The sequence below is a fragment of the Pelodiscus sinensis genome, chromosome 4 (genome assembly GCF_052426305.1).
Source record: "Pelodiscus sinensis isolate ZL-2025 chromosome 4, ASM5242630v1, whole genome shotgun sequence".
NCBI lineage: Eukaryota > Metazoa > Chordata > Testudines > Trionychidae > Pelodiscus > Pelodiscus sinensis.
This window is the reverse complement of record NC_143055.1, coordinates 102,519,874-102,664,052: the sequence shown is the minus strand read 5'-3', so window position 1 is coordinate 102,664,052 and position 144,179 is coordinate 102,519,874. Positions and strand designations below refer to the sequence as shown.

The 144,179-nt window shown below is 40.3% G+C and overlaps 1 long non-coding RNA gene across 4 annotated transcripts; it reads left to right on the top strand.

Annotated features, from left to right (window-relative positions):
* The first annotated feature begins 31,322 nt into the window (after positions 1-31,322).
* On the top strand, positions 31,323-84,633 carry LOC142829410 (uncharacterized). Of its 4 annotated transcripts, none has more exons than XR_016349352.1 (3): positions 31,323-31,625; positions 31,800-31,977; positions 35,934-35,976. It is a non-coding gene; the product is annotated as an uncharacterized LOC142829410 (long non-coding RNA). The 4 variants fall into 4 exon arrangements; XR_012903811.2 differs by lacking the exon at positions 35,934-35,976 and adding an exon at positions 32,445-32,485; XR_012903810.2 differs by lacking the exon at positions 35,934-35,976 and adding an exon at positions 83,529-84,633 and having other exon boundaries at positions 31,324-31,625.
* The last annotated feature ends 59,546 nt before the right edge of the window (positions 84,634-144,179 follow it).

The window sequence follows — 144,179 nt, the reverse complement described above, 5'->3', positions numbered from 1 at the left end:
TTCCAGTTCTATGAGATAGGTAACATAAGTTGCCTATTATATACTGTCTCACACATATCTGTGCTACAATAGATAAACAAAGCCATTATAGTAAATAAAGGCAGCCTTAACTCTGAATTTCCTTGACCTTTTTTTCATTTACAAAGTTGACATGGATGTTGGTGGGAGTTGCATTGCCAGATCCCTGTGTACTGTGAAAGTGTATCCTTTAATATTACAGCATATTTACTTAAAACTTTGTATCCAATTCCTGCTGCTCTTTAAATAACAAAAATGTGTGTGTGTGTGTGTGTGTGTGTGTGTGTGTGTGTGTGTGTGAGAGAGAGAGAGAGAGAGAGACTTTTGAAGAGAAACAAAACAATGATACCACATTTTTAAAGGAAAAATCCATGCACTCCATCACTGTGTGCATTCTGCATCATCTGTGACCTCAGAGGAAGGATTTGTCAAAGGAACTGTTCCTAGTCATATATTCGCATAATATGTGGCACTTTCATTTGTACCAGACATGATATGTCAATGTAACATTTCTTCCTTCCATCTTCTAAATATCATAAAAAGGTAGAGAGAGGCACAGTAACATTTTATATACTGTATTTTTTGAATCTAGTTGTTTTTTACACCATACGGACCCGGTAAGGAACAATTGCTTCTGTCCTTACCTTATCAACATTTTTAACAACTGTATTTTTACAGCCAGAATTCTGACAGATTTCATTGATGGTTATGTGTGTATATGGATTGCAAAACTAAGCCCAGGCACTATTTTAAGCAACTGTTGCATTGAACACATTCCCTCTACTTTGTATCTGTTTGTTGCTATTCATGCCAACAAGAAAGGAGTATTGCATACACAGTAATGGCTTTAACTGAGGTTGTTTTAACATTATTTTCTGATTTTATGATTAATATTAACTACTGCCCTTTATTAAATAAAAATTCTGTATAGTGGCAATGTTATCAATTGCTACAGTGCTGAAGATCTTCTTTCTTGCTTGATTTCAAATTTTCATTAATATTTGTAAGTACACAGGAAGGTATAATATCCAAAGTCTGGAAGCAGAATAAGGCACATGTTTTTAACAGTAAGGTAATTAGCCAATGGTGCAACCTACCAAAGCTTGTGGTGGATTCTCTATCATAGGAAATTTTAAAATTAAGATTAGATATTTTAAAAAAAAACATGTAGTTCAAACAGAAATTAATTCAGGGAAAGTCTATGCTCTGTGTTATTCAGGAGGTAGTACTAAAAGATCACAAAGTATTCCTTTTGGCCTTGTAATCTGTTAACATTTAAAGGCTCTTAGGAGACTGAGGCTATGTCCAGACTATGGAGTTTTTGAGGAATACCTCCAGTATCCCACAAAACCCCTGCTGCATTCAAGCAACGCATTTGCTCTTCTACTTTTTTTCACAGAAGAGCAAATGTGTTCTTTCAAGGAGCCCTGTATACCTTGTTTCACGAGGCATAAGGGCTCCTCCAAAAGAGGAGGCTTTACTGCCTTTTGGCCCCATCTAGACCATCTAGACAGGGCCAAATGGTGGAAAAGCCTCTTCTGGAAAAGCTATTGGAAAAAGCTGTGCATATTGCAGAGTGCAATTGGTGTAACTTTTTCTGATAAAGCCCCGTAGTCTAGACCTAGCCTGAGACTACCCTGTTTCCAACATTTCTGCTACATTTATGATCCACTGACATGTGAAAATAATTCAGTCCAAGACAAAACTTTGGAAATTGGTAGGCACAGCAGTCTAATCAGGGTTCCTAGACAGTGAAGTATCCTCCTGGAAGAGAGAAAACCCAGCTTAATCCTAAACTTCTTTGGTGCCCAATGCAAAACCCACTTCATCAGGGTCTTTGGACACTATGGCAACACAAATAGGATATAGTGTCAAACATGGCTATTAATCATTCTTTATATTTTTTTATCAATAACAATTAAAACAATACCATATAATCCCTGTAAGAGGCCATTTTTATTAGGAAAGCCTGCCTTGAGAAACCTCTCCAAAGTTGCCCAACTCTATTGGGATAAATCCTCTGGTGGTGCAAATAGGAATAGCATCATGAAAGTTAATGGGGTACACCAATTTAAATCAACTGAGGGTATCATCCCATGAGTACCATTTTGCTCCAATTTATTAGACTACCACCTTGAAGCAATGAAATGATTTGTCAGTCCCCTGACTTATAATTTAAGACTGATTTCATTGCATAAAAATATAATTGATTTGTGGACTGTCATTCTGGCCTTCCATGTTTTGTGAACTGCTAAGCTTTCTAAAAATACAAAGCACAAGAAATGTGATGAAATAGTTGTCTATCAGGATAGGTATGGGGCAATTCTTAAAACAAAACAAGAAAAAACAGCCACATGCTTGAGCTTTAGTTGTAACCACCCTACACAAATCCAATTTTACATAAGTTTAGATGAGGTATGATATGAAGCGCTCAAGTGGTGCTGGTAAGGCTGTAGGCCTGGTGAAACAATAGAACTCAAAATTGAAGAGTATCATTTTTGTACAGTTCCTAACATACTGCAATAATGACCCATTACATTTTTAATTTTGTAAATTAATTTCAGCACTTTAATGTGGTATTTATTGGTACGAAAGGGTACCAAAGAACAATGTTTTTGTTTTTTGTTTTGTTTTTTATTTGTTTTGTTTTTGAAAGCACAAGTGTTCATTTCAGAAAAATGAGGACATAGTGAAGCATGTAGCAAAGATGGCAAATATAAATGTTTTTGCAGGACACTAATTTGAAATGATTCACATCAGGTATTCTTAATTGTCAAGATACTTCATAAGTAATAACAATAGTTTTATGTATTTTAAATTGAAATTTCCTGATCCAATGGCTTAAGGTTAGGCCCTGAGTTGTACTGCATAGGGAATTCCTAATGTAATGCTTCTCTATTTTGTAAGCTTTTGTCCATACAATGTAGCCCTGAGTCTGCCTCATAGAAAGTTTTCATTTGTAAATGCCTAGGCATAGCAACTAGCCTTTGAAATATTCCAGAACCTAGCTCTTTATTTCAGTGATGCTTATATGCAGGTCAATATTAGTGTTAGATAACAAAATTTCATATCGGATTTTAATCAAAGTGCTCTGTAAACTAAAATGGCAATTTTGATACTAAAATTGATCAAATTTAGCATCAGTCTGTATGTAGGTGCAAAATGAAAAATAGTGGCACTAGTTCTGGTATTAATGCTAACAATATTTTTTTAGGAATTTTACCTTTATAGGGAAATTACAGTACATGCCATAGAGGATAAAACTCCTTAAAGTTTACAGCAAAGAGAGAGAGAGAGAAAGAGGGAGAGGGAGAGGGGGAGAGAGAGAGAGAGAGAGACTGTCTACAAATGCTGAAAAAATGTGCTGTTTGTCATGAAAATCAATGGACTCCAAAGCTGTCAAAAGTCTCTAGTGCTGGACAGAATTCTGTGATGCTGAGAACAGAAGCCAGGAGAAATGAATTGTATGGCAGCTACAGGATGACTTTTCTAGTTTAGATGATGTGCCACCAATATTCTATTGCAATGGTTGCCTTCAGAAATACACAAACTAGCTGAATTTGGTGTATGTTAGAGGTGTATTTAAATTCAGGGAAGAAAACTAACTGAATCTGATTAGAAAGCATCACATTCACCTGCTCCTATACACCCCAGAGAAGCATATCCTTCAGCAGTTGGTCCTGTTGCAGTGTTTGCTTGTGAAAAAAACACTTGAGAAAGATAGACAAAATCATCATAAAACAAAAGCATTTGAGACACCAACCAATCTAAGAGGCAGCACTTCAGAGAGGAAGTAACATATTGCACTGAATATCTGAAAGACTTGATTGCTAAGGATGCAGTTTATCACTCAACGTGTCTTTTTTCCTCCTTGAGAAAAATAAAAAGGAAAGCCATCTGGATACACTGCATTAGTATACTCACCTGATGACACTGCATTTTATCAACTGATTGAAAAGATAGACAATTACCTTATGTCTTATCCTCTCTAAGCTGCTACAAAGATATAAAGCCCTAATTCCTTCAGATGTAGAAACTGCAAGCCTTTCCAGTGGTAAATTACAGTCAAGATTAGAAAAACCATGATGGATCTGCAGTTTCATTCTGTGCACAGCAAGGACAAGGCATTTGTTTTATGCAGTGCAATAACATTAGCTGGTGCTATTCAAGCTGTTAGTAATCTGAAGAATCAATTTAAGTTATCCAAATGTTTTGTAAATAGTCTTCTAGTGAGTAAGCCTGATTAATAGCTTTGACCCTGAATCACATCCAGAGGTGCTTGTCAACATACCTACTGGACTGCATGTAACATCAAATACGCAATATTTGAAAGTAGCAGATGTTGGTGAAGAACAAATGGAAGGATTTGTGAGAGGCACACTTGATTCTGATGGTTCATATAGCTTCTTCTGCTCTGTCAAGAAATCTTGTGACAAACATATGCTGACGGACAAAATTTAAGTATGGAAAGAGAAGGACACCCACATCAGCTATCAATCCAGAAGCCCTCTCCAGAGCAAGATGCAGAGATGATGTTTCAGTGACAATTATTCTTAGTCACTCAATAAGACCTAAGCATGTGTTCCTCTTCTAAACAATTAGAAGAGTCAAATGAATTAGGGAATCAACTGGAAGCTCAAAATGGAAGAATCCATGAACTAAAAGAGCTATGAAACAATGAAATGCGAGTATTCATTGGAGAGGATGGCTGGAAACAATTCCACACATTTGATTAACTGAATGAGGCAAGAAAAGGGTAGGACAGCAAATTTATGAGATATGCCAACAGTAACTGTGAAAACCGCAGAAAGATGGTAGCAAATAAGATTGGATGCAAAAAAATATCAGGCAATTATGGATAAGCCATAATTTCAGCAGCAAGGAAGTTGATCACAGTGCTGAATGGCCAGAGTGAAAAAGAGCAAGAGAAAGACAAACAGGGCTGAATTGCTTTTGTCTCAAATTATCCATCAAAAACTCCCACTGCTTGAGAGGTTATTTTTTTGTTTTTTGAAGAGCATGTCAGAAGAGCAGAGATGGGGATGTCCATGCACACAAGTATTCCTGATATCGGATCCAAAAATGTGAATGATGAACTACTTATTTGTGCCTGAACCAGCAAAGCCTGCTGCACGATCAACCATGTCTATACTCAGAACAAACTTACGTGCCTAGAACTGTGTGCACACCAAGGCAATAAATTGTCATAGCCCACATACTCTTGACAGAAATCATAACAATGAACAAGATAATGATAATAATAGTTAGTAGAAAAATAACCAGCATTATTACATTTGAATAATACAGGCAGTCCCCGGGTTACATGGATCCGACTTACATTGGATCCCTACTTACAAACGGGGTGAGGCAACCCCGCACTAGCTGCTTCCCCCAGCAGACCAGGGAGACGCAAAGCTAGCGCCCCCCCCCCCCCAGCAGACCAGGGAGACGTGGAGCGGCTTTTCTCAGCAGACACCTCAGCTTGAGAATAAAGGACTGAGGGAAGAGAGGTGTGGGAGAATAAAACTGAGCTCTGGAGAAATGTTTGGCTAGAGTTTCCCCTACAATATGTACCAGTTCCGACTTACATACAAATTCAACTTAAGAACAAACCTACAGTCGCTATCTTGTACGTAACCTGGGGACTGCCTGTACTGGCAAAAATTTAACATCTGAATTTGTTTTACTCTTCACATGGCTCTTGTGATGCTGTGAGGTCACAAAGAAATCCAATTTTATGCCTTAAATTAGTACATCATTAAACTAATAAACAAATGCCAATATTTCAAAGTGGTCTTAATGTAGTATGTATCATTTTTTTTTCTAGTCCCATCTCTCTGATGACATCATATGAGAACTCCCACATCAGACCTCATCTTAAAGTAGTCATAATAATCTTTCAAGTGTTGATAATTCATTCAAGGATTCTACAATGAGTTAAACAAATTGTTGGTGGCTGCCACTCACATATGAGTGAGTGGACAGTGATTCCAACAATGTGAAAACAAAAAGTACCTTTGACTAAATAAACTAAATATAAGTTTTAGGTTGCAAAATACCCACTGATCAAAGCATCTATGATATAAGTGGTTCACACTTATATCATTGTAGAAGGGAGATGGTGGAAGAATTAGAATAGATAAGATAAATATGATAGTCAAATTTGTGGGGTTATATTTTAAAAGGTAGATAGATACCTAAAGATCCACTTGGTGCCTAGCAAGATTTCAGAAGGGCTTAGATGCCTAATTCCCATCTTTAGGTGCCTCAATACCTTAAAAATCCACCTCCAAATCTCCAAAGTATCTCCTTTTTGCATCCATTCTTTCAGCAATTGTAGGATAACTCATTGCTACAAGATATAACTGAAACCAGGGGCTTAGCAGGATTCAACATTGCTGGGGAGTTTCTATGGCTAACAAGAGTACCCAGAATAATGTCACTAAGAATTTAAAAAATAGTTTTGGTAGGGATATATATCCTCATGTTTTAGGACAAAACCCAACAGCTAACTAAATGGGAATCAAGAGAAATATGTCATTTAGCAGATTAATCTATAACCATTAGCTGCAGGTTTCCTGTGAAGCATGTGGTACTGGCCACTTTTGATAAACCTTTGGTCTGATCCATCATGACAATATTTATGTTCCTATTTTGTCACATTCCGTTTCTTCTTTCCACCATCCTTTTCTTCTGTTGCTGACTAGCAGGTTCACATCCCCCCTTCTCCTAGATCCAGGTTTGTCTTCCAAATACAAATTCCTAATCAATAATAGATATAGCCACTGGATTCATGGCAATGTAGCATAAATAAAAAGAACTACTAAGTTTACTATAATGGATTGTTATCCTTCTCAGTGTGAGGCTAAAGAAATTATATATGAGTTAATTAATGGTAAATTACATTTGATAAAGATCAGCTATAAATTATGAACAATTAATTATACTGCAGTTGTCTTGTTCATAGTCAGTGAATGTTGGCCATTTTATACTTAGGCAAACTCTGAAATGTACTACATACTCTGCCCTTATATGAAGTTCCAGAATTTAATTAATTGGCAATATAGAGTTAAAATATCTTTAAGTCTGCAAGAATGAATTAACTAGTTGTAGTTATAGTCTTATTAATTTTAATATCTCAATTAATCAGTTACTTAATTTTAACTCAGACAGCCATTTTATAGAGGGTTTGCTCTTCATGGCTCAGAGACTCACACTTCTCTTGGTTAATTTTGTCGTCTTTCTCTGTCCTCAAAGATAACTCTCACACAGTCAGTCAATCTTATTATGAGGACTCTTTACACCATTACAGATGCTTGTCCCTTGGTGTTTTCTGTAGTTTGTTTACTTCTGTGTTGCTGCTCCTTTTGGTCAGCTCTCACCTGCCTCTTTCAATATTACAGTTTAACTGACCTATGTATCAACCATGGCAGAACTCTGAGGAATAACATCCCATTTAAAAAAAAAGTCAACCTTAGTTATGTGATTCAGAGACTAAGGGTCCCTAACTTTTTCCTTACCCCACTCCATCCTACTGTTGTCTTCTGCAGCTCTTCAAGTTCTATTGATTTGTGTCTTCAAAATGTGCCTTGCTTTCCTTGACAGCACCTTCCATGAAACTCTCTTTGAAGAAACTGCCTTGCACTGATTCTTCTAACCCCTATATTTAACTTAACTGAAAATCTCCTAACAAAGCAACATTATTCTTTAGTTTCAGAAGGCTGTTTTTTTCATGCTGCCCATTTGGATCCATTAATTCCACTTTGTTTTCAGCATAGCAGTTTTTGCTACTTGACACCTTGCTCTACCTTTAATTTCCTCACTGCTCAATTTTGCAGCAGATCCAGAATGCCTGTACAGGCAGTCCCCGGGTTACGTACAAGATAGGGACTGTAGGTTTGCTCTTAAGTTCAATCTGTATGTAAGTCGGAACTGGCATCCAGATTCAGCCGCTGCTGAAACTGACCAGCGGCTGACTACAGGAAGTCCGAGGCAGAGTTGCTCTGCCCCAGGCTTCTGGAATCAGCCGCTGATCAGTTTCAACAGGCTGAATCTGGACGCCAGTTTCGACTTACATAGAGATTGAACTTAAGAATCCCAGGCGTCCCCAAGTCAGCTGCTGCTGAAACTGATCAGCGGCTGATTCCAGGAAGCCCGAGGCAGAGCAACTCTGCCTCGGGCTTCCTGTAGTCAGCGTTGGTCAGTTTCAGCAGCGGCTGACTTGGGGACGCCTGGGGCAGAGCAGCTGGGGTGCTGCTGGGTTGGTCCAGTAGCGCCGCTCCTCAGCGCTACTGGACCAACCCAGCAGCACCCAAGCTGCTGTGCCCCAGGCGTCCCCAAGTCAGCCACTGCTGAAACTGACCAGCAGCGGCTGAATCAGGACGCATGGGGCAGAGCAGCTGGGGTGCTGCCGGGTTGGTCCAGTAGCGCCCAGAGCTGCGCTGCGGGACCAACCGGCAGCACCCCAGCTGCTCAACCACAGGCGTCCGGAGAAAAGCCTGGTCTGCTGGAGGGGGGGCGGCACTAGCTGCATCCCCCCCCCCAGCAGACCAGGGAGACGCGGGCGGCGGACCAAGATGCACCACAGTCCCACCGCCCGGGTCCTCCGCGGCTTTGCTCCGCGTCTCCCTGGTCTGTTGGTCCCTAGCAGACCAGGGAGATGGGGAGCAAAGCCTCAGAGGACGCCGGCAGCGGGACAGCTGCGGCACGACTGGGCTGTCCCGCTGCCCGCGTGCTCTGCGGCTTTGCTCCGAGACAGCAGACCAGGGAGACGGGGAGCAAAGAAAGCCGTGGCGCGTCTGGGCTTTCCCGCTGCTCGCGTGCTCCGCGGCTTTGCTCAGCGTCTCCCTGGTCTGCTGGGGGGGGAGTCCCCCCCCCCCAGCAGATCAGGGAGACGCGGAGCAGCTTTTCTCACCCCGGAGGACGCGGGCAGCGGGACCATGGCGCATCTGGGCATCCCGCCGCTCCCGTCCTCCATTGCGAGAAAAACCCCATTCGTAACTGTGGATCTGACATAAGTCGGATCCGCGTAACTCGGGGACTGCCTGTATATTCAAAGAAGCAATCCCAACTATAATTGACACACCTCAAAAACATTGCTCACTACTTCACCATCCCTAAAACATGTCACATGAGGCATTACTACTTACACATTAATTTCTTAATCAAACATGAAATGCAGTCTTCAGAAAATAAAATTTCTTTCTCATCTTAAAGCATCACTTACTTTTTGGATTTGTTTGATTTGTCTGATAGCCACTGTTTACCCTGAGGTCAGGAATTGGCTTTGCCCAATGTAATACACTAATGCACACTGTGCCTTCAAAAAGAGGCCAGGGCATTGAATACAACCCAATCTGATAGTATTCTATGTATTAGGGATTCCCATCTAGCAAAGCAGGTAAGCATTTGCTTAATTTTGAGCACATAAGTAGCCCCATCCCAAATGTATAGTTCAGTATTTCCATTTGTTACCTGGCAAATTAGGGTTTTTATGATACACTACAATGAGAATAATATACATAAGAAATGGCAGGGTCGGATTTAAACTGTGATGGACTAGTATGAGCTCCCTGTTTCAACATACTGGTGTCCTAACCATTGTCAAAGTTTTGTAGGCATCACAGAAAAGGAGAGTCTTAAGCAGAGTTTTAAAGGAGGATTTCGTAGGCAGCTCCTACTAGGTCTAAGGGACAAAATGGGAAAATGCATTAAAAGTGGTGGTTTGCAATTTTAACACTGGAGGCTGCCATTTGGGCAGTTTTAACAATGGAGGCCGATGGGAGGTGGGATTTGACTTCTTACTATTGAATGAGAGATGATAGGTAGTATGGGGACAGGCTGTGAAAGGCCTTGAAGCTGAATATATATGGTTAATATTTGATCCTGCAGAGAAGTGGCAGCCAGCAGAGGGACCCAAAAAGAGGGGTGACATTGTCAAAGTTACAGAATAGAAAAATGATCTTTGCAGCAGCATTCTGAATGGATAAGAGTGGGCCAAGACTGATTTTTATCTAGGCCAGAAAAAGGATGCTGCAATAACCAATATGAGATGGTGAGAGTGTAGATCTGTGTGTTAGCTATGCGGATAGAAAGAAAAAGTCAAATTTTACAGAGGTAAGAAAAAATAATGTTTTATACATAACCTGGATGTGGCAACATAGAAAGAGGTCCAAGATGAAGATGTTATGGGCCTCATTAATGGGCATGATAGTGATGTTGTCCACAGTGACTGAGAGAGTTAGCTGGGAGGGCTTGGAAAGAAAAATTAGGAATTCTGTTTTAGCTATGTTGCATTTGAGCTAATGACTAGAAATCCACATTATGCCAGACACAAGCTGAGATTTTAGTTAGGGCACATGGGCAGAGGTATAGAGTTGAGACAGATGGTGGTTGAATTTTGTATTTATGAGCAACATTGCTCAGAGATGAAGTATGATGGAAGAAGAGAATGGGGCCCGGGATAGAGAGCTGTGGAACCCTCGCAAATAGTTGGATTCTATTGCTGGCCTTGCATTAATTTAACAACATACTAAAAGAAGCACATGTTCTTTTAATCACATGCTTCAGTCTCACTGACATGACCGGGATATAAGCCCATGCTAAAATTCTTTCCTGACTTGGAGCCATAATAGTGTTTTGCTAAGTCTCACCTATTAAAGCACAGTTTTATTTTATTTTATTTTATTTATTTAAATTATTTTTACCCTGCTTCTCTATTTAAAATATTCGAGACAGCTTACAAAATTGTTTTAAAACACAAAACATATATATAAACAAAAATTAAAATACGAGACCTCAGAGGGACATAAAACCCGCTAAAAATGTCTCAAGAGGAGGAACATCCACCCACAGACTTGAACACAAATAAAAGCAAGAGTAAAAAGAGAGGCTATAGCCTGACGTTGAAACAATGCTAATGTTGGTGCCATGCAAATATTCCGGGGGAGAGAATTCCACAGCCTGGGAGCAATAGCTGAGAAAGCCCTGTTCCATGTAGATGTTAATCTTATCTCCATAAGTGGAGGAACACTGAGCAGAGCCTCCCCAGCTGACCTCAATCCCTGGGCAGGTTCATACGGGAGAAGATGGTCCATCAGATACCCCAGATCCAACCCATTTAGGGCTTTATAGGTCATAACCAAGACCTTAAATTGTGCCTGGAAACCTACCAGAAGCCAGTGCAGTTGCTGGAGCACTGGCATAATGTGCTCTGTATAACAAGTATTAGTTAAAACTTGAGCAGCTGCATTCTGGACCAGTTGAAGTTTCTGAAGGCTCTTTACAGGCAGCCCCACATAAAGCACATTATACTAATCCAGTCAGGTTATAACAAGAGCATGGATCACTGTGGCCAAGTCATGCTTGTTCAGGAAGGGTCGCAGCTGGCGGATCAGACAAAGCTGCCCAAAAGCATTCCAGTCCACCGAAGAAATCTGGTTCTCAAATGTTAAAAATGAATCCAGAAGGACTCCCAAGCTCTGTACCTGTTCTTTCAGGGAATAACCCTGTCTAGAACAGGTACCACGCCACATTCCCGAACAGGTGGCCTCCTTATCCACAGGACCTCAGTCTTATCTGGATTCAGCTTCAGCTTGTTTGACTTCATCCAGTCCATCACCGCTTCCAGACACCAGTTTAGATCAGTCACCGCCCACCTGGTTTTGATGTCATAGGGAAATAGAGTTGGGAGTCATCTGCATATTGAAAGCACCATCGTCAAACTCCTTATGACTTCTCCCAGTGGCTTCATATAGATGTTAAACAGCATAGGGGAAGAGATGGAACCTTGCATGACCCCATAGCACAATCACCATGGGGTAGAATAGCAGCCCTCTAGCTCCACCTTCTGAAAGCATTCCGACAGATAAGATTGGAATCACTGCAGAACAATGCCTCCAATACCCAACTCCACCAGGCATTCCAGAAGGATACCATTGATCCATTGGTTGATGCTATCAAAAGCCACAGAGAGGTCCAAGAGAATCAAAAGGGATGCACTCTCCCATCTATCTCCTGGTGTAGGTCGTCTACCAGCGCAACCAAGGTGGTTTCAGTTCCAAAATACAGCCTAATGCCAGACTGAAATGGATATAAATAATCTGTTTCTTCCATCAAAGCTTGGAGTTGCAATGCCACCACCCGATCGAGTACTTTGCCCAAGAAGGGATTATTAGCAATTGGGCAATAGTTACATTTGCATTCACAGTTGCCAGTCGGTGGCAGTCGTGTACACATTCTTCAGTTAAAAACGAGCATATTTAAACCCCTCTTCATCTTCGTAATGGAAGTTGGAACAGAGTTTATTACCCTGATTGTCCAAAACTAAATTTGATCAAATAGAGACAAAGGGGAAAGAGCTGAACACCCACAGTCAGCAACTGTGGACCTGCCTGACAGAAGAAAATATTATAGCACTGGAGAAATCCTGGTATATCATCTTTCAGGCTATTTATTTGTGTAAACCTGGAATTTCAAATTGTCAACATTAAATGTGCTACAGTAAGTCAGCACCTCTGTTCATATGTGGGGGGGCGGGGGGAGAGGGAGAGAGAGGGTAAGAGAGGCAGAGTCTCAGTCTCTCACAGTCTCAGTCTCAGACTCTCTATCTCAGTCTCTCTCTGCCTCAGTCAGAGAGAGAGAGAGAGAGAGAGAGAGAGAGAGAGAGAGAGAGAGAGAGACTGTGACTATGTGAGACACAGTCTCTGTCTCTCTCTCACAGTCTCAGTCTGAGACAGAGAGACTGAGAGAGAGAGACTGAGTGACTGAATTTGTCCTCCAGTACTTAGTTCAGGGAATTACGAAAGCACTCGGTATCATGGGGATTTGCCCACTCAAGCAAAATAAAGTCAAGAAAGACCAAAATTAAGATTAATATGATTGTTGTTGTCAAGCATTAAATTTCAAAAGGTATTCTAGATTTTAAAATATACAAAAGACTACATGAAATAAATGCATAATTTTATTTCTAATTTGTTTTTTGCTGAATACACATTTTTGTTAAAACAATAGGAATAAAGAACAATCAAATCCTTTCCTGAGCTTCTATTCATCCACTCATTCATTCACTGAACCTCTCTAAACTGAAACTTTTTCATTTAGCTGTTAGACCACGGATGTTGCAGAATCAGAGAACCCTGATGGCCAGGAGTCCAATGGGCTGGTGGCAGGGGGCGCTGGCATTGACTTCCTTTGGTTTAGCAAACTCCCTTGTTTGAAACTGGTCACGTCTTGAGGGTGCTGGATCTGTACTTGTATAGAGTTAAATACAGGTTGGACCTCCCTCGTCCCGCACCTTTGGGATCTGACTAGTTCCGAACAAGGGGATTTGCCAAATGAGGGGAAGTCCCTCCCAGTATGGCCCATGCTATCCCTGGCTAGGTCTGTAGCCAAACCCTGCTGCTACCACCCTGGCTGTGGCTCCCCAGGTAGGAGATCCATGGCTACTGGAACTCCATGGCTTCTGGGGCAGTCAGGACTCTGTGGCTGCTGTGACTGCCAGGACTCTGCAGCTGCTACCAGTCCTCCGTCCTCCTAGTACCATACAGCAGCAGGGGCCAGAACTCCCTGCTGTACCCCCCTCCTTCAACATAGGACTCCTGGCTAAGTCACAGTTCCTCTCCCACACTCCTCACCCCACTCCCACCCTGCAGCCCATGTAATCCAGGAGCCAGAGATCTGCCAGACTAGAGAGTCCCGGTTAAGGGAGGTACAACCTGTACTAATATGGAATCATAGCTCTGTGACTGGAACACTGCCAGTAGTTTATTGACTTTAGTGCTGCTTTGTGTGAATGAATGTACAGGCCTGATTGTTTGGTGTCAGATGCTGAACTGGAGCCATGGTGTGTGTGTGTGTGTGTGTGTGTGTGTGTGTTTTAAAAATTTCTTCATATTGCTAAGCTAAATACAATATTTGTGAAGTAGAGGGCCTGGGTTTTTTTATATTTTTGCTTCCTTGAGCGATGTTTACAGGAGCTATACTAGTGTCACATATTCTAAGTAACCATGGAAATACAAATATCTTTTAACTGTATTTGCGCATGGAGGGTATCTCAGAATTGACATCTGATAGAAGCAGTTTGCCCCAGTTCCAGCTGTAATTCTGCTTTCTATACCTTTCTATAGCTCCTATCTCAGCCTTGATGCTGGAAATCGTCCTAGTCTGTACAGCAGCTTGGACAATTCTACTTTGTGATCTCTGTAGCAGCTTGAGAGAAAAGTTCTGATGAAATAAAGGCACAATGAGGAAAATATTCATTTTTCTAGACTCTTCTTGAAACCATTCATTAAACTGAGTAAAGCTGTGATTAAAATCTGGCACAGAAAGACCTACTGATGACAATGTGTTTTATAAGAGCTAGGTATTTATTAATCATTATTATTGTCAGGCTATGCTAGTATATTTGGAATTCTCTTAAGCCACACAGCTGTATTTATTGGAACTTAAAAGTTTATTTCAGTATTTTGAGTTCTAACATTTAAATATTATACAGGGTGTGGCGGGGTAGCCCCGCCCCTCCCTAGAACCCCCGCGTCGCCGCGGGGAAGCGGGGCCGGCACCTCGCCGAGGCAAAAAGCCGCGCGGAGCCCCGGGCAGGGAGCAGGGACGCCCCAGAGAGGCCATAGCACGGGGGAACACACCGGCGGGGACGGGAGGCTGGCTGGGATGGCGTCGGCCATGACATCACCAGCTGGGGGCGTCGCCAGGTGATGACATTGGGGGAAGCGTCATCCCCCCGTGTCTGGCGGGAAATTTAAAATGGAACTCCAGGCCAGAGGAGGGGATGGATCCCCAAAGAGTGGGAGCATTACAGCCAGGACCTCACGGACCCGACTACTGGAGACCCTGGGTGAGTCTTAACCCAGGGGCCCCAGACTAGCAGCAGCTCACTGCCGAGGAAGAAGTGGCCCAGGGCGGGGGCGTGGACCCTGAGAGCGGGGGAGTTTAGGGGTTTTCAACCCCCTCCGCTAGGCAGAAACGCGTGTCCTGACCTTAGGGCCCTGGGTCGGGGTCCGGAGTGAGGGTGGGCCCCCCTTCCCCAGCAAGCAGGGGGGCAACCGGGCGCATCGTGAAAATTGTAAAAGCACATGATCTAATAAACTAGAAGGCACCCAATACGCCAAAAGGGGGTGTTACTTGGGAGTTGGGGGACGCGGATGCGGGTGGTCCCCCACACAGGTTTTTTAAAAGTTCCCTAAAATGTTATGTATCAGAGGGGTGGCCATGTTATTCTGTATCTGTAAAAACTACAAAGAGTGCTGTGGCATCTTAAAGATTAACATTTGTTTGGTCATAAGCTTTTGTTGGTTAAAATCACTTTGTCAATGCATGGAGTAGGTGATTTTGATCCATGAAAGCTTATGCCTAAAGAAATCTGTTAGTCTTTAGGGTACCATAGGACTCTTCATTGTTTCTACAATTTCATAGGGGTTTTTTTTGTTCTTTTTTTAACCTTCAGTCTCTTCTACACATTTGGTTTTTCCTTCTTCTAAGAAAAGACAAATGGTCAAATCTGAAATCAATGTTCTATACATGAATACAGAGTTTTTACAGTTAATGCACTAATAGATATCAGGGTGAAAAAGATACAGTACAATGACATCTCTTCCATCCTTCTGCCAGGCAATGGGGAATTGTTTCTAGCAATGCCCTCTCTAATGCTTTGACCATTTTTTATTTGAATTTGACCATGAACATTGCTTCCATGTTGTTCCTTTGGTTAATTATTTCTTAAACTTCTGAATCTTACTGGCAGGACACCTTTCCCCTGCCAGTTAGCTGACTTTTAAATAGCCATTTAATGTCATTATATGATGGACTGGAACTCTTTTCAAATCCATACCTATCATTCTGTAAATCATAACCTATGCCATTTCAATGCCAATATCTTCCCTTATTTATAAGATTATAATTCAAATTTATTGGTAACACAGATTATCTTCAGGACAGGACTGTAGCTTGCACTGTTTCCCCTGCTGGGCAAGAGGGTGAGGAGTGGGTGGAGTCTTGACTCAATCACATTTCGGCCACTACTCTGCCCTGGTGTCAGCATTTATCAAAGAAGATTGTACTATTATAATCTAAGTCTTGGTTATCTCTGAGCTCAATTCTGACATGGGTATTAATACTGAAGAGTATCTTTCGCTACAAGAAATTCCACTGACTTGAGTGGAACTACTTATGGTGTCATCCGATGTTAAATTTAAGCCCACCACACCTAGTTATATTCCTTTATGCTAAATATTTTCTTTCTCTCCCATTTCCCCTCTTCAAATATGGCATAGTAGAGGTATATATATTCTTCCTTAGTCTTGGCTTAGTAAAGTTCTACCTCTGAAGTTCTTTTAATCTTTCTTCATAAATCAAGTCCTGTTCATAAATCACTTCCCTTTTCTATATGCTTAAGATATGAGAGAAGCAGAAAATAGATTAGTAGGACTATACAGCCTGTTTGCAAAATGTTTTTAAAATCTATCTATTCGTTCCTATTGTGGCTGAGTTTCAGAATAGAAGATAATACAGCACCTGAGGAAAGACAGGTGAAGGGTTCAAACTAAGCACTGGAAAACATTTGATAAAAATTTTCCTGAGTAACAGATTTTGAGAGTCAAACACAAGCCTAGCTTTGCTACTCCTACTGACATTCTACTAATGGAATGGATGCATTGACCTGATATATGACATCCTCACTAGAGAACAGTTTGAAATGCTTAGATTATGACATTTCCTCATTCTATTTTCAGACATATGCTAACTTAATATGAAGGTGTCAGAAATGTTACAGAATTTCTGATCAGTTTTGTCTCTTTCAGGGTATGTCTACACAGCAAATAACAGCCATTATTTCGAAATAACTTTACCAGTGTCTACACAGCCAAACTGCTATTTCGACTACATGCATCTGACGAAGTGGGTCTTTGCCCACGAAAGCTTATGCTCCAACACTTCAGTTAGTCTATAATGTGCCACAGGACTCCTCGCCGCTTTTGCTCATTCCACAAGGAATAACACCAAATTCGAAATAGCTAAATGGAAATAAGCTCTGTGTAGGCGCTTATTTTGAAATAGCGGGCTTCCAGCCCTTCCCAGCATGCCCTGGTGGCCACTCTGGGCCAAACCAGGAAAACTCTTCTGCTCCTCCCCAGACCCGGAGCCCTTAAAGGGGAAGACCCTGGCCACAGTGCCTGTGCCAGCTGCAAGCCTGACAGCACAGAGCCAGCAGTTGCTGCCCCTGGCCCAGCATAAGCTATCAACCCACTGGCACCCAAACCTCCACCACTCCCCAGGAGTAGGCTGGTAGCTCTTAGGAGCCTGCCAGGGGCCACAAAAGGTGGGTGCCTTCCAGGTCCAATGCAGAGATAATGGACCTGACTGAGGTTTGGGGGGAGGCCTCCAATGTCCACGATCTCTGCACTAGACACACGAATGCGGCCATCTACAGGCAGATGGCTGACAGCCTGGCCACCAAAGGCCACATTCACACCCAGGAGAAGGTGCGCATGAAGATAAAGGAGCTTTGGTAGGCCTATGCTGGGGCCACAGAGGGCAGCTCCCAAATAGGGGCTGACCCAGACCCCTGCCCCTATTATGAGGTCCTGGACCACATCCTGGGGGGGCAAATGGTCCATGCCCCCAGGTGGTCATCGACCCTGGGGCAGAGGGCCCTGACCAGGGCATGGAGGAGGAGGAGGACAATGGCCAGGAGTTGCAGGAGCCTGGAAGGAGCAGGGCACTCACCCAAGACTCCCAAGGCATCACAGCAGCGATGTCACCGGTGTCGTCCAAGACCAGGAAGGTCTCAACATGTGAGTGCCACTTATGCGGGGTAGGCGGGGAGAGGGAGACCAGCGCATGGGCCTTGCTGACCACGGAGCACACAGCAACCTGTTCATGTGCCGTACCACCCCGGGCATGGGGCCCTGGCCTGTTACCCACATGCGTGTATGTATGAAGGCACATGACATGCTCCTGATCCCGGGGAGGGACACTGCACGATGCCCTCCCTCCACAAGCCCTTCTATGCAGAGGCAGGGCACATCTCTCCTCCCTCAGCACCCCCACACTATATACAGCACAGGAGCATGGGTACAGTCCCGGGCCAGCACACGCTCCCGGGGATACCATGACATGCCAACATGGCCTGTGTGAAAGCACATTGGCTCTGATGGTGCGGAGACCTGCCGTCCTCACCTTGCAGAGGGGGGCTAGGCTTCATCCACTGTGTCCCCAGGGATAACTGACCACTTCTCTTGTTTTTTCACAGCTGCAGCATCTGCGAGTGCAGGGCGCACCACCCCGCCCAGGACATCCTCCTGCACCCAAGCCAGCAGGATGACCCAAGCCAGGAGGAGTACCAGTGGCAGCACCTGGGGATCCTGTGAAGGCAGGTCCACATCCTGGAGCTCTGCAGCAGGAGAGCTGGCAGGAGCTGCTTGCCCAGGGCCATGCCATCTGCGACTACCTGCAGACCCTGGTGCAGAGATTGGTAACTCCTGCTGCTCCAGCCCTTGCTGCTGCCCCAGCTATCGCTCCTCCTTCCACTCCTGCTCCTCCTCTCACCTCTTCCTCCCCCCATCCCCACCCACTGCACCCTCCATACCCACTCCCCCCTGGGGACACCGAGGCCCCTCCACTTGCAGTGCTGGAAGACAGGAGAACCAGAAAAACCCCCAACCCTGAGCTTCTCCTCCCCCTTCCTCCCCTTGCTTCCCCCTTCCAGCTCCCTCCTCCCAAGTTTATCCCTCCCCCTCCCATCTCCCCTCTCCCACCCTCTTTCCCCCCCAACCCAGTTATGTTCAATAAAGAGAATTTGTTTTTGGTAACACATGTGTTTTTATTTTATGTTAGGAAGGGGAAAGTGGAAGGACGTGAGGGTGGAATAAGGCACAAGGCTCCAGTGGGGCACGCCAGGGAGACGCCACTCCTCCTCCATCTAGAAGTTCTCCAGCAGGGCCTCCCCGATACCGACAGCCCCCCGATGGGCCTCCTGGCTGGCAGCTATGCAGGGCTTCATGAACAGGCCAGCCAAGTGGTCGGCCTCTGCCATCCAGCCTGGCAGGAAAGCCTCCCCCTCCCTTTCATACAAATTGTGCAGCACACAGCATGCCGCCAGTACGTGTGGAATATTCCTCTCGGAGAGGTCAAGGTGGGTGAGGAGGCATCAAAATCGGGCCTTCGGCCAACCGAAGGCACCCTCCACCATGATGCAGGCCCTGCTGAGCCTGGCAGTAAAGGCGTGCCGGGAGGGGCTGCGGTGTCCCATGTAGGGCTTAATGAGCCATGGCTGTAGTGGATAGGCTGCATCCCCCACCAGGCAGACAGACATGTCCATGTCCCCGACCCTGATGTGGCGGTCGGGGAAGAAAGTCCCAGCGTGCAGCCTCTGGCACACGGAGGAGTTGCAGTACACCCACGAATTGTGTGCTTTGCCGTTTTATGTAGAGGGAGGCCTGGTGTTCTGGGGCACGGATGGGGATGTGTGTCCCATCGATTGCCCCCCTGCAGTTGGGGAAGCCCAGGGTGCCAAAGCCCTCGATGATTGCATCCACATCAGTGAGGCAGATGACTCTGTGGAGCAGCACTCTATTGATGGGTTTGACCACCTGCAGAGGGACACAGAAAACTGAGAGTCACTGGGGTTCCAGGGTGTCTAACAGTGCTCCTTCCCCACCACTGCCCTGAACCCCCTCCCAAGGAACAACCCTCCCCCCCCTGCAATCCTGGCCACCATGGGCAGTCCGCAGTGCAGCAGGGACAGAACAAACCCTCCCAGGGAGAGGACTTGCACCACCTCCTCCCCTTTTGCCTGGAGCAGCCCATCCCCTCCTTGTCATCTCCCACCCCACCCCACAGCAAAGTGGACGGAGACTGCAATACCTGCATGAACACTTCTCCGACAGTGGATCTCCCCACACTGAACTGGTTCCCCACAGATTGGTAGCTTCCAGAGGGCGATGGCCACAAATTTCTGGAGGGGAATGACGGGCCTCATGTGCGTGTCCTATCACTGCAGAGCAGGGGCGAGCCACTCACAGAGTTCAAGGGAGGTGTCCTTCATTCTGAAGTTCTGGGTCCATTGTTGGTCTCCCCAGCGCTCTATGATGATGTGGTCCCACCAGTCACTGCTGGTGTTCAGAGATCAGATGTAGCGGGGCACACTGGCATCCAGGCACTGCTGCTGCTCCTCCTCATCCCCCAGGAGGGTCTGGAAGCGAGCCTGGGGTCAGGCAGAATCCAGCAATTGCTGCCAGGCTTACAAAAAGTCATCCAAAATGAGCACCAGAGTGCTCAGGGGCAGCTCTGGCTCCATAGTGCTGAGTGCTGTGGTGTCCCGTGTAAGGGGAACCAAAGCAGACAGAGACAAAAATGCTTTGTTGTCCCTCAGCGAGGTAGGCAAGCAAGCAGGGAAAGCTGAGAACCGGCTGTCCAGGGGAGCCCTTTAAGCACAAGCCTCAGACAGCAGTCTCACAAAGTATCTACTGACCTGATGCCCTGCTGGAACTGGTTTCAGTTGGCCTTAAATGCGATTCACCATCAAATCAGTGTGGACGCACTATTTCAAAATAGCAAAATGCTATTTCGAAATGCATTTTGTGTGTAGACGTGTTATTTCAAAATATCTTATTTTGAATTAACTATTTTGAAATAACTCTGTAGTGTAGACATACCCTCAGGAAAGAGCTTAGTGGTATTTTTAAGTCAACCCTATGAAACCAGCCTCATCAAGCCAAGATGGAAGACTATGAGCAGTTGGTTGGTGGAATTTATAAGTGGTGGTGTATGGTGCTAGATTATTCATTAGAGTTTCTAAATTATGAAGTCTATAATTAATATTTGTTGCTTTTGTACACCAAGTTCATTGGAAGAATACAAGAGTATGTGTATTCTCCATTGGTATCTTCATGTGTATCACACTCACATCCCCCTCTATTTTAGTGGCTTCCCACAGTCTCCCATTTCTTCCCTTATACCAGAATCACTATTCATTTCATGCCAGGATCTTTGTGTCCCTTGCCTTTCTCCTCATGCCAGAAGTTTTGTGCACACATACCACTTTCCCACCATCTCTGCTTGGAGTCTGGTTGCATCCCTTTTCTACATGCTCCCACTGGCCCCATCAGAGGGTCCACCAGTCTGTCCCCACCCCCATACCAGGAACTCTGCACATCTCTTCTTTCTTCCCCTCCAGACTGGAAGGGAGGGGAAGGGAATTAGTGTCTTCATTCTCTATCTGACTCTCATTCCCACTAAAGCAAAAAGCAGGGTTTGGGGAGAAGGACCTTCACTCTCCTTCCTTCTGGCTACCTCTGGTGACTGAGCATCCATCATATAGCTATTAGGTGGCTTGTAGCCATGCCTACAGCTCAGTCTGCTGCCTCATTTTCCCTTTTCCTCCATGCCCTAACACTGCCCTGCCCTTATTTATTTATTTCTTCTCGGTTCAGGAGATAAATCATTCTGGTTACCCACATTTTAAACTTACATGTGATGAAGAACAGAGATGAGATGGGGTGAATTGTTTTGCTAGATGATATTGATGGCACTATCAAGTGATTCTTTGGTCTGTGAACTTGTGCTGACAGCTTTGCTAACTAAATGCCAGAGACTACATGTGTCCCTCATTTGTCTTTCACCAAAAGCAATAGGATTCTGCTCAGTGATGCCTAGAACAGTCCCTGATCAGATGTGGTGTTTGAAAGCAATGGTATTATACCCAAGCAGACAAGCCAATAGAGAAATGATATCAGATTTGAGAAGGTTTATGTAATCTGTAGGACTTTTTGGATGGCTGGAAGATACGTGATGACTACTTTTAAAACCTGCTGGGCACTTAAGTACATCTTTAGAAGCCTAAAGATAAATTTAAAAATCCAACCTTCACTTGTCTGTGCATCTTACCCCCCAAACCCACCCCCGCCATCCGAACATCTCTTGTATTGATTACTTTGGGTGAAATCTTGGCCTCAGGAAAATCTGTGGATGTTTTGTCATGCATTTAAAGGGGGACAAGATTTTACCCTGAGTTCTTCAGGTAAAAGGATCTTGTGCTCCCTCATCGACCTGTTGACAATCTGTTTTAGCAGATCTCACTTGAATCTAAGTCCTTCCACCAACCATTGTAACTCCGAGTTGCCACCTATGATAGAGATTCGCATCCTTCTGAAAATGATAGGGTAACTTCCAATGGAAATTCTGAATATGCCTATTGCTGGGCAGTATGTCCCTTCAGAGAATGGAACATTCACTTTCTCAGACACTAAAGAGTTGCTCTAGGTCATTCATGTCTCAATAAATAGTGTCTAACAGTCAGTTCCATATAGATACAAAATACACAAGATAAGACAAACAAATATAGTTGAGCTGGCCCAACCTCTTCTACTAGAGAGAAAGGGAAATTTGTGATTTATCTCCAAGGGAAATCCATCAAGACCAATATCTTGGAAGTATTTTGCAACCATGATAAATAATCTGCTTTTTATTTACATGTATCTACACTCGGGACATGTCTACACAGCAGGGCCCTCTCTCAGTACCTGTGGCTTGTGAAAGCCTGAAGACTGACTGAATGTTCAGGATTATGTTAATTAATTATGAAAAGAAATAACTTTAGAGGATCTAATATTGTGAAGTACTAAACACCTTCTACAAGTCTGGGAGAACTCACTTGTCATCAGCAAAAGCACCTTGCCCTCACCATATGTATTTGTATATATTTTTCTTACACAAATACATTAACTAAAATAACAATGTATAACACTTACATTGGTGAGATCCCAATAAACTTTTGGACTTGATTTCTTTCTTAGCTGCTGTCCATCCACAGTTAGTAAGTGGTTCATTACAGTTACAGATAGTAACCAGAAGAATGAAGCATGTTTTAGAAGCATGATTTACCTGCTAATTGTTCAGAAGGTGAATCATATCTCCATTTGTCATACTGAAACGAGATCTCTATGGCTAGGTCTACACTCCAAAGAAAAATTGGAAAAAGATACGCAAATTGTGAACCGCAATTTGCATATCTTTTCCCACTTTTCTTTAGAAAGTGGCTCTTCTATAAGGTGCCAAATTTCAGAAAAACTTTGTCTTTTTTCTCTTTTTTCATAAAAGTGGATGCATTCCTTGGATGCAGCATAGCTTTTCCGGAAAAGAGCTGCAATCTAAACGTAGCCTGTGTTTTTCTTGGCATTTGTTTCAGATGGTCTGCCTAACCACCTTGCAGATTCACCATTTGTGAATCTTTACTGTTTTGGTGATAATACAGGCAGGGGTGTCTGGCTTTCAAAAATTAGATGCTGAACCAGCAACTCAGTACAGCATGTTCCCTAGTTTACCCCTATTGGATCAGTTGTTTAAAGCTTTCTCCCAGATTCAGGCAGATATTAGATTATGCTTAATTAATGTTTAAAATTTAGCTTTACCATCAGACAGGTGAGAACTTTAATTTTGTTTTCAGTTAAACAGATTCTGGACTCTGGAGCTATGGAGACTAATATAGTTGATTTTGAAATGATGCACTGATGTTCTTCCTGACATGGCATGACATAACAAGGTGACTTTAAAGACTGTGATTTAAAGCAAGGAATGGAGACTGGGTTAGGCCTCAGAAGTGGGAAAATGAAGATATGGTGAATCTATCAAATATGCATAGTTTAAAGCTTTACACTCCAAGCAGAAAAAGCTTTTACTGATGCTCAAGCTTTTACCTCCTGCTATTCTAAGCTTTTTCACATGCTAGGCTCCTGCTGCTTCATAATAAAAGCATTCAGCAGCGCAGGAAGCTGAAGATATGTCTTAAACCTTGTCTGTGGAATGACAAATTTGTAAGGGGAAGAAATCTGAGTTAACTCACTTTACTGCTGCACTCTACAACCTCCAGCCTTGGGTTCTTATCCCTCCCATAGATGCAATGCATGCATGAATTGGGCTGTCCATAATTACAGCCTGTGCTCGCTTTGGTGCATTGTGACTTCCAATATATGGCTCACTGAAATAGTCAACTAAGTCCTATACCGTTACTAATGTAACACTGAAAGGTGCAGTTAAAGGTTGGCATTACAGTTTCATATTTATTTGTTTGGTTTAAGAGCTTAGCACTATGGCATCCTCATCCTTATTTTGTGGTGAGACCCATGTACTCTGTTCTGCTCCAAATATCACTTCCCCAACTTGCACTTCTATTGTTAAAAAAATAGATTCTAATTGAAAGTGAGGCAGAGTAGCTGTCAAATTAAACTTATAATAAAGGTAACTGCTTCTCCAGGTGGATTTTCATGTTGCCAGCTGGCAGTAAAATTGACAGCCAAATGTATAACAAAAAAATTCCATCTGAAATACTCATAAAAACATTACACAGCTGGCCTAAAGTTAGCAAAATGAAAATAAAAGATTAATGGAATTTTTCTGTAAGTTTAGCCTTTGGTTTAAAAAAGACTTAAGTGCTAAACTCAGTAGACTTACCTACTTAAGCACATAAGTCTAATGATATTTAAGTACATGTTTAGAGTTATGGCCATGTTTAAATGCTATTCTGTCAATAGATAGTTTCCTGAATTGAACCCTCATTATCTCATGAAGCAAATGCACATTTAATGTTGCATTACCCCTCAGAGATTACGTAAATGTCATCACTGGCAATATATTCTAATTGAATCACACATTTCTAAAATTCCCTGTTATCTGTAACTCTCATGTATCTGTTCTCAGAATTTTCTTCTGTACATTCATTTTAGTAGCTGCAAGCAGGTGAGCACTTTTGATGAACTAGCAAAATTAGATATCATCAACAACCATAGGCTCAACGCTCGTTGGTGTCCAATGTCTCCCTCTCTATTTCCTTCCATCTTTTTCTGTCCAGTGTGGAGTGACTTAGTTTCTGTAGACTAGTTCTGCACCAATCTACCATATCATCTACCCATTCTCTGTGGGGTCTGCCTCTCCTATTCGGACCATCCAAAATTAGATCTGCTGTCAATTAATCCGGTGCTATTTAAAAGTCTGATCTGCATCTTTCCATTTATAGTACTTTAGTTGGGTTTGGTCAGTCCATAAAAGCAGATTGAACACAGAGTGTAGCTTTGGTCTGAAGGTTGCCAACTTTCCTATATGCAGCAATAGTGTCCTGTCCATCCTGTCGGGAAAGCTGGCAACCCTATTTGGCCTGGTCAGTGACTTTGCTCCATGCAAGTGTCAACAGATATAATAAAAATGTCTCTGTCTTTTAAAAAAATGTTGTCTTGTTTCCTTTTCTAGTTATCTTACAACTATCAGGATTGGAAAATTTTGGCTCTTTTTGTTTTGATAGTAGATCAGCAGGAGGTCTACTTGACTGAATATTTTCTCTTATTCAAAATGTTAACTAGTCATTACCATTAAAAGCCATTAGTAAAAAACTAAAATCGCAAAAGCGTCTAAAAGTTTGACCAAAATTATATTCCAATCACCATATTTCAACTTTCACTTAGTTGCTTCTTGTGACGTTATCATTATACTAGATGGTTCTAGGCCTTTGAAAAATTTCCATTCTAGACAAGACTTTTTGTAATATTTCAAAAACCCAACTTCTCTTAGTCCCCATTTAAACATAATAAATGAGATTACAAGCCTAGTCTTTCCCCTTGGGAGTTGGCAATTTTATAGTAATCTCTGCCACTTCCAAAATTTCATCAATACAGATGTTAGCTAGGTGGTTCTCTATTTTATGCAGCTAATTTCAGGATGTGTTAATTGGATTAGCTATAAGCATGTTTTACGATCACAGTCCTTAAACTAACTTCTGAACCCAGAAAGGCTTGATTGACACTGTGGTTCCCATTGTCACTAGCCACAGCATTGCTAAAAAGTGGGAGACTTCTTGTCACCACTGTTGTAATTAGTGTTACCCACAGTTGGTACTTACTGCAAAAAATCCCCTATGGAGAGCAAGGCTTTGGTTAGACATTTTAGGACTAGAGACCATATGCTCCTAATAAGATCTGCACTTGCATTCTTTAATAAATGTTGGTTCTAACGTATTAATTTCTTTAGGCAGTAAGCTGCAATCATGACATAATTACAGTACTATGTTGAGTAGATGGACAAATAAATAAAATGCATTATGCTAATGCTTGTTGCATTTCAATCTCACTTTTTCTGGGCCAGATTCTACATGGTGTGCAAAGTTGGAGGCTAGTCAGAATCCCAGGAAGGGGGAATAGCCTCGATCCTTCCTATCATCCTTGAAAATTATAAGCGACTGAAAGTGATCTGTTGCATGACTGAAATTACTACATAGGATATTCAAGGCTGGTGCAGCTGGTGCACTAGTGCCTGTTCCCCAGAAGAACGCCTGACTATGAGTTCTCCTTTCAGTTCTATGTGTGTAATGGTAGTAAGGGCAAAAGCTGTTACATATCTAAAAGGTAACATCGAATATGAATCTGTGGGCATTAGAACAGCACGCAATAACCATAATTTTCTTGAGTGGAAAGCTTATTCCATTTAGACATCAGTGAGACTGCTTGAGAAGCAAGGTACCATCACTGTAAGCATGGGTGGCTTAATGTGGTCAGTTTGCACACTACTAGAATTCATGTGTTTAATTTTGTCAAACCTGAAAACTCAAGCTGAAAGTTCAAATTATGAATGGGCTACAAGTCCTGTTTTCAGTTGCCTTCAGGATAGGTCATCAGGTTGTCCAGCTTCCTACCTTTCCTGTGCAATATGCTCAGGTGATTTCTCCCCAGCTCATGCTTCCTGTTCCACTGCACTGGAGCAGTGTGGCTGGACCAGTGTCATCAAGTCTCCTTTTTATGGATAATCAAATAATGAAACTATAGCTGCTCCTGTGAAATTATGGATTTCAGAATGTGACATCAGAGCAACTCTTCATTCCTCTTTGCCTGCAAAAATCATGCATTGGCCGTAAGGTCCAAATATTGTTGCTATTGTGTTTAGTGTGAGTTCAGGGGGAAGAGCCATCTATTCCTTGCCATTTAGTATCCATGGCTTCCTTTCCACATGAAACAGCTCATCAGGTTGTATAGATTAGAATCTTCAAACCAATCTCAGCAGTTCACATTATGTCTTATGTTTGCCATGAAACAAACATTATTGGTAACTGACAGATAAGATGCAAACATTTGTGACGGTATTATCAAGCCAGCTCCTTTATTTACTCACTCATTTTATCATTAACTAACTAGTAAATTCAGTGTTTATACAAAATATTAGAAAATGCAGCGTGAGCAAATATCAAAAAAATCAGAATGCTTAAAAATAGTATTACCCATGGATTGCAGCTGATGAGATTATGCAAAAAAGTAGCACCTAGCCTTGTTTAAAGTGCCTGATATGCATTTCCTCTCCAGCACTCTTTGGTTTTCTTTAATTTCCAGAAAAAAATATAGCAGCCATTGGGACAGGTTGTACCCACAATTTTATTAGGATATTACACTGTACTGTACATCTATTTATTTTATGAAATGTTCTGATTTATTAACAAGGAAACTCTTCCTCGTCTCACTTACCCCCCTTCTTTACATTAGTAATTGAAGTCCTGTTCTACTAATAAATGAAAGGTTTTACTGTATTGTTTTTTTCTGTACAGTTCTAGGACCTCCAGGGAGAAATGAGAGCACTTCACAGTTTCTGGATACAGCCCACATTTTGTTTACATGGTAGTTTTGGTATCAGAAATGAATTCATACATATATATGAATAAAATAATCACTAATTATATATATAATAGATTTTATGATTACTATGAAATGTGCAGAACAAACCAGGAAATCGTTGCAAGTATAGCTGCTGGTTTATAGAAAGTCTCAGTCCCGTGGAGGAAAAGATCACTCAGCATCTATGACCTGGAAGTCAAGCAGAGATCCACAGATGGAGCCACATGGAACAGGACAACACTGAGCAAGAGATGAAGAATTCACAGAAAGCCTAGCTATTTATGTGAACATCAGGAAGTAAGAAAATTGGAGAAATATCTAAGATGAATTAGTTTGGAACAATGCAACCTAAACCTAAAATTTTGGAATTATTAAAAAAATGGCCTTTGTTCAAAATTAAAAATTCTGTGAAAAACTTGCAAACATTAATAGTTCATGAGATAGTTTACACTTATTTTATCAGACTTTCGATTGAAAAATAGCAGTGATTATTGAAAAAGTTTTAAATGAAAAAAATTATGTTTGAACACAAACTGTAATAACCACTTTGATAACTATTTCAACTTGATAAATTCACAAAAAATTGTGGGGAGAAGGGATAAGAAAACAGGGTCTACTTTGGTCCTAATCTGGGAACAGATGTATTCTGGAGGAAAAAGTGGCTCTGTGGGATGCTGTTCTCCCTCCCCCCTTTCCTCTCCCCAGTTGGGGGAATGGCAGCATGTAGAGCTGCTTCCCCTGGGACTTTGTCCTACCTCTCCCATAGTAGTGGGGAAGGCAGAGCCACATGTGCCCCTGGGAGCATGGTGACAGGTAAGTGCTCCCCATACATCTCCTGCCCAGAGCTTTGAGTGCTCTTCCTGTCCTGGCAAAATCTTTTATCCAGTATACTGTGTTTCCTAGGAGTTACTAGATTAAAGAAGTGCAACTGTATTGCATTGATCTCACCAGTGAGACATCACTCAGTACCTCGTACTAATGATTTAGCTAACATTCCTAGTTTTCACTGTCAGTGAGATTCATTCCACTAATTACTATATGTGAAATCTTCTTATTGAAACATCTAATGAAAAAACCTGAAAGAGCTTTTATTTTCTTATCCATGAATCTCAAGGCAGCAGAGGTACTACATGCATAAGTTTTGATACTGAGTTTTCTTTCATAAAGTTCTTTCTGCAAAATTCTTTTACATTCCTTATCCAAACCCAGCAAATCGTTATTACTTTAATCAGAAAAAACAAAACAAAAACACAATCTCTAAACTGTTCTTTGCATTTTTTGGGCAAGATGCAGAACTACTACAGTTTTTAATCACCAGACACACATAATTAACATCTATTGTGGACACACCACTGTGCACAGAGTCAGCTTGAGGATGTTGGCAGGACTCAATGTGATTATTCTTTAAATGCACCCTAAACTGAGGTACTCAGACCCTATTGTTACCCTTTACTTCCAACAATCATATCCTCATGTTACCTGTGTTACTGGGTCTACAAATTTAGCCTGATTGTGAGTTCAGCAATGGATAATGATTGCTTAATGTTTAATCATTATAACGGTGTATAATTACAAAAACTGATGGGAAGTGAAAAAAGCGATTGAGTGAATTAGTCCAAACCCAAAGGTCTATTAATATCATTCATGGACTGTGTTAAGATCATACTTAGTAAACCAGACAGACAATTAACCAAAACTGGTGTTACAAAGCATGCCTAATTTATGAAAAAATAATGAGGGGATGGGCTATTCCAACTACCACTCCTTTTTTTGGGTTCTTAAGAAAAAGTCTCTGGAAGGGGGTGCCTCTAATGACCCTGTCTGATTGAAAGAGACATGAAGGAGGAGTGAGCTTCACCATCATCTCCTGGAAGCCCAGACCTCCTTCATTCTAATCCTGAGAGTTGTCTTGGAGAGCCCAAGGAGTCAGACAACACTGCTAACTTTGCTGTCTCTGACTAAATTCTTATCACCACTTAGGCCATGACACTAGCAAGGTTGCAAGTAAAAGTCAATAGCAGAGACAGAAGCTGCATTTTCTATCTTTGCTGTTCTTTTCTTTCCTCTTTGGTGGGTTTGTTTTGTTTTCTATTTTAGGAAATCAGTTTGAACTTTAATGACAATGGCAACAACGGCTATGAAAACCCTTTCCAAATAATTTTTTTTTTCTTCCTCCCTCATGCTCCCCCCTTCCTGGGCAGTTATTTACCATCTAATTGGCAAGGTTATCTTCCTTCCTTCTTCTCTCCTAGCTAATGGGAAAGGGGACAAAGGATGTTGTTAAAATGAAAGCCTCTCGTAATTCCTAATATTTCAAATTCATTAACTGTTTTTCTTCTTCCTGCTATCCAAAACACATTTTTAATTATAAGTTTGTCATGATACTAAATGGTCTGCAGGCTATGGTGGGCTCAAGTCCGGCTACCCCCTTTGGCACCCTGAAACTTGTTTAAAATTGCAGGTCATATTAACATTTTTGACTCTATGACCAGATAACCCAAATTAATACAACCTATCCCATTGTTCCATGGCCAGAAATGCTGAATGAAATAGCTTCCCAATAAAAAAGAAATCAGGAATACAGAGTCTGTTTATATCTAAGGTGAAACATGCTATATTTATACACATACTCTTGTCCTGAAACAAAATGGCAATGCATAATGCATGTCATTCTTGGAATGATCTGAGTACAACACTGCCAGACTTATGTTGAACAAATCTGCATCAAAAATTATGTCTCATCAAAGACCAACACATGGAACAAACTCAATACCTCTTCTCATGATTAAAACCTTTTTCTCACATTAAATAAACAAACAAACAAACCAAACCAAGTTGGAAGATGTGTAACAGTGAGTCCTGCAATATGGTATTCATGCAGTGTACAGAACAATTAATGAATAAGTACAAACAAATATAATTTGATAAACATTGATGTCCTTTGAATTATGTAATATTTTATTAGGAATATTACACGATCAGGTCTTGTGAGAAAGGATAGCATTATTCAATCTTAGCTTCCAGTTCTGCAAGCACTTATACATGTGTTTAAACTTTATCCATGAAAGTAGTTCAATTAATTTCACTGAAAGTTTTCTTTGCATGCTCAGATATGGCCACTGTAATGGGGCATATTAACCCCACATGTTACAGAGAGCCTGTGGACACAATTAATCTTGCCATGCTAAACCTGCAATAGCTGTCAAGACTGAAGGGCAGTGTTAAAAGAGCTAAATCTGGGGCTCAGCTGGGGTCTAAACAGGAAAGGGAGCAGAATTCTGGCTGTTACTCATCAAGAGAAGGCTAGCTAATGCCTGGGAGCTGAGCTGACTGCTATCAAACAGATCATCCCTAAAGGAAGGCAGACAGGCCTCCAACAGGGAGCTGATGGCAATGAAGAAGGAAAAGAGCAGCAAATGAGTCTGTCTGGTCTCGGTGGAAGAGAAAGCAGGAAACAAGAAGACTCCTGTTGATGCAGAGACTGCAAAAGACTCTCATGTAGAAGAATCACATACTAAGGAGGTCTGGAGTGTGGAGGGGGGGTTAGACAGAGTGGGGCTGATACACTGGCAGCCTGGGAAGAGGATGAGAAAATCCTGAAACAGGGCCAGGTAGGAAGTGATCTAAAGAGGCAGCAAAGTGTCTGTGAGACATAGTTCCTTGTACAACGTGCAGCTGAGTGGCTGCATAGGAAGCAATTAAGATTCACCCACCTCATTAGTGGAGACATGCAGCATGCCTCTACCAATTAACTACCTCCTGTTGTAGCTGGAAAAGGTGGAAAAAAATAAGTTGGTGGGAGGAATAGGAGTGGGAGTGAGTCATCTGTTTGGGAGGCAGAGGCAGAAGAAATTCTGAGAGTCCAACTCTCTCTTGGGCAGCTCCAGCTGCTGCACTGTGCCTAAAGAAGCTGTACTTCCTCCTTTTCAGCCAGCTGCTGGGCTGCCCTCAGTGAGTGTTTCTGAAAATAGGAGTGGTACACCTCCTCTACTCCCCTTCTCAGGCAGCCCCATGTGCTGGACTGCTTTTGCTCTGTCTCCTTGGCCTCCTACCCACTCTGTCTTGGGTTGCCCACCTCCTTGTGCTGGGATGTTTTGAATAAAAGCAACACCTTTTTACTCACAGGTAACTTCAGCTGCTCCATTGTTTGAAATACAAGCCAGGTGCAGTTGGGAAAGGCTGGAGAAGAAATTCCTAATCAGTCCTAGTGAGGCTGCAGACAGTAGCTGGGAGGCACCAGACAAGGAGATCCACAGCAGATGGGCCCAGCTGACAGGACAACCCCTATGTACCACTGATACCAGTAAGAAGTATTTAAATGTTATGTTTTATTTCTTCGTCGGTGTGTTGGAGGTTACCCAATGTGTGCCATTTACAAATATATGCATTTTGCAGGATTTTTACCTCTCTCTGCCTATCTAATGTAAAAAAAAAGCTAACACACAATCTGAAACAATGAAAGTGAGCTAAATACATTTGATGAATGTATATGGATTTTATATAGCAGTTTGAGTCAAGCCAAGCCAAGTCTACTGAATAGAAAAAGTAGAAATAGGATTGGAGACTTGCTTTATATACAACTACTATTATTTTTCCAAAAAGAAGATCCCTGGATAAATAGTTCTGATTCTGGTTGGAGAGTGTGTGTGTGTGTGTGTGTGTGTGTTTTAAAGAATCCAAATAAGTTATCTCCTCCAAACTGTCATTAAAACTGTATTTAATAAGTATTTCTAGCATCACAAAAGTGACAATGGGTTATTTTATACCTAGCTTTGAACTGGATGGCATTTCAGAATTAACTGGTACATAAGGTAAGTTAGTTCCTAAAATTAATGCCACCTCCAGTAGCTGCTTAAAATGTTTGGATTTAGTTTTGTCTGAGCATATTTCCCCCCATTGACCTGCATATCGCTCTTGTATTTTCCAACCTGTAATGTCCCAGTCATAGCTCTGGAGCTGGAGAGCCAGGATGCTCTCTAAGTGATTTCCATTAAGTTTCAGAATTTGTTTGGGACAGGTATTAAAAGCTTTAAGATCTTTGCTGTGTGGTATAGATCTGGCTCTTGGGACTCTCACTATCTCTTGTATTTTTCCACTTGGTGCTAGCTGTTTCCTGGAAGGAAGAGTTTATCTGCAAGTTCTTTAAGCAATGGGTCTGTGTGGTAGCTCTTAAGCCATGTGTTGATGTGCTCCATTTACTTAACGGCCTGCATTTGTAAAAACTGAATAAGTGTCCTTGCTTCTCCTGTATTTGAATTGTTGAAACACAACCTGAGAGGGCTCCTTTGCACTATTGCAGAAATGTGTTATGTTTTACTTCCCTTTATATTTTAAGTGTCAGTTTTGTTTGCTGACTGTGATACAGATTAGAAAGCATTTTAAAGCAATTATGTGCAGATAATGGAGGTATGGTTTTGTGGATTGCAAAAGTCTATAGCATGCTAATGTGCTGGCAGATGCTTTAATTTTTGACAGTCTGAAGACTTAGTTGTCTATGGGAGGAGATTATGAAATTGGGCCTTTGGTGCATATTTTTTGTGCTTTCACTTACTCGGCAAGCTATTTTTTTTTTTTTTGAAATTGTATACTGTATAGTTTTCAGCATGCCATGATTTGGTATATTTACTACCTTGACGTGTTAGAAAAGATGATAACATGCATGTGCTCTACACCAAGGGATACTTAGCTGCTCTCCTCAGATAGCATGAGCTATAAGTGAAGCTGTGGTATCCCACATTTGTGAGAAGATAATCAGCCAGACAGAGTCTATTGTCTTGTTTCCTGCCTACTTCAGTGTAATCCATCCACCAGTCCAAGCCTACTTCAGGGTAAACATCCATCAGTCCAAGTCCAGGTGCTATTGTCCTGGTTCTGATTCATTGTGTAATAGTTTATGATTGAAAAATTCTGACTCTACCTTGTATTTGACTAGGTAGGAAATAAGATGACTTAAAATATCTCCAGGCTTCCCCTCCTGACTGGAAGGACCCATAAAACAGAGCAATCCAGATCCGAGAGTGACACGGCACTAACTTAGTGCTAAAACTCTGGCTGTCCACTCATCTTTAGACAATGTTTAGGTGCAGAAATAAAAATAATATCTGCAGAAGGATTTCATTCCTCAATCTTTTCCCTGAGCTGAATCATACCAGCTTTGATGAATGGCAGACCAAACTGAAAGATTTGAGAGATGTAAATGCAATTGAAATATTTTTTTAATCTTTTTTCTTAGGTAATAAGGAGCAATATGTGTACAGAAGTGATCCCATTAAATAATAATTAGCCAGTAGTTGAAAACAATTTAACACCTCTATCCTGACCACCCAACCCAATCTAATCCCTTCCAGCTCAAGCCCCAGTGCCTTCAAGTCTGCTTTTCTCGCAAAGACAAGAGCAGACACTTTTTAAAATAAGATAACAAATGGCTACTGAAAACTTTGCAGTATTAATTGTATTTGCTTTTGTATTCATTAAACATTTAAAGTCATGCAGCTTATCAATTATCCCTTGTTTTAGTATTCTTTCTTCCATTTTAAGTGTATAGTAACTGGCAGTGGCACAAGCACACACATTGGTGCACGTGACAAAACTCACTCTGCTCATGGGTGGAAAAACATTAGAGAACCCTGTTGTGTAGCCAGGATTTTACTGGCTGTTCGGAGTCTAGTTTTCCCCTAGCTGCCCATTGAAGAAGGTAGAAAAGGTTTCCCCTCTTTACCACTTGATGATGAAAGAGAATTAGCTGGCCTTGGACCCAAAGGGAAAAGGATGTATGGGCCACTGGCTTATTTTGAACTCTGTGACTCAGCTGGAGAGCCCAGTCACAAAAAGACACTGACCACCACAAGGCTGACATGGCTGTCAGCAGACTTTCCTCCTGTAGTCCTTCCCATTATGCCATATCCAAACCCCAGGGAAACACCACCCAGTGAATCACATACTTAGCAAGATGCTTACAGGCATATGTTTGAATCAAAGCCATCAAATCCATGTTAAGTTGATCTAGCATCATATCCGTTTTTTTTTTTTTTTTTTTTTTGCTTTGGATTCCTGCAATTCTATGACATGATATTGCCTTTCCCATTCAATCTAAATTTTCATTTTTTCCATACGTGGTCTAGGTCGTAGGCCTGAAATTTAGGAGACCCTGGTTCAATTTTCCACTGTTAACTTCCAGCAAGACCTTTAGCAAGCAACGTAGTCTTTCTGCATCTCAGTTTCCCCATTGTAAATTAGGAAGTGTAGCACTGCCTTACCTCGTGTTTTGTGAGTATAAACACATTACTATAGCACCTGAGCACTTTATTAATGAGGGCCATATCAGATGTATATATGAATTTTGGAGTTTTGTAGGGTTGGTGAGGTTGTATTTACTATTGATATTCCTTGCTCATATATTTAACTAAGCTCTAGTTTTACACATCTTTGTCCTCACTGGTATTTACAGCATTCCATAATATAATATGAGCTGTGAATATAATTAGTATTCTTTAGTCTTCCTTTTAGGTCATTAATAAAAATTTGAAGTAAATCAAGTTTAACATGGATCACTGCAACCCTGCAATGAATCTCTTCCATAACTCAATAAACCGGTGTTGATCATTGCCTTTATTTATAGACCCATGGCCAGTTTCATTTTGCGACAAGGCATATTCTCTGAATTCATTGAACAATTATTCTGCACAAGACTGTCACAGTAAAAACAGAATGAGATCATGTTTATGTACAATGGGGCTGAATTAAGGTGACATGGACAATTTTAATTAAGTCACTTTCTAATTTCTGAAAGGTTAATTCAATATTCTTTTAATGTACATTTGTGTTTGTAAATACACACGATTTGCCCAGGAATTTTTGTGCGTTATCTTAATAGTGATTGTGCAGCTAGACAATTTCACTGCTTATTAATAGACCTAGATAAATATTCCATCAGAACTGGTTTTCAATGAAATATTCCATTATCAACCAAATCAAACTTTTCACAAAATACTTAGTATCCAGTGTTTAAAATTTCAAAGTTGTGTCTAATTCCCCAAAATGATAGTGATCTTCTGAAAACCCTCTCTTCCTCTGCCCCTCCCCCACTTTTGGAAAAATTCTGAAATTTTTCAGTTGACTAAAATAGTTCAGTCTCTCAGTCAAAACTACCCACAGAAAAGGTTTAATATACCAAACAAAGTAGTCCGTGGAAACACATCTCAATTTTATGACTTGCTCTCCTTATTAATTTTCTATTCTCCCTTTCTCTTCCACTTACAGACTTATAAAGGAGAAGTTTAGGAGTGTGTCGCCTATGTTGAAGTAAGCTAACTTTTTAAAGATGCCTAATTGACTTAGGAGCCCAGCTCATATTTGAAAGTTATGTCTGCACTTCAGATCCATTGAATATTGCTGAGATGCATGCTTTGAATTGCCTAAATCAAAGGTCCTCAAACTGGGGCTTGTAACCCTCAGGGGGTCATGAGGTTATGGGTGGGATCATGAATGGTCAGCTTCAAACCTTGCTTCACCTGCAGTATTTATAATACTGTAAAATTTTAAAAGGTGCTTTTAATTTATAAGAAGGGATTGCACTCAGAGGCTTGCTCAAACTGGTCACCAATACAAAAGTTTGAGAAATACTGGCCTAAACCAGTTCTGAAAATTGAGTTTATGCAGCTTAGTCACATGCTTTTAGAATGCTTATATTATGTGTCTCTCCTTATTTACTAATGAGGCTATTTGCTCCTATGTTTTCTCCTTCTTCTCTTCCCCCACCACAAATATTTCTTAAAGTCCTCCTTATTCTTCTGACCCTCATTATGTACTGATTTTTGCAATGATATTTGCAGCATTGAAGCCTGACAATTAATTGCTGAGGCCTCAGCAAAAAATGTTTCATTATCTTGACAATGATATTTGTTCATTATTAGATGGAAAGGGTAGAATTATAAATCAATATGCAGAAAAGGGAGATGTTAAATACATATTTCTGCTCTTAGTTAGGTGTGGAGAAACACAGAGGTAGTCACATCCTTTAACACTCTTTTGATTCCACAAGTATCTCAAAAGGATGTTAAACAGAAGTTTTAACATCACTAAGACATTTTAAAATCACTAACTCAAGATAACTGGCAATCAAAAGTTTTTAAAAAAGCTGGCTGATGAACTCTAATGTTTTTCTTTTCTTCAGTAAGTCTTGGATCTTGAGAGAACTTCCAGTGAACATGAAAAAAAGTAAATCTAGTGTCAATATTTAAAGTGTGAAAAGAATGACTCAGGCCTTTCAGTCTGACATTGATCTCAAGTATGAGAGTGGCATTAATTATCCTCCTTTAATTCTGTATTAATTTGTGTATTAGCTGTTCCAATCAGCATGGGTTTATGGAAAATAGAGCTTGTCAAACTGACTTGATACCTTTTTTTGATGAAGGTAACTGAATTGATATAGTACTTGAACTGTGGTAAAGAATTTAGCTTGGTATCACACAACAGCGAGACTTAAAAAAACTGGAGCCAGTGGCATATTAGCCACTGGGCCAATGGGACTTGTGTCTAAGGGCCCTGGAAAAATGGGTGCCCTGTCCTTCTACTTCGCCCTCCAGACAATCCTGCCAGGGAGTAGGCTACTGGTGCAGAGACTAGCCCTGCTCCACCCCTGTGTTCCGTATTCCCCAGCAGGAGTGTATGTGGAGAGCAAAGGGGACTGCAGATGGAAGGGGTGAGGAGTGACACACACTTGCTCTGACTCAGGGTCCTACAAAAACTTAATCTGGCTCTGACTAGAGCAATATAAAATTAACATGGCACATATTAAATGGATTAAAGTGGCTAACTAATTGGTCTCAAAATAGAAGTATAAACAGGGAAACATCAATAGAATGTGTTAGTAGTGGAGTCCTGTACATGTCTTCCAGGCTATTGATGAACATGTTGAGTAAACAATGACCACTGAAAGTATGAAGATGGCACAAATTGGGAATGTGATAAATAATGAGGATATATCACTAATTCATACAATCAATTCAAATTGCACTGTAAACAAATACAGATTTAATATGGCTAAATGTAAATAACATAGGTTATACTCACAAGATGTGGTACTCTGTCCAGGGAGGCAGTGACTCTGAAAAATGCTGAAGAAATAAAATTTATACCTTCTCTAATCTGAATTTATCTAGCTTTGGTTTGAGTCTCTGAATCATGCTATACCTTTCTCAGCTCAATTGAAGAGCCCATAATCAGTGTTCCCCCTGTAGGTACCTATAAAGTCTCATCACATCACCCTTTTTTCATTCCCTTTAAGATAAACAGACAAAAAAATAACCTATAAGGCATCTTTTCTAATCCTTTAATCTTAAAGCTCTTATCTGAACTCTCTCCAATTTATCAACATCATTCTTGACCTAAGGGCATCAAAACTAGGCACAGTATTCAAGCAGTGGTTACATCAGTGTCACGTAGAGAGAGAAAATAGCCTCTCTGCTCCTACACAAAATTCCTTGGTTTCTGCATCCCATTAACACATTAGCTATTTTGCACAACATATCACATTTGGAGCTCATGTTCAGCTGATTACCACAACAACTCCCAAATCTTTTCCAGAATCCAATGAAAAGTAAATGAGACATACTTCTGAAATCTTTGAAGCAGCTAGGTCATAATTCAGAAAATAATTATAGCATTTGTTTAAGATGTCTTTTTTTCCAACGGCGATGCTTAGCTGAATTGAAGGTGTAAGGCCCAAAAATGTGCAAGCAAAATCGGTGGTGGCAGTACACAATTGTTTATAACTGTGACTTTTTTTTTCGTTCATGAATGCTTGCTTTCCCTATGCAACACCTTATTTGAGAAACTCAGATAATCTTCCCTCAATGGGGCTGACAGCCTCTGCAGGCCTTGGAACAAGGTGTGTGGGTTGATGGTGGCTCTATGTCCCCAGAAGGGGTGGGGCCAAGGACAGAAGGGAGGGGGGGAGTCATGGGCATTCAGCCCTTAGTGATGCTCAGACTGCAGCATCCTCCCTTCTCCTCCCTCCCTTCCTTCCCACCCCCCCCCCCCCAAGCCCTCAGAACTGCATAAAGTGACACTCCTGTAGTACTTCAGAGGCCAAGAGCTCAAGACCTCTTTGAATCTCTGGGGGTAATTGCCCCCCTTTGTACCTCCCTGCCCCCCCCCCCCATCAGATGGCCTAATCTCCCCCATCTATATATGTACTTTTCATAGTTACAATAGAACATTCCTTTTTATAAAATGTGCCCCATGGCATATAAGAATAATTATAGGATAAAATACTGACTAATCTGATTGAACTATTGTTCTCAAATATTGGTCAACCTGTTGGAATAAAAATACAGTCAATCCACTTTTTAATGAAGTTGTATTGAACTAATTAGTCTATGAACTAAAACACACATTAACCAAAAATATCCCTCTTACCTGCTCTAGCCCCTTAAATTAAGCATTCTTCCATGAAAATATGTTCTGTCTTGACAGTCTATTGAGAATAAATACTCTAATATGTTTTTACCAAGTCTTAGACTGTAACTCATTAATTATATAAAATTGATAGCCTAGTGGTAATTGAATGCATATGACACCAGGCACTCTCCTCTGGGTAAACTTGCCAGAAAGAATCACAGTAGACCTTCAAAAAAAACACATCAACCGGAAGTCAGTTGCAAATTCCCAAAGTAGTGATTAACTAAAAATTGAAACTTGAGATTGAAATAAGTAACTACTGTGCACATTGAACTTTTCCCCCTCATACATTTTAAAGAGGACACCAGTTGGAGTTACTGTATGAAGTACATCCTAAGGGTATGAAGCTTTATAATTGTAGTATTCTGTAACAGCAATTTTACAGTGGAACAGAACTGAGTGATAAGGCATCAAAAATGACAGAAAATTGGTGTACAGAGAAACACCTGTTTACACCAACTGAAGTGTTAATAAAAGGATTAGATAAACACATGCAAGGGAAATTGAGATGCAGTGGGATTATTTTAGTGGTCTATGAAGTGTCTTCTAGCCCTAATCTGGTAGATACCAACTTAAGTCACTTTGCAATAACAAATTCAAAAAGCACTGATTTGTATCTATTGTGGATTTTTTTCCCCACATATTTTTTTCCATGCTATAAGGATATAGGTGAGAGCTTCAACTGCTGTAGTGAAGTTACAGAGATAGGAAGAGTCCCAAATCTTCAGTAGGTATAAACTTACACAAGTGATTTTACCAAACGTTGTTTCTGAAAAGTCTGTTTGTTAATATGGTGCAAAGGGGATAAACTAAAATGCTAGCAGGAAATTCAAAATAATTAACCTGGTTCTATGCTCATTTACGTAAATTTTACACTGGGGTTACAACTGACTTTGTTAGGGGGTTATCCCTGATTTAGGGCCAGGTATGACATCCTGTATGATCTCACATAGGAAAGACATAAGGCGCTCTCTTGCTCCCCTGTATCATGGCATAGGAAAGTAGCTTCCTCAGGGATACTACTCCCCATCCTGGATAGTTAGGTGAACAGAGAAGGGAAGACTCCTGATTTCAATTGTCCCAGCTCCAGTCATCAAGATGACCTGGCAACCCTGGGGAAATAGTCCATACCAGGTGATATAAGTGTAGGGAAAACTACCTTCTCTCCTGCCCCAGAACAAGACAGAGAATCCCTTTGAGTCAGAATCTGGTTCTCCACTTGCTTCTGGGGCACGGTAGTTTCCCACTGTGCCTGGTTCAGAGCAGGTGTCAAAGTTGTTAACCAGTATAACGGTGCAGGAGTAGAATCAGGATCATCAGTCTAGCCCCTGGAATGTGGTAAAACAATAAACTCCAAAGTGCCTGTACCTATGGGTGGTGTTTAAAAAAAACCACTCCTATCATGATATTTCTCTGGAAAAAAATATTTTAATTTAAATAAAATGCACAGTTTTGAGGATAATTAAGTAATATAGCTAATAAAAACCATAATGTGCAATTTTAAGCTACAGTGAGCTGAATGAAATATGGGACAGGAGCTTGCATTTTTATTAAATTAATCAGTCTTTCTAATGAGTTATTGAATATCTTGGGTTTTCTGCACATGATAAAAATGGATCCCCATGGTTACATTATGATACGCTTTAGCACCTCTTCTAATAGCAGCACTTCATTGACAAACCATGATTCTTTACCCCTCCCACCTTAACTACAGTTGAATATTGCAGCACAGGTGATTTATAACTGAAAACAATTTAACATTGCTGTGAACAGAATATCAACACTTACATTTTTCCTTGCGTGCAATACCTGCTAAAAGAACAACTTCTCTTTGTACATAAACAATTTGATTTGTATGAACTTTTCTTGGTATGATATGGACAGTATTCCCATTTGAAAAACATACTCCACCTAGACCCAGAGAAGGGATAGCCTCCCCTTGCTTCTTATACCTGCCACCTAAATGCTGAATCTGTTCCCTATTCCTATTCTGATCGTTCCTGAAAGCTCCTTCATTAGGTTGTTGCTGCTTGCAGACTGGTGACTCTTCCCCCTGAAGTCGGTCTGTTTACGGAAAAGTGAAAGGACTTCTAGCTTGCCAGACCTATTAGTACTGAACCAGTGAAATATCCATTAAGTGGTGATGAAACCATGTAACGAGCATGTGCCAACCCTGAATTTCACTGACACAAACAGTTGTGAATCACTGCGCCTACAGAGCTTTAGTTTAAAATTTGCTTTAAATATTTCATTAGTTTGTTGCTGAAGTTTAAGTTCATCTCTCAAAAAAATCCTTGCATAGATATTTAGATGCATAATCTGAATATTCAGTTTTAACCTTAAATACTTGGATCTTCAGACATTATTTTTTTAAATAAATTCTTCAAAAGACCTACCCCCAAAATACACTTTCTAATTAATAGATGGATAAATGAGTTTTACTTCTGTTAGTTGATGAACTAGTTATAAGAGAATCTTCCACCAAAATCAGTATTTTACTAAAGTATAACTTTTGTTATGCCTAAACTCTTGGAAATATGTTTTTAAAATGAACATATAGTAAAATTTCATAAATGTTATCAAAATCACACAGAATATTCCCTTTTTCTGAAAGTAATTTTTCTGAATTTTGTTGTGAACACACTGAACCACTGTAATTTAAAATAATGTATTTGTTTCTGTGATTTTTAAATATGTAGTAATCTGGAATTATTACTTTATACTCTTAAACTTTTATATTTAAAACATAAAATCAGCTTAGATACATATTCTTCACGAGTGTAAAACAGGGCTTTATGTATTCCATAATATTTAACATTGTATTTCACAGGACAGACTGACTTGCCCTTACTAAGTGTTTTTTTTTTTTTTTTTTTTTTAAACAAATAAATCTCTGACAAACTCCAGGATACATCAAAAAACCTGTGACTGACACTTTTTATTCACACGTTTAGTGATTTGAATTAGCTATCTTCTGCATGTCTTGTCTTCACAATCTGATATGCAGTGGAAAATGTGCTGCTTTTTTTTTTTTTTTAAAGAAAGACATTTTAGAAGAGTGGGTCCCCCCTCCCCACTCCGCTGATGTCACTTGCTACATTTAGGTACAGGGATTTGTTTGGAATGGATGAGCAGAGAGAAAAGGGAGACAATGGGAAGGTGAAAGTAAGAGTCCTGGGTGGTGGAGGGATGGAACTGTTGGCTGGGGTGCTTGCTCCTCCAAGTAACAGCTTTACCCTCCACCCCATAACCTCACTCTCTAGTTCAGTTGTTAGGATACTTGCCTGGGTTGTAAGATCCTGATTCAAATCCCCCAGGGGTTTGCTGCTTAAGTGACCATCCTTGTCCAAAGCCTTCTCTTTCTCAAGAGGCTGTTGACTTCTTGGGATGGGGAAGGGATTCAGAGAGGGATTGCTCACCAGTGACTCTCCCCAGGAGGTGGCAGCCTCAGTTCACACCCCTCAAAAGAGCAGGAGTGTGTCCTGGAGTCTGCCACAATCTGGGTGGACAAGAATAAGGGGGTGGGGTTACTACCCAGCAGCAATTGCTCTTTAATTAAAAGGGCAAGAAGGACTGCAAATATCCCTTCATTAGCTACAAGATCTATGCCCTCTCACACTAGAAGCCCTTCTGCCCGACAGAGCAGGGATTTGATCCAGGGGGCACTCACACACCAGACCCATTCCAGGGACACCATCTCATAGTCCAGCAGCCAGATGGTCACTTTAGAGGCAGCTGCTCAAATCCTCTCTAAGGAAGCTGAGGAAGGAATGGAACCTGCATCACCCCCACACACAGCTGAGTACAAAGGAATACAGCACTGGATACAAAGGAATTCAGCAATTAGTCCTTGTCTAATTGCTACTTAATAACAATGGCACAGCCTCAAGACTTAGCCCATGTTAACGTATCCCTTATGTCCCTGACTGTGAGAAAATGCAGAACCCCATTAAAATCTCTTTTCCTCAGGCAGGCAGGAGGAAACTGAACCAGCATCTGCTCCTCCCAGGTACCAACCTCTGCTTGTGATCCATGGCTAGGAACCACATAGGTACCAAAATAATTTTTCGGGAGGTACCTTTGAATGCCCCACCAAACCTTGTCCTGAGGCAAGACCGGAAAGGAGGCTGAGACCTCGCATGTAACTTTTAACCTCGTGGTTATGTGCCTCACATATGACTGCATAGAAGGGGGACCCGTCTCCCATTTCAGCTTAATTGCCTTCTTCTGTCCAGTGACTTTAAAGCATTTGGCATCAGCTACTGTTGGAAAATGGGTGACTGGGCTACCAGGATCATTGGTCTGACTCAGTCTGGCCTTTCAATACCATCTTTAATTTCTCCTTCATCTCTGGAGGAGAGAGCTGAAGAGAGCTCAGGTGAAGGTCCTAATCCTTGGGTCATGAACTACAAAGATGAGGGCTCCTTGAAGCTGTTTCACTTTAACTAGTATTGGGGTAAGGTGGTGCATGAAACACTGTCTAGGCCAGAGGTGGGTGCGTTAGGGTACTGCTGGGTCAAATCCCCTTTAAGCTCCCTGAAAAAGGTGTGTGAGAAGAGGGATGTGCTGCAGTCCATGTATATGCCTCGGTTATGGAGGCTGGAGACCCCTTACTTGTTGAAGCTGATGCACTTCAATTAAATAGTTGAGCAGCTGCAACTCTGCACTTTGTAGTCCAGTGGTTAGATTATCTCTCTTGCTTAGCGGTGCTGTGGATTTGAAGTCTCCTTCTCCCTGCCTTAAGAAGGGCTTTGGCGATGTTTTTAAACACCATTGTGCTGCATGTGCCCTGGGTGATGCATTCCTGTGGAAGCTATTTAATTAACTATTGGTTAACCCAGGAGCTACTTCCAACTTCCTCAGTAGCCTAGAGGTTTGGCTGTGAGCTTGGATGGCAGTAGGGGTGGGTTTGAATCTGCCCTGATGCCTCTTTCTGTCCCCTGTTCAGTAATAGCCCTGCATGCTGCTCTCTTGCCTGTTGAAGCTGTTCCACTTGAGTTAAAGGTGCTTTGGGCCAGGCTCACAGGTGCCCTCAGTCTATAGTCTAGGTGATTAAACAAGGCAGCAGGAGTCCGGAGGCATTTCACATGCATTGCGAATGGAGACTGATGGGCATTTTTAACCATTTGATTTTTATCAGTAATAAGGATGTATAATTGAAGAGGATTGATGTCCTCGTTGGTCACTGGCAGCTGGAACTTGTTGGTGATACAGCCTGCCTCAGAGATAAAGTGCCTGCACATTGAGTCCTGAAGATTAGATTTAAGGTCAGGAGGAGATGTTGTCCAGCCATGGGCAGGTGGCAACCCTGTGGTCATCCATGGCTAATTTGGATGTACCATATCATTAGTAACTTTGTGAAGCTTTTAAATGCCTGGAATAAAGTCCTACAATGTGGCCCTGGACATTGATTGCTATGGACGTGAGTTTCCAAGTTAAGAGTTTCTTGTTAAGAACGAGCCCTCATTTACACTGAAAGATTCAGTGTAGGCTTGCTTGAAAGTTTCAAGGCTTTCCGTGAGAACCAAGTAAAATCTCCCATTTCCCGACAGCCCCAAATTTTCATCTGTGTTGGTTTGATATTGTGGATTCATTCTAACATGAAACGGAAGTAAAATGTGTGTGCTTGCCTGCATATTCCTTTCCACACTGAACAAATATTGGCTCTAGTTCTGGCCTGTTTTGAAGGCTCTTATACAATAAGATCATAGATTATAACATTTTACCTTATTTCATTAAGCTGAAAACCTTTCCTTAAGTAGATGATGTGATGTTGACAGCCTAGTTGCCCATTCATGAGAAGGTCTCCATGCCTGAGCAGGACACTGATAGACACATCATTGGCTTTGTCTGATAGAATAGCATGGGTGCCAAGTATTGTAGGCAGGGAGAGGACAACAATCCCCTATTGTGGCCCCTCCCCAGGCCAGTATACTTCCCCCAGGGAGTCAAAGTTGGATGTATTGCCTTCCCGGTGCTCCTTGGCCCAGAGCCCAAAGGCTGTGGGCACAAAGGCCATTCTACCCAGGAGCTGAGGAAGCTGAAGCTGCAGCACGCTATGGCTAAGGCCTTACCTCCCACCCCAGCCAAGAAGGGCTGGGGTTATGGATCACAGTGGGAATGCTTTGGGCTCCTGTGGGACTGAAGGGGTAAAAGAGGGAGGGCACAAGGGAATGGGACAAGGACTAACCTCCTGGTTACCTGCTGTCTATGGTATCCTATAAATACATGTTATTCTGCATATTAAAGAGAATAAGACACATTCTGCGCACCAGTACATGAGTACAACTGTCTGTTAAAGATTAATATTACTGAGTATATGCATTACAAAAGGGGCAATTCTCATTTTGATGATAAGCCTAAAAATATTTTCCTCCTTGTTCATTCTTATGTATGGGAATTGAATGACTTGAAATTTGTGTACACATACTTTTTTTGTATCCATGCCTGTTACTCCTATGATATGCAATCTCATTGCCCCCAAACCTGTTGGGCACCATAGGTGAAACAGAGTGCAGAATTTGACAATGATGCTGAGGATAGGGATATTAAATTCAGTTTATTCTACTAGTGGATGGAATTTCTATTGAATAGTCGATAAGCAGGGGAGCTTCAGCGGGTTAGCTCCTGACCCTAGGAGATAACCTTATTGCAAATCTGCTTTTAAAGCCTCCCCCAGCACTGGTTCCTGCTCCCCTCCCCCACACCTTGCTGCCACTGATAGAGACAGCAAGTGGGGGGAGAAGCAACTAGTTGAGGGAGGAGCTGACTATCCAATAAACTTATGATTATTGGATAGTCAACGAGTTGCTTATATCCCTAGCTGAGTGTAGCATAACTTAGGGCATGATTTTACCTGCAGCATTTGTATTACTACCATGAGTATAGAGAGTCACAGATGAGTTTGAATCACCCCTAATAAGAGAGCTATTGGAGGGACCACTCTTATAGACCTCTCCATTATTTTCCTGAAATGGGTCACTGAGATCCACTTCTCTCTCAGTGGGCCTGCTGTCAGAGGAGTAAGCATGATAGTGCCTCTGAGATAGCAGCACTTGATAGAAGATGGCATGTTCACAGCATATAATCCTGTTACATGCTGAATTCACTGTCAGGGAAAGACCAGTTATGTCTGCTCTCCCATTTGCCCACAGGGAGCTTGAAGACTAGGAACTGGCTCCTCCTGGTTGCAGAAATATCTGCTATAGCACTTCATTGATTGCTACTTCACTGCACCAAAAACTTGAACATTTTCTTTCAATGTGAATTTGGCTGTGTATGGTATAGTGCTATATAAATTAGTAATATAATATTCTACCCTACATACACACACTAATATCCAAGCCATGATAAAGATTAAGGACATCTCGACTCACCTCTTGCAATGAAAACATGTAGTGTGCAAAATTAGATCTATCAATATGAATGTATTACATTGTTATATTTCATACATATAATGTCAAAGTATTTTGTGTGTTATAATATAAAAAAAATTATTACATTATAACTCATACTCTCCTGTTTTATTGACACATAATAAATATAAGTTTGGAAGAAGCAATGTATTTAATGTTAAAAGAGGAGAATATTATGTAGTCAGAGTTAAATTAACTGAAGTGACTCAGAAATACAACTGACATGATAAATTTTGCTTTTAAGTGAAGCTTAACAACTGGGCAATATTGTTGAGTTTTAATACTTCTCTTATGCCAAGCTGTCAGACATTTTTCTTCTGAACAGTGGTTAAAGGCCAAATAGTGGAAAGGCTAAATATCTGTGCATTTTTAATTGCTTGCTTATATTAAACTTGGAGAAGTATGGCTTTATCTTGCTATTTTGCACACTCTGAAACTTAATGTCTCCACATTTAAGGATTTGTGTAATATTTAAAAAAACCTAATTTGCCTTCCTTTACCCCAAGAAATAAAAGAAGTCACTTACACTCGTAGGTAATAATTTAATCTGATAGGGCAAACAAAAAGGAAGTCTGGGGATGCGTGAGGTTTCCTAACTAAAACCAGAATATACAACTAAGAACATGGAGTGCTGCACCATGACACACTGTACAGCAGGAAATGTACTACTAGTTCCCATCATATGCATTCCAGAAATATAGTGAAAAATTTCACAAACGGCAATTCTTTTCCTACTCGTGCATTGACCTTTATAAGTCTGTTCAACTACGTGTGGCCTATTTTCTGGGCCTGATTCCCCTTTGACTTCAGTGGAATCTCTCCTGATCTGTGCTGGTATAAATGAAAACAAATCAGAGCATAAGTAATATGTCTCTCTTACTTTTCTAGCCATCAGTCTTTCCTGTATGGCATTGCTAGAGATCACCTCATGTCTGTGTTTGTTTGTAGCTCCTAGCACAGTAGTCCATGACTGGAGATCCTAGGTGATACGATATGATAGAAGTATAACAACACAACAGGGATCTTGTTTTCTCCCGCAGGCTTTGTACTTTCACATGCTGTTTTTATTGGGGGATGTTGGGGGTTGTTTTTACTGCCTCTGACCTAAACAGTCTGAAATGATATCCTTTTCAGAGTCATGTGTGCAGAATTAATTAGTTCAGCAGAAAGGAAGGTAGACCAAGTTATTTGTAAATGCTTGACCCAACTGAGCTAAAACATACTAAATCATTTAATAAACCTTTGAAAATATGAAGTTCATAATTTAACCTTTCAGACGGCCACTAGATTAAAACATGATTTATCTAACCTTTAAACAATGCTTTATTGAAGGCATGTGCCTATATAAAGAAAGCTGAAGATGTGGTCACAGCCCTTACTCAGTGGAACTGGGAAGTAAGAGAGAGAAAAGTCCATCTTTATTCCTCCACTCAAATTGTGACAGGCTTTGGGGAAGAGAGCAGGGCTACATCTAGGGTATTCCCCAAATATGAGCAAGTGGGCAGGGAGAAAGGAGGGAGCTGGGCTGGAGAATGGGAACTGCCCTGGCTGGGTGCAGAGAAGTGGGCAGGTTCAGAGAGGCGGCAGAGGAATAATTGAAGCTGCTAAAAGGTCTGACATTTGCTGTTCTCTCAAGACAATAGGGAAGCAGGGAGGAACTGTGACTTTGATTACAGTTTGTTTTCTAAGTTACTCATGGATCAGCATAAATATTTGCTGCCTCTTTCTTTGAATTCTGATTTAATACACTCTTGGGTCATATGGCCTTGGGCTGAATCCCAGGGCTTCTAAATTGGAATCTTGATAATAGTTCTCTAGTAGACCCCGTATTTAATACAGCGTTTGAATATGATGTTTAAAGGGAGATGTTCTTTCACAATAGCATTTGCTATTGTGCCGATCACACAATAGGTGGGAAATCTGGCTTGGATTATTAGCAAAATGTACTTTGGAATGAGACTCCCCTCTTCTCCCCCGGCTGCCTTAAACTATTGTACCCTGAACTGGCAGAATGGCTACAAAACATATTGTGTGGCAGGCTTTCCACCTGTATGTTACTTCTAATAGAAAGGCTACAGTATTTCCATAATCAATTAGCTCGTTTAGTTTAGATTATTAGATTTGACGAGCGATGCATAAATCCTTTGTTACTGATTTAATCGTTGATATTTCAGGTGGCATGATTCATCACCTTCAAAAAATGAAAACTGTTGCAGTTCTCTTTCCTTCATTCCTTGTTAACATAAGCATGGCTGTCATAATGGCTTACCAATGTTGTCATTCAGTAGATCTTGCATTTTGTCTTTCAGTCCCTTCTGTGATGGGAAATGGGTGTGCTATGGAAGCATTGTGGGAACCGTTATGCTGACTACAAATACAAACTAAGATCATATTTTGTATTGGTAATGTTTGTACTTTTTGCTGAAACGAGGTGACCTTATTGAATTTCTCCTCTCCTTTCCCCTGTGCAACTTTAATTGCTCATTTATGCCCTAACACTGAAAGTACAAAGTTCTACTTGTATTTCTGCAGTAGCTGGAGGATTTCATCATCTCACCTAAGAGTTCCTATGTAAATATCGGGTTTCCCTTCACTCTCAGTTTAAATAACACTCCTAAATATTCTTGATTCACTGTCTTTGAAAAGCAATTTGCTTGCCACTGTATCATCCTTGCATTCTAAGGAAAATACTGGTCACACACAGCCTTTATTGCTTCTATTTTACTAGTGAGATGGCTGGGCCAGATGCACAGATGGTATGCTATACCATATGTAAATGTTTTAAGTTCCATTAATACTTATTACCAAGATGAATTTGAATTACTTACTATGTTAAGAACAATTGTAAAGAAAAGTTTTCCCTGAATGCTTCTTTTGGACCACCATGGTATTTTCCATGGATATTGTGAAAAGACTGCAAGTTTTTCAGAAAAGCACCTAAGCAGACGAAAATGAAAATCTATATATGCATGTACCTTTAGGACTGAATGAGTTCACAAACACCACCTCTCATTTTCCCATGAGGTCCTCCCCCCACAAGTGTTTTTTATTGGACAATCTAGATTTATGGGTAGTTCAATAGTTAAAACATATGAACTGGATTCAACTTTTGAGGTGCAAAAGGATATAAATAGCAACCACCTGAACCCACAAGGGCCACTGTACCAGTGAGGACTTCCAAATGTGGACAATATGCTGCAGTCCCGCTAACACTCTATGGGGATCCAACCATGGCAAAAATAGAGCAAAGGGAAAACTGCATGGCCACATAATATTAATGATTTAGGAAAATGCTGAAGAGGTAATGCAAAAGTCCTAATTAAGAACAAGTGGCAAATGTCAATCTCAAGACCATGTTCTGAAATACACAGCAAACTACCATTGAAATTAGCTAAGATGTTTCAAGCTCCCTTGTTTGTCTCCATTCCCAGTTGGCTTTGGGAAAATCATTTGCTTTACAGTTATACTTCTTCACAGAGCCAAATGTTCTTGGCATCCCTGAGAGCTGCAAGATCCAGAGGACAGCCCTCTGCATAACCCCAGACTTCTTCACTCTTTTTATCTAAGTTGGCTGTAAAATGTCCATTTCTTCTCCTCTGTGCATATATTAAAAACTTTAATCTGTGCCACACTCAGACTGCATAGTTCCCAAGTGTTGCTGTTTTGCAAAGGTCAAATAATGATTAGCACTAATAAAAATATAATCTGTGTTGCCATTGGAGTTGGTGAGGTATGGGATTTCTAGATGACAAGAGAACAATAAATCACTCTATATAAAAGAATATCGTTTGAAATATAAAACAAAAGAAGAAAACCCCAACAACCCCATCAGAGGGCCAGATTCTCAGCTGCTTCCAGATTCTGCTGAGTGCTGCAGAGTAAGTGAACTTTAAGGAAGATAATAATTCTCTGTTGGCTCCAGTTTGGGTGTAGGTTAGGAAAGCCTTGGGATTGCTGGCAGCTTGCTATTGTGCTAAGGGACCATCAACACTGCCTCTCCATCCACAGTTGCAGATTTCCCTTCCACCCGGGGGCGTGTTCACCCCCTCCCCAATCCAGGCTCAGCCCTCACACTGAATCTTCCCCCAAACTCCGTCCATGCCCCGCCTCTTCCTTGTCTTCTCCCCTGAGTGTGACTTAGCCTCACTTCCCACTTATCTCCCAGAGCTTCCTGAATCAGCTGTTCCCAGAGCTCCAGAAACTCTGAAAGGGAGGGCCAGGGAGGACCCAGGTAAGTGGGACCACCAGCAATCAAGAACCATGGTGGGAAGGGGGAGAGCTTGGCTATCAGTGGGTATGTAGCACCCATTACATTTTTACCAATGGGTGCTCCAATCCAGAGCACTCCCTGGAGTTGGCGCCTATGTCTCCACCCCATAACCAGCTCTGACACACACCCTTGTTCAGGCAATGGTGGGGGATGAAAAAATAGTAGCTCGCTCTATACTCATTAGAAACTCCACTGTTTCAGGATGGCTCAGAGCTACAGTATGCCGGACAATTCTAGTGCTGTCCAACTTAGATAATATGTCACACCTGTAAGAATGACCAAAATGCTGTCAGTCACAAAAGGATTCAGTAGGGAGTAACAGTAAAGAAATTAATCTAATGATAAAATATACACAATGGATCTGACTGAGGTATAAATTGAAAAACATAGTTCTTCAAAAATGTGGATATCACAAATGCATCTTGTCAATAGGAACTTTACAAGCAGTAAAGCGTTCACACACACCCTCTCAACTTCCTCCAAAAATGTGGGCAGAAAAGTTCCCGAGAATCAATTCTGAAAAACTAATTATCCTGAGATAATTCTTTGACTTTTGGCATGATCGTGCCTCAGAGTATCATTCACTTGTAAAATAAGACAACTGATTTATTGTTATGGGACCTTGGGAAAGCCTACAGAAAAATGTGTAACACTGTAACGCAAAGACCAGAAATACTAGCTGTTTCTAAAATAAAATTTAAATATAAATAAAAAGATTGTGAAAACAAAGATTGTAAGGCACCGAAAAAATACTTGCTCCCAATAATTAATATCACTTTCCCTTTCCTGTTGCTTTTTAGCCCTTGACCTCATTTCCCATTTGAGTCATTCATTGATGGACCCTCAGAGCTAAATATACTTGATGTGCTGAGTCTCCCTAGTCTACAGAATCAGTTGACATAAGAGTACACCTGAATCCTTAGGTTAAAAAGATATACATTTTGTATGACTGGTTTGAAGCAACAAATGCTTTGAGTGCTTTGTAGTCAGTGCCCTGAGAGATGTGTGTTTCTCCTTCTTTAAAAGCAAAGGATAACAGATCAGAGGACTCATGGTAATCTGAACCAACAGCTACAACCAGATCCGGAGCACCTAAATCTGCTTTAAAGCAAGATCTAGTAATGTAAGAGGGTATTCACATGGGCCTAAGGTATACTTGGTGTAAGAGAATCAAGCCCTAGATTTTTATTGCCATCAATCTACATTTAGTGAACCGTTATTATCCTAAGTGCCACAATTTCAGATTTAAACCCTTAAGCTAGGTCTAGACTACAGTCCTTTGTCGGAAAAAGCTATTCAAATTTGCATAGCTTTTTCCGATTGCTTTTTCGGAAGAGGCTTTTCCACCATTTGGCCCCATTTAGATGAGACTAAATGGTGGAAAAGCCACCTCTTTTAGAGGAGCCCTTATTCCTCATAAAAGAGCTCCCCGAAAGAGCAAATTTGCTCTTCTGTGCAAAAAAAAAATAAATAAAGTGGAAGAGCAAATGCATTCTCTGGACACAGTGGAGGTATCCCAGAAAAATACTCCAGTCTAGACATACCCTCAGAGTCTAAAAACTTAGCTCTTTCTAATGTCAAAGAGCTAACTAGCACAGTTTCTACACTTGAATAACTGAGTCTCTTTGTCCAAATAGGTAACCCAGATCATATAAAGTACCAGAAAATACCCTTTTTATAAGTACTTCAAGCACCAAATATACTGATATACATAGTCTGCCCTTTGTAACCGCCTTCCTTCTCCCTACCAGTCACCCTCTGCAGCCTCCCTTCAATGTCTCTTTCCTTGTGTCATTTTTCTCTTTAACTAAATATCTCCTCTCCCCCCAAAAATCATGGCATTACCATGCTTTTTGGCATCTATCCCATGATGCACCCGACTTGATTATGTCCCTTTTTTCCCACTCTTTGCCTGTCTCTTGTAAACTTTTCAGGGTCTGTTTCTTTGTCAATTTTATCTGGTCCTTATGCACTCCTGTAATAAATATAATTAATAACAAACTTCCTGATACAAAAAAGTACAATTTGAAACCTGAATTTTCTTGGGATCCACCATATTGAAATCCTACGAAGCGAGAAGAAACTGTAAATTTCCAGTGAACTTTAATTAATTTACTAATGTGGAACATACATCCAATAGTTTGTTTTAAAGCAATTTTTACTTACACACAGACACACACACGGCACGTCTATGAAGGAATACTAGCAATTATTTTGTATCATGTAAATACTGCTATAGGTGTGTGTGACACATCTGTGCTAGACAAGATCATACAGATAAAACTCAATGTTCTTTGAGTTCCTTTCTGAACCAAAACCTTTGGATGATTACTTGTGAAGTACAGGCAGTCCCCGGGTTACGTACAAGATAGGGACTGTAGGTTTGTTCTTAAGTTGAATCTGTATGTAAGTCGGAACTGGCGTCCAGATTCAACCGCTGCTGAAACTGATCAGTTTCAACAGCGGCTGAATCTGGACGCCAGTTCTGACTTACATACAGATTCAACTTAAGAACCCCAGGCATCCCCAAGTCAGCTGCTGCTGAAACTGATCAGCGGCTGATTCCAGGAAGCCCGGGGAAGGGGCTTCCTGTAGTCAGCCACTGGTCAGTTTCAGCAGCGGCTGACTTGGGGATGCCTGGGGCAGAGCAGCTGGGGGTGCTGCTGGGTTGGTCCAGTAGCGCCGCCGCTCCTCGGCGCTACTGGACCAACCCAGCAGCACCCAAGCTGCTCTGCCCCAGGTGTCCTGATTCAGCCGCTGCTGAATCTGACCAGCAGTGGCTGAATCAGGACTCCTGGGGCAGAACAGCTGGGGTGCTGCCCGGTTGGTCCAGTAGCGCCCAGAGCGGCGCTACGGGACCAACTGGCAGCGCCCCAGCTGCTGTACCACAGGTGTCCGGAGCAAAGCCACGGAGCACGGGGGCAGCGGGACAGCCCAGACGCGCCGTGGCTGTCCTGCTGCCCTCGGGCTCTGTGGCTTTGCTCTGCTTTGCTCCCCGTCCCCCTGGTCTGCACAACGTCTGGGCTGTCAGCTGATCGCGCGCTCCGTGGCTTGGCTCTGCTTTGTCCCCCTCCCCCCCGTCCCCCTGGTCTACGGCAGTCCCCAAGTTACGCGGATCCGACTTATGTCGGATCCGCAGTTGCGAACGGGGCCGTTCCTTTCCCTGGTCTCCAGCAGACCAGGGAGAGGAAGCAAAGTGGCGGAACACATGGGCAGCGGACAGGGCTGTCCGCTGCCCACGCGTTCCGAGGCTTGGCTCTGCTTTGCCCCCCTTCCCCCTGGTCTGCAGACCAGGGGGATGGGGGGGGGCAAAGCAGAGCCAAGCCACGGAGCGCGTGGGCAGCGGACAGCCCTGTCCGCTGCCCACGTGTTCCGCCACTTTGCTTCCTCTCCCTGGTCTGCTGGAGACCAGGGAAAGGAACGGCCCCGTTCGTAACTGCGGATCCGACATAAGTCGGATCCGCGTAACTTGGGGACCGCGTAACTTGGGGACTGCCTGTACAGAATACCACCACTAAAACCCAAATTTCTGAAGCCACTTAGAAAACTACCTACATTTGCTGCTATTTTTGTGGAAAAACAATTATCCAGTTTTAATTGGTTTTTGCTCTGATTTATCATCAAAACCTGGAGATATTCTACTAGAATAACAAGACCATTAGTAATAGAAGGTCTGAATGGAAAAACAGGGTATATTATTATGTCCATCAAACAGGAATGCTAGTCATTCATTACCTAACATTCTACTGTTAGCATATTCACCACCCAACTCTGTCAGCTTAGCAACTTTAGTTAATAATAAGTTTAGTTAATATTAAGATGCTCTATGTGTGTTCCCCAGTCTGGTGAACACCCTCAGAATCCCATCAGTCCTGAATGAGGGAGTTCACTAGACTGGGGAAAATCAAACTTGACTTCCCTGCTGCTGGCCTCCAGACTTTCTATGGGGGGCTGCCAACCTCATGGTTGTTGGTCTTCCTTCTCGATAGTGCTCCCAGCCACTGGGGCTTTCTGGTCCAGCAACATCCATGGTATGGAAGGCAGACCAAGAGGTCCTACCTGTCATTGAATAATTTGTTACAACACCACTGGCCTGATTCTGCTCATATTCATGCCACTTTTCCAGTGGTACATGTCAATTAAAGTCAGTTGCATTATTACTAATTTTAACAGGTGGGAGAACAAAATCAATCCAGTCTTGAAAGGTAGGGAGCTTCTGATAACAAGAGTGATCACTGTATAGCTAAACATATAGACTATTCTTTATTCCATAGATGTATTTAATGCTAACATGAAGATATTAGTATTCACAGTAAAATATCAATATTGACATCACATGCAGGTAAAGAAAATCAGTTCATGCAAACTGCTCTGTCCTCTTTATTTCTTCTGTGTCCACTCCTTTCCACTGCACTAAATTGGCAAGTCAGAGAACCCTCTTGCATTATTCCATTTTATCAGAAGCAATTCCTGTGTGCATGACAAAAAAAATACAACAATACAGTCTAACATTTTCTGCAAGCACAAGTAAAAAATACTATCCAACCAGGCCTCCATTAGATAAACCTAACAAGACAGATTCTTAATTTAAAATAATTTCATATATTTCATTTGACTTTTTTTCGTGTGACAGTCACAGATAAATCTGGGTTTGGGTGCTTTCCAAAATATACACTACTAAAACGCTATTAGTTTTAGCAACTGAACCAAAACCGGAATTAAAGCAGAGAAGTGATACTATCAGCAAGTTAAATGATTCAATAACTTAAACTGTTGGCACACAAACTTCACCATAAGTTATTTTGTTTTTCTTTTTTTTGTGTCCAGGTCTAAAATATGGTGATCTAAAATATGGTCCTTTAGTAACAGAGTTAGGATTGCATAGGCAGTAGCAATGCAAACTTACCTGTCTTGCTATAGCAATGAATTTTAACCTTCAGATGAAGAAGTTCTCTAAAAGGGAGATATAAAAACTACTGAACTGCACTTTCTCTTAAGATTTTTCTCAACTAGGTGACCAAAAACTACAAAATGCAATCTCTTTTTGTTGTTGTGATGAAGTCACTTGCCTGTTAGAACATAGAGTTCTAGGTCACCATGATCAAGACTAGATTTGAATGCATGATGACCTTGTAGTATATGGTTCCAAATTATGTGCTTGTCTCTTGAATCATCCAGTCCCCTGAAAGTTTTCTGCTTTTGAGATAAACGGATACTTCTGTATCCATAGTCAACTAAGTTTCCTTATCTGACTTATGCCACATTTCATAAAAGGAAATGTGAACCGGAAAAAAACCTACTTACTTGAATAGCTAACACAAGATTCTTTGATTACTTCCAAATGTATGTTTCATACAGCAGTGTCTGGGACATGCACAACAAAAGAACAGAATCATCATGATGTTCTTATACAGGTCTTCCTCATATACTCACTAAGACATATTCATCATTAATAATCATCACCTACATCAGTGATGACTCATTATTGAAGAGATGTAGGGCTCCACATATGGGAAAGCCATCAAAATTCATCCAGAGACCCCAACGATCCCATTCTCTTCCTCATTTCCTACAAAATATAGACAAGGTCAGTTCTTAGTACACCAGAATTCCTACAAGGAAAGGACATTTGCATTTTTCAGTTAGAAAACCTGTTGTTCTGTACTTGTAATTTCAATTTTGTATTTAGCACTAGCATTTGACAGGAGTTTGGCTGACATGTCTCTATTGTAACCATTAGACTACACTGTATAACCATTAATTGCAAACCACGTCCTCCCTTTTATTAAAAATCAGCAGACAGACAGGACTCCCAAGAGTAGAAATAAATGTCTTCCCGTCTTTAATAGACCTCACGTAGCTTGCATCAGAGATTAGCAATAAAATCAATATTACATTTATTAACTAGAAAATTTACCCTGTGTTCCTTAACTCATTTTTTTTCTTCTAAATAATTGCTCTGGGGTAGAGCTGGGAATTAGGGATACAGTATGCAGACTGCCCAAGGGAGAGAGGACTACAGAGCCCTCTCATCCAGCCCCAAGCTAGAGTGGTGAGAAATGCCTCGCCATGGCTGCTGTAGTTGCACAGGCATAGCCAGGGGAGGGGAGATGTCCCCTGCCTGAGAGACAGACACAGACAAACTCTCTCTCAAATATATAGTAGATAGATGTCCCTTTCTCCACCCCTGCCCTCTGCTGCCCCAATGGGGTTTTAACTGTCCTACTTGCCTTTTATGGCCTTTTGCTACCCCCTTCCCTCCCCCAGTGGTCATTCCACAGTATAACTGTCCCTGTTATCAGCAGAACCTTCCCTCTCCCTGTCATCTTTATTGTCTTGGACCATGAACTATATCCTTGACCTAGTGCCTCCCTGGTCTCATTGCATGTTACATGGCTAAGAGAGACCTCGTTCTGCTCAATCCATTCCATGACAGTAAAACAGAAGCATATTTTCTTAATCAAGGAGAAAAGTCTTTGAACTCCATCCTGGCTAAGATTTTCTATGAAGATAAGAGTTACATCATCACATAATCACCCAGAGCATTTTTATCCATAACCATCTTCATAAGATTAATCTACAGACCTTTTTTTTCCACCAGCTGACTTTATCGCTGTTCTCAAAATACAACGTACAAAGTAGTTTACATTAATATTCAGAACCAAACTATTAAATATACTTTCCACTCGGTAATGAAAGCAGGAAAATATCAAGTATTGCCTTTATGTTCAAAACGTCAGCATACATTTTTATCGAACTGTTTCCATAACCTCCAATTTATAAACCTGTAAAAATAACTTAGGTTTAGAAGCCTGCAAGCTACCCTGCTGACTTGACTGGTACCATAGTCTTGTACAACAAGGGTAAGGGAGGACTGTGACAACAACAAAAAATCACCGAATTTCATTCCCCAAGCCACATGTGAATGGGAATTGTGTGGAGAATTTTTTTTTTTTTCAATTGATGGAACTAACAGTACATTTAATCACTTGCCAGTTTTGGCTGCTACATCACATTACTATCTTGAAGCGTTGCCTTGGAGCCAGTTTGTTAGTGGCCCGATGGTGTGCAGGAGTGGAATGCACATAAGGACCAAAGCATAGTAGGAGACCCTCAGACTGCCCCCCTTGTATTCCCCAGAAGTGCACATTATCCCATGGTCATGCTTCCCTTTGACACTGCCACTTGGTATTAATACAATTATCTAGCAAAGGGGTTTCAAAAGAATACACTTTATGTACAGTCAATGAAAATCATTATTGCGCAGAAGGACCATTAGATCAGTAGCTTCAGGGATATCTGAGTTAGTCTGTACAGGATAAACTTAAAAAACAACTGTCTGGTAGCACTTTAAAGACTAACAAAACATGTAGATGGTATCATGAGCTTTCGTGGGCACAGCCCACTTCTTCAGATGAGTGTTTTTCAACCAGGGATCTTCCAGTTGGGATATCAATTCATCTAGCTATTTGCCTAGGTTTATAATAGGCTACATAAAAAGCACTAGCAAAGTCAGTACACACACAAATGTCATGTAGATAATGACTTGTTTATACTGTTCTATATAGTTTCTCAGCAGTTCTCAATCTGGAGGCAAGTTTGTTTTAATGAAGTTGTGAGGGCCAGTGTTAGACTCACTGGAGTGCAGGGAAAAAAGCTAAAATAAGAGCCCCACCTTCAGGGCTGAAGACAACCTGAATTACTGAGCAAGGTGAAACTTAGGGAAAGCAAGACCAATCAGATTCCTAGAAAGGCTGAGAACCACAACATTAGATTATCAAGGCTGTAGCACTGGGCCTATATTATTGGATTCAATATTATTGGATTCAATTCTAAGTTTAGCTAAAAGAATAGGGATATGAAAGGTTAACCAGTAAGCATCCTTAATGGGTGCTGCTTAACTATTAACCAACGGGGGCTGGAGCAGCTCCAAACCTCCTGGGGTTACAGGCTGCTCTGGTGTTGTGGGGAAGCTGCCATACAGGGGCTGCTCCTGTCTTCTGTAGCAGTCCCTGTCCATGGTAGGCCTGAGTGTGCTGCAGACAGGGGCTGCTTTGGACAGAGCAACCCCTGACAACAATGTGCTCAGACCCACAATGGACATTAGCCAGGCTGGAGCAAATCCCTGTTTCCCCTCTTAATGGGTTAACCGTTTAAATGTAATGTTTAACCAGTTAAGCAATTAAACAGGATTTTACATCAGTAGTAAAAAATGCATCTTCCAGAACAGCCTCCAGTCTTGACAAGAATCTGATCAATGTTATAACATTTGAAATAGAAAGTCTCTCTCTTACCATTAAAAAATATCATATAACCTCATCTTTGTCTAGAACAGTTCTTGAATAAAACAACATATTCCATGATACTTCACCGCTCTGTATCCTAACTCTCCTCAAAATCTAGAATAAACAGGTGGGGCTTACAATATTCAGTATTGTTAAAAGCATCTTTACTTGGAGTTCACATAAGCATCAAATGTGAGGTCCATCAATGGCTACTAGCAAGGATGGTCATGGATGGCATCCCCTTTGTCAGGAATGGACAACAGGGAACCAGTTCTGGGAATGGACAACAGGGAACCTGTTCTGTTCATTTCTCTGGGGTATCTAGCAAAGGCGACTGTCAGAAGACAGGATACTGAGTTAGGTGGTCCTTTGGTTTGACCCAGTACGACCATTATGAGTCATTACCATGTAGATAACGCCTAAATTATGAAGTGAATTGCACAGACAATATTTCAGTGTCTTAAACTAATGGACCAAGAAAATAGGATACAATAAAAGCATCACACTTAGGAGATCATGTCCTAGATTGAGAGCCAGGTAGAGTTTATACTTTGACCCATGTATGTGACAGACCAGATAGTCACCAGCCCTTAGTAATGGAATATGATCCCTCCCAGAGCATAGGAAGGAATGTACATAACACTTTACCACCACCTAGAAAAGTGATGGAGATTGGCTCACTGTATGTTGCTGCATCCTTCCCAAATCCTTTCTCAATGTTTTCTGGTCCAGAAGGAGATAGAAAGTTCCACCCCACAGTCAACGGAATTGTTCATGCTCCTTGTACAGAGAATGCAAAGGATGTGTGGGAGGGTAATTCCTTGCTTTTTCACTCTGCTCTCTCTCCCATGGGCCAAGGCCAATCTAGCCCTAAATGTGTGATCTTGAATTTCTTACCAAAACAGTAATATTAAAACCAATACTGATACTCCTATAAACAAGAGCTGCAGGACTGGGCTCTTTTCTAAAACTATTTAGTTATTAGACGACAAGCAAAAATGTAGGAGGAAAAAACAGTAGATTTGGTCAGGGAAACTTTCAATGTAAAAGAAACAAGATAAAACATATTTTTTTTTAAAAAAAATAGGAGATAATTACAATGCAAGTGGATTAATTTAACTAAAGAACATCTGTTTGTACAGGTTCCTTGATGAGATCTACTGTGAAGACTTTGTGTTGGCTAACTTTCAATTTGTAGATTTTTATTGAAGTAGTTCTGTGTACATATACTAGTAGAGATTATAGTTATCCTAGTAAAAATGAAAGAACCTTGGGTCTATTGTGCCTCTTCTTCGTTTTCTCATTTCTATTTGATTTGTACTTTGCCATACCACATTCTTTCTGCAATTTACCCAAGATTCTCCATTGCTCACACTTTCCTTCCATATTTAATGTTTTTAAAAACTTAAATGTTCTATATCTTAATCTGTTTTCTCCACAAACTAAGAAGTTTGAGATTTTTTTTCTTCATTCTGCTTTATTTTACAAGACAGCCAATGCATAGCAATATCTCTCAGAAAAGCCTGAAAGAAACTTTTCATTCAGTTTTATGTCTCATTTGTAGTATGCAAGAAACAATGAAAATATTCTAATCTGCCACCGGACTAAATTTAAAAAAAATTAAACTTTTTATGTTCCAGTAGATGTCAGTTTGGTTTGATGCTTACACTTCCTTGGACTTGAGAGACTTTGTAAATGCTCAATCTCCTTCCTAGTCAGGAAGTACATTTCTCTTTAGCAGATATCAAAAAATTGAAAAAAGATGACTCATTCAACATTTATCTTCACCTTTTCACAATATGCAAACTTCTTTATGGCTGACCTTACGAAGTTAGTATCAATATATTAACCAATCTTTTATCTCCGTAGTGGACATTGTGTTAACTCACATTACAGCATCCAGTTAGCAGAGGGCTAAAGACCAAAATCCCTCAAGCCAAGGTCATGAAGACCTGATTCAGAAGGAAGACAGAGGCTGCATTTGAGTACAATGTGGAGGCAGAAGCCTGGAATCTGGCTATAGAGAGACGCTTAAGCAGGTTGGAGGCAGGACTGAAGGGCAGAGAGCCAAGTTCGGAGGCAGGTGGCTGCTGGGAAGAAGGTCAATAATATCTGGGACTGGAATGGACAATCAGCAAGTCCTGAAATGGGGGCTATATGAATGGGCCTGAACAGTTCTGCATGTTACGGACAAAGCACTGCTGGCAAGTGTAGGGTTGCCTCTGAAAAGGGAGTGGCTTAGCGTGAGAATCCCAGGCACTAGATATTCATCTCCACCTTCGAGCCCCTGTGCTGCATTGCAATAGGTGCTACTAAAATAGCAACATAAATTACCTTAATTTATAATGCAGGGACATATCCTCAAGGATTGCTGTTAAATTATTTCTGTTTTTGAAACTGTTCATTTTACTTCATGTGAACCACACTGGATTCGGCTTTCTCAATACTAGAAATTTTACATCCAATTGCTTCTCTTCTCTCTTTTGTTTTATTCCCCACTGGGACAGGTTTATTTTGAGAGTGACTAGAATGTCTGTTTTACAAGAAATAACCATAAGGTCCTAAAATATTAACTAGACCTGTGCATAAACTTCACGTTTATAAAAAAATATTTGAAAACAAAATATTTGATAACTAGGAAAAGTGATAAACTCAAGTTAATTTTAATGAGACAATCTTCTTAGTGAAGCCTCTGCACATTAGCTTAGTACTTTTAAAGCTTAGTAGCCAAACATCCTAATGGTATTAGTTCACTGTATAAGCATCTACATGGGACAGTAGGGCAAAGTAGCTGGTGTGTGTTAAGTTTGTGCTTACTGCACACTAACTTGTCTTGGTAGCTTCAGATGGATAGCCGAGTTAGTCTGTAGCTGGAAAAACTTAAACTACAACATCGTCTAGCAGAACCTTAAAGACTAACAAACATGTAGATGGTGCCACGATCTTTTGTGGTTACAACCCACTTTTTTAGATGAATGGAGTATTAAAAGTCCAGTTCCAAAATAAATAGGGTAATGGGGGGGGGGGGGAAGAAGGAGGGGTAAAAATAGTTCATATTACATGAAGCTGATCAAGAAGGTGCAAATTGTTCTCAAGTACCCATTGTTTGTTGGGTAAACCATTAGGATGTGGAAAGTAGAGTACTAGTCAGATAATATCTTTATTCATACCTTTGTGATGGGTCCCAAACTTATAAATGAAGTTGTTTCAATGCTTCCCTGTGTATTTGGCTTATGAAATTGATCTGAAAAAACATGGTGACATTAAGATCCATTGAGTGCCACGGTAGGTACATGTTTCTGCATGTTGTCTTTTTGGATATCTGATCTGTGTCTATTAATTCTTTCCCATAGAGACTATCCAGTTTGGCCAATATACATGGCAGAGGGGCCTTGTTGGCATTTGATGGCATAGATCACAATAGTGGAAGTGCAGTTAAATGAGCCCCTGATGTTGTAGCTGATGTGGTTGGGTCCAGTGATTGAAATCACTTGCGTAGAGGTGTGGACAGTTGACACAGGGGCTGATTGCAGGGATGGGTTGCTGGATGATTGTGATGGAGGTATGCTGCATGGTAACTGGAAAGAATTTGTTTGAGGTTTTGGGGTTGTCTGTTGGTGAGGATTAGCCTTTCCCCCCAAGGCCTGTGAGAGTGAGGGGTCATTTTCCAGGATAGGGTATAAATTGTTGATAATACATTGGAGAGATTTAAGTTGTGAGCTGTTGGAGATGACCAGTGGAATTCTGTTTTCTCTTCTTGGCCTATCTTGAAGTAGTTCATGTCTAGGTACTGTTGAGGTTCTGTCAATCTGTTTTTTCTCTTTACTGGGTGGGTATTTCAGTTTTAAGTTCCTATAAAGATCCTTTTGCTGTTTGTCTTTCTGTGGGATTGGAGCAAATCCAGCTGTATTTTAGGGCTTGACTGTGAACAATAGATTGATAAATGTGTCTTGGATGGAAGCTAAAGGCACGAAGGTAAGTGTAGAGGTTGGTAGGAAGGTTTCTGGTATAAGGTGGTAGAAATGTGTGCATCATATAACTGTATGGTAGTGTCAAGGAAGTGGATTTCTCCTGTGGACTGATCCAGGCTGAGATTGATGGTGGGATGGAAGTTGTTGAAGAATTCCACAGGGATTTCCATGGGTCCATGTGATGAAGATGTCATCAATGTAGCATCATTAGAGTAAGGGTGCTAGATGGCGAGAGCTGAGGAAATGTTCTAGGTCAGCCATAAAGATGTTGGCATATTGTCAGCCATGCGGATGGCCATGGCTATGCCACTGACTTGAAGATAAAAATTCTCTCAGAATTGGAAGTAGTTGTGGGTAAGGACAAAGTTGCAGAGCTCTGTAACCAGTTGAGTGGTGGTGTCATCAGGGATGGTGTTCCTGATGGCCTATAATCTGAAGAAGTGGGTTGTACCCAGGAAAGCTCATGATACCATCTATGTGTTTTGTTAGTCTTTTAAGGTGCTGCTAGACTGTTTGGGGTTTTTTTAAATAATTTTTTTAAGTTTTCCCTTGATAGACCAACCTTAAATTGTCAGTTGGTGAGCAACCCCTGGGAATTCCTCAGCAAATAGAAGTATTTTAAAAACACAGACACTCTGAGGATTTTAAAAGAGGGGGGGAAAAAAGCAGTCTAACCACATTTTGACACAGGCAGAGTGGAATGTTCCAAGCCTTAATGTACATATTTTCAGCTTTTTAGATAACAAGAATACAAAGCACAAATGGTGTTTGAACTAACTCCTCTGCAACAGATTCAGACAGTTACCCTTTTGGAATAGATTACAATGCTGTGAAGAAATCCCTTCCAGAAACAGCCCATAGATAACATTTGGGACCATCTGTGGGAAGGTTGGGGAGCCCTCACATTCTCTCCAGACTTCCTGGTCTGTCATTTATGCTGTCCTTCCTCAACGTTCATAACACGTGAGAGTTCTCTGAATCATGTAAACAGACATGAGAAAGATACTCTCCTCCCCTCTCCCCCGACCCGACCATTTCTTTCACTTATTCGAGAAAGGGTTCATATCGAAACAAAGAAAGGAAAAGGTGACCTGTGTCCTAGGCAATCTTTCTGGACTCAGCGGTATGACCTTGAACTATCAGGGTCTTAGTGGGGGTATATCTCCAGCCCCCTTTCTAGGGGCATACTGTCTCCTTCTCAGCTGACTGTTCTTTGCTGTCAGCAGTCTGAGGTGGAGCAACCCTTCTTTTTTTTTCCTTTGCTTACCGCTTCCCAGCAAATAACAGGTTGTCTCACCTCCACCTTGAGACAGAACAAGCCTTGCAGGTGTGCTGCATTAGAAGAGCTCATGATTCTCTTCCCTTCCAGAGTGATGACATGTCCTATCTCACCCTGCCTCAGAATTTAATTCCATTGTAGAATGCTATAGGATACAGAATAAAAATGTGATATCTTACCGATCAGCAAGAGTGAGCTTAAGTTCCTAATAAAGTATTTACCTTATGTACACAAATAAGGTAATAAAACTTCTACTATTCCCTAGCTATCACCTCCAACTGAAGCTGTCCTGGTTGCTTTTTATAAAATATTATTTATTCAGTATGTAATGCTTCTCAGAAAATAAATGGACTGAATAAAGAATGGCCTCTTGCTATTTCCTGGAGGACTTACTCTGTGGCAAATAATAATAATAAAACACGGAATAGCTAAAAACATTCTAGTTTACGCACCCATAAAACGACATTTATCCGCTTCTATCTTGATCCTCACACCAAAAATAATTTTCTGGAACAGACTCTGAGCTTGTTGACCTGCAAATAAATTGAGCAAGGAAATAGCTTTTTTTGTATTTTTAAGCATCTGATTGTTTCTGTGGTTCCTAGTCAATATAACAGTAATTGGAATCATTATGACTAATGCTCAGATCATCTTACAGGTCTTTCATATATGTATAAACATCTCATATCCTTTCTCAACCTCTCTTCTCCCTCCCCACAATATTTTTTCTACTTATATCCAAATAAACTGTGATGTGCTAGACAAGCTCCATGTTCAGTATATTATCTATTTCCCTAAATTTAATATCTTCCTTGAGCTGTATCTCCACTACTACTGAGACTATTTTTCATTATACTGTATTTATGTGCTCATATTTTAATATTCTAGTTTATATCCTTAATCTTAGTGTGACTTCCATAATCTTGTTAGTTCATAATTATTATTATTAGCTCTTCTACTGTGCATACAATACTATCTCCTGGAAAAAAAAACTTTCATTTTTGTTTTACTAAGGATGTTGGTAAACCATATGGTTGCCATGAAACCATTGTTTTAACTATATCTGCCTCAATCATCCATGTGCCTTTGTACTTTAAGAATTACTGTTAACAACTTCGTATTTTGTGTGCATTTGAGTCTTGTTTGTGTACCATTGATAGCTACTGAATCTCATTGTTTTCGTAAGTCCCACAAAGGCAAGGTTTTCAAAGGTGACTAGTGTTTTTGGGTGCCAAACGAGAGACTCCTGGGCTTGGTTTTCAAAAGGTGGATGGTCAGAACTTTCAGACAATCAGGTCGTTTTAAAATATATCAACTAGGACACCCAAAAATGGCATTACGGGTTAAATCCATAGCATTTCAAACATCTAATTTCTCAACGCTATACCACCTCATGGAATTAACAGTTAGGCTCCAAGCCTCCAGATACGATGAATGGAGAGATGTAGGTTCTTTCTCAGGATGCAGGGGCACCTTACCATTTTCTTACAAGAACATTGCAGGTACCTGCCTAACTCTACACAAAATGTCTGAGGGGGAGGACAGTGACAACTCCTTCCTTATAACATTACACAAACTATTTGCTCATGATCAAGGAGACCTTGGTCCAATTTCCCTCTCTGCCTATTAAGAAAATATTTGAATGGAGGGTTTTCTAACTCTCAGGTGAGTGCCCCAACCACTCAATTATGGGATATTCTGAAGGGGAGGCGGTATCTCTCAGTCTCTCTTTTTGACATCATTCCATTTTGAATAACCAAATAACTAGATACACATTGTCTTTGGTTTTTATGTGAGACTGATTCTGTATTCCTGTAGGAATTGAGTTCCAATCCCCTTTCTTATCAGCCAGAACAGGGAGCTAATGCTGAGTTTCCCGCATCTTGGATGAGTGCTCTAAGCACGGAGCTAAAAGTTATGTGGTGGAATGAGTGCCACCAACTCTTCCTTTTCCAGCACTGGTGACAGTATGTATGGGGCCAGCTTTAAGTGCCCTGAATAGAGCTACTGGATTGTCACCCGCAAAGAAAATGGGCAGAGTGACACCTAGTTTAAAGAGCCTTTCTGGGCTCAGTCTTCGGGCCTCAGTGTGAGGGTTGTGCACATGCCCCGTGGAAGATTTTTAGGTAAATTTCCACTAATTAAATCTGTTATGTGGTTGAGAGAGGCTAGACAGCACATGAGTGGGGCTTCTGAGGATTTATATTTTGAACATAGTGTGCCAAGTGGCAAATAGATATCTAACTCCCTTTATAGATCTAGCCCAAAATCACAAGTCACTTTTAAAAATCTTGCCTATATTAAATGTTAAACCCTGCCTTAGTCAGAAATTGACTGCATCTCATCTTTTGCAGCTAGCATACATGTTCCTTTGAAGATTTCTTAGATTATCATGCTGACCACAGAATTATTCCTGAAAGCAGTTTTTGTTTCTTTCCTTACCTTTAAAGTTATATTTGTAAAGCAATGGTGATTCAAGTTGTGTTGCAGTTAAATATTCCATTAATTTCAGTAAGACGTATGTTACCCAATATAGACTGTAAACAATTTATGTCATTAGGTAATGCACAGAGGCTTTTTTACACTATACCAGCTTTATTTATCTACTGTGTTTTGCATAATTAGCTGCTAATGAGGCTCTATCTTTCACTGCTGTTAGGTCTAGATATCCATTCCTTCTCTCAATGAATTCATTTTTGCTGTCTCATTAACGCACTAGAAAAGCCTGAAAATTGTATTTTAATTAAAGGCTAAACTACCGCTAGCTGGAGTCATTAAATTGGCTGATAAGTTCCAATAAAAATACAAGAACTTTCTTTGTCAGTTACTGGAAGAACATGAAAACTAAAATGGCCCTCTCTCCTATGGTGAAAGAAAGGGTGGCATATTATTATTCTCATTTTGTTTTTCTGAAATTATTTATTTAGTAACTACTTGACAACCAGGCAAGGAAAAGCCATGAAAAGAGTGCTTTTTTCTGTGAAGTTATTTTAAAATTCCATTTCTACTTTAATAATTTCATTCAGTGTGTTCCACTTACAAGAACATATCTAGTGGCCTTGGAAAAATTTCTTTTTACCTAGGAGAATCAAACATGTCCATTTTCAGACTCCTTAAACTTTTCTTTGAGTCCTCAGCAGCACTGACAATCTCAAGAAGAAATTGGAGTGATGTCCAAAAAATCGTGTTTTTTTTTTTTTTTTTTTTTTTTTTTTTTTTTTAAATAATGAAGTTTGGGTCTTATTTGCCTTTTGATATTTTTAATGTCTCTAGGATTCACGTTTCCCAGGCTTTCTTCACAACCAAACACTGTATTCACTCACATTGGTCCCAATTTGCTTGAGAAGAATTCAAAGAATTTGCACAGAGATGAGTTAGACCACCACATCTCCTAACAGACCAAAGAGTTAGGACAACCTGTATGGAGATGAATATACATGTATACCTTTTTCATATTTTTGAAATTCACTGTCCTGAAGAGTCTTCCTTTTTCACCGACATTGTATTGCAATAGTTAAAAATAGAGCTATTGTTTAATCAGTTAACTCACACAAAAATGCAAAAAATTAACTGTGATTAACTGACATTTTAATTGTACCATTGAACAATAGAATCCCAATTGTAGAAAATAATCTCACATTTAATAAATTTCATTTTCAAATATATTTACTTCAGTTAAAATGCAAAGTGCTCAGGTTAAAATGCAAAGGTTATTATTTTTATTACAAATATTTGCACTTAAGGTATTTTAAGTGACATTATACAAGTACTAAATTGTAGTCATCTTATCATGCAAGAGCAATTTACAAATGTATATTTTTATATAATTGCACTCAAAACTAAAAAATTACAAAATGTTAGAACTTACTAGTTCACTCAGTCCTACTTCTTCAGCCAACTGCTAATACCAAAAAAAGAGTTTATTTGCATTTAGAGGAGATAATTGCCTATTTGTTTTTTTTATTTACCACAAAGTGAGATCAGGTTTTAATAATGGAGATTGCTTATCTCCTAGAACAGGAAGGGACCTTGCAAGGTCATTGAGTCCATTCTCTGCCTTCACAGTAGAACCAAGTACCATCCCTGATGAATTTTTGCCCCAAATCCCTAAATGGCCTCGGCAAGGATTGAACTCATAACCCTGGGTTTAGCAGGCCAATGCTCAAACCACTGAGCTATCCCTCCCTCAGGTGTTCATATGCAACATCGGCTACAAAAGATATTTACATGACACATATGGAAAATATTCATATGTCCCTTGATGAATTAGTCAGCATTCTCCAGATCTTGCATTATCTAAAAATAAAAAAGAAGACCTATAAAAAGTGGAAACTAGGACAAATTACAAAGGATGAATATAAGCAAACAATACAGGTATGCAGGGAAAAGATAAGAAAGGCAAAGGCACAAAATGAGTTCAAACTAGCTAAAGACATAAAGGGTAACAAGACTTTCTATAAATATATTAGAAGCAAGAGGAAGACCAAGGGCAGGATAGGCACACTGCTCAGTGAAGAGGGAGAAACAGTAACAGGAAACTTAGAAATGGCAGAGATGCTTAATGACTTCTTCGTTTTGGTCTTCACCAAAAAGTCTGATGATGAAGGAATGCCTAACATAGTGAATGCTAGCAGAAATGGGGTAGATTTAGAAGATAAAATTTAAAAAAAAAAAAGAACAAGTTAAAAATTACTTGGAAACAATAGATGTCTGCAAGTCACGGGGCCTGATGAAATGCATCCTAGAGTACTCAAGTAGCTGATAGAGGTTGTATCTGAGCTGTTAGCTATCATCTTTGAAAAATCATGGATGACAGGAGAGATTCCAGAAGATTGGAAAAGCACAAATATAGTGCCCATCTATAAAAAGGGAAATAAGAACAACCCAGGAAACTAGACTAATCAATTTAACTTCTGGGCCAGGAAAGATAATGGAACAAGTAATTAAGGAATTTATCTGCAAACATTTGGAAGAAAATAAGGTGATAGGTAACAGCCAGCATGGATTTGTGAAGAATATATTATGTCAAACCAATCTGATAGCTTTCTTTAATAGGATAATGCGTCTTGTGCATAAGGGAGAAGCAGTGGATGAGGTATACCTAGACTTTACTAAGGCATATGCTATGGTATTGCATGATATTCTTATGAATAAACTACGAAAATATAACTTAGATGGGGCTACTATAAGGTGGATGCATAACTGGCTGGTTAACTATTCTCAGAAAGGAGTTATTAACTGTTCACAATCATGCTAGAAGGGCATAACAAGTGGGGTTCCGCAGAAGTCTGTTTTGGGACCGGTTCTGTTCAATATCTTCATCAACAATTTAGATGATGGTATAGAGAGTATGCTTATTAAGTTTGCAGATGATACCATGCTGGGAGGTTTTGCAACTGCTTTGGAGGATAGGGTCCTAATTCAAAATGATCTGTACAAATTGGAGAAATGGTCTGAGGTAAATAGGATGAAGTTTAATAAGGACAAATGCAAAGTGTTCCTTCCTAAGTGGAGTAATCAGTTTCATAGAATGGGTAGCAACTGTCTAGGAAGGAGTACTACAGAAAGGGATCTAGGGGTCATGTGACACTGTTGCAAAAAAAAAATCTAACATGATTCAGGGATGTATTAACAGGAGTGTTGTGAGCAAGACACGAGAAGTCATTCTTCCGCTCTACTCTGCGCTGATTAGGCCTCAATTAGAGTATTGTGTCCAGTTCTGGCTACCACATTTCCAGCAAGATATGGAGAAATTGGAGACGGTCCAGAGTAGAGCAATAAGAACGATTAAAGGTCTAGAGAACATGAGCTATGAAGGAAGACTGAAAGAATTGGGCTTGTTAAGTTTAGAAAAGAGAAGACTGAGAGGAGACATGATAACAGTTTTCAAGTATCTAAAAGGATGAGGGAGAAAATTGTTCTCCTTGGCCTCTGAGGATAGGACAAGAAGCAACAGGCTTAAACTGTAGCAAGGGAGGTTTAGGTTGGACATTAAAATCTTCCTAACTGTCAGGGTGGTTAAACACTGGAATAAATTGCCTAGGGAAGTTGTGGAATCTCCATCTTTGGAGATATTTAAGAGCAGGTTAGATAGACATGTATCAGGGATGGTCTAGACGTTTTTTGGTCCTGCTGTGAGGGCAGGGGACTAGACTTGATGATCTCTTGAGGTCCCTTCCAGTTCTTGTTTTCTGTGATTCCAGAGGACATGCCTCGATGCTGCTCATGTTCATTAAAAATAACTATTTAAATTTGACTGAACTCCAGTATACTGTATGATTTGCAATCTGCCATATATTTCATGTTATAGCAGTCTTCGATGATGATGTAACACACGTTCTTCGTTTTGTCAAATCTGCAGTGAAAGTGTTCTCAAATGGAAGAAGATACGTATGTGAGATTTCTAAAGATAGATACAGGCAGTCCCTGGGTTACATACAAGATAGGGACTGTAGGTTTGTTCTTAAGTTGAATTTGTATGTAAGTCGGAACTGGTACATATTGTAGGGGAAACTCTAGCCAAACATTTCTCCAAAGCTCAGTTTTAATCTCCCACACCTCACTTCTCTCAGTCCTATATTCTCAAGCTGAGGTGTCTGCTGAGAAAAGCCGCTCTGCATCTCCCTGGTCTGCTGGGGGGAAGCAGCTAGTGCGCGGTTGCCTCACCCCGTTTGTAAGTAGGGATCCGATGTAAGTCAGATCCATGTAACCCGGAGACTGCCTGTATAGCACTCAACCATAGTTTTAAGAATTTGAACTGCCTTCTAAAATTTTAAAAGGACATGATGTGGAACATGTTTCAGATATCTTTAAAGAGCAACACTACAAAATCAGAAACTACATACCTCAAACCACCAAAACAGAAAATCAGTGGCATTATCATTAATGCATGAAGATGCATTAGCCCCCATTGTTTTGGATTGTTTAATGAGTGGAATTTGTCATCAACATGGGAACATGTCATATGGAATGATGGTTGAGGCATGAAGGGTATATGAATCTATAATGCATCTAGCATGTAAATATCTTGCAATGCAAGCTAGAACAGTGCCAGAACTATCTCTTCTAAATGTAAACAGACTCAATTGTCTGAGTAAGAGGCTGAACAGGAAGAAGGACTGAGGCTACGTCAGGAAGGAGCTTTTCCAGAAGAGATTTTCTTAAAAAAAATTCGTCCAAAAGAGAGCATCCACACTGCCAAAGCACATTGAAAAAGTGATCGCTTTTTCAAAAGATATCATACATTCAGTGTGCTTTTTTCTCTTTCCTCTTCTTTCAAAAGAACTCCCTCTTCTTTATCCACACATGTCTTTTTCTGAAAGAGCTCTTTCGGAAAAAGGCTTCTTCCTCATAGAGGTTTACCAACATCAGAAAAACCCCTCTGTTCTTTCAGGTTTTTTTTTTTTTCAAAAGAACGTGATTTCAGCTTGGACATAAGTTGGTTTTTTTTGGAAAAATGGTAATTTTTCCGAAAAAAGACATAACCTGAGTGGATTCAAAAATTTTAATGCAATTTTTTGTACACAATTCTACATTTGTAAATTCAACTTTCATCATTAACGGTTTGCACTACAGAGCTTTCAATGGGAGAATTGAAAATGCTATTTGTTTTGGGTTTTTACAGTGCACATGGTTGTAATTAAAAATTAACATGAACATTTATTTCTGTTGGAATAGAAAACAAGATGTACAATGTATCTAGGGAAAAAGTAGAAAACAACCAAAATATTTAAATAAATTGTATTTTATTACCATTTAACAGCACAATTAATCACTTGATTAACTATCAAGTGATTAAAATTAATTATGATTAATCAAGTTTTACTTGATGTTGCATTAATAATTTATGCTTTGTCAACTTGAATATAATGTGGTTAATTGAATCTCATTTCCTTAAATCCTGTAATCAGATTTAATCTTCTCTGTTACTTATTTTAAAATGAATTTTCTTGGCTGAGTACATCTGACAATATTAAGTGTAGCAGTCAGGATAGTCATCCACTAGCTCCTCAGTCTCTGAATGCATAGCTACTGGCGTACATTCTAAAGCAGCTTCAAATCATAGACTCACAGAATACTAGGACTGGAAGGGACCTTGAGAGGTCATCGAGTCCAGTCCCCTACCCTCATGGCAGGACCAAATACTGTCTAGACCATCCCTGCTAGACACTATATTTGCCCTTTTCCAGTCTTCTGGAATCTCTCCTGTCTCTCATGATTTTCCAAAGATGATAGCTAGAGGCTCATATCTCCTCTATCAGCTCCTTGAGTATTCTAGGATGCATTTCATCAGGCCCTGGTGACTTGCAGGCATCTAACTTTTCTAGGTGATTTTTAACTTGTTGTTTTTTTTTTTTTATCTTCTAAACCTCCCTCCTTCCCACTAGCATTCACTATGTTAGGCATTCCTTCAGACTTCTCGGTGAAGACCAAAACAAAGAAGTCATTAAGCATCTCTGCCATTTCCAAATGCACAGCTACGTCCTAAAGCAGTTTTGTGTTAGTTTCACTTTCTCTTATTAGTGGCTACATACCTACTAAACATCCCCCCAGTACCTATTTCTAAGCTGTTTACAGAGATATGTCGATCTTTGAAGGGAGAACCAAGGTGTTAATGGCACTGTCATGGGGTGCTCCTTTCATGTTTGGACTGGTACCTCCATTTTTGGATTGATTTAAGGCAACCCTCCTTCTTCCCCTCCCCATCTCTCCTGCCTGTCCACAGTTTTCACGCTGTCACTCCATTTCTGCTCCATGCTGGCAATGCCTCTTGTAGCTTCCAGAACCACAGTATCCTCTTCATGGCTCAGCTGTCCAGCCGTAGTATCAACTGTGCCCCCCACTCTAGGCTTAGGGAGATTTAGCTCCTGAATAGTCCTAAGCAGCATTCCCACTCACTTCTTTAGTGCCTAGGGTTGCCAACTTTCCCGACTGGATGAACCAGATGCTATTGCTGTGAATGGTGTCCAGTCTGTCTGATTTGGAAAGTTGGCAATGCTATGCCACTCACCCAGTGGCTGGAATAGCACAGCAGACAGGTCTGCTCTCTCCAGCCTTACTGCTCTATCCCTGGGTTTCTTCCTATTACTGCATCCCCTCTTCTTCCTGGACCTCCCAATTCCAAAAGCCTTCTTGCTTTCATTCTCTGGAAAGAGGAATCTGTAGTCTCCACTGACTGCTTTTCTCCTTGGAGTTCCTGCCTTTCTCCTTTTAGCTCCTGGGCTTTATAGTCCCCACCAATTCCTGCCCAGCTGAGCGCTCCCTAATTGCTTATTTGATCCATCTGGCCTACATTCTACCCCTGCATGGTGAGTGTGGGGTAATCATTTCACCACAGTCACTCTCAATCTAATGAGTCTAACCGCAGGTAGCAACATGTCCAATCTTTTAAACAAACCCAACAATGGACTTCAGTTTAAATGATCTACATACAACCATTCTGATTAGAATGTTATCAGCAAAAGACAGATGCCCCCTTCTTTGTACTCCATATTTTATGGATTTCTTTAACTATCTCAACAGGAGGTGGTATTGCCTGAAGCTTTTTCTGAACGAATTCACTCTTAAACTCACCTACCAGTCTGACCTGTTTCCTCAGAATCACAGGAGAAAAGCACACAGCTGCATATTTTAAAATAAATAGAAAAAATGGATTGTTACACTTCCCATTTTAGTTCTAAAGCACAGAAGTAGTCATAAGGTACGTAGAAATTTTCACAAAACTTTGTCTACATTTTTCATTGTGAGGTTGTGTTAAAAAAAAACCGTGAACACTAGTGGGGAAATTGCTTTTTCTTTTTTATTGGATGGAAACAGAATTGAGCAGAAACTAATGACAGTTAAAGACCAAATTTGTAAAAGTGCCTAATGATGCAGATACTTGCTTAGGGGAAATTGGGTATCATGGCGCTCTTGGAAAAGCCCATTAAGCACCTATCTAAAAATCTTTAGACACCTACATACAGTTAAAATATAGCTCACTATGATGCATCAAAATCTCAGTAAATCAGCCAATGATCTTCATTTTTGCCTTGGCTGATGCTACTTGATTTTTAAAGGACTATGTATTTATGGCTAAAAATTGTTCAGAAATGTAGTATATTATATAATGCTGCAATCACTTGAAATACATATCCAAACCTCTTTTCATACACATTTTTAGATTAGTCTTTTTCCATGCTAACGGTTGGGTTAAACCTCTTAGAAATGAGGTGGAACTATTGCCCTTAATGTCTTCTTATAGCAATTTTTATTTTAAGCTTCTTTATATAACTGGATAGCTGAAACAATAGCAGCCTCCATTCCAAAACTATGGCCCATGCAAGGCACATGGCAATGAAGGGGTTTCACTGGATATTCTCTTGTGAAGACTTGTATGTCTGAAAGAAATGTCAGGAAGATCAGAGAATCTGAGAAGAGATGCAGCATGGCAGCACCAGTTATAGCCTGGGTAAATGCAGGAGGATAGCCTGAGAAAAACCTGGACACAGAACTTTTGGGGCTGAGTGCTGCCTAAGAAGGGCTTGAACACAAAGAAAGTGACACACAGAAAGTGCCTTCTGCTACTTGATTCCTTTTGTATTCAGGGAAACAGCATCTTGTATATTCTTTGTAAATAAACAGGGTTGCAACAGAGGTAACAAACTACAACTTTTCTTAGTAGAAGCAACCTGCAAAACTCCTATCTGGTCAAAGCGATACCATTGGGATCATGTCTGTGTTGTACTGTACATCTGAAGATTAGCACAAAAAAGGATAAATCTGACTCTAGAATTTAAGAAAATAAAAGTTATCTGAGCAACGTTAAATGTGCTGAAGTGCTAGTAAAAATGCATGAAAATGGGCATTTGAATGTTGTTTGTTAAAGATGAAAATTTACACTTTCTGGAAAATCTTAATAGAAATATATAAGGAAAACACAAAACGAGCAGTTCTCCACACACAATCTCTTTTGGTCTAATTCACGTCTTCCTTTACAAACACAGACTTTTGGACTTCACAGCTTTACCTCACTCTTTGGCTTAATTTGAGATCAATCCAAGCCAGTGCTGATTCCAGAATACTGAAAAGTGTAATATGACACCCCTAAATGTCAGCATAAATTCTGCTCCTTACCTTACAGTCAGGTACTTCATACTGATCTACTTAATGTGCAAAGTGCCTTAAATTTCTCATGAAAGCTTTTCCTAATATTAAATTAACTCCAGATATCTCAAATGCTTAACAGCTGATTTTCCATAAAGATGAAAAATCCAATATAAGCCAACTTAATTAAGAATTAATTCCCTTTAAACCATAGCCTGAATTGTTCATTTCTACTTCAGTCCCCAATCAATTTCTTGTGGCACGAAATGATCTACCAGACATGGGTGCAGATTAATTAAGATGACAAAACTTAATTTCACATATCTTAATAAAATGTGTTTAGCCTCTTTCCAAGGCTGTCATGACTTCTCTGTTTCTGTACATAGACCAACATTACCTGCTTCTTTATTACAACACAACCATCTTATTTCTCACTATCTGGTTCCAATAGGGTGAGTTTAAAAAGACAAGGTCATTTTATGGAACTCCTCCCACAATAGCTCCTGAACCAGATCGGAGAACCTCGAAGGACTAAACATCAACATTAGCCAAACAAACAAACAAAACCACCAAAACACACACAACCCCTCTCATCAAGCATTCTTATTGCAAAAGAAAAGAAACTTCAACCAGCTGCTGGCCATTTTCATTTTGGAAAGCTAACATGGTGTTTTGTCAACTGAATACACCAGGAAGACTGGCAAGCCATCTTGGAAAATATTCACCACAGAAGTCTCTGGAACTAAACATCTAGCTCTACAAGTAGGAATGATCACAACAGTGCCAGGCTGCCAATATGTTAACAGATATGTTACTTGTTACAAACCAATGTAATCAGATGCATGTACTTGTAGAGAAGATAAAAGAGAATATGTGGGAAATCAGGTATTTGGGGTTTTTTTGTTGTTGTTTTCCTCTTTGGGAGAATACTCTTCTCCTTTTAACCAAAGAGGAAGGCAATATTACTTGGCAAACAAAGCTACAAAACTACTCAGTATTTTTGCTGTATGTTCTTGAATATCCTAACAATATTACAGCATATGCTATGTATGTAATCTAAAGAGAATCTCTTTAGGAGGATCTTTTTTCCTCCAGCAATGTTTTTAAAAGTTTCTACCATTTGGCACAATCTGGTCCACTAAAAAAGTCAACAAAACAGCTTTTTAAAATAAGTATTTTTTTCTGTCTGTAGCTTTATAAGCTCCACGGTATTTTAACAGTCCACAGAGCAGGGCCAACTCCATCACAAGCAAGGAAAAATTCTAAACTTCTCTTAAGCATGGTAATAGATTTTTTTTTTAAACAAGAGATCCATAGAAATCCAAAGAGTACTCTTGATGATTTTCCCATTCTTGTGTGTCTTTGACAAACATCTAGTAACTATAGTGAGAAGCTACAACACAATCAAGATATCCAGGCATAACTCATACAGGTTTGAAAAAAAGCCACAATTTTCAAAAGATTCAGCCTTAAAATTAGGCACCTAAATCCACATTTAAGTAGCTTTTAAAAAGTTTTTTAAAGTCCCTAAATTATTTAGTAGCATGAGTTCTACTGAAGTCCACATCTGCTCCTAAATCACTAAAGCATTTTAGCCAATCTAATGTCTAGATTCCTGAATATGGAGTTAGGCCCTTAACTTTAAGCCTAAAGTCTTCAACATTTTTGTGTCTCTCTAATTTTCATAGCTCATACAAATGCAGAGGTTATGTATACATTGAGTTTAGGACATCAGTTTGGGAGCCCTAGTGAGTTCAGCATTTGAACAATGTAGCTACCAGTGCTATAGCTGAACCAGTGTTGGCACTAGTAAGAATATTTTTCTAAAATTGCACAATGCAGATGAGGCCAAGCATGCACACACAAATATGAAATTAGAGAAATTTGTGCTCACAAAATGAACAGATGTTAAAAATATTGATACATGGAGTCTTAAGCATCATTTTGTTCTCCTCCATAAATTCATTTTATATCTCAAATATATAAGAATTTTGCTGAACATATCTCTATGTGGTATAGTAATAAAATAATACTGTTTGGGGAAACATCCAATGCACAGGATATTTCTGAATAAGAAGGTTGATATCCTGGATACATATTGGAGTTTTGCCATTGACTTCAGTGGAAGATTTCACCCTAAATGTCCAAAACTAATAAGCTGCTAGGCATATGGCTGAGTACAAGAGATTCTGCTTGGACATGTCATGTCCTAAGGCCCCAAGACAGCAAGTCTGATTCGTGCAGCCTTAATAGCGCCAAAGAGGTTCTGAAATGAAGGATCCTACCTATTCAATATCAGGTCATTTGTTCCCAAACCCACATGCAGCAATGAAATATTCAGCATGAACAGGCTTCTTATTTTTGCCTGGCAGAGGGAAAACTGATTTGCTGAAAATACTTTATAAAATTCCTCAAAAGATGACACTTGTACTCACAGGAATTGATTTTGCTGAAATAGTTAGTATTTGGACTGCTGTATAATCTTAAAAATAACTGCCAAGAACATTGATAGTTGTCTCTTAAAACACCAAAAAAAGGAAAGACCGATAGGACAAAGCCTTTCTAAAGAAATGTTCTTAATAGTCAGTGCTTGAAAAATGTACCTCAAACATGCTAACTCAAGGACTGAGTCTACTTCCCAAAGTGAGGAAAAAAACTGTACCATCATGCTCTCTTCCAAACCACATCTCTTCCTGTCTCTAGTCACACAATTTGTTAAGAACTATACAAATAGCCATCTGTCTCAACGGAATGGATGCCAGAAAACAATTAACAAAGAAGGATAGAGTTGATATTTTTCACAAGAAATTATTACCCAGGTAAGAAGCCTGTAAGTCTGTGTGGTTGCCCCCATGGTCAATCTCTGAGGGTGGTTAAGCTTCTTCACTACAAAGTTCCCTTGTCACATGATTAGTCCTTGAAAAGTCCCATTAAATCTATGGTGTTCATTGTGTGAATAAGGATTACTTGCAAGGGTAAAGGCTGAAGGACTGTTTCCTGAGTAGTTAATTTTAACGAAATTAACAATGTAAGAAATTCAAGATGCATATATACTTTATATATGACCTTAATCTGAATAAAATGGAAAATGTTACCTCACCGTTATTTTTAGCAAACTACTGTAAAAGTGCATATATTTTTACATAAGTGAAGCTGTCTTTAGCTTATGAAAACTCAGCACAACAAATGTTCTTTTATTTTTGCTTCATTTTTTTCAACCTCATAGCCATGCTTCAATTATATTACCTCTAGGCTTTATGCAATCTTTATCTTAAATGAATATCAACCTGAGTAAAATGTTTATCTATTTATTCTCAACATTTTGGTTTATGTAACTTGTTAAATGTATATCCTACTACAATATGAATGCTTTCAATCTTGCTTTTATTAGTCAGAGGGGGAAAAAGCCATTTATTTCATTGGTTGTTGAGTTGCATATGGTTATAGTAAGTGTGCAGAACTATACTAAACATTACAGTTTATCAGAAACTTAACTATATATACAGAAAGAGAAAACAAGCAAAGTCATATAGCTTCTTAAAGTCTAACTTCAGCTAGGAAAGCAAGACAGATTCTCAGCTGACATAAATAGACAAACATGCTTCTGGGTGAGGATCTGTCCCTTAGGCATTACTGATGTAGGTAGGCATTGTATGTGTAGTTTGTAGTATACAGTCACTAGCAATTAATATTTTTGCTTCACACTATAATTTGTGCAGTAAAATAGAATTACCCTATAAACAAGGGCAATTACCCTATAAACAAGGGCAATTAAGGTTATACTCTTTAACCAGTTCGCTCTCTTACCATCACATGCTTGACATTAAACCTTCATTCCCTTCTTTCCAACAATGTCATCTATGTTGACAAGAATGTACCTGTCCAAAAGCAATGTGAGCTTTTTTCCTGACAGGAAAGAGACAGAACTTATTAAGATCAGTTTGGGCAACCAAAATGTTGTTGCCAAATAAAAGGTGCTGAATCCCATCGTGAAGTCCCAAATCTCAAACAACTGTACCATATAAAATAAGTCCAGAAATGCCTTCTGGGAGTTGTCCCAGTGATTTCATGAGCTAAAGATTGAATTCATGTGAAATGGTTAGACTAGAAAATTGTTCAGTCTTTTCCAGCCAGTGGACATATTACACTTTCTGAAGCTTTTGTAACTTGAAGTAAAGGGGTACGGTGGTTTACACAACAGTCCTTAAGGTCTAAGTTGTTATACAGATACAGTGGAAAGCCTTTTAATTGGGCAAACAATCTACACACTATCTCTGCAAAAGGTCTCTGTTGCATAGATCCATATTTACATATATTAAATATTTTAATAAATAATTGGTGCATATTGTCCCATTCCTTTACTAATAAGACCTGTTAGTACTTTTTCAGGCCACTTGTAATCTCCTTGTTACATTGAAATCTACTTAATTGTAGAATTGAAATAATGTCCTATTCCAGTTGTGAATACTGGTTGTCTATCAACAGCAGAACAAGATCAGTTTTAGATGGACCAATGTGTTGATCTCTTTGTTTCTCATAGATGGTACACCAAAATCTTGATGTCTCCACATTCTATTTTGGGACAGTCTTAGGGTATGTCTACACTTTAGAGGTTTTTTGGAAAAATGGGCATTTTTTCAAAAAAAACTTCAATTCTGTTCACACTGCAATCATGTTCTTTTAAAAAAAAAAATGGAAAGAACTGAGGGGTTTTCCCGACATTGGTAAACCTCTTTCTACAAGGAAGAAACCTTTTCCCGAAAGAGCTCTTTTGGAAAAAAGGCATGTGTGGACAGTGAAGAGGGAGTTCTTTCTCAAGAAGAGGAAAGAGGAAAAAGCACAGGTGCCCTGATGGCCATTTCGCCCATAGTAATCACAGCTTACATGTGAGATAGCGTCCATTCAGTGTGGATGCTATCTGTTGAAAATGCAGATTGCTTTTTCAATGTGGTTTCACAGTGTGGAGACACATTTTTGGAAGAAGTTTTTTCGGAAGATCTCTTCTGGAAAAGCTTCTTCCAAAAGAAGCCTGCAGTCTAGACATAGCCTCACAAAATTCTATTTCTTGCTTGTATCCATTGCACAAATATTAAACATAAACAGCTATGCTTGCCATACAAAATAAAGTCTTCATATATGCGTAGGACGAGCTGGAGGATTTATTATTCCAGCTCCTGTAACCCTAATTTTATGAGGAGTAAGGGAAGTCGAAGGAAGCGTAGAAGGCACCAAAAGCTCAATTGAGCAATTTTGACTTGAGCTACATCAATTGCATAGCTCAAGTTGCATAACTTATTTCGAGTTTTGCCCTGCTGTGCAGATGTACCCTAACAATTTATGGAACCGTAGCAGTAAGTAATTGTTCTTTATTTAAATGAAGTTGATGTATTTGTAAGTCCACATTTTCGGTTAGGTGTATGCTACCTATGCATAGCATATTATAATTTCTAAACTTGTGATATTATGTTGTGATCAGTGTCTCCATTACTACATCAGGTAAAAATTATACAGTTAACATAGAAAAATAATCCAGATTTCCAATGGCAATATCTAAAGAGAAACACAAGAGGGTTCATATTACAAATAGAGTAAAATAACTGATGATAAATGTAAAGTCTGCCTACATACTGAAAATCAAGAGTAATAACTAAGGTACAAAATGGTCAGCAATAATTAGAGAAAATAAATCACAAGTAGTTTGAGGTTTCATTTTTAATAGGTCTATACAAAAGAAACTGTAGCATATCTGTGACCACATGAATATAGACATTCATTCAGAATTAACATTCTGAAGCCCTGGTCCAATGTGAGTCTTTCTATTACTTCAGTCAGGTGCTCTATAATCATCTAGAGTTTCATGGCATTAGCTGTGATAAAACCCTGGTCCTTGGGCTCCAGGAACACAGGGCTTGTGATTCAGGGAAAATCTCCATTAGCTGTTGGCATTAGGGACCTAAGACCAAATGTTTAGTAGTTTTGAATCCACCAGAAGAAGGGAATGGTGCATCCATATTTGCATTGATCTACAGTGGGTTTAAAACTGATGAAAAACTATGACATGTTTGAATTTAAAATAAGTGGCCAGCTCTGTAAGTCAGTCAAAAATGGAAGAAATTTTAACCAACCACTATCCCCCAAACCAGGCACATTGTTAACCTTCGAAAAATTCAAACCCTGTCAGCCAGCTCTACACTAATCAGCTCAAAGATCCAATTATTTCTGTTTGTAAGCTCCTGGGGGGTTGGAATCCTCCATTCCTTATTTATAGTGAGGCGATCACAGTAAAAATAACACAGTAGTTAATAATTTTAGTGCAATCCCACTAAAACATAAAAGGTATAGCTTTGTGACCTGCTTTGTAGAAGAATAACAATAATGAATTCATCTCATGCAGCTCACAGTTAACACACATTCCTCCACTCCTTCAGAAAAAAGCTGCCTATGGGCTGGAGCAAGTAGAAACAATGGTGGGATTTTCCTTCTCAAGGTTATTGTCACCAGGTTGAAGACTCCCTAAAGTTTCCTGAATTAATCTAAAGCCTCAGAGTTAGTGGGTCTTCAAACACTGCATCACTGTTCTGTCATTCTGGGTGCACCTGGAGAGAATCAGTTGTACAGTGCCTGGTCATCACTCTCCACAAAACCCATTTCCACAGGCACCCATCCTATGGCAACAAACATCCCAATGCTGAAGAGGTTAGAGAGCAAGATGCAGGCACCAATCAGTCACCCCCCCCCCCCCATTTTGTACCTGGGAATGATGGGAATTGCATGAAAAGCGGTAGCACAGTACACGAAGGCAGTCTAAATACAACTCCATTGTCATCCTTAACCTCTCCCTCCACCACAGGTGGAGAGCTCAGATACCCTGGACATGGTGGGGCTCACTCCATGTTGTTGGGATCCTGCTGTTCCCAAGAACCTAGCTGCTTTTCCAAAGCTTCCATAATCTCCTTTTACTGCAGCTTCAGTGTCATGGTTACTACTCTGAAACATGCCATTCCCCAGCTCCCTCAATTCACACCATGCTTTACAAGTAGGCACCCCCCCATACACCCTTAGCATAGGGCCTACGCTGCAGCACCTTCAACCCAATTTCATCTCTGCATTTACAGCCAATCTCACACTTTAACAAAGCAGCGTGAGCTCCTGCAAGTGCTACAGTGGAGTATGAATCACCAAACTGAACTTCATCCTAGATAATGAAAAAAAGGGAGAAGAAAAGAGCCCACCACTACCATTTGATCCAGAAATTCAATCACTCTAGCAAGGCTCCTTATTACTAGCTGGACAGGAACTGTTCCCCTTTGCCATCTCCAGAAAGAGATTTTTTTCATGCAGCAACTGTAGTCACTCTGCCCTTCCTATGTAAACCCTTCTTCACAAAAAGCACATTTAACACTCAGACAGCTGGAATGATTCACAGTTTTCTATTCCTCATGATTTGCAATGCATGTTACCCTGACCCACTAATTACACCAGGACACAGAGCCAGGGAGAGAGCGAAACTATTTATCTGTTCTCAAATCCTACAGCTGCTGCTCAAGACAGAGCCCTCCCACTCTCTTCAGACTGTACTTTCTTTCCACATGTCTGTGCTTTAGCCAGAGACAATTCATGTAACTCTTGAAAATGCCAAAAAAAACCCACCAGTTGAAAAGGAAATTTGAGCCAGCCTTTTTAAAAGAAAGCAAAGATTGTACATGTGTGTGCCTGCACCCTCACATATGTAATTATTCACAGCCTTTATACAGACAGATCCATCAGACTGGAGGGATAGTTTCTTGTTAGCAATTTTTGTGCCCTGGGAATGCTAGAATGTAAATTACCATGTTGAGGCACTGGAGCAGAGTCTGATATGATTTATACCAGGGCAAAGGAAAACTAATTTCATCAAATTAAATTGAGTCTCATTTAAGAGCAAGTGACAGCAAAATTTGGCCTACGAAGATGTTACCACCTATGAATATATTTTGTTACAAACAAATTCAGATATCATCTGCATGCCTCTCACAACCATGTGATTGATTAGATAGTTTCCAAGGATCTTCTGGCTTTCTCATGGTGCTGTTGTGCCATTTGCTTTCAGATTTAGACAGCTTCACAACTGAGACCTATAAATGTCATTTGTCGCTACCAAGAGAGACAGCTAAACATGTCCCCTGAATAATGGAGAGCCTTCAGTCACCTGAAAGAGTGAAGCAGTGGTTCAAGATTGATCTGTAACTGAGAGAGGGCCTGCAATGAATCCTGTGATTTGCCAATCCATGAAGGTTTCTCCTTTGTTTGTGCTACTCGAGAATATGTAAATACTCTAAAATTACACATTTGGTAAAACTGCAACAAGATGGGACCTATCTTCGTAAGGAAAAATACATATGGTGTACTACACCTTTGGCAGCATCCGCTGCAATTCTGATGTTTTACTGTTTGCTATCGGTTGATACTGCAGATGCTCCAATGAGGATTTCAGCAGAAAACAAGTCTAGCATGAGTACATTTCCTCACTAGTTTTGTTCAAACAGAACCTGTCTTATATGGTGGTTAGTTTTTTGAACAGCTGGCTAGACTTGAGTACTATGATTTCTATGAGTGTAGTGAATGCTTGTTTTAGAGGCAGAGTGCTCTTGAGAGTACGATGAGACAAAAGAGGGTTGCCACAAAAGTACTTCAGACACATATCATTTGCACAAGAGAAAAGGGCAAAATTTAAATCAGAAAGGAAATTCTAGAATCTGAGAAATTCTCATTGTATTATAACAGAAAATTAGTGGGAACACAGTGAGATTCATTAACCTTATGAAAAATGCAAGCTTATCTATTGGAGGGGCAAGGGATTAATCCAAAACACAGATTTACAATGAGAACAGAATGCAGTATTACTAATATAAACTTAGGGATGACACTGGACAAATAATTAGATGAGAGTAGAAGGAAGAAAAACAATTGCAATTTTACTTCAGTGAAACTTTAAACCTGGAATATCACGGAGAATGCCCTGGTCTTGTTTGTCAATGACTCTTTCCATCTTCTGGACCAGAATCCGGATCCTAACGGCTCTGCATCAAGGTAGACTTAAATTTTGCATCAAAGCTTTCTACAGAAGTTTCAGATTTTTAAAAACTTTGCATGAATAATATAATTCGAATAGTATTCTTTTTGCTATTCAGATGGAAATTAAAGAGTTTGCTACTCTGAAATTTGTAACTTTCAATGTGCTGCATAACTTGTATTGAAAATATTTAAATATTGTATATAAGTGATTTGGAGAAGCTGGAGGATTTGACATCTGCATATGCAACAGTGGGGCATTTTGGAAAGGTATGTGAGAGAATTTGCATTTGTGGATTGTGGATTTTTAATGTTATTTTAACAATGACATTTGCATATTCAGAACCAATACCGCATAAGACAGACACTTCACAGTGTGTTGTTTCAGGTTCCATGAAGACAACACTACGTTGGTTTATATTCAGTGGCTATGTCTAGTCTGGCATGATTTTCCGCAAATGCTTTTAACGGAAAAGTTTTCCGTTAAAAGCATTTGTGGAAAAGTGCATCTAGATTGGCACGGACGCTTATCCGCAAAAGCACTTTTTGCGGAAAAGCGTCCGTGCCAATCTAGACGTGCTTTTCCGCAAAAAAGCCCCGATCGCCATTTTTCGCAATCGGGTCTTTTTTGCAAAAAACACATCTGAGCTATCTACACTGGCCCTTTTGCGCAAAAGGACTTTTGCCCAAACGGGAGCAGCATAGTATTTCCGCAACAAGCACTGATTTCTTACATGAGATTGTCAGTGTTCTTGCTGAAATTCAAGCGGCCTGTGTAGACAGCTGGCAAGTTTTTCCGCAAAAGCACGTGCTTTTGCAGAAAAACTTGCCAGTCTAGACACAGCCAGTTTGTGTAAACTAGGATTCTGTAACACTTTTTAACACAAAGATGCCTGTTATTGCTCTATTATATCCCTCTTAGTCGGGGTGGGCAAAAGGGCCTCTGCAGGCTGGATCCAACCCGTACAAGCCCAGCCACTCCTCCTGCCCCCAGGCCAACCAGGGCCTGGAGGCAGCAGGAAGCAAGTGAAATCTCCTCTTGTCCTGCCCTGATTAGAAGCACCGCGGGCTCCTGGCAGGGGAAAAAGGAGACTTCACACTCCTCCCAGGCCAATCAGGACTTGGGGACGGAAAGAGTGCATGAAGTCTCCTCTCACCCTACAAGGAGCACAGCTCTTGAAGTCAACCCCCAGCTGCTGCTCAGCTGGCAAGTGACTCTAAGTGAGGTGCTCCCTTGCGAGGCCAGGGCAGGGAGTGAGACATATCATGTGCTCACCCTACCCAGGCCCTGATTGACCTGGGGGCAGCTGGGAGGAGCATGCAAGGTCTCCTCCCACTGCTAGGGGCATGGGTACCTAGAGGGAACAGGGGCACGGGTACCTTTGCTCTCTCTGAGGGGGTCAAAAACTTTGCGTGCTCCCCCATCCCCAGACCAACCAGGATCTGAGAGTGGGGTAGCATGGAAGTGATTTGGCCCCACCCCTTCCACCTGAGGCTAGGTCCCTTCTGGGGTGGCCTGGTGCCACTTCAAAAAATTCTGAATCAGCCCATGGTCAAAAATTATTGCCCACCTCTTCTCTTAGTCCTGGTCTACAAACACAGTTGTATCAGTTTGTATAAAAGGTGTCACACTAGACTGTTTAAGTTAACCTGGTGCAGCTTTGCATGTGGACACTCATACACCAACTTAAACCTGGTGTAAGGGAAGTTAGCCTGTCAAATTGTTAATAAGAGCAAGGCAGACTGATCCAAAACAAATTTAAACATCCACACATATGATGCACTAAAAGAAATAGCTCCGACACGCATCATCATCATCATCATCAACAACCATCGGCTCAGCACCCATTGGTGTCCGATGCCTCCCTCACTATTTCCTTCCATCTTTCTCTGTCCAGTGCGGAGTGGCTTAGTTTCTGTAGACTAGCTCCGCACCAATCTACTATATCATCTACCCATTCTCTGTGGGGTCTGCCTCTCCTATTCGGACCATCTATTATGCCGAATACCAGAGTCTTAACTTTTTGCTCGTCATTGATTCTACAGATATGCCCAAATAGCTGTAACTTCTTTTGCATAACCACCTTCAGTAGGTTCTCTTTTGGCTGTATCTTCCTATATAATTCCTCGTTGGTAACCTTCTGCATCCATTCTATTCTCAGGATCTTTCTATAACTACTACTCCTTGAATGCCAATATCCTTCTCTTCAAATCTTTCATTATCACCGATTTCTCTCATCTGTACAACATGTTGCTAAATACACACGTTTTCAAGACGCTCAGCTTCAGCTAATTGCTTTACTTGTCGAGATCTTATCCATTGCCTTCAAACTTGCTCTTTCCGACACACACCACTCCTTTAACTCAACTAATGCAATTGCTACATGTACACTGTGCTCCAAGCAAAACCCCAAATGTGGTACTTGAATATTGCCCTGAGAGTGCTCTCCCATAGGATGCCACGGAGTTGTCTTATGGTTAGGTTACTGCAGCAGTGAATATTTAGAAAAGTGAATCCTTGATCTGAAGTTTTATCTAAAGTTGCCAGATTGTCTTGAGTGGCCTCCATTCCCAGCATGGAACCGGACAAAAGATCTTTGTCTATAGTAATTGTTACCTGGCTCTTGGCTAAAACAAATTTTGAGATGGTCAGGGTCCAAAGTAATCATTCTGAAAAAGTGTCACATGCCTCAGATTTTTGACTGGAGATGTTTTCATTCTGCATACCCTGAAAATGAGCTGGGAGCACACAGGGCATCCCAGGAAATGACACTAGAATAAAATGTTTGTTCCAGGGAGTAATTTTCGCAGGCTGGAAGTGCTGTATGGACACTTCCTGAGATGCTGCAGCATATCCCTTGGTAACCATTGCCATTGTATATTCCTTAATCTTAGGTCATCCTACTTTGCCTTGGGCTGTGAAAAAATTCACACCCTGTGTGTCTTAGTTAGGTGAAGCTAATCTTCACCAGAGAGCTAGGTTCAGGGCTTGCCTTAGGCCGATTCAACCGATTCGATCGAATCAGGCCCCGCGCCTAAGGGGGCCCCATGCCCCTGAACCCGGAAGTGCCGGCTGGCATTACAATTCAGAGCTGGGGCCCCTGCTCCACCAATGTGTGGAGCTGGGTCTCTCCCCCGGCTCTGTGTGGAGCAGGCCCTGGACCCCCCCCCCCCGCCCTCCACCTCCCAGGGCTAAGGGAAGGTGCAGGTGCCAGGGGATTCTGGGGTGAAGCAGAAGGGCAGACACCTGCAGGAAAGGGACCAGCACCAGAGGAGAGAGGCAGGGCAGGTATATAGATGGAGGTGTTGGAAGAGGGGATGAGGAGGCATAGCTCACTTGATCAGAGTGGGGCTACTGGAGGAGAGGGCACAGGGGGGAGTGAAGGGCTGGTGGAGGGGGCAGGTTGCAGGAGGTCTGAGGTCAGTGAGAAGGGCAGGAGTCAGGACAGCAGAGGAGGGTGAGGAGTTGGGGGGCAGCAAGCACCAGAGGAGATGATGGAGCAAGGAGAGGAGACATGGCAGCAGAGAGAAAAGATAAAGGTTTAAAACTATTTATTAATAACTTGGTATGCTGCCCACGGTCAGTTTGTTTGCGCTTCACAATGTAGTTTCGGTTTATGTGTGGATCAACACGTGGCTGGCGAGTGGGAGCCAAAACAAAAAAGCAGTCAGTGTAATGATCTTCTGTTGATATGTGTTTTAGTAGTTAAATTCTTGGACTGTCATTTCTCATGAAAAGTGCTGTCACATGGGTAGAAATTGGGTAAATATTGCATTTTATTAATATCAGCAGAACTGACTTAAATGGGGCCTGTGTGTTATGTAGTCTTGCCTTAATCTTTGTATTCGTGCCTGTCAGTGTGAGAGAAGCTATTTGTATATATTTGCTTGCATATGCAACCACACTTAAGTTAAGGCCCTCAGCATGTTCTGTATCAGTGTGGCCCCTGGGGCTTCCAAAGTTGAGTTGCCCTAGCTCATCCCTGACAGGTGTCTGTCTAACCTGGTCTTAAATATCTCTAGTGATGGAGATTTCACAATCTCACTAGGCAATTTATTCCAGTGTTTAACCACCCTGACAGGCAGGAAGTTTTTTCCAACTGTCCAACCTAAACCTCCCTTGCTGCAATTTAAGCCCATTGCTTCTCATCCTAACCTCAGAGGCCAAGCAGAACAATTTTTCTTCCTCTCCCTTATGATACACTTTTAGATACTTGAAAGCTGCTCTCATGTCCCTTTTTTGGTCTTCTCTTTTCTAAGGTAAACAAGGCCAATTTCTTCAGCCTTACCTCATATCTCATGTTCTCTAGATCTTTCATCATTTGTGTTGATCTTCTCTGGACTTTCTCCAGTTTCTCCACGTTTCCTGAAATGTGGCACCCAGAACTGGACATGATACTCCAGCTGGGGCCTGATGTAGATGGCTCATTCCCTGCCTAGGGAATGTGAGACTGCGTGGGTTAATTTCCAATCCTCCTGTTTATTGTTTTCCTAAGCCAGGAGGGCACAGTAGTTCTGATGGGGGCTCTGCAGGAAGGCAGCCCGCACTGCCCCCTGCCTGAAACCTTGTGCAGGTGTTAAACATCTGTCCAGCCCACCCTAGAGGTGACTGCATTTCAGCGTGTGCCTGAAGGAACACTGCACCAGCAATGGACAGAAGAATGGCTCCCGGGCATGGCTTGCTCATGACTGCTTCAGCCCTATTGATGGGCCTCAGCCTCTTTCCTTCCCCTCTCCCACTTTGCAATGGGGCTATAGACTCTGGAGGAGAGGGGTGGAGGCAGGCAGAGGTGGCTCCCTGCAGCAGATGTAGACATGTCTCTGTATTAATCATTCTGTCATTGAAGTTTTTAGCTTTGTAGTGAGTCCTTTTACATGGAAACTTTGTATTACATCTTGGTAAAATAGTCCCTAGGACCAGGAGTGGCCCGAGGCTGGCTGCAGCAGCTGGTGCCCTAGGCAGGGCGGCGCAATCGGCGGCCCTAGGCAGCTGCCTAGCTCACCTAGGCTCACGGGCCACCGGTGCCTAGGACAAGTGAAGCAGAGATTATCCCTGTGAGGTGAATGAGGTGGGAATGGACAAGGCAGAAGGTGAGTACCTCTGGGCAGTTGCAAAGGTTGGAGAGGGGATAGAAGCCAGATCCAAGATCAATGAGCCCTGGGAAGTGGGCCCATTGAAAGGAGACTGGACCTGTGGGTGCCTTAGGAGTCAGCAGCAAGGGCCTGCTTTGGGAAGCCCCCTCTTTGGAGGTCAGTGTGGCAGCATTGAGACACCACCCAAAAGCAGGTGCCGCTGCAGATTCATGGGATGGCTCTTACAGATCTTGCACATGCATAAGATGATAGATCTGTAGGAGGGGGGCCAGATGGGTCAGTTGCCCTTGGGAGAAAAATAATATAAAATTTAGTTAAAAATAGATGTTGCACGTTTTTAAAAGGAATACCATATCTCCTGCCTTTTGTCTATTTTTGTCTCTTTAGGCCCCCAGTTAAAATTTTCAAAAGCACTTGAGTGACTAAAGTCATTTTTGAAAATTGGACTTGGAAATCTAAGCTCAGATTTTCAAAGGTAATTAAGCTTCTTTGGTGTTTTTCTAAAGGCCTGGAGTCAACTGATTATGTAGGAATCTCAGCTTTCATTTAAAAAAAGTTCTCTATACTTCTGGGCCTTTCAGCTAAGGAGGAAAGCTTTAAAACATGAACCCTAAATACTCAAGAAACAAAAGGCCAATAAAAATCCAACATGTTTTATTTTTAAAATATCTTATGATTTGTAGACCATTTTCATAACTCTGTGTAGGCGTTCTTGTGATTTTTGGGTTGGCAATACTGCTCTTTGATTGGTGAATTTAGAGAGGTCTCTCCCTTCAGTTTCCCTTTCCATCCTCCTTTTTTGTCACAGGTCATCAGAGAATCATAGAGACAATGGAGACAATGGAGAGTAGGGTGAGTCCATGACTATGGTTAATGACTGGTCAGGGTGACTAACTATTATCAGTCTGAATGAGCTATCTACAGTACTGCAATCTGTGAATCAACTGTAGGAAAAGGTTTCATGAACAGACCTTATTTATATAGACAACCTACTTTGCCACAGAGAGCAGTAGACACACTTGCAGTGTCAAGGTGATCAATTTTGGCTCTTTTGGGTTGAAATTCCCTTAAGACTTGGAGCTGGGAGAATGAAATGTTGTTATCCATATTGTATGTTTAAAAGGTTAAAGACATGAACTTAATATGACCTGGCTTAGGGTCTACCATAACTTGAACTCTAAGCAGAGGACAGTGAGTCACATCTGAGTGAAAGTCACAGAAGATGGAAACAGGTTTTATTTCTGGTGGTGTAGAGTCTATTTGGGAGTCCTCAATTATATCTGACACTTTACATCCAGGCTGTGTCTACATTGGCACCCCTTTCCGGAAAAGGGATGCTAATGAGACCAGTCGGAATTGCAAATTCCGCGGGGGATTTAAATATCCCCCGCGGCATTTGAATGAACATGGCTGCCGCTTTTTTCCGACTCGGGGTTTTGCCGGAGAAAAGCGCCAGTCTAGACAGGATCTTGCGGAAAATAAGCCCTTTTCCCACTTGAAAGTAGGAATAAGGGATCTTTCGGAAAAGGGCTTATTTTCCGCAAGATCCTGTCTAGACTGGCGCTTTTCTCCGGCAAAACCCCGAGTCGGAAAAAAGCGGCAGCCATGTTCATGCAAATGCCGCGGGGGATATTTAAATCCCCCGCGGAATTTGCAATTCCGACTGGTCTCATTAGCATCCCTTTTCCGGAAAGGGGTGCCAATGTAGACACAGCCCCAGTGTTTAAAGGCAGAGCTGACTAGAATCAATTGAGAGTGCTTGTCTGGTCTCAGTGATCGCTTGAGCAAAAATCATTGATAAAATCTTGTGTAGACTGACCTTGGCCTCAACATGCAGGCAATGTGTTGAAGGGCAGTGCAAATGAGGCAATGGTGGTGAGGTACCATATTACTTAGTGAAATCATTGGTGCTGAAATCACTAAGGACTGGAATTTGACCACAGAACTGACACTTTCTTAACAAAGACTCCATTTTTGCTATTTAAAAAGTAAATCAATGTAACAGAAAACTATGCTCTCTGGTAACTTTTTAAAAATCAAACTTTAAACTTTATTGAAAAAATTGGATAGTTTGCAATTGAAAATATTTGACCTACACTTAAGGCAACTGATTTAATTTTGTGTAAAATTTTGCATAATGAAGGATGGCATCTTTTTTGAAAATGTTCAGTTATACATTGTGTGTGGTTGTGGGCTTTGTTGTGGTTTTTTTTTTTTTTTTTTTTTTGCTCAACAAAAAATCCTGGGGGCGGGGACCGCCAAAACGGTTCGAATTGGGCCCCGCACTTCCTAAAGTCCTGGCTAGGTTGATGGAAGAATTCTTACACTGACTTACCTATGACCTCTCAAGGGGGAAGATTTACTACAATGAGTAAAACCCTTCTATTGCTATAGTGTCTTCACTACAGTGTTATAGAGATGTAATTGAAAAGCGGCAGCTATGCCACTATAACACTTGTAGTGTAGACATACCTTTAAGTTCAGATACTGGACTAAATAAAAGTAGTGTGAGTTTGATGTCTGGGTCTACTGCAGACTTCCTGTGTGTCTGTAGACAAAGCCCCTAGAGCATGCTCCAAAGCTCATTTGAATAAATGGCCACTTTTGTACTGGATTTCAAGGGGCTGTGAAATAGGCCCCTAAATTTCTTTGTGCCTCTGTTCTGTTTCACAGTTACAGGGATAATTGTAGTCCATCCCTATCTCCCTGAAGAGTTGTGAAAACCGTTCACCAATATCTGTGATATATCTATGGTGAGAGATGCTCCAGAAAAGTCTCTAAATAAAACATTCTGGCATGATTTGAGACCCAAACATTCTCTCATTGGGACAGATAGAATATACCATGCTCATACTGATCTTTAAGCTGGATTTCAGGGGTGGAGAGAGAGAGAGAAGTGAGCAAAATGCATAACTAATTTAAATACTCTTCTTCTTTTTTTTTTTTGAGAAACAAATTCTCTCTCTCTCTCTCTCTCTCTCTCTCTCTCTCTCTCTCTCTCTCTCTCTCTCTCTCTGCAGAACTATGTATAAGAAAACAGGAATTTCATAATTCCCACTGGGGAGCTAGACATTTTTTATTCGTATTCTATCACCATCTCAAACCCATTTCCTCATTCAAAGTCTTACTATGAAGTGATATTCCATTAATAATGGAATTAAGATGACAATGTTTATGATCAAACCTATTATAGGTTTAACTGGATTTTTCAATAGCAGACTAGTGAACAACATAGTAGAAAAAATTATCACACTACAACCTCATTTGATATAATTGTACATGAAATATACTACAATAAATTATCAGTATATTCATGCTTCTTTGTCTAGTTGTTGGATTTTACTTTTACGGGCATTGTGAAAGAACTAGGTCTTAGTGCTCTTGATCAAAGACTACAGACTTGTCTCCTCAGCCTTACAGATGTACATTAAAGTGCAATAACTGCCCTATGTAGACTCCACTAGCATGAATTACCTACCCTTCTAAGTTGGATAATGAACGCCTAAATATTTTGGGCAGTGGGCCTCATAATGCAGCCATTATATATCAATAATTCCCACTTAGAGTATATAGAACGTTTAAAATATAATGGTTGCCTAATCAACCCTCTGCAATTTCCATTCAATATTGAATCCATCAAAAAGGACAAAGGCAGCCTCTTTAATTTTTTTCCACTTTATGCTATGCACTGAAGAGGACTTCAGTTGTTTCATCTGTGAGGAGATGGCTGCTATTTTTAGACATCTTAGTGATATGCTCATCAGATACATAGAATCATAGGGTTGGAAAAGACCTCAAGGACTAGTCCAACCCCCTGCTTGAAGCAGGATCAACCCCAGCTAAATCACCCCAGTCATGTCTGTGTCAAAATTAAAGGGACAAAAACAACCCTTCTCCTATTGCTTTTTGACAGAAGAACATAATTGTTACTTGCAGATAAATATGCTGCTTATGCAGAAAGATGGATACATACAAAGGATATTTGCTTAATAAAAGGAGCCTGCAAACCCAAGCCATTTTTAATTCTACAGCCTCATTCATCATGACCAAAGTTAAGCACTGCAGCACACAAAGAGAAGGAAGCTAGCAACTCTACCACATGACTAATTCAGCCAAAGCTGAACGCAGAGACTTGGACTTCAACCTGAATTATGTGAATCTCTACCAGGGATAATGGACAGAAAGGAATCCTGTCCCTTAGACCACTGAAAGGCTGTATAGCTTCCCTTTTATTATCAGGGCTGCCAGATCATTTATTTGCATAGGGACAGCCATTCGCAATTTTCATTGGCTATGGCTCACCAATGTGAGCTGAGGCAAGTGGAACAGACCAGGCTACTGCTTCCTGCAAGCTCCCATTGGCTAGGAATGACAAACTGCAGCCCACAGGAGCTGTAAGTGGCCATACTTGTGGAGGCTCAGGTCAATAAAGCATCTGACAGCTCACCAGGAACTAACCCTGGCAAACTACAGCTGGCCCGCTGGCTGCTTAATGTCCATCCTCGCCTTAGATACTGCTTCCACTCAATAGCTAAGTAGTTCAATTGTTCTCTGTCATGGACTGATAAGGTTCTTCTGCTTATCCATTCTTTTAGCAGACACTGGAATCTACAAAAAGAACATGATTGATTCCTACTCACTCAGTGTGGTAGCTATGGGACATTAAATCCATTGGAGTAAGGGAAATGGTAGTGGCTTTTCTAAGAAAAGTAATTGGTGTTTAGGATAGAGGACACTTTACGGATTTGTTATTAATCAAGTTATTGATACGGCCAAAGATCAATAATGGGTAGAAGGGATCATTTTGATCATCTTGTCTGATCTGCTGAATAATATACAGGCCATACAATTTCCCAGTAATAATGCTTGCTTCATGTCCCAGTCCAAGTCCTGCTTCAAGTTCTGGTTGTGGTTCTGGGTTCTTTTTTGTCTAGAAGAAAAAAAAAATCCTAATTTCCATTTGGCTTGCTTGAATTGCAAGTATTTGGCTAACATGCAACCTGAAATGTAATTCCTGCTTAGAATTTGGCTTGCAAAATAAGATTTTACCTTTTCTACTTTTATGGATTAAATTAAGGTCATATTTTAATGTATTATTTCCAGAGCTAAAAAAAGTGTTCTCTAATTTTTCTCATTCTCCCCCCCCCCCCCCATATGTAACAAATATGTCTGCACTACCACATATATATGTAAGATGTTGGTTTCACAGTATCCTCCCAGCCTCTCTAGATCCATCAGATCTGCTTTATATAAATCTGTAGATAACAGGCCTCCAAGGGAATTTGATGAGAGAGATGAAAAAGATGTTGGGCTAAGAAGTAGTTGCTTTCTGCAGTAAGCATCCTTATCTATTTGGATATACACAGGACGTGCATCTTCCCAGTTCTACCACAGATTTTTTGTGTGAAAGTGGGATAAGAAATTTAGATTGTTTGGGGATGGCTACATAGCTGATTCAGGCTCATAGGGCTCAGGCTAAGGATCTGTTGATTAATGTTGTAGAAGAATGTTTAGGCTTGGGCTGGAGCTAGGGTTTCTAACGTTGCTTTTCAAAAATAAGGGACTGTTTTCTTAGCATTCCTGCCTCATTCCTCCTCTTGATTTTTATCATTACTAATAAGCAGTACTAACCAACATTCACTAAGGTATTTCTTGCTGCCTGTAGCCTAGGTTCTGGACCTCGTGGCATGGGAAAGGCCCAGAACTCAGGGTACAGCTTGAACCTGAACATCTATGCCACAATTAAACAGCCCATCAGCCTGAGCTTCATGAGTTTGTCTCAGCTGGAATGGACCCACCATGTGTTTTTAATTTCAGTGGAGACATACTCTTAATGCCTCAGCACTATTATCTCAACCTTAAAAGACTATTGTGAACATTAATTTAATAAAAATTTCGAGATACTCAGATGTTACCATTATGGGAGCATACAAATATTAATCAAAATACAAATATTAATATTTGAGAAGGTGGTGTTGGTTATTTCAATGGTAGCAAGTTTGGTTTTCAGAACTGTGGGGGAGTTAGCCAATGAGGGAACCAATAATGTTCTAGGAATGGGAACAACAGAACTACTGTGCAAAATTCATGTATTTTGAGATCAAGCTACTGTGTCCCACCCATTCCATGGGGGAAAAGATTAGTCGTCTTCCCCAAGGAATGAGGAGATAATAGACTCTCATGGAGTTTCCTTCCCACTAAATCCTAATCTCCCACAGAAGATAAGATAAAGCTGTGAATTACTACTTTTTTTAAAACAAAAATACACTAAACTGTTTGTGTCCTATTCTATTTTGTGTAGTTAAAAGCCATCCAGGCCTAAGCTACGTTGGCTTTCTTAAATTGAGAATAAATCATGTAGGCATTTTTCTGTTTTCTCAGAACACTTCATACTGTATTAGAGCAGCAATAAATCTCTAGAGCTGACTCATCTCTCTCGTTTCCATTAATTCCAATTTTATATGCACATGTGAACAGTCATATATCACTATAAGATCTATGGCAGTAAATATTATCCACGCAAGGATCTTACTTGAAGGGAAAATATTTAATTTGTTCTGAAATTAGCTCTATGGAGTTCAGTAGGAAAAAACCCAGAGCTTTCATGTCAATCTTCAGCTGCCTAAAAATGTTAAAGTATTTTTGGTAAATAATACTTGGTGCTTTTGGGGTACATGGGTAATTTTAGAGGAGTCCTGTGGTATCTTATAGACTAACCGAAGTGTTGGAGCATAAGCTTTCGTGGGCAAAGACCCATTTCATCAGATGCATGTAGTGCAATGAAGGAATTCAGTATGAAGTAAATAGGATCCATACTTTACAGGAGCTTGAATCTGATAGGAAATTAGTCATAGAAAGTGTTCACATTACAGTGTTGTTTCCTACCAATACCTTTTATGCAACTTAGATCAAGTCTTTCTCACTATTCTAAAAATAATGTTTAAAAAAACCCACATGTGTTTATGCCTCCTTAACTGGAACTCTCAGGATATCACTAGGTATCTTGAAAAAGTACTATTCAAACTAAGTGTCAGAGGGGTAGCTGTGTTCGTTTTTTTGTGGATACAAACTATCAGAAGTCCTGTGGCACTTTAAAGACTAAGGGTATATCTACACTGCCACCCTAGTTCGAACTAGGGTGGCTGTTGTAGACATTTTAAGTTGCAAATGAAGCCCGGGATTTAAATATCCCGGGCTTCATTTGTATCTTGCCGGGCGCTGCCATTTTTAAATCCCCCTTAGTGCGGACTCCGTGCCCGCGGCTACACGCGGCATGGAGTAGGTAGTTTGAATTAGGCTCTCTAATTCGAACTATTGTTACTCCTCGTTGAACGAGGTGTACCGGTAGTTCAAATTAGAGAGCCTAATTCCAACTACCTACTCTGTGCCGCGTGTAGCCGCGGGCACGGAGTCCGCACTAAGGGGGATTTAAAAATGGCGGCACCCGGCAAGATGCAAATGAAGCCCGGGATATTTAAATGCCTATATTAGCCCCCTTAGTTCGAACTAGGGTGGCAGTGTAGACATACCCTAAGGGTGTGTCTAGACTACATGCCTCCTTCGACGGAGGCATGTAGATTAGCCAGATCGGAAGAGGGAAATGAAGCCGCGATTAAAATAATCGCGGCTTCATTTAAATTTAAATGGCTGCCCCGATCTGCCGATCAGCTGTTTGTCGGCAGATCGGGGCAGTCTGGACGCGACGCGCCGACAAAGAAGCCTTTCTTCATCGGCACAGGTAAGCCTCGTGAAACCAGGTTTACCTGTGTCGATCAAGAAAGGCTTCTTTGTCGGCGCATCGCGTCCAGACTGCCCCGATCTGCCGACAAACAGCTGATCGGCAGATCGGGGCAGCCATTTAAATTTAAATGAAGCCGCGATTATTTTAATCGTGGCTTCATTTCCCTCTTCCGATCTGGCTAATCTACATGCCTCCGTCGAAGGAGGCATGTAGTCTAGACACACCCTAACAGATTTATTTGGGCATAAGCTCTCATGGGCAGAAACCCACAGAAGCTTATGCCCAAATAATCAACACTAAAAATTCTTCAATTATCAGGATTCTTCAAATAGAAAGGTTCCAGATTACTTTCTCAATGAAAATACACAATCAGTAGATAAAGTCCACTTTGGCAAATAAAATGTCTTCAGGAACAGAACTAATTTTAAAGGAGGGAATATAGATTGAGTTAGCAGTATGGAAGATGCTATGTCTGGGCAAGTGAATTTTTCACTTTGGATTTTCATTGTCCAGTTGGTTTTGCTGGCGGTGGTGGTAGGGTTGTGCTTTTGTTTTGTTTTTTTTAGTGGTAGATGGAAACGCTTAGAAGTAAGATTTTAGCTTCGGCATTCCTAATGGAAAATTGCTATTTATTTCAAGTATTCAGAGGGATAGCCATGTTAGTCTGAATCTGCAAAAACAGCGAGGAGTCCTGTGGCACCTTATAGACTAACCGAAGTGTTGGAGCATAAGCTTTTGTGGGCAAAGACCCACTTTGTCAGATGTATGTAGGAATTCAGTATGAAGAATTTGAAGAATCTTGATGATTGAAGAATGTTTAGTGATGATTATTTGAGCATAAGCTTCTGTGGGTTTCTGCCCATGAGAGCTTATGCCCAATTAAATGTTAGTCTTTAAAGTGCCACAGGACTTCTCATTGTTTTTTGTGGATACAAACTAACACAGCTACCCCTCTGACACTTAGTTTGAATAGTACTTTTTTAAGATACCTAGTGATATCCTGAGAGTTCCAGTTAAGGAGGCATAAACACATGGGTTTTTTTAAAACATTATTTTTAGAATAGTGAGAAGGGCTTGATCTAAGTTGCATAAAAGGCATTGGTAGGAAACAACACTGTAATGTGAACACTTCTATGACTAATTTCCTATCAGATTCAAGCACTTGTAATTTATGGATCCTATTTACTTCATACTGAATTCCTTCATTGTACTTAGCACTTGCTCTTAAACCAAATGTTCTAAGATACTGACCATAAATATGGTCAAGATATTCTGTAACTTTTGAAGCAAATGTTTTTTAGTTTCTTTTTTTATTAGAGAATATTAAATCTAGAGCACTCATATTCCCTTTTCCTAGTTCTTTTATTTAAATTGTAGACACTTAGATAATATTTTTGAGATAAAACATGTTCAGAGAGCCAAAATTAACTGGATTAGTTAAGTTTATTTAAGGTTTGTCCCTTACTCCCAATATATTCCAGGGTAGAGATTTCACTTTCAGCTTTTCAATATTTTTTACTTGATATTATCTCCTAGATTTAAATACTGAAATTTTCATTTTATTAATTGTATTCAGGTTTTGAGGCTAAGCGATGCACTTATAGTCTATGCTGCTATTACCATGGATGGGTATGTGCTTACCGTAAAATCTCTAGTATAATGCAAACTTTTTTCCTGGTTTTTTAGGGTCAAATCCGGGGTGCGCATTATACATAAGAGCTATCTTTTTAAAGTTTTAAACTCCTCCTCCCTTCTGCACAGAAACTTTCCCTCTGCAGTGCGGCGCGGGACCACATCCCTGCCAGGCTCCCAGACAAGGCGAGGTGCCGGCTGCGCTGCCAGGCTGCAGTGCCCTGTCTCGCTGCTTGCCCGGTGCTCCTTCAGGCTGCGCCCAGTGGCCCCCACGGCAGGTGCAAGCTCAGCGCGCACAAGCTCAGCTGGGCAGGGGGCCTCTACAGCACGCGAAGCGAGGAGTCAGTGGCGCCGTTAGGCTGCATCGCCTTGGCTCTTTGCCTGCCTGGTCTCGGCCTGGGCAGGGGGCCCAGCAGCAGGCGTGAGCTCAGCTTGGCAGGGAGCTCCGCGGCAGGCGCAAGACCCTTCCTTTCTATATATACCGTAAAATTGCGAGTATAATGGGGGTGCGAATTATAGTTAAGAGTTTAGTTTATTCAAGAATTCTAATGTTTAAAAGGCAGGTAGTGCGCATTATACATAGGTGCGCATTATACTCGAGATTTTATGGTATACATGATTTTAATCCCCACTAGTGATGATCGTCACCTCAAATAACATTTGTCGGGGTTTCTTTTTTATTTGAAATCCGGATTTACAGATTCCTTCTTTCTCCCATACATGTATTATAATAAACATACAAAATTACGGCCACCGTTTTTGTAATAGTTTAGAAAAAAGATAGGTGGTGTCCTTGAGTAGTGACAACCAATCTCTAGCACAATGTTCTTAGGTTGTGCACATATACTAGCATTTTTACAAAGAATAGCAACATTAATTTAGAATTGTAAATGTCTCAAAGAGTTACCTAACTACCTGAAGCTCACATGATGTGCTCAGTGACAAACCAGGAATTTCTGGAAACTCTCACTTTCATTCTAGTTTTACAGAAAAAAAATCATGTAAAAATACACTTCATGCCTCAAAAATAAAACATAAAAATGGCAGGGAGAAGATGGGTTTTTTCTTCATGGAAATATGAAGATTCTTCATAGAATACTGAATCCAAGTGGGGGAAAAAGTAAGCAAGCAGTGGATGACACGGTGGCTGCTTCTGCTGCTGCTTATACAGCTGAGGTAGATGTCCCCAAAGAGCACTTATCTGCTATCAAGACATAGACACATGCTTAACTTTACATACTGTGAGTCATCCCATTTAAATCAATGTGTATATTTGAGCAGGTCCAATGGTTTTTCAGGGTCAAGGTGGCAATAATAAATAATACTGGTCAATAACACAATTACTACTAGTTACAATTCTATCCTAATGCTAAATGTCAGGAGCTCGAGAACAGATAGAAAAGCTAAATAACAAAATGTTAAACTAGCCAAAGCTATTCAAGAGTATGTAGAAACTGTCAGAAATAAGTAAACAATATACATACCTAAAATGTTTTCACTACCCATGATATAATATGTCTGGACTAATTTAGCTACAACTACTCAAGAGAGAGATCTTGGAGTCATTGTGGACAGTTTGCTGAAAACATCCACTCAGTGTGCGGTGGCAGTCAAAAAAGTAAATAGAACATTAGGAATCATTAAAAAACGATAGAGTAAGACACAGAATATCTTACTGCCTCTATATAAAACCGTGGTTTATGCCCACGTCTTTAATACAGCATATAGATGTGGTCACCTCACCTGAAAAAAGATATATTGGCATTGGAAAGAGGTAAAAAAATGATTAGGGGTTTGGAATGGGTCCCCATATGAAGAGAGATTAAAAAGACTGGGACTTTTCAACTTAGAAAAGAGGAGACTAAGGGGGGATATGATAGAGGTCTATAAAATCAAGCTTGTATGGAAAAAGTGAATAAGGAAAAATTACAACAACATAAGAACCAGGGGTCAACAAATTAAATTAATAGGTAGCATATTTAAAACGAACAAATTGAAGTTTTTTTTTTTTTCACCCAGCACACATCATCCCATGGAACTCCTTGCCAGAGTATCTTGTAAAGAATAGGACTTTAATAGGCTCAAAAAAAAGCTAGATAGATTCATGAAGGTTGGGTTTATCAATGGCTATTAGCCAGGATGGGTAGGAATGGTTTCTCTAGCCTCGGTTTGTCTGGAAATGGATGACGGGAGAGGGATCATGTGATGATTACCTATTGTGTTCCCTCCCTCTGGGGCATCTGGTATACTGTTGGCAGACAGGATATTAGGCTAGCTGGACCTTTGGTGTGATACAGTATGGCCTTTCTTATGTTTGTTTGTCTAATTACATTCTTTATCACTAATGCTTCAGATAACCAAAACACAAGTTTGTTTTTAAAAAATGAACCAAATAATTCTAAATATATTTTGCACCATCATCACAGTTAAACTTAAGTCCATAGCATACATATAACTCCAGTCCTTTTTGCACTTTCTGATAATTTGCATGTACTGTTCTATTTGGGCTGGGGTAGAGATGGGAGCAAGAAGAGGATGGGATCCTCAGTGACATTTCCATAATTATTTGGTGCCATGTTTTGTGGGGGGAAAGACTTCATTTTTTTTACAAGCATTTCAGTACAGTTGGGAGAACTCCATCTCATTTCTGAAAGTCTCTCCCAGGACAAAAATATTAACCAGAGTTTTAGAACTTAAGAACATAAGAACGGCCGTACTGGATAACATCAAAGGACCATCTAGCCCAGTAGCATGTCTGACAACAGTGGCCAGCACTAGGTGCCCCAGAGAGGGTGGACCGAAGACAATGATCAAGCGATTTGTCTCCTGCCATCCTTCTCCAGCCTTTGACAAACAGAGGCCAGAGACACCATTTCTATCCCCTGGCTAATAGCCTTTTATGGACCTAACCTCCAGGAAATTATCTAGCTTCTTTTTAAACTCTGTTATAGTCCTAGCCTTCACAGTCTCCTCTGGCAAGGAGTTCCACAGGTTGACTACACACTGTGTGAAGAACTTTCTGTTATTAGTTTTAAACCTGCTACCCATTTGTCATGGCTCCTTCCCCACTCTGGCATGATAAATGCAGAAGTGGGGGCCAGCAAGTGTACCCCCAAGCCTTATCTACCAGACTTTGGTATAAAACTTCCCCCAAAATCTTAAAAACCTAGATCTTGGGAACAAAACTTCCGCTGCCACCACCCAAATGTTGATAAAGAAATCAGGGGGAAGATCATTTGGGAAATCTCACCCCTAAGATAAAAATCAAGGCACACAATTAACCACTGCCAGGTTAATAAAAGAAAAGAAAAGAACTTTTATTATTACAACATTATTCCTGTTGCAAACATAATGACTAGATAGGGAGGTAACAAAATATACTCATGGAGAAACTCCATGGGCCTAGAACTTTTTTATAAAGAAAAGCCAAAACATCTTTTAAGCAGTGCCAGATCTCAAATCCCATACCCAATCCTTAAAACAATAAAACCTAACGAAACTACCTAAACTTTACCCTACTTACAGAAAATGAAGAATGGTGTCTTGGAGACAGAGAGACATGCTTGTCCCTCTCTCTAGCTGTAGAGAACTCCCTCAGAGACAAAAGGGAGAAAGGGAAAAAAAAAAAAACAAATTCCTTTGTCCCAGTTTGAAAAGTCCCACCTACATTCCTATTGGTCACTCCACCTGGCTAGGTGTAGTTAACCCCTTAATCCCCAGGCTGCTGGCTAACCCTCATAATCATGACACCATTAATTTCATTTGGTGTCCTCTAGTTCTTCTATTATGGGAACTAATAAATAACTTTTCTTTATCTGCCCTCTCCACACCACTCATGATTTTATATACCTCTATCATATCCCCCCTCAGTCTCCTCTTTTCTAAACTGAAAAGTCCCAGTCGCTTTAACCTCTCTTCATATGGGACCTGTTCCAAACCCATAATCATTTTAGTTGCCCTTTTCTGAACCCTTTCCACATTAAATTTCATTTGCCATTTTGTTGCCTAATCGCTCAGTTTGGTGAGATCTTTTTGGAGTCCCTCACAGTCTGCTTCTGTCTTGACTATCCTAAACAGTTTGGTATCATCCGCAAAGTTTACCACCTCACTGCTTACCCCTTTCTCCAGAACATTTATGAATAAGTTGAGAAGGATTGGTCCCAGGATTGACCGTAGGGGGACACCTACTGTTAGAGCCAGATGGCCAGAAAAGGGGGAGAATATGGGGTGAAGACAAACTGTAAAAGACAAACTGTGAAGAGCAGAGAAACCATCAGTGCGTACCTACGGTCAAGAATGGATCAGATTGGCAGAACTGACGGCTCTAATGGGGAATGGTGGGCACCCCTAAAAACAACTGATTAACAATCCAGGACAGGATGAGCCTTCAAGAGATGTTTGGGAATGACTGACATCAACAAGATAACACTCCAGACACAGAATGACACAGCGGAATACTTCGATTTCAACAGAGAAAATGATGATAAAAGCAAGATGCTTTGCTATGGAACTTGGGTTCATCTGCCACCATCCCCAGAGAAGCATCAGATCGCGATCAACGAAATATCTGCTCCCCCCCCTGTGTTCGATCTAGCTGGCCACTAGATTGACACAGACTCTGGACTGGTAACTATGACATCATCTGGCAAGACTGTGTATGCATGATGTGTTGTGTTTGTGTGTGTGTGTGATTGAAAAGCATATGCAACTGTTGTATTCTCAATAAATGAAGCGTACTGCCTTTTGCCCTATGAAAGATCTCATGTGCTTCATTTAAGCAGATAACACACTGACTCATTGAATAATCTTTTCATTCTTAAGTGAAGAGGAGATTCTTTAAGCATAATATTAGTTTGGCACCTTTCCTTCAACTTTGTTTGGAAATAGAAATTCTCTTGATGGGGTATTTTAAAATGGAAATCCATCCTACTTGCTGCTAGTGATGGTGCTGTACTAGTGGATTAGGGCATCTTGAGTGCTACTATTCACACTGGTGAAGTTCTAGTCTAACTGCGATGCTACTGGGCTGTGATTTCTCGGCTGAATTCACATACTACTTTTGTATACAGCCATCTTGTTTGTGCTGGCTGCAAATTAATTCTCCTCTTAAACACTAGCGATTTTAGAAGGTTTAAGGATTCCTTGAGGGCAGCAGAGGGAGGGGAGGGTATTTTATTTTGTTTTTCCTTGCTTTCTCCTTCAGCCACATCTTTTCTTCCCATTTGGCTTGTCTCTTTGCTGACCAAGTACATTGTAACTGACACTTGAGTTGTCACTTTAAGACAGAGCTTCACTTCAAGAGCCTTGTTTCCAATCAGATGTTTTCATTTCCATTTGCTCACAGCGCCTCTTATAACACCACTTGCTTTTCTCAAAGACAGTTAGTTCTCTGTTGGGATTGGCTATAGTGGCTACTAAGTCCTTTCCTTCAAAAGAGCTAGGGAAGCTGCACCGACATTAATTCCTTACATGATCAGAATCTCAGCTGCTGCTCTGACAGATGTAGAACCAACTTTGTTTCCCTCCAACCCATCTGCTCTAAGCTCCTTTTTACTGCACCACAGCATGGGTTGGGAGGAGCCATCATGGCGATCAGTTGTGCTCTGAATTTCATTTGTCTGTCTGCAGCTCCACAGGAATGTTTTGGCTATGTGGATCACCCAATTTCCCCCAGACATGTCTTGTTATAACTGACACTATATTTCATTACAAGGAAATGCGAAAGGGGGGGGAAAAGCCCACAATATTTTTGGATTACCTTCACACACATAAGTTCCATACAACAGGACCTGGGACGTGATTCACCTATCTACAAAAATCAAACCATCAAAAATGCCCACCAGTGGCTGTATGCAATGCATATGAAATGCTTCCAGTCTTCTCATGTGTTGTTTAAGCAATTGTACTAAAGAGTGAATGATGGTAGCTGTGAACCTGGCCCAAAGAACAACAAACACACATCTGTTGGGTAGATAATTAAAAAAAACACCGGGCAAAAAATGTGACGTCAAACAGAGTAATAAAATTCTATTTGTTGGAGGAACCACATATTGACTCTTGTTCTGTTAAAACTGCAAACATGCCATTGATTTAGTGTACATTTTGCATTTAAAATTATTTATCTAGATTTTCCTAAGGTTGCCCACCAGTGGCTGTACTTGAGTGACTATACTTTCTCTGTTTCTATTTGTTGAATTGTAAGGTCTAAAGGAGTTTTTTTATTGTTTTGGAGCAGTGTTCCAACCAAGTTTATCTTCAACTTAATGGCAATATACTGCACTTGTAACAGCAAAATGACTGCAAAGTATTGTTATAAAATATAATGACCGTACTGTCAATCAGACTACCATAAAGCAACATGCATGCTATGTAAAAATGTTAATGCCAGTTCACCTTTTCTTTGATATCACTCTATCTGCTGTATATGCGTAAATAAGTGCAATATGAGCAATAACGAACACTCAGATAAAACAAGGCAGTAATTTCATCAATAAGCCCCACTGACATGGGCTTATTGATGAATCAAATGAGCTATGCCCTCTGGTAACAGAAAAAGGGCTGTGAATTCAGGCACCCAGACCAAAGAAAGAGTATTCAATTATTTCAGTTTACTTAAAGCAAAACTTCCCACAGAATTCTAGTACTAATTTGTTTCTTGCTGAAAACACTTTCAAGCTTTCTTCTCTGATTGCTAGTCTTTTGATACAGCTGTGGGAAAGATGAGGCAGACTAGGATCTATGATATTGGGATAACACCGTGTCAGTCCGGACTAATACCCAAGAACTCGGAAGCCTGGTGCCTTTCTCAAGGATATAGCCTGAACCAAGAACTGACTATAACCTTTGGCCTTTTTCTTTTCCTCAAGTTTTCCTGATAAGTAAAATGGAAAACAACTTCAGCATACAGTGACAATATGAGGAATAGGAGTTAATGTCTATAACACTTTATGTGGATACTAGCGATAAGGTGTTTAGATCAAACCTCTCTACCTAAAAGTAGTGCACCACAGAATCCAAACAATCCTGCACTTGCATGTTGAAATTGGGACCCAAATTTCCCAATCTTTGAGGATTTTGAGATGGAAGCTACTGTAAGGCAAATTTGAACAAACTATAGTACAAACCCTGACTGGGAGCTCAGAGCTAGAGCTGTGAGGCAAGCCCATCACAACAGTTAAGGGATGGACTGTGCTTGCCAGACTAAATAGGGTCCAGTAATGTAGTTAATAACCCACTGCTATTTTGTTAACATCCTAGCTGAAATTTAAAATTGTTATCTCTGGCAAACATGCTAATGGAGTCTAAAAAATTATAGCAGCAGAACCTCAGCTAGTGTAAATTGTAATAGTGTAAGGTGACAAGAATTGGGCAATCTAGGTTAGTCATTCAGAGGGGAAAATCAAAAGGTAGAGTCAGAACTAGAGTTAGAAGACAAATGCAGGGTTCAGAGCCAGGAATCTGAGCCAAGAATCAGGACGCAGTCATCTGGATTCAGGAAAGGCAGAAGCGGGGTTGGATCAAGTCTGGAACAGGACTGGAACACAGCAGAAGCGCAAACAGGTTCTGGCAAATGCTTTAAACCAGAGGTGAGGAACCTAAGGCCTGGGGGCCAGATGTGGCCCCCAGCTTGCCTGGCTCTGGCCCCTGGGGCTCATGGCTTCCCCCCCTTCCCATCAGTATTGGGGAGCCTGCACTGGTGCTCCATCCCCCACCACCATCTCCCTGTGGGGCTGGAGCACACAAAATCTACTAGCCTGGGGCACCCAGGCTCTGATGTGTGAGGGGAATGTGGGGACTGTCTCCTTCTCAGATGGGGGCTATGTCAGTGAGGATTTGTGCTTTGTTTTTGCTTCTCATTTGTGTGTGGCCCCTGACTAATTTTTCTGTGCATCAGCAGCCCCCAACCCAAAAAAGGTTCCTCATCCTTGCTTTGAACAAATAAGACCCTAGAGCCATTGCTGGTCTTAAGAACAGATCTGCTGATTCCTTCAACCTGTGAGGCAGCTAGGTCAATCCAGACAACTCAGTTAGAGCCCAGATGCACTCATTATACTGCATAGAGCAGGCCTGCACAATATATGGCCCGCGGGCACGAAGGGGCTCACTGTGTGGCCCATGACGACTTTCGGAATTAATATTTTCTCCCTCCTCTCTTCCGCTCTCCTCTACTCCTCTTTTGAATGCGGCGCTCTCTTTTGCTGGCACCTCTCCCCCTGACATCAGGGACACATGCACGCTCTGGCCCCACCCTACTGCCATGTGCGGCCCTGCCCCCCGCTTCCAGCTCCTGTCCCAGAACTCAGCCCCCCGCACTCCGCTCAGCTGGGTGGCCACTTGCATGGTGCAGAAAGTTTTAAAAAACCCAACGGCGCCCAACCCAATATGGAAGTAAAGGAAAAATTCCTTCCCAGCCCTCTTAAAAAGGGTTAGTTAGTGTAATGCCCATAGCTGGTCTTGACCAAACCTGATATTGTACTCCCTAAAAGGGACTGTGGGTGGGTCCTACCTAAGTCTGCATGTAGAAGGGAGAAATTAGACACAGAGAATTTTAAACTCTGCATTCCCAGTTGATGAGTCAGTGACCATGCTGACCCTTTTGCACCAATTATTATATTATTCCCCTTGCCCAGCCATAAAGCACTTGTTCCCTCCAGTAGATCAGTCAGTACCCCCATTAAAATGACATTTCAGTTTGGATTAAATCCTTTACCTGTCAAAACCTACACAGTAGTACTGTGTGCTTCAAATAAGACAATGTGTGGACAAGGGAATGTCTACACTGGGGAGTTATTTTGAAATAACTCACCTTATTTCAAAATAACAAGGCAAGCGACCTGACTACCTAACCTGTTGTTTAGAAATAATAGGCTTGTTAGTTTGACATAACTCCTGCTTGCGAAGAGAAATAAGCTTATTTTGAAATAGTTATTTCAGAAGGTATTTCAAAATATCTTAGTTTGAAATAACCTGGTAGTGTAGACATAGCCTCATTGCGACAAAATAGTAGCAGGCTAAAATTCTTCATATGCTTGACATTCTTGTCATTAAGTACTTTAAATACATTGCTTTAAGTACTCAATGAACAAGTCCTTCTGCAATTAATTTTCTAGGTATATTCTGTTTTTTTTTTTTTATGGTGCTGTTCTCTTCTAGACTATGTAATTGGAAAAAAATACTTTCAAAACTTAAGACTTATCCGCAGTTACTGATTTGACATTTGATTCCTGAAATCATAGCTTCATGTAGAAATTCTAGTAACTTTGTTTAAATTACAGTATCACTGATACAATAATGCAATTCAAGCAGAAGAGATAATTACATCATGAAGTATATTTCATCCGCTCAGTCTATAGAGTTTCTGCCCTGAATGACACAAACAACATCAGGTAAATCTTCTAGTTGGATAATAAAGGTTACCTGTGAGAGTGCTATAACAACAACTAGAAATAGGAACAGTTTATTAGCAGAACAAGAGATTCTAATTTACTATAGCTTTGTGAATATCCTTAACTAAATATGTCAGAGATCCTCAAATATTTGCTTATAATATGAACAGAATTTTATGTATGAAAAAATGTTTGTGTTCAAAGCATTTTTCATTATTAAAATCATAATTCTCAAAGCATCTCGATTTGGAATGACTAAAATGTGTTTTAAAAATGGAGGTTGTGTGTGTATATATAGGCACACTAGATGTTTTGGCAATAGGCACTATATAAATATTATGATGGACAGACATACAGACAGAGGTAAATAATGAAAAATTAGCATTGATTCAGCATTATAGCTCAGTTCTATACTAAAATGACACTTCTTTACTCAATTGATTTGTTACCCAGATACATTCAGAATCATACTGATTAATTTACTAATGAAAACACATGGCTAGCACTTTTATTCAGTGTTAGTATTGCAGAACTAATAGAGTTCTAGGGATGTGAAGTGGATTCTATTTTGCTTTCACAGAATTATTTTTAACTGACTCCCTAATACAGAATCTTCAGGATCAGTGATGCAAAAAAACCAACCAAACAAAAAAACAAAACCAAAAGCCCTATAACATAGTTTTAGCCAGGAATCTGAAAAACTAAGTTTGTAAAGGTAAAGATCTTTGATATACTGTTTTAAAATAATATATTGAACTGATTCTTTGAGGTCATTGAAAGCGTTAAATACAAAAGCCCTGAAAGCCATTTCTATAAAGTAAAATAAGGTAGAATCACAATTTAAGTTAAACAGCACAAGAAAGGAGAGAAATGCCATATAATAAGATTTCTTTTACAATGATGACACAGGTTGAACCTCTCTAGTCTGGCACTCTCTGGTTTGGCAACATCTGTGGTCTGGCATGATTTTAGTTGGCTAGACCCATGATAAGTAGGCTAAGTTTCCCACGGTCCCATAAAGTTTGTTTACATCTTCTAGCACTGGCTCTCCGTGTTCTGTGCTGTCATTTAGCTCTAATTTATCCCTACATGTCTTCTGTGCCTTACTGGGCTCTTAGAAGTGTTAGCAATACAGCTAAACATGGTGGCCCAGCAACTTCTCTGGTTCAGCACCAGTCAGGACCTGAAGGTTCTGGACTAGAGAGGTTCAACGTGCATAGCCATATTACACACATTATAAAGTTTATTAAATATCTGCTACCTGATCATAGATGAGACTCTTGATATAATATGAATTACCAGGACCTGGTTTTATGACATCTGATGTTCATGAGCTATTAGAGATCTAAAGTAGGCCAATAAGTCAATTTTCCCATGTAACCAAAAATTCAAGTCTACACAACAAAAAAGCAAGATTGGTGGAAAACTACAATGGGAGAGGTTTGAGGCAGAAAGCTGAAATCGTGGCTCTGTTGAAATCAATGGAAAAACTCCCTTAGGCCTTAATTGGGATAGGATTTAACTCCTATTCTTTAACATGGGGATTTAGTGGTCTTCTCTTTCTGTGCGCCCACAAGTGTGTGACACCATGAATTTCACTAAGTTTTTGGGACTTGAACTGCAATCACTGATCTGCTTTGTTAATTAGATTTCACCTTGACTTTCAGTCTAAAAAGCTGACCAGTATCCTTTTAACTAATAAGTACCTGACCCATTTTAGTTTATATTACCAGATTGACAGTCATTTCCAAGTTTGAAAAAACAAATCACAAAATAAGGAATTATCCTCAACCTGGGAGAGAGTCAGCAAACTGCAATTATCAGTGACAAACAGGAGACTTTAGAATGTTGTTTAATGTTGTTCACTACATGTTACGCTACAGCAATTAAATTAGTAGCCTTAAAACTGATATATACATTAATATTGTCAATGAGTACTCATGTAAAATATCTCTCAAAGCAAGCAGTTTTAAATCATTGTGCCTAAAGAACTGACAGGAAAGTCCAGCCTTACCTCATATGTTGCACAATAATGCAAAAAGATAGAGATAAAATACAGACTAGATAAGAACATTCTTTCACAAGCTTGTAAATGTGCAGTAGCTCCAGTAGTCACTGTCTAACAATAATTAATGAAATATTGTATACTATAAGTGACAGAGTAGCAATTAATTGCTTGAAGTGTGAATCATCTAATCACGAGGAAACACACAAATCTGCTCTTTTTGTCCTTGTAAACTCTGAATGACCTCTGTATTACTACATGTAGAGGGAGTTTGTGCGTGTTTGCATAAAATATAAAATAAAGCAGCTGGAAATGCTTGCTACACAGGATTATCTCCCCAGTCCTCACTGGAATCCCTCAGAAGCTCTTCATTTAGAACACTACTGAGCAAATTCCATTATTTTGGAGCTGGGGTAGGGTGTAAATTAGATGGAGCTTTCCGTGTCTGCGTCCCATCATGAAATTCACCATTTCCAAGAAATTTGTGGCTATTTAACCAAATCATCTTATAATGCATGCTTTCAAGTGATGATGCATAACCTTACCTTTGTTATTTCTTAATTTTTGAGTACTTAATTCTGTGGCGTAAATATCATCACATGGGGTTTTATTCATTTAAATAAATTCCACTCTAAGGAAAACAACATGACATGAATAAAACAACTCAAGACATGAGTGATCTTTACTGTCCTTAATAGTTAACTTAATATAAAAAATATAAATACAATATAAACGTTTATATATTTGGACCTCTGTATTTCAGAAGGTTATTCCTGAGCACTTGCAAGGATTTTGTTATGGGAGCTCTTATTTATAAAGTTGTTCTTCAAAATTTGAAAGGTACTTTATGGTACCCTGCCAGATACTAACCCTGACATGTGAGATTGGTGGAGGTCCTAAAATCTGATGCGTTAAATATTCCCAAATAGAATCATTAGGTACTGTTTTGTATTCCTGTTGTAATGTTTTGCACATGAATTACTTTAAGACCGTTCTGAGATTCATATAGGAATGTGAAATGTTATAAAATGTAGTTCTTTCATGAGTAATTTAGGCATGTCATAAACATAAATTGTTACCTTATTATTTTCTTTTTATGATTTGTGACATTTGAATGAATTACATGTGACATTAGAATGGATTGCATCTGTACTGTTTTCTGCTTTGCTGCTGATTTTTGTCATACAGATGAAGATGAGAACAAGAATGAATGAAAATCAGTTCTCATTCTTCATTGTAAGCCATTTTCATGACAATCTTAAAATTGAAATGAGTGGAAAGAATACAAAACAGGCTCAGTTCTAGTAATAAGAACTGCAGCCTTAATGCAAAAATCATATAAAATTAATTAATTTATATGACAACTTCAGTATAATATTTTAATTCCATCCTACAACATCTGAAGGCAAGCAAAAGATTATAACCCTGAAGTTGTTGAAATGGTGACTGAAATTTATACCTTTGTTACCCTTGTTACAGTCAGTACTATTACAATACATTATTTGGTGCCTTTTTTTGTTCTAGTTATATTCTTGGACAGAACAATGAAGAATCTGGAAGTTTATGGGTCATTTATAACATTCTGCATTTGGCTGTGTTGGCAATTACCTTAACCATTACAAAGCAGTTCCTATAGCTGCTCCTACCTATGGGCACAACTTAATGAGTATATGGATTTGGGTTCACAGAATCAGTCAATTGCAATGTGGAATATTAAGATAATCAGATCGTTAGTCCTGACACCTTATGATATTACATAGAATTTGTAGCACGTTAAAGACTAACAAGATTGTTTAATAGGTGATGAGCTTTCAAATTTAGTACAGAAGGTGGGGTGAGGGGGAGAGAGAGGGAGGGAATAGCTATTTGAGTCAATGAATGCCTAATCAGCAGTGATAAGTAGGGAAGCTATCTTTGTAATGGTTAAGGTAATTAGCATCTTTCTTAAGGCCCATTCATAAACTGTCAAATTTAAGCATGAAAGAAAATTCTGAAGTTTTCCTCCCTAGTCAGACTATGACCAGGAGGCAACTAGACAACTCTCCAACACCACATTTTACAGACCTCTCTCCTCTGATCCCACTTCAGAATACTAAAAGAAACTACATATCTCCTTAAGGAAATCTCTCTGCCTTTACTCAGGACCAAATTCACACAGAAACACCTTCTGAACCCCAACCAGGATTGTTCTATTTGCTTCCCAAAATCCATAAACCTGGACACCCCGGACATCCCATCATCCCTTCATTTCAGGTATTGGCACATTCACTACCAGGTTATCCAGCTATGTAGACTCTCTCCTCAAACCCTATGTAACCAACACTCCCACTCGGCTATCTCCAAGATACCACTGACTTCCTAAGAAAACTACAAAACATGGATAACTTCCCTGATAACACCATCCTTGCCAGCATGGATGTAGAAGTTGTCTACACCAATATTCCACATGAAGATGGATTACAAGCAATTAGAAACACTATCCCAGAGGATACCACAGCCAATCTGGTAGCAGACCTATGTAACTTTGTTCTCACTCACAATTATTTCCAATTTGGGGACAACTTATACCTCCAGATCAGCGGCACAGCTATGGGTTACCCGCATGGCCCCACAGTACGCTAACATCTTTATGGCTGACTTAGATCAATATTTCCTCAGATCCCATCCCCTTTTTCCCCTCCTTTACTTACGCTACACCGATGACACCTTTATGATCTGGACCCATGGCCAAGAAACACTGGACTCATTCCACAGAGACTTTAACAGCCTATACCCCACCATCAATCTCAGCCTGAACCATTATACATGAGAGAGCCATTTCCTGGACACCACAGTACAAATTACTAAAGGAAAATTAAATATCACTCTACAGAAAACCCACTGACTGCTACACTTACCTGCATGCTTCCAGCTTCCATCCAGAACTCACCATACGATCCATCCTCTATAGTCAAGCCTTTAGGTACAACCGCATCTGCTCTAATCCCACTGACAGAGACCAGAAACTTCAAGATCTCTACCAAGCATTTGTAAATCTCAATTATCTACCAGGGGAAATAAAAAACAAATTGAAAGAGCCTGACAAATACCCAGAAACCATCTACTTCAAGATAGGCCCAAGAAAACCAACAATAGAACACCATTTGTCATCAACTATAGCCCCAACTTAAACCCCTCCAATGCATTATCAACCTATACTGGAACAGGATACTACACTATGGGAGGCTCTGGGGGACAGACCCATAGTCATCTGCAGACAACCACCTAACCTCAGGAAGATTCTTACCAACAACCACAGGACATACCACCTTTAATACCAACCCTGGAACTTTCCCTTGCAACAAACCCCGTTGCCAACTTTGTCCACATATTTACTCTGGTGACACCTTCACTGGACCTAAGTCAGTTATATGATCAAGAACACATATTCCTGTTCATCCAGAAATATAATTTATGCCATCGTGTGCTTCTGCTATGTATATTGGACAGACTTCTCAGACACTTTGCCAAAGAATTAATGCCTATAAATCAGACATCTTCACAAGGAAAAACCAGTTGCTTTTCATTTCAACCTACCTGGACATAGTCTTAATGACCTTACATTCAAAGAGACTTTAACACCAGATTACAGAGGGAAACTTCAGAACTTCCTTTCATGCTTACATTTGACACTTTACGAATGGGCCTTAACAAAGATGCTAATGATCTTAACCATTACAAAGATAGCTTCCCTACTTATCACCCTCTGATTAACCATTCATTGACTCATAAATAGCTATTCCCTCCCTGCCTCTCCCTCACTCCACCTTTTGCACTAAATCTGATTTGTCAGTTTAATAATGTGTTCATCTTTTCACTGTATTTCTTTGGTGTAAATGGTCTTGCCAATTCTCTTCCAGAATATGATTTGAGGAAGTGGGTCTGGCCCATGACAGCTCATCACCTATTAAATCATCTTATTAGTCTTTAAAGTGCTACATTGTTTTTCCTTTTGTTTTAGCAAGATCAGACTAACATGGCTACCTCTCTATTACTGTAGAATATGTAAACATTCCAATTCTGAGTAAAGGATATTGTGATGCATATAAAAAAGGAAGTAGAAAATAATACAAACATAATAAATCCTTATTGTTGTTTTAAAATGTCAGAGTTAATTTCAGATGCCTATAATTGATTCCTGTAACTGATAAATACCGAAACAGAGATTAGAAGCCAACATATATATTTATTTAAATAGCTGAATAAGAGAATATCTGGATGAGTTCTATCTGGGGTGTGATAATGGCTAGAATATAACATTCGATTAAAATGTAAGTGGATCTCCCAACAATACAAAAGTTAGAGGAGACCTGTAAAGAGCCAGAATAGAGCACAGAAGTAAAGTATTTTGTGATGAATTTCCTGAGATCTGTCACAATGTCAGAGTTACTGTACCAGTGATTTAGGCTCCCCCTGTCCCTTTCACACAGCGGTGGATTTAGGGCAGGCCGAGCGGGGCAGCTGTCCCGGGCCCCGTGCTTCCAGAGGCCCCACGCATGCATTGTGGTACCACGGTGCATGCGCCGTGTCAAAGGAGGAGCCCCGTGAAATTCTGTTGCCCAGGGCCCCGCAGCACTGCCCTGGGCCCTGCGGCACTCTCATCCGCCCCTGCTTTCACACAAAATTCATAATGATTTTTCCAGAAGTCTGATCTTGGCTCAGCACCTGCAGTGTTTTGGGGAGTTTTTTCTTTAAGAGTCATGACAACGAGACAGTCTTCATAAAGAAAAGTACATACTTTTAGGGAAAAAAAGCATTAGAGATAAAACGTATTATAAAACAGTAAAAGGTCTACATGCATGCTAAACTTACTAGAGATCACCTCTAAAACCAACCAGATTCCATATGTAGAAGAAAATCCTTGAGACCCTTTTAGCAGTGCCTGTCATTTTGATTATTACATCATGACATCAACTTTGACCATCAACTCTTTATTTCCTGGGCCTCTTGAACCTGGTCTGAACCCATATATGCTATCTCCCTTCTCTTTCTCCCCCCAGCTGCCTTCTTTGGAATTGTTTGCCCATCCCAGGTCCACTTAATTCCTAGAGAGAGTTTAGTATTCTTGTCCCATGGAGATCATATAGAATTCCTTGTTCACAGAGGTACAGATAACATTTATGAAGTTGGTATGATAGTGTCAAAGATACCGCGTGTGTTTGTCGTATCTGTCATAAGATCTGTGGACATGTTAAGGGAATCTTCAGAGCCCCTTTTTTCCTCCCTTCCCACGACACCACAGGGATTTCTGGGTTTAAAAAAAAAAATCTGTTCCTATTTTCATTGTAATGAATTGAGTGGCATACACCATGCTGACCTATGGTCCTGCAAGTCCTCCAAATCCTGAGATCCAAACGATTTATCTGCAAAGGGGAGCAGACACTGCAGCAGGCCCTTCATTTGTAAAGCACTCAGTTCCATAGATATGAAAACCACAACAAAAATGTCTGATATGATGATAGTTCTTTTTCTACTCGTTTCTTAGTATGCTTGAGGAATGCAGGTCCATGAAGAGACGGCCCAAAGAGAATCAAGTCATTTTATACAGACAAACTTAGTTCCTGTACATAATACATCAAAATACTAATTTTAATAAAAAAGATCTAAACAATGTCAATTAAGTGCATTTTTCAAATATTGTACTGAATGTGCAAAATGCCATAGAGAATATGAGCACCCTAGAGAAAAGAAAATAAGACGACAAAAGCTAGACTATGGTTAATAGACACATCTTGTGAAGGACTGGATGAGGGAGAATAGCCTCTGAGCAGGAAGAATTCTGGCAGACTTAAACAGAAGGCCCACAAGGAATCCTACACTACACATTCTGCAGCAATAACTTCTGCTGTTCTGGGAGAGAATGCTGCGTCTAGTCCCCTGTCTTATTCAATACATGGAATAGATAGTGCTCAATTAATTACAGTTAATTAACTATTATTGTTTTGTTGTTTTATCTTCATTGCTCAGTGTGTGCCAAGGTCTTACTAATTGCAGACAGTTCAAAATCCTGCTCTAAATACAGAATTATGCTTTCCTCTATGACTGTCATTACTATAGCATGTGGTAGTTAACAAATATTTGTTAATGCAAATGAATAATGAACTGCACACATTTGGGAGTACCTGGATGTTTCTTCTTTGAATTTCAGAGACCTTTAAAAACGTATTTTTTCATCTCTAATAGGGGTGATGCAAGAGTTCTGCCTTTATTCTTTCAGAAAGTGGTTGCTGGGCTATCTTCTTTTGGTTAATAAGAAAGATCTTTTAGGTTACTTATTTCTGGGCTTTGAGCACTGTAACTCATGCAGAGGCATATACATCCACCCAGGAAGCCTGCAGGTCATGGAAGAGATAAAATCCTGTCATTACCTTCCTGCATTCCTAACTGGATACTTGTACAAAAATAAAGCAGTCACTATGTGTATTAAAAAAAACCTCAATGATAGTTATCTCTTTCACTTCAGTAGAAGTTGGATTAGGTCTAGGATCTCCAAATTCTGTCTCATGACTTCCACAGAGGAATAGCACCAGCTTGTATATAATAATGCTCTCATAATCCATAGCACATGGAACAAAAATTGCCCTAAAAGAGGTATAGACTTACCCATCTAAATGGAACAGTCTTTCTGTACCATTCTAAATAAATGGACACAGATATTTTCAATTTTCATCACAAACTGGATTTTGTGAACATGCTTCTGAATATATTTTCACAGTATTTCCATATTTCTTCTGAAAACATTCTTGTCTTTGTTAGTCAACTTTTGTTGCAGATTGAATGTTTCCAATGAGTCAGAGGAGCCTTTGCAATTCCTTTGCTACATTGTGAATTTGTGTGCGCACACACTTTGTATAATACATATGTATAACTTCTGATATGAAAACTAATAAACATTAACTGCATTACTATCTCTGTAAAAAAAAATCACTCTCCTTTCACCTCTCAAAAATCATCACCACTGATGGAAAAGAAACCTAATACTAAAGTAACTTTTTCTTTGTCAGGAAACCAAATTTAGTAGGATTCCTTTTTAGAAAATGGAAAAATAATCTTGCTGCAGGATGTGAGCTAGATTTCATACGTCTTTTCTTGTTTTCAGGGATAAAACAGAGACTTATAGCTTGGAATGTTAATCTTTTTTTTCCTCTCCTACATATTATTTTTTCAGTTCAAATAACAGTCTGGTGGTTAAGAATAAAACAGAATAGCTGTGCCATATAGTATTGCATCTGGGTGCTATCCATTTCCCATGTGTTCCATCTGCACTATTCAATTTGGATCTGACTCAGGGATAGGCTAGAGATGTCCATCATAATCAATTTTAAACTTGAAGTTCACTGCATGCCTATCACTTGTTGAATTATATGCATATGTACATATGACAAGAACAATCTGTTCTGGATAGAATGTGTTTATAAGCAACAAGATGGTCTCTACAGTAGATTTGATTACACTGCTCTACAGCCAAAATGCTTCTGAAATAAATGTAGTCAAACTTTACTAATTCTCGGTCACTGAGAACAAAAATGATGCTTAAAATTGTTGATTGGCTCTAGTTTTCAAGATATGCTATTGGGTAAGTATATATGACCCTTGACTTGCGAATGGCAGAGGATAAGTGAGTTATAAAGGGAAGGGATCTCAATTTAAACCAGAAATGAATAAAATACATCTTTGACTGGATCTATGAATAAATCTATGACTGAGTTTGGACAGTACTTGCTTTTTAGGCAAAACAATGAATGATGCAATCTGAAGCTGGTATTGCGTCATACATTATATGAATTGCATCATGTGATTCCTAGAAGTCATGGATGATGCAATCATAACAAAGCTTACATCACTCTGCTGAACAAATTGCCCTATATCAGCTCTAGAAATCATACAGTGTTGTGCTCTATTTGTCAGTGTTTGATTTTGCAAAGGGACACATTTCTGTTTAGCCAAAGTTGTAGGGATAACATATTAATGTATTAAAAATGTGATTCCCCCAAATGGAAGTGGTGATTCCCCCAAATGGAAGTGACTCCCCATAATTTGTTCCCCACAACTTAAAGTGTTTAGATTTATTATTAATTCTTCTTCTTATTATTATTATTTGTTAAGATTGTTAAATGTTTAGATTTATTATTATTATTGTCCCTTTAGAATATAATGTATTAGGTCATGTAACTTAGAACTGTTAAGAATATAATCCTATGTAACCAGAAACAGCCCCCCCATGCTCCAGGGCATGCTAAAGTTTGTGCAAGGGGCTGCTTGAAATTGACATTGCAAAGATACATTGTAACAATGCATTGTCAAACCACTAACTCTGCTATGGGAGCCAAGCCCTGTAATTGACTAAGGGCATTGTTACTTAATTGACGCCTGTTCTCTTTAAAACATTGTAACTTTACTCAGCACTCAGAGAATGTTTTAAGCAATACCACCCAGAAACTTTTTGTAACTACAACTCTGATATATGTAAAGTTATTATTGTACAAAAACATTGTATGGGAAACATTAAGGAATGTATGTAAGAGAGAGAGAGTGCTTGGATGATGAGTGAATGGTTCTGAGAGGTGCCAGCCTGAGAGTACAGCAACAAAGGGCTGAAGAAGGCATCAGGTGCCAGTGCAACCAAAAGGTGTCAAGTGGAGAAACTGGAGGTCCCCCCGATGAGATCACTGACGAGCACCTGGCAGCCACCCTGGAGACATCAGCATGATGCAGCAATTTCCATAGACTGGCATAGGAAGAAATTCCTATAAGAACTGGACTAAAAAACTATGGAATCAGAGTCCAAAGTTCTGCTGCCAGCCCACCAGGAGCTTCAGATGCACATCTGATCAGGACTTCGCTCCCTACTACCATCACTTGTGTACAGAGTACCTGGCCAGTATTCTGTCACAAGCAACTTCCAGGCTGGTAACTATACACAGAACTTGAATGAATGGATGTATGAATGAATGGTTTATATATATATATATATATACACACACACAAGTGTATAAGGGTTAAGTAGTGTTAGGAATAAGTAGTTAAACAACGTTGTTTGCTTCTATCTTTTCTTTATTTTTTTATTATTATCTTTACAATAAATGTGGCTTTTTGCCTTATCCCCCTCATAAGATCCTGCTTGCTTTTATTTGGTACAACAAAGTGAGCAGAGATGCCTCGTACTTGTGTGAACAGTGCAGATAACTTCTGCTATGTTTGTGGTGAAGTGACTTTTGCATCACAAAAGTGCAGTATAACCACTATAGTTAAGAAAGCCTATCACCTTTATTTTGGCTGCAAAATTGGAGATCAGGACAAGAGGTGGGCCCCACACATGTGCTGCAACACTTGCTTGGTCTGCAGACTGGGTACACAAAGTACTGCTGTTTTCTCTGCGAATGGGATAGTCGTGCAAGAGATTCCCACTACATCAAGATAGATTAGCCACTCCTACAGTCATTGGAGCCTGGGAGGAAAAGTGTTCAGCATCCACCACTTGTTGAATCAAGGAAGATTTTGTTACCACCCTTACACATCAAGCTGGGTCTGATGAAGAACTTTGTCAAGGCCATGGACAAAACACAAGCAGCTTTCAAGTACCTCCGTGGAAAATTTCCAAGGTTAAGTGAAGCTAAGATAAAGGAAGGTGTCTTTGTTGGTCCTCAGATTCATGAACTTCTTCGAGATGATGCGCTTGACCATGCACTGCGTGGCAAGGAAAAGACGGCATGGAAAGCCTTCCAGTTAGTGGCAATAAATTTTCTCGGAAACAACAAGGCAGACAACTACAGGTTGTTGGTGGAAAACCTCCTCAAGGCATACAAAAGCCTTGGTTGCAACATGTCACTAAAGATACATTTTTTATTTTTTTTTGCACTCTCATCTAGATTTTTTTTTCCACCGAACTGCGGAGCAGTGAGCGACGAGCACGGTGAGCGATTTCACCAGGACATTGCAACAATGGAGAAACGCTATCAGGGCAAATGGAGCCCATCAATGCTTGCAGACTATTGCTGGACAGTGACAAGAGATGCTCCATTTAATGAATACAAGAGACAAGCCGAGAAGCGCCGAGCAGACACTGAATAGGACTAAACTATGTACATAATAGTTTTTTGCCTTTTGTTTCATAATAAATTTTATTTATATAACCCTTTGCTGATTTTTAAAGTGTTACATAAACAGGACGGGTGAAATATTATCATGTAAAGCAACCATAAACACATGAAAAAACCTAGGTTTACAATTTATGATTAAAACTCTATCTACACAATATACATAGACGTAAAATGTAAAAACTTAAATATCTTGGAAACAGTAGCCAATCAGTTGTTTTAATTGTCATATTTGAATTCAGCACATCAAAATACATAATAGCACATTTTATCTCTGAAGCAGATGACTTCTAAAAAATTGTTGTCCAGTGTTTAGAGATTTGGGGCTGAATTCCGGCTGCCTCTCTGACTGTTCAATAATGACCTGACATCAAAACATTCATTCTATTTTTGTTTGAAATTTATCAGAACAGAGCATTTAAAACTTTAAAAACAGAATTATTTTAACTATAAGGACAGATAAATAAATGTATTTAGCTTGCTGGAAAACAAAGATTTCTAACATTTTTGGGACAGAAAAATCTGCCACTTTGCATTCTTCAAAACAGCAAAGGTGCTGAGCCTTTTTGGAAAATTATGGGATTTTGTGCTTTGTTTACTGGTATTTAGCTCTTCAAATTTACTCCTTTGAAACAGCCTACCTTGACAGTTGCTGTTTATGAATTGTGCACATTCATTGAAACACCACTGTGAAAAGCAGCTTGCTACTCTCCATGCTGCTGGCTAAGGCCACTTCCCAGAGCAGAGTGGAGTTTTGGTCCTGCCTCCATCTTTAGGGTATTGGGAGCTTCTTGAAGGGGTAGGGCATAATTGGGAATCATTTAGTTCCTTATGTCTCATTCAAAGGAGAACTAGGCAGCAGGCCTCAGTAAGGCATAAAGTGTATAGTCTAAATCTGCATTATAGGACTGGAAAATTTAGCTCAAACGTAACTATAGCAAGTAATACACATGTACATGCACTAATCTCTTCCAATATAACCATCCTTAACCAATATCTCTGTTCTTTTTAAAATCTACTCTCTAAAAACTAACACCTATACCAACAAATGCAAACCTATTTCTTTCAGTTGGACCCAAAACGTATGAACTCAGGAGGTTTGCTTAAGCATTTCAACATCCAGATACTTTTCTGAACAGACTCTCCAGAGCTTGTGGGGTGAACATATTAAAATGATCAGTAATCATATAAATTCTGATCTTGTAAATGTATCCATTAGCACAGCCCATTATGCCCGCATACAGTCACATTAACTTTAGTAGGACTTTCATCAGCAATGAAACTTTTGCAATTCTTGTTTCTTGGAACACAATAAATATTGTGTTAAACTCTGCAGATAAGAACAAAATTTGTGTCACTGGAAGTCAATTAAGTTTAAATTTATATTTGACATGTTAAACAGCTAATCATAATTTAATTATTTCTATTAATGATTTTCTGTTACATCTCTAGCACCAAATCCTGCTCACCTGAGAAATTTCATTTTCCTATGGCATGAGTAAACTGAGCAGGATTTGGCCCAATGATTATTCTTCTAGTTTTTGCTACTGTTATCTAATTCATAAATCACATCAACCACATATGACAATTTGCAGCAGATAAAAGAAACATGACTGAACTATGATGAATGCTTTCTTGTATTTGCTGAAATGGGATCGACAGTCTGGTCTAGCTTCCCAGAAAGATGTCTCCATTAGCAATATTGTGATAATTTACATTGTTATAAAGAATTAATGTTTCTGTGACAATAAAACTGCCCTCCTGTAGCTTTATTTATTGTCCACAGTAATTTTGTTATTTCAGTCTAACACATTTATCTTCAAAGTGTAATGGTGATTTTAAATTCATGCCCATCTTCTATTATCAAATTTCTTTTAATAGGAAGGGTTCCTTTTTAGTGACTAATGTTTTCCTCAAAGACAAAACTAGTTCTAACTTTTTATCTTTAGTAAAATAATATGATGGCCACTGTGGTGATAAATTGTTGTTAAAAGGAAAAAGAAAAGAAAAACTGTTTCCATATATTACATTAATTGTTTTTTTTTTTTTTTTTTTTTAAAGAGAGAGAATGAAGAAGAGAATAATGTGGACTTTTTTCATATCTTGTTCAACTTTCAAAAAGTCTTCAATAAATAAGTCAGGGGATTGGCTTTGTTTTTTATCTTGGTATGTCCTGAGTAACATGAAAAAAGAAGAATTCCTGAAACTAAATTAATTTTTGACAGTTATGTTACCATGCATTTTGAAGACCGCAGAGTAGTTTATCTCCCACGCAGAGGTGATAACTAATTAATGTAATTATTATTGCACCCATAAGTACATCCAGTGTAAACTGAGCAACAGAGAGGTTAAATGCTTGGCTTAAAGATACACAATATATATCAGTGTCAAAACCTCTGATTTTTAGCTTCCTGTTATAACCACTAGACCCAACCACTTCAAATAATATAAAATGAACCTATCGATAATTAGTCATAGTATCATATGTAAGACATGGGAGATAAATGTTTTTCTCTAGTCAATACTGGTGAGGCCTCTACTGGAGTGTTGTGTCCCATTCTAGCACCACATTTTAGGAAAGAGGTAGATAAGCTGGAGAGAGGCCAGTGTAAAGCTAAATAACAATCAAAGGTTTAGACCTTACCTATAAGGAAGGGCATGTTTAGTCATGAGAAAAAATGATGACTGGAGGGACCATATAATCATCGGATATGTTAAAGGGCAATGATAATTTGTCCACTGAATGTAGGATAAGAAGTGGTTGGCCTAAACTGCAGTATGGGATATTTTAGCTAGACATTAGGAAAATGTTCTAGATATAAAAGTAGTGGATTAGTAGGAAGTAGGGAAGTTCTGTTCTACAGGTGAAAACCTGCATACTTCCATGTCAAGTGACTGAATATTGTGGTAGATCTGGAACTATAGCCCAGCTCTCTGGATTCCCATTGCTGTGCTGTGACTGTCTGCTATAATTCCCACAGTTTGGAGACAACTTACCAGAATAAGAATCCTGAGCCTAATTTGCATCATTTAGCTAGTTGTAGAAAGCTAAGGGGACCCAAATGGTGACTATGAAGTACAATTGCCATACTCTTTCCCTGCCCAAATCTAAATTCTGTGACTTCACCCCAACTGAGTAACATGAATGACACTGGAGAGGTAATGACTTTGTATAGTTCATCCCAAATTCTAGGTGACTGATCTCCCACGCCTACACTCTTGCAATACACCCCTTTCTCAGTTAAATAATAAACTTCAATAAAGATTGTAGCAATTCTCTTACCTCTAATACCTATTCTTGGAAAAAAGAAATACCATCTTTTATTGATGGGTTTACCAGGTTTGGTAGACTTTTTACCATGCCTAAATTAATCCTTTGATGGCAAATATCAGAAATATATAAACATGTGAAATTTCTTCCACATACTTGTAGAAATAAAGCGCCCAAGGAGGCCCTGAGATCAAATAGGTGTATCTGTTCTTTATGTACAGTAGTTCACAAAGTGAAACTCCTTGTGAGAGAAATTGAGATAGTGCTGTAGTATTTAATTTTGGGTTGGACACAGATTAGCAAGGAGCTTTCACTTCAATTTTACATAAGATAAATCATGAGGAGTTGGTGATAACTGTATAATATATTTTATTCTCTTTGTTTATTCTCTTGTGAAGATCCTAGTGTTTTTCAATATGTTTGTGTATGTTTTGCACAATATTTGTAATATTATGGATAGATTTTGTAAATAACGTGTACACACACACACAGTGTTATGATCAATGATATTTTTACTGTAGTTATTTCCTGGAAGATAATAACAACTTGTCAGCTTCCTTTTTTTGTAAAGAAACACAACACTAAATTACAGTAAACACCATTTTTATACATTAAGGTATTAGAAATCAATTGGTAAGAAGAAAATTCTGATGTTACAAATTTCCTTGCATTTTTCTAAGATTTCTATAGATTTATTGAACTGAAACTATAGTTTTGGTTTAACGAGAAATTCAGCTACATCATGCCTAAAGACAACCTGTGTCTAGCCATATAGAGAGTGTTGTTACTATAGATTACATTTTCAAATCTTATGTGGCAATAGAGGTGTATAGATGGCAACCAAATCACTCAAGGAGCTTGGAAAAATCTCACTCTAATGTCCAGTGATGACTAATTGACTAAGGCACTGTCTTCAGCCACGTCTATACTACCCATAAATTTGAACTAAGATATGCAACTCCAGCTATGTTAAGTATGTAGGTGGAGTTGGTGTACCTTAATTCAATCTTTCACAGCAGCTTCACAGCAGGAGGTTGATGGGAGCAAACACTCCTGTCAACTTCGTTTACTGCTCACTAATCAAGAAGTACTGGCATCGATGGAAGCGCTCTCTGCTTTCGTTTTAGCAAGTCTTTACTAGCGCTTTCATCAAATGCCGGAAGATTGACCACTGCAGCATCGATCTTCTCACTAGTATAGACATGGACTTCATTGAGGGGAAACATGTATTCTTACCTAAAATTAGGTAGCTTGTGTTAAAATTTAACCATAATCAAGAAGTTTGAACTTTTCACACAAGTTTACAGGTTCAGATCAAGTCTATGATGGAGTTCATGCACTGTCTTTCTGCTGGCTGCCACAGCCTACAAGCCCAAACTAAAGCCTGCTCCCTGTTCTAACCTGCCCATTGGCATAGAGCTGATTGGTAAACTGTTTTTTGTCCTGTTGCAGGACTGTGAACTAGCACAGGGCCTTGCCCGCTCATGAGCGGGGCCCAAGTTCCTAGAGTATTACTGTGAGTTGACCTCTGCCAGACAGATAGGTGTCAGCAGTCTATAGTTCTAGAACTGAGTCCCCCTTTAGTCATCCAAGGACAATGACTAAACCCCTGAGACAATGCAACAGAGTGGCCTCCTTCTAGACTAAGAAAGCAAAGGAGTACTGCAGCTATATTTATATTATGCCTTACATGAGGAAATCAAGGCATCACCTTGCTTGGTGTGTCAAAACTGTCCATTTAATTTTTCAGAAGAGATTGAAAAATAACTTTCTCTGTCGCAAGTGTGAACAACTAAGTCTCAGATGTAGTACAAAAATTATACACACACATTAACGTAACCATTGCTCAGCCTACAGAGTCCCATTAGGCCAGTCAAAATGTAGGTTACAACAGAAATTTCTGGTTTGTTTAACTCAGTTTACATCTCAATACACCCCATGCCATGGAGTTAAACCACTGCAGTTTACCCAAATCAAAACGTACCAAGTTTCAATTAAGCTTCTTGGCCAAAACCCTCTCTGCCTCATAATTATCCAGCAGTCTCACTCTTAGGCTTAATACGAGAGAGATAGAGAAAGGGTAAGCAAGCTTCCTAAGGTCACTTACTTTAAGTACATGGAACTCCAAGGAAGAGCACATGAACAAATCAGTATAACACACTGAGAGTCGTTTGGAGTTTAACGTGTGCAGGTTTGTCATGCTTCCCTTCAGTTCCTCATCTGTAAAGACAGGATATTGCTAGAGTTCATCAAATATTTTCTACTGAAACTATTTCACTTTAAAAAAGGGGATTTTCAACTAAGCCATATGTATAACTAAAATGAGTGCTTTTTGTAGAAAATTTCAATTTTTAATCAAAAACCAAACCCACACAAACGATTTCAGTATTCAAATTTCTGCTGAAAACAAATTATACATTGTAGAAAATGTTTTTCAACAAGCTCTCTTTATTGTTTCCCCATTTCAGTGTAATGAAGGTAATTAATAAAATGCTTGGATATGTTCAACATCAGGCCCATGATAACTACCCAGACTGTTTCTATTAACGTAGCTTATTGGGTTTAGGAGGGTCAAAGGCTTGATAGCTTTTGTTCAAAAGGCATAATCACACTGCAGTTTTTTTGTGTTTTCTTTTAACCAAAATCTCAGCATTTGAAACTTTACAATCCTTCACCTTGACAAATCATAACTGTGCATTAAGAACTTTTTTCCCATCTTGTCTCTGATACTGGATCAGTTAAACTAAATAAATCTTATAACTCCCCTGAATGTATTGCCAAGTGGCTAAGGCCTCAAGATAGGATTCCCAGGGAGCTTACCTCAGAAATATCTCCTACTGGAAACAAGGAAGGAAGTTGTTAGTATAGTAGAACTGGATCTGCAGGCTGGTGGGATGGGAGGAATGTAAAGGATTTGAGAGTTCAGAATGACAGGTAAACATTTCAAACTTCTAATCTTTTGATGCTTGCCCATTCTTCATTCAGTATCCAAGTTTAATTCCCAGAATACTCTTGTTACTAGGGCTTCCTTTCCAAAGCATTTATTTTAGTACTATATTGATGTATGTTTGGCCTGATCTTAAAGCCAAGTAGTTTTGGATGCAGCACAGTAATTAAAGTTTGGATGCTTACACTGCCAACTTCGTAGAGTAAATATGTCTCTAAGTAACAGTAGCATGTGTTCATTGGAGAAAATATCAATCATGTTTAAATAAAAACCTCCTGCAGCATTAAATTAAGTCCTTTGCTTTCCACACCTTTCTACAAAGTAACTGGGAGTGTTTTTAACTGGAAGCTCAAAGCAATTTGATAAGTCATGTGATACTAGAATAAGAATGTAACATAGTCATAAAGGGCATGAAAGTGAAGAGACAGCTATCAGCTAAAGGAGTATGGTTTTCCTGTCACTCCTAAATCCACAAGATTTTACTTGCTATTGCATCAGTAGTGTTGTATGATCTATGCCAAATAGAGAAAAATAAAATATTATGCGACATTTCCTGCTGCTTCCACTGATCTGATCATAAATGTTTTAGGAGAGATTTGCAATATCTATTTCACGAGTGTCAAAAAAGCTACTCCAGAAAATCATATTTTTTTCTTCCTTTGACTGATTTTGGAAGCTCATAAAATACTACAGATGGCTTGAAAATGGAATATCCATGTTGCAAAAAATTGAAAGATTTCAAATATGTATTTAATCCCAAATCAGGACAAAAAGCAAAAAAGTTCACTATTTTGCCTGAAAAACAAGATTTGAAAAATGTTTAATTTTGTGTCAGTGTTTAATTTTTAATTTGACCAAGTTAAAAATAAAACAAATCTTCCCAATCCAAAAACATAAAATCAGGATTTTTTGATGTTCTTGAAGTGTCTTTCCAGTCTTATTTCAAAACAAAGTTGACAAAGTTTACAAAATTTCACAAAAAATTGGTTTAGTTGCAACCAATTGACATTTTCTGTCAGGAAATTGTTTCAACCTGCTCCAGAGGCAAGAGGAAGCAGGTGCACCCTGTTGTGCAGCTCTGGAAAGAGCTGGCTGATCTGCAGCAAAAAGCCAGCAGGGCTATTTAAAGAGCTGGCAGGGACCTGGTTTGCAATAAGACCCAGCATTTTATATATGGGTAGTCAAATATTGGAATAAATTGCCAAGGGAGGTGGTGGAATCTCCCTCTCTGGAGATATTTAAGAACAGGTTAGATAGACATCTGTCAGGGATGGTGTAGACAGAGCTTGGTCCTGCCTTGAGGGCGGGGGGCTGGACCCGATGACCTCTCGAGGTCCCTTCCAGTCCTATGATTCTATGATTCTATATACTTTCACTGCTGACCAGCTCTGCTAAGCACACAGTTAAGTCTACCTCTGTTCAGAGGAATGCTTTCAGAGGAATGCTATACAGAGAAGTTCCCCTAAATTGAGGTTTTCCATTGTTTTAAATGTAATTTATCAGGCAAACTAGAGAGATATAGATACCTAACACCTCTCCTAAAATTTACTTCAAATAAAATGTGTTAGTTAACAAATTTCTCTCATATAAATAATCTTTGGTTATAATTATGATATAAGCATATTCATTATAATATGTTTAAATATAATCACATACATAATTTGAAGTGATCCAATGACAGAGTTCTCCTTTTTAAAAGGGAACAATCCATCCTAATGCCATCCTCTATAGAGATCATTACTAAATTAAAATGGGATCTCCAAACTATCTTCAGACTTAGGAATGAGTTATATATTTTCTCAACCGTTGCTTGCCATCAGTGTGTGATACATTATCTTAAGTACCGTTTTACGTTCGTAATGTGTGGATCACAGTTCACAAACATTAATTTTATCACTTCTAATGTTAACTTCCAAAACTGATTACTCTTTAAACACTCTTAATTTCTTTGTTTTGGTATAAGCCACTCTTCCACCCCCAAAACATTGAACTACTCTATATACTAATAAGTTGTATAATTTATCAGGTAATTAATTCTCAAGAATATTTGCAATGATTTCAACTGGCAGACACAGCCCCCAAAATATACAATAATAAAAATGCAGCATTACAATTGATATATTTGTCAAGTTTGGACAATTGCACCAAACTGACTCATTTAACTGGTATATTTGGACATCACATTCACTAATGTTGGATTCAAATGATTCTAACAGATTACACAGGATTATCTGGTGCTCTAGCAAACTACTTTATTTCTGATGTATAAATCTACAATAATGGAAAAAGATGATAGGCAAGACAAAAACATCACATTAAAAAGTTTTAAGGATAATTCTGTCATTTCCTCTGTTTTAGATGGAAGGCTAAAATCAGGTCTGTCAGTGCAACTATATCCCCATCCTCTTTTTTGGGTGTGAGAAGAGACATTATAGGCCCACAGCTGAGTCTATCCAACTATCCTTACCCACAGGTCAGTCTGATGTAGTGGCCAGAGTGAATACAGCTGCCTTTCCACACAGGACTGGCCAAAGTCAATACTGCTGCCTTCCCCTGCAGGGCTAGGTGGTCTAATGGCTAGTGAGGATGGCCACCACATGGGGGGAGACTGGCCAGGATGGGGGACCTGGGCCTTCCTTATTTTACTGGGCCCTAGCCCAGGGCTCTGTCAGCAGTGGGGAGAGTTTGCAGGGCTCTTACCAAAACACACTGAGGGTATGTCTACACTACAAAGTTAATTTGAACTAATGGACGTTAGTTCGAATTAACTTTGATAGGCGCTACACAAGTGCTCCACTAGTTCGAACTTAATTCGAACTAGCGGAGCGCTTAGTTCGAACTAGGTAAACCTCATTCTACGAGGACTAAGCCTAGTTCGAACTTACTAGTTCGAATTAAGGGGTGTGTAGCCCCTTAATTTGAACTAGTGGGAGGCTAGCCCTCCCCAGCTTTCCCTGGTGGCCACTCTGGCCAACACCAGGGAAACTCTATTGCCCCCCTCCTGGCCCCGGACCTCTTAAAGGGGCACGGGCTGGCTACAATGCCCGTGCCAGGTGCAAGCCTGCCAGAACCCAGCCAGCAGACCCTGCACCTGGCACGGCTCGAGCCAGCCACCCGATGCCCCCCAGCCCTCCCCCTCTTCCCAGGACCAGGCTGGCGGCTCCCGGGAGCTTGCCCGGGACCGCAAGAGGCGGGCACCCGCCTGGGCTAGTGCGGACATCGTGGACCTCGTCCATGACCTCCGCACTAGGCACAGGAAAGTGGCCGTCTAGGGCAGGAGAGTTGCCAGCCTGGCCACCCAGGAGCAGGTGTGCATGAAAATCAAGGTGGTCCACTGAGACCCCCGACCCTGAGCCCTGAGCTTACAATGGCTGTAATGGGTCAGACCAAAGGTCCATCTAGCCCAGTAGCCTGTCTGCCAACAGTGGCCAACCCTACGGACCCTGGAGGGGATGGACCGAAGACAGTGACCAAGCCATTTGTCTTGTGCCATCCCTCTCCAGCCTTCCACAAACTTTGGGCAGGGAGACCACTCCTACCCCCTGGCTAATACCACTCCATGGACCCAACCTCCATCACTTTATCTCACTTCTCTTTAAACTCTGTTCTAGTTCTAGCCTTCACAGCCTCCTGCAGCAAGGAGTTCCACAGGTTGACTCTTTGCTTTGTGACGAACAACTTTCTGTTACTAGTTTGAAGCCTGCTACCCGTTCCTTTCCTTTGGTGTCCTCTAGTCCTTCTATTATGGGAACTAATGAAGAACTTTTCTTGATGCACCCTTTCCACCCCACTCATGCTTTTATAGACCTCTATCATATCCCCCCTCCATCTCCTCTTTTCTAAGTTGAAAAGTCCCAGTCTGTTTAGCCTCTCTTCATATGGGACCTGTTCCAAACCCCTCATCATTGTAGTTGCCCTCCCCTCTCCCAGCCTCTCTCTTCCCCTCTCCCACCTCCTTTTCCCAGTCTCCCCCAGTTTTGTTCAATAAAGAGAGATTCTATTTTTGAACACAATTGTCCTTATTGTCACAATTATTTTGTACATCAGGAAGGGGGGCTAGGGAAGGGTAAGTGGAAGGAGGTGAGGGAGGAATGGGGTACAAGCCCCCGATGGGGAGGACTGGGGTGGCTCTGCGGGCTTCTGGGGGTGGAAGCTCTCCTGCAGCCCCCCGATTGCCTCCTCTCCCCAGATGGCAGCCTGCTGCAAGTGCAGCCGGTCTGATGGCCGAGTGGTGTGATGTGCCCAGTGTGGGTACTCCAGGCAATCCAAGCCAGGACTGCTTTTCAAGCGGGGCACCCCTGAGAATTGTCTGTCTGGGGTGGGAGTCGGGTCCCTTTAAGCACAGCCCTCGGCTAGCCTGAGACAGCAGCTCCACGCTCTAAGTCCTCATCTGATGCCCTGCCGGCACTGCTTCCAGCCATACTTAAGCCCGGTTCAGGGTCCACTCTGTGTGGACATGCTAGTTCGAATTAACAAAACTCTAATTCAAACTAGTTTTTTAGTCTGGATGCGTTGGTTCGAATTAGCTTAGTTCGAATTAACTAATTCGAACTAAGTTAGTTCGAATTAGCGCTGTAGTGTAGACATACCCTGACTTAGTTGACTTACAACAGGATCAATGGCGTTCCTGGTCCTACATCCCTCTCAATGGCTACATCCATATCCATACCTCAGGCTTCCTATCCTATCTTCCAGTAACATGCTCCCCAGGGCTCTTACGTCAGCAATCTCTGAAGCTTCTGATGGTTTCAATACCTTGAGAGTCAGCAGGTAGCTGGGTATCCATCTAGGTGTATGGGGGCTTGGCCTCTGTGGTGTGAGGCTCTTGTAGCTCCTGGGTGAGAGCCTGCAACATGCATCCTCTCTCCTTGGCAGTCCATCCTGGCTAAGCTGGGCTACTTACACTGATACTACAGTTGAAGTATGCCCAGCAGCGGCAAGGCTTCCTCTGCCATGAAAAACAGCATTTGGTGCCAAGACAAGGCACTAGAGAGAGGCCCCAGGGTGTAGGGAAGAAGTAAGGTAAAGAGAAGCCAATTTAAGTGGAAGTTTTAATGTTCAACCTCTCCAAATTATAATCCCTATAACTGCACTACTGCATTTAGCTAACCTATTGGCACACGTAATTAATTATGTTGTACTGTATTTAAAAGCACTCTCTATATATGAATGGTTAATTTTCCATTACCTAAAAATCAAATTACTGAGGCACACATCTGATTCTAAACTGATGTACTCTGGCATATCTGCGTTGCTATGTGGGATGGAGGGCAGTATCAAATGCTTTAGGGAAAAGTGCTTAAATGCACTTGGCTTAAAGCTCCATTGACTGTTATGAGGCAGGGGGTTAAGGCTGGCATCAAATGCACTATAGTGACCCACTGGGAGCTGGGGAAAGGCTGCCATAACTTAGCCTTTCCTTACTTCACTCCTTGGAGCAGCATGCAGTCAGGAGGGTACAAGGGTGGTTAAATCCACTCTCGTCCCCAGCCCCTTGAGGTGCAAAATCTGCACTGCACCTCTAGAGGAACAGCAAAAAAACCTCACTATGTGCATTCATATCCTAATGCAAACATGTGCTGTCATATTAGGAAAGCTAAAATAAGGAATATGGACCTTCTTGCTTTTGAGCATTAACTGATGGGATTTAGGAAGACACATTCCCTGTGTACCAGTTATTTTCAGACTCTGCAAAGTGTTGTGACCCCACCCAGCTTATATGAGGATGCTTGGAGGTCAGCTGGTAGCTGTGTATTTCAGCAGGGCATTCTCCATTTGACACCTCCAGGATTTTATGGGCTCTTTGGTCCATTTAGGCATTTTTAACTGGCCTAAATGAGTTAGAACTGAGGTGAAAATCTTCACCTTCTACTCCTTTTGGAATTTTTCTCAAACTGTTAGACAAAATGATCATCTTGTAATTAGTTCTATAGTAATTAGTAAATACATATAAATGTATTGTTGGTGGCTTACAATTTCAATGGACATTCTGTTAGTCTTATATTCTAAAAGGATGAATAGAGCCCTTTAAATTACCTTCTCTTGCTATTTTTGTACTTCTCATTACATTCTTCCCTCCATGCCTTATTCAAAGGCCGCTAAAGTTGGTAGAGTTTTGGATTTGGGTTACATATCTTATTCTTCGTCATTTCTGATATCACTGTTCTCTTTGCTAGTGGATAATCTGAGGCTCGGTCTAGACTGCAACGTTTTTGCTGAAAAAGCTATGCAAAATGTGCTCTAGAAGGGGCCAAATGCCAGAAAAGCCTCCTCTTTCGGCAGAGCCCTTATCCCTCCTGAAACGGGGAATACAGGACTCCCCAAAAGAGCGTGTTTGCTCTTCCATGAAAAAAAGCGGAAGAGCAAATGCGTTCCTTGGACATGGTGGGGCTTTTGCGGATACCTCTGGTATCTCACAAAAACCCTGCAGTCTAGACGTGGACCAGCTGAGTGGCTGTAACTGGGAATATAGGACGTTCTGACGGTGGGCATTTATGTTACCTTTGCACCTCACATTATTATTTCTCAGACTTTCATTTGGGTTCTGAAAGGGGAAATGTAATGCCTAGTATTTGGCAGCCAGATATAAATTCTCTTTTCTGCTTCTTTTTCTCATTAAGTAGCTAGGTTTTCACCATCTTATGTCATTTTGCAGAGTAGTATAAGCTTCAAGAAATCCATGTTTGCTTTAAGCTCTGGCTTCAATTTAGAATTTGCCAAGCACTTATATCTGTGGGGATAGTGCTCTGTGAGTAAATATGGGCCTCAAATTAAATAAAAAGTTTGTGATCTTTAAGCTATGCACCCTTCATGGGAGGTCTTCAACTGATAAGGACATATAATATGTCTCTGTAAGCTTAAAACTCTTGTGCTTTGGAGAATGGGTTGTATTGACCATCTTTAAATTGGTCTGTTTGCTTGTGCAGAATTTTAATAAAAAGTATTAAAAGTTTTCAAAAGCTGTCAGTGAGGAAGAAGCTGTTGAAAATTACACCTTTGCACAGTTGCGTAGAACTACAACAACATCTTGCCCAGAAAAACAAGGCATAAAATTCTTGTCTTCCAGAACCAAGGGAGTTCAGAATGTTGTGGAAGCAGATTGTCCAGGAATGTGGAAGTGAAAAGTAACATGCACCACTCAACAGTGATGCTATATTTGATTGATAAATGGGGATTGAAGTAGTTCTGTTTGCTTGGAAAGATAATAATCATAGTCTGATGAACTAAATGGGCAGAAAAATGAGGGAATCCTCAGGATTCTTCCCACTGCCCAGGTCACTCCCTTCAACCCTCCCACAGAAAAGATGCCTGGGTGTGCTTCTGGATGATAGACAATGCCAGGAGAATTCCGTCGTGGAGGATTATACTACCTAAGGGTATGTCTAAACAACATCCCTTTTTCAATAAAGGGATGTAAATTAGACATATTGAAATTGTAAATGAAGCTGGGATTTGAACTTCCCGTGCTCCATTTGCATAATGCCAGCTGCAGCTTTTTTTTCCAAAAAGCTGCTTTTCAAAAAAAAAAAAAATCCTCAGTCAAGATGGGGATCTTTCAACCAAAATGCCCTGTTTCGAAAGATCCTGAAACCCTCATAAAATGAGGTTTACAGGATGTTTCAAAACAGGGTATTTCTGATGAAAGATCCGTGTCTTGTCTGGTTGGGTTTTTTTTTTTTTTTTTTTTAAAGAAAAGTGTTTTTTTGGAGGGGAAAAAAAAAAGCTGCAGCCACCATTATGCAAATGAAGTGTGAGAAATTCAAATCCTGGCTTCATTTACAATTTCGATACGTCTATTTTACATCCCTTTATTGAAAAAGGGATGTAGTTTAGACATACCCTAATATGTCTATGGGAAAGAGAACTGAGCAGATCCTTCATGTATGCATGGAGAAACGATGCTTCTTCAATGGCTTTCCTCACCCTCTCCTGACTCCTGGGTAGACTGGCTGAAAAGCTGTGTATTTTGTTGTTGTTGACTACTTTCCATGAGGTCAGAGAGAACTCAAATGAGCCCTTTCTTGGCCCTAACCTCAGCACTCACCTTTCTCTTTCTGTTCTGTCAAGTCTCTGCTTCCTTTTCTAGCACAAACCCAGACAATGCAAATGTTATGGCGGAAAAAAATTGTGATGGCTGATCCTCTTTTTTATTTTGAGCAGAAGAGGCAAGACTAAGTGGATTTAAGTCACCCTAGTGCCTCCTGATTGCATGCTGTTCCAAGGGTTAGGGTAGCAATGCAGTTTAGGCAGCATGGAAAGGCACTTTCCCCTGAAATGTTTGATACTAGCCCCTGTTTGTGACAGGATACCAGAATAAATGAACCACTGACCTGATCTGGTATTGCAATTCTGAGGTTCCTGTCTGAGGGCCTTAGCATTTCATCCACCTGCCCCAGTCTTTAGGGATGCCCAGACCCCAACTATCCCACCCCTGAGGACCCAATACCTGCAGTGTCACTTACAGCAAGTCCCTGTTGATCATGCTCATAATGTTTAATGTAGATTATCCTGTTGCATTGATGCACCTGCACACAATTTATGTGGCTACCTAGCACTAGCAGGGTTTTCCTAAATATTAAAATAAATGGCTTTGAATACTCAAGCATAATTTCAGTGGGACTATCTGTAAGAGTAAAACTTAGATCACAAGAATATTATAAAGGCTGAGAATCCTTTCACGTAAATATAAAAGCATTGGTCAGTTTTATTTTTGTCCTTCTGCAGAACTATCCTGTTCCTCATTTTATATGAATAAGGAACTTTCACCCTTCACTGTGGTTTTCAAAAAGATGATGGTATTAAACAAAGATGAAGAAATTTAAGCTTCAGGTATTTTTTCCCCATTATAGCATAGCTATCATGCACAGATAAATGTAAGAAAATAATTTAATTAATAATTAGAGACTAGTGAAAGCAGCCCAGGACAGCTAGGTCTTTAAATGTGTTTGTACAACACATAACATTGGCAATGATCGGGGCCCCTGAGTGTTGCCATAATAATTAAAATAGTGCAATTAGAGTAGCATATTAAGCACATGCTATTCTTAATATTACTGGCCACATGCCACGTTCCACCACCTTTTTGTGGCTAAGGTGACATAAAGAGACTGACTAGTGTCTGCGAGTGGTGGTCAAGCTTTCAGTTGAAATAAAGCCAGTGATTTAGCTACTGTGCTATGCTCCTCTGCAGCTTCCAGGTGGTGTGGCTGGAGCACCAATTCACTCTGCTAGTTCTCAACTAGTTCACAGTGCCTTGACTCCCTGACCGGTGCTTAATTTCTACCAGGGTTGAGCTCCTGCACCTACAGGCCTGGCAGTTCATAGTCTCAGCACCCTTGGGCTTGCTGCATCAGTTATGAATGTAAAAAAAACAAAGCAACCCTTCTTGATCTTTATCACCTCATCCCTGACAATCCACCCCAAAGCTCCCATGCAGGTGGTGAGAGCAGGCTCTTGTTTGTCCAAATGACACATTAACTCTGAAAATGTGATGCTTTCATGCCAGCATTTTCTTCATCTACTGCTTTTGAAAAGAGAGAGAGAACCATATTAGCTCAGATCCAATGACCTGTGAAGTCAGCATGAACCTCCGTTTCAGTGGCCTTGGGATCAAGCCCTTAAAAATGCTTCCATGATCTACTGTAAAAGGCATCTGTCTCTCTCTGGTTGTTCAAAGAAGCAGAGCTTGGTTTGTGTGCAGTGTTTGTTTTCAATTATTCTGACCTCATAGTAAGAGTTATCTAATCAGGCAACAATCACATCATATATGACTGTGCCCAGTCATAAGAATTCAATTTTTATAATATTGAATAACATCAATAAGTTGCTCAGAAAGAACAAATCGAAATGTGCAGAAAATATCCAGTGACTAGTTTAAAAATAAGAAAAAAAAAATAAAGGAAACTTCCGAATCTGACTGTGAATAATTTAATTTGTGGAAAAGTGGAGACTTCATGATATGGTTTGCAAAGAATGCTCCCTTTTCAAACATTCTATTAATGTGGGTAGGATGTAACCAGTCATAGGTGACTGGTGCCTCTGGGGGGAAAGGGGTGCATGGAAAGCCACCCAGAGGGAGAGGGAGGAGGCATGAGGGGACACATTATTCAGAAATTAAAATTTTGGTGGGAGGAGGGGGGGCAGTGCATCTCCCAAGTGCTCTTATGAGTCACCTATGTAACCAATAAAGATGTCAAAGGAATGTCAATGTCAGACACCTCCTGCCCTGAAGAGTCTGAGGGTATGTCTACACAGCAGTGTTATTTCTGATTGATTAATGTTATTTTGAAATAATATAGTCCGCGTTTATACTACAAGCAGTTATAGCGACATAATGTCAAGCTGGAGGACTTCCCTTGCTCCTCGTCAAATGAGAGTTACAGGAAGTCATAGGAAGAGTGCTCTTCCCCAGACTTCCTCCTGTGTTGACAACGCCAAAAGCTGAAATAATCTATTTCAACTTAAGGTATGCAATTGACATAGTTCAAGTTGTGTAGCTTATTTTGGCTTTAGCCCTGCTGAGTAGATATGCTCTGAATTTGTTTGGATGGTAGACAAGTCAAGATAAATGATAGTCCTCTCTTAAGCTGTGATTTTTTTCATGTTATTGATTAATTGTTAATAGGATACATACTTAAGCAACTTTAAAGTCGTGATAATTTTGGGGGAAAATGTATAATGCATTAAGAACAATTCTAATTGTAAGTACAATAAAATTCCCACCTTTAGGCACTGAGTGAAGACTGATGGTTTATTTATTTTTCTGGAATATGATATAGACTCTTGTTCAAACACAGCCCTGTATCTTTATTTACTATTTGTGAATCTTTTTTTCTGAAATTCAATTTTCTTCTGTATGACAGTATAAGTTGTGTCCCCTTTAAAAAGTTCTAAATATTACTGCAGAAACAAAATATTATGTTATAAAAAGCAAGACGTGTGTTGTCTGCTAGCAGTGCTAATGGATGTAAGAGACTAGCAGCTGATGGGAGCAGGGAATAAGAGCAGACAAACAATTTGAAAGAGCTGCTGGGGAAATGGGATTAATTTGATAGTCTGATTATTATACTATAATGTTGTATAATATTAGGAGTTTCGACATTAGGCCATCTCATTACAAATAAGAATGAGCAACTGAATTTTCACACTGGATCAGAACAAAGATAAAACTCCGATTCTTGTGTAATTCTGATACGCTAGAAGTTTTACCACTTACTCTTTTAGCTGTAACATATTGTGCTTTATTATTAGCCCTCTCCACAATAATATAAAAACATTGCCTGGTGGGTCCTAAATGGAGGGCTGTGACACTCTGGAGAAGTGTGGACTGATCAGAGGGGCTGACACATCACAACTGGCTCTACTATGAAAGCTCTGGGCTACTATTCACTCCCTTATGAAGTGGGCCCATTGCAACTTTTTTTAAAATATATATTTGGGAGGCTGACTATTCCCTCTGCTGTTGCAACATGTCCTCTTCAACTATATCCAAAGCAGACTGATACTTTCTGAGAGGATGGATGAGCAGTTTTTGTGAGATTTAGTTTGTGTTGATTTATGGTGCTACTTCTCTTCTTTATTACATCAACTTATTTTTTACTTAAATATAGACGACCAATTTTAAAGGAATCCTCTTGCCAAAACACTTGCAACTAGCTTTAATGTCATTAAATGGGGAAAATGCTGAGGACTGTACATCTCTTCAATAAATCAAAACGTTTGACACACACAAGTTATTTTTAATAAACTTAAGTGTGGTGCAGTTTAGCAGGACAGCATTATATGTGAAAGTATTGCCAAGCATCATCCGGAATAGACCATACAAAAAAAGCAAGAGTTATCTTCTCACCCTTATTACTTTTCAAAAAGTCTCAAAATTCTTTATTTAATCTCCTAGAACACTCATGTACATATTCAACACCTACATTGTGCTCTGCTATGGAATTTTCTTTTCTTCTCCTTTTTGTATAGATATTGTATTTATTTGCTCCATCATCTTCTCAGGGAGACAGCGGTATGGCTTTTTTCACAACTATCACACTCTGCCTCCCCAGCCATGAAAACATGGCTAATTTCACTAATATTCAGTCTTTCACTGATCACCTGTTAATCTCTTTCTGATGGTTTCAATACTCTGCCTATCTATCTGCATTCTGGCCTTAGGCTGTGTCTACACTACAAAGAGAAGTCAGAAAAAGATACGCAAATAGCTAACCACAATTTGCATATCTTTGTCCACTTTTCTTCCAAAAGAAGCTTTACCAACATTTGGCCCATCTACATGGGGCCAAATGTTGGGGAAAAAACCCTCTTTCAGAACATCCCTTCTTCCTCATAAAATGAGGTTTACAGGGATGCTGAAAAAATGTTTGCTTCGCTGCGACTTTTTTTTTTCAAAAAGCAGATACGTTCCTGGACACGACAGAGCTTTTCCAAGATACCTCCAGTATCCCAGAAAAGCTCTGTAGTCTAGATGTATCCTTAGTCTTCAATAAAACCACTTCAGCTCTTAGAGACCCTCTGACACCTGACCCCTCTTTGCCTTTACTCTTATTAGCTGGGTTCATAAATTTACACTTCTCTCCCTCTCATTGAGGCTTAGATATCACATCTCATGGTTTTAGGTCATACAACATACAGTAATATAGAATATCCCATCCTCTTAACTTTTTGTAGTGACTGTTGTTGTCTCCCACTGCTGCGGAGGTGGCACCAGACAATAGAGTAGGTCATAGTCTGATTTCCTCACTGCTTGTGCATGCTGAAAATTTCAACCTTCAGATGAAAAATTGAGAACTGAAAGTTTTCAGGTATAGACTGAAAAAATTAGTTTTGTCACCATGGTGCTTTATGGGAGTTGTAGTTTGAGTGCTTCAGGTCTCCATTCTATAAGAACATAGAACATAAGAACGGCCGTACTGGGTCAGACCAAAGGTCCTTCTAGCCCAGTATCCTGTCTACCGACAGTGGCCAGCACCAGGTGCCCCAGAGAGGGTGGACCGAAGACAATGATCAAGCGATTTGTCTCCTGCCATCTCTCTCCAGCCTCTGACAAACAGAGGCCAAGGACACCATTTTATCCCCTGGCTAATAGTCTTTTATGGACCTAACCTCCATGAAATTATCTAGCTTCTCTTTAAACTCTATTATAGTCCTAGCCTTCACAGCCTCCTCTGGCAAGGAGTTCCACAGGTTGACTACACGCTATGTGAAGAAGAACTTTCTTTTATTCGTTTTAAACCTGCTACCCATTAATTTCATTTGGTGACCTCTAGTTCTTCTATTTAGGGAACTAATAAATAACTTTTCTTTATCTTCCCTCTCCACACCACTCATGATTTTATAGACCTCTATCATATCCCCCCTCAGTCTCCTCTTTTCTAAACTGAAAAGTCCCAGTCGCTTTAACCTCATATGGGACCCGTTCCAAACCCCTAATCATTTTAGTTGCCCTTTTCTGAACCCTTTCCAAGGCCAAAATATCTTTTTGGAGGTGAGGAGACCACATCTGTACACAGTATTCCAGATGTGGGTGTACCATAGTTTTATACAGGGGCAGTAATATTTTCTGTGTCTTATTTTCTATCCCTTTCCTAATAATTCCTAGCATCCTATTTGCCTTTTTGACCGCCGCTGCGCACTGCGTGGAAGTTTTCAGAGAACTGTCCACGATAACTCCAAGATCTCTTTCCTGATTTGTCGTAGCCAAATTTGCCCCCATCATACTGTACATATAGTTGGGGTTATTTTTCCCAATGTGCATTACTTTACACTTATCCACATTAAATTTCATTTGCCATTTTGCTGCCCAATCACTGAGTTTGGTGAGATCTTCTTGGAGTCCCTCACAGTCTACTTCTGTCTTGACTATCCTAAACAGTTTTGTATCATCTGCAAACTTTACTACCTCACAGCTTACCCCTTTCTCCAGATCATTTATGAATAAGTTGAAAAGGATTGGTCCCAGGACTGACCCTTGGGGGACACCACTAGTTACTCCTCTCCAATCTGAAAATTTACCATTTATTCCTACCCTTTGTTTCCTGTCTTTTAACCAGTTCTCAATCCAAGAAAGGACCTTCCCTCTTATCCCATGGCCATGTAATTTACACAAGAGCCTTTGGTGAGGGACCTTGTCAAAGGCTTTCTGAAAATCCAAGTATACTATATTTATTGGATCCCCCTTATCCGCATGCTTGTTAACCCCTTCAAAGAACTCTAATAGATTAGTAAGACAGGATTTCCCTTTACAGAAACCATGTTGACTTTTGTCCAACAAATTATGTTCTTCTACATGCTTCACAATTTTATTCTTTACTATTGTTTCGACTAATTTGCCCGGTACTAAAGTTAGACTTACCGGTCTGTAATTGCCAGGATCGCCTCTAGAGCCCTTTTTAAATATTGGTGTCACGTTGGCTACCTTCCAGTCATTAGGTACGGAAGCTGATTTAAAGAATAGGTTACAAACTACAGATAATAGCTCAGCAATTTCCCATTTGAGTTCTTTTAGAACCCTTGGATGAAAGCCATCCGGTCCCGGAGATTTGTTAACATTAAGTTTTTCTGTTTGTTCCAAAACCTCCTCTAATGACACTTCAGTCCGGGACAGTTCCTCAGATTCACCACCCACAAAGGATGGTGCAGATTCAGGAATCTCCCCAACGTCCTCAGCCGTGAAGACTGAAGCAAAGAAATCATTTAGTTTCTCCGCAATGGCTTTATTGTCCTTGATTGCTCCTTTTATAGCTTGATCATCTAGAGGACCCACAGGTTTTTTAGCAGGCTTCCTGCTTCTAATGTACTTTGGTAATGTACTTCCTGCTTCTAATGTACTTTCTTCTTTATAGGCTGGAATTCTGGTCATATTATATCTTTCATGATGCAGCAAGGACTCTTCTCTTGATTATTTGTGGACATGGTGTATCATGGGTAAAGTAATGCAGTCAGGGAAACCTGGCCAATAAGAGAGAATGTGGGTATAAATACAACTCCTATGAGGTACTGTAGCAGCCTTTCTGAGGTGCAGTTTGTGGGGGTGAGGGTTGACAAAATCCCAAAATTTTCTGAAGGAAGCAAATATTTTTCACTTTAAAAAATCATTGACTAAAATCCAAAATTTCTTTTGACAACCTACTGATAGGATTTTTTAAAACTGCATAAATAATCAAAAAGTCCTCACCATGATGACTGAAGTTGCATGAAGGGCACCATTATGTGGTACCCTTTTTTAGCATTCTTTTGTGGGTGGGTGATGGGAAAAGAGTAAAGTTCATAAGAATTATCCCCAGATCTGAGAGTTAGGGATACAGACTATTGGACAAAATTAGTCTGTGACAATAAGTCATGTGTGATTGATCTTGATCTTGGTGTGCATAGTACTCTACTCAACAAGGATGAATCCAGATATGATAGCGCCACACTCAAATATTGAATACAAGGAGAACTTGAACAGCACATAAGAATCACAAGCACCATAAAAACAAAATAACCAAAACAAAACCCAGAGAGAGACATATACACTCTCTCTCTTTCTGTGTGTGTGTGTGTGTGTGTGTGTGTGTGTGTGTGTGTGTGTGTGTGTGTGTACACACACGTACACACACACACACCAGGAATGTGTATGTTTAACAACTGTTATCTGCCTTTTGGGTGACTTTCAGAATTCCTCCATGATTTCCAGTTGACTACTTCAGTTCATAGGGAAAACTATGTATTGTGTAGCTCTCCTCATTATAACATCGAAGACATTTCGAGGCAGCAAACTGGCTGATGACAGTGGTGTCTCCAATTGTCTTCTAAGAGTAGTATCCCTAAGGTACTGTGCAGGGTCTCCTGTGTGTCTCCCCAGATCAGCCCATAGCCGTCATGTGATGGTTTCTTGTATCTCTGGGCTATTTAGATGAGGTCAATGAAGGTAGTCCTTTCCTCAGAGACTCAGTCAAGGATATAAGAGTTCTATCTGTGAGCCAGGACAGGCTTTGTCTTCATCCTCTCCCTCACCACCACATACCACTCTAATTATGTTAGGTGTTGCAGTACAGCTTTGGTGGCAGAAGCCATTGTTCAGAAATGTCAAATTCAGGATATGTGTCTATCGTATTTTTATCTAGCGAAATGTTCTCTACCAGCCCAGCTCTTGCCCAAAAGACAACAGCCTGTTCTCGCTCTCTCATCGATAGGTTTTTTTTTTTTTGTGGGGGAGGGGGATGCTTAGGGCCTTTAAAAATGATCCGCAGTCATGGTGGTGTGGTACACAGAGCTACCAGAGAGTGACTGAGGAAGGGAATAAGTTACTCAGACACCACTTACTGGCTATGCCATGCTCCTGCTGTGATTGAATCATCAATCATCAGTGAGTGCAAACATAAAAATCCCAATATAGCAACCTAGCCTCACCCTGACTCGGTATATAGGAGGTGCTGTAAGGTACACAGAATGGTCTGGGGACTTGGCACAAGTAATCATCTGTCCTGAAGAACCAATGCATGTCCAAAATGTACCAAGTCCCATGAGAGTGCGCAGTAGGACACTTGAGTCAATCCAAGCTTTTGAAAATATTTGCAGCTGAACGTAAGTAGACAAAAATATGGGACTTTTAATAACTTTGCTCTAAAGAGAGAGGATAATGCTGTCCAGATTCTGTGAGCTGTCCACTAAGACAACTGAGTTCATAAACAAAAAGTTCACAATCTAAATTTAATAGATTTACTTCCTCAGGCAAGGCAGAGCTAGAGACTGTTTAGAATGGTCTCTTCTCAGCACAATCAATAAAGCTTTCACAGGAAGATTGGTTCTGTTCCAAAGATTTCGTTAGCAATTTCCACAGGACTCTCAAATGCCAAGTAATATTTTAATCACTGATTCTTCTTTTATACACCTCCCGTATCTTCTTCTCCTAAAATAACCTGTAGTCAAAATTAATGAGTTTATTTAAATTTACAACATAAAAGAATTCTGAGTTGTTAGAAATCAAACATGACATCAAATATATCAAACATCAGCCTTTTGGGAGGGAAGGCAGGGAGTACAGGGATTGTTTGTTTCTTTTAAACAGGGAGTACTCTGCAGCTGGGTTGAAGATAACATACAATTTCAGCATAATTACAATACAGGCAGTCCCCGGGTTATGTACAAGATAGGGACTGTAGGTTTGTTCTTAAGTTGAATCTGTATGTAAGTCGGAACTGGCATCCAGATTCAGCCACAGCTGAAACTGATCAGTTTCAACAGCGGCTGAATCTGGAGACCAGTTCCGACTTACATACAGATTCAACTTAAGAACCCCAGGCGTCCCCAAGTCAGCTGCTGCTGAAACTGATCAGCAGCTGATTCCAGGAAGCCCGGGGCAGAGCAACTCTGCCTCGGGCTTCCTGTAGTCAGCCACTGGTCAGTTTCAGCAGCGGCTGACTTGGGGACGCCTGGGGCAGAGCAGCTCGGGTGCTGCTGGGTTGGTCCAGAACTCCTGGGGCAGAGCA